The following is a 140,224-nucleotide window of genomic DNA, read 5'->3' on the forward strand; positions in this document are numbered from 1 at the left end:
CGGGCCATGAATCCTGAAGCAAGAGGTTCCCTGTAGGGCTTCCCATTCACTCTGCCTACTTGTGGAGGGACTGCAGGCTCAGGGCCAGGCCTTCTCGCGCCGCTGATTCCTTTTGAGACGTGCTCGTTACGTAGCAGCCTGCCAAGCCATTGCCAAGAACTCCCAGGAGGTAATCCCCCTGTTCCCCCCGAGCCTGCCCTCACTGCCACAGTGGGGACGGGGGCAAACCATCACCAGGGAAACAAGAGTCTGACCGGATTAATAAAGTTAGAATTTTATTTCCTTACATTGTTGACATCACAAGTTTTTTGGAAACTTATTACAGTGGAAAAAATCCCATGGATCAGAGTCCCACTCACAACGAGATGGGGAGGAGAGGGACCCCCGTTAATATTTACAAGATGATGGAGCAGGGCTTGTTAGGGACAGGGATCTTCCCCCTAGCAGCAGCCAGCTCTTTATGCCACATGAGAGAGGACGGGGCCAGGTCACCCCAGTATACTGCTGGGCTGCAGGGAATGAAAAGTGGAACCAGCCCATGACCCACCCTGCAATCCCCAACTACAAAGCCACTCTGGGAACCGGGGTAGGAAAATGCTATAAATCACCAGCCAGCTGCCTGTTGGCTCTCAGTATTGGAGACACAGAGTGAGACCCCTCTTGGACACTGTCTAGCATTCAGAGATGCCCTGGCAGCAGGGATCAAGCCCCTCCTAGTTTAAATCAGTGCCTCAAGGACTCCTGCAAACTTTGATCCATGTTGGTCTTGCTCAGCCTCCCCTTGGCCTGCTCTCTGCCTTCTGCCTTGCTGTCCCCTTGCATTGCAAGTGACCTTTCCTGTGGGCTTCCTTCCTCCCAGGCAGACCTGGCTGTTCTGCGAGGCCTGTCTGCACTATTGTCCAGATGCATTTCATGTGTGTTGATGGCTCTGTACCTGTTGGTACCTTGGAGAAGGACATGCAAGCCCTGAGATCCAAACTTGCCCACAGCTCGGGGATGTCTGCACCCACGGCTTTGTCTCAGGCTCCACTCTAAGGATAAGCTCTCCAGGGCATGGACCATCTCTTCTCCAGCTGCATAGTTCTGACCACCGTAAAGCACTCTCTATAGAGCAGAAAGGGCCTGATCCTGAGAGGTGACAAGCAATTTCAGCTCCCACTGGCTTCAGAGTGGGTTGTAGGCACTCAGCACCTCTCAGGCCTTGTCCAGATGAGGATTTGGAAGGTGTTAACAGCCTAGTGTGGTCAAGGCAGTGTGCTTTTAATACATGTTACACCGGTGCCTTGACTTAGGCTTTAACATGAGCCATGCAACATGTGTTAAAGGCACCCTGCTTGTCTGCACCCGGCCGTGAACACAAGTTAGCCAACACCTCCCAAATCCTGGTCTAGACAAGGCTGCAACGTCAAGCCCTGAGTGCTTCCCCAGCACCCGACCTTCCTCTTACTTCCACTGTGGGATCAGACCAGTGTGAGGCAAACAAGCCTTTCCAACCCAACAGCTCAGGCTCTCAGCACGTCCTCACTCCACCCTCTCTCTCCCTCCTGCCCATGCACATGGCAAATACCTCCCCAGGCTACCCTCCGCCGACAACAACTGAGGGACATCAGTGGGAAGGCTGGCAGGCACTCATGGGAACCCAATTCGGAACATGTAACCCCATACCAAGAGTGATGCTTGGCCAGTCAGGGCCCCAAAACACCACCATGGGACCAATCAAAACAAATGAACATGACTCAATTTAAAGATTCTTCCCCCCACCCCCACCCAATGATGAATTGACTGCAATTGGGTGACAGGCTGAGAATTTATTCGTAGGAATAATTTGGCCATTTGTTCTGAGCCGCTGAATGAACCTGGGGAAATTGTGAGCTGCTGATGGACAAGTTGCAAATGGAAAGGGAAGAGAAACTCATCAAATCAATGTTTCCCTATGGAACAAATCACAGCAGCTGGTGGGGAACCTGTGCTGCTGGTTGTGGGGTGGGGGCTTGGCTCAGACAGCCCCACACCACCTCAGCGGACTTTCCAAAGGGCTGAAGGTGACCCAGTGGGGTAGAGATGAGATGACCTTAGCACCTTCTCTCCGGAGCTGTCCCCGCTGCACCCTCTCGCTCTCTGGAGATTGGGAGGGGAGGAGAAATACAAGAGAGAGTTTGCTTCCCACCTCTCAGCTCCGCTGTGGTTATACATCAGCCGGCGTCCGTCTCTCCTTGGGTCTCACAGCCTAGTGAGCCAGCCGCAGCAAATGTGCCCACTCTTTATGGGTGCCAAAGGGCTGCTCCCTCAGTTCACAATTAAAAGGTTTGCAGAAAGGTGCATTTCAGTTAAAACCCCTCCTGACAACGGAAATCCATTCCATCGGGATAAACCCGACACATCTTTCCAGCTGTTTGGCATCATCCCAGCCGGCAACAGAGCGAGGCCGCCCGGCCCAGGTGGTGCAGAGCAGAGACTTGCCAGGTCCTGCTGCAAGGAGACCAACCCACGGGGATGTGGACAGAGGGGCTGGCCCCTTGCCCCAGGAAGGTGGTATACCGCTGCGGCAGCCAGGAGTGGAGGCACCAGGCTCGGGCCGTCAGCTGCTGCTGTCAGGAGACCTGGGGAAACAAAGCACACAGGGAGCCTGTGAATCCCGCCCATCCTTCTCTGCCTCCAACAGCCCTGGGTGCTTTGGGGCAGGTCGGGGCCCTGGACAGGGGTTTGTGCACCCAGAGGCCCATCTGCTGCCTCCTGCCTGGGGCGTCCCCACTCTTCAGTTACCCCCCCACCCCAGAGCATCGTCTCTGTGCTGTGAGCTTGACACTGTGGAAGGGTCTTTATCAACCCGGTGATGGTGGGGAGAGCCCAGTGCATAACAAAACCTCTGCCCTCTCTGAGAAGAAAGACACCCCAAACCTGGATATCAGCAGAGTACGGAGTTGGGGGGGGGTGTCAGCCTACAGGGACAGGGGTGCAGGCTGCAGGGTCCGAACAGGGGATCCAGCGGGGGACACTGAGCAGAGAGCCCTGGACAACGTGTGTGTGGAGTTTGAATGCCTATGTCTAACCACGGGGCAGGTACCACGGGGCAAGCTCTCCACCCCAGCCCGGCGGGGTGAGAGGGGAGGTTGGCCTCCCTGCCCCGGTCAGTCCTTGGCCTCACTGAGGGCAGCTCCTGGGTCATGCACTTCGCACTGGCCTGAGTGCAGCCAGGCCACCACACAACAGCCCTTGGCTAGCCACCGCTCTGAGGCTGGGACTGTCAAAGGAGCTGCTGCCTCAGGGTGTTAGGTGCGCAAAGCCCAGGCACCAGGCCAGATGTGAATGGGAAGCCAAGAGATGAGCGACTCTGTCTCATTCCCAGCGCCATGGGCCTACCAGCCCCCTCCTTCGGCCTGAATTTCTGAGGTGCTTTATGACTTGGACTGAGCACTGCGGGCTCCATGGAGCCAGGTGGTTCTGGGAGGCACAGAGCGGCCCATCCCCGTCACTGTGTGGGCACTGGCAGGTATCCCGGGGTTCCCGGGGTAGGGTGGTGATGGAGGGCAATGGGATGGTGGTGTGCTAGCATCGAAGCCGCAGAAGGGGACTGTAGGGCTCATTCCAGCCCTGCCCTTTCAGCCAATGGCAGCTGCTTGCGTGTTTTTGGTGGTGAATCTGGCTCAGGATGAGTTTGGCTTTAGCTCTTTCTCAGTTATTGGAGGTTTTTAAGAACAGGTGAGACAAGCACCTGCCAGGGATGGTCTAGATAATACTTAGTCCTGTCACGAGTGCAGGGGACTGGACTAGATGACCTCTCGAGGTCCCTTCCAGTCCTACCATTCTATGATTCTTTCTACACAGGAAGGAAGATGGGAGCTGGGGGGAGAGAGGCATATGTTTACATGTACACACACACTGGGAATTTTGGGGCCAGCTCTCCCCATGGGAGCAGCTCCCAGAGGAGACATGATTGGGGTGAGAGGTGCCCTTTATTGAGCAGTCCCATAGGGTAGAATACGAAATGATCACTTTTCTATAGAGTTTCTTGACCCATCCTGGAGAATCTAATACAAGGTTCTGTCCCTTCAAAGGGATGATGCCAAAAGCTATAGGAAGTGCCATTCTGGGCCCATTTCAATGGGGCTTTACAGCAATGTCTAGAGAATCCTATTACATTTCTAAAAACCCCCATGGGTTTCACCCGATTAACATATCTAGAGTGGGGCCAAAGTCCCACATCTTTAGAACAGGTACAAGCATGGCCTAAACCCTGGCATGGCGACCCCACCTCCAGAGATGGGAGTTCAGTCTCCATCCAGTCAGTCCCCGGCACCTCTGCCGAGACCTGTCATTTGGTGCCAGTTATGACAGCGTGTGTCCACTAGGAACTAGAGTGAGACCCATCCGCTTATTGCACGTAATCTTCTGATGGCAATGGCTCTTGGCGATGCACTAGCTGGACTGGAAATGAATTCCAGCCCCCTGAGCCATCATCTTAGCTCCCCGTTTCTTAAACGGTTGTAGACGACGTCATGCTCTTGGAAGCAAAGGTCTAGCGAGGAGTCTGGCTGTGCTATACAATCAGCTCTATGCAGAATCGCCCAGACAGACCTGCCAATGTAGCTCTCCCCTGACCTGCTATCTAGGTCGGGGCCTCCCCTGAGCTGGGGCTGCCAGCTGGCCCTCTCGGCATGGTGGTATTGCACACGAACGTCTCCCGCAGATTAAGCTGGGAGCCGCAAATCAGCTTCACATGGAACAAAGTTGCGATTTTGTTCCATGTGAATCTATCTCAGGTCCCCAAGAACTGGCTGGTGCTTTACCCTGGTTGTCCTCTGAGAAACTTGTCTTTCAAGGCCCTGATCGTCTTGCTGAACTGAGACCCAGCCAACTCATCACACAGTCCACAGGCCTGTGCCACAGTAGTTCTCGACCTTTTCCATATTGCAACCCCCTTTTCAATAGTCTAGCCCTGAGATTTATCAATAGGGGCAGGGCAAGGTGGTCATGATCCCCCTGACACCTGGTCATGACCTCCAATCAAGAACCTCTTCTCTAAGCCGGATGGTTAGTGCCTTGACTAGCCAGTATCTTTCCTGTACCGATCTACTTCTGGTTGGGCTTACTGAAGGAATGAGGGGCTCCTCCACAGGAATGAACTCTGAATCTCAAGGGGGTCAATAAGAAAGGCCCAGGCCAAGAGGCACAGAGTTTGGAGGAAGCGCGGTGGGGTGTGCCGCCCCTTTCAGACCTCCCGGAGAGAGGTTGCGGGTGTTTCTGTTTATTGTGATCCATTTGCTCTGGTGGGGAGGTTTCTCCGCTCCAGAAAGCAAGTAGGATTCTGCGTTTCCCCCAACTCCTGGGGAGAAATGTGCAGATTCCACACCGCTGCCCAGTGCATTTGAATATTTAATTATGCAAAACAGGGCTGTGCAAATGGGGCAGGAGGAGAGTTCTGAGACGGTGTCTGATCAGTACGAATGTGCCGCTCCTCTCCCCTGGCTCCCACTCCCAGCGTCCCAGGGTGGATTTATATTTCCTTCGCTGCCTGGAAATGGCACGCAGTTGGCTGTTCTCTGGAACAGTCGGGACCCTTTTACGCTGCACGCCAGGCTTTCACACCAGAGAGAGACACGCAGGGAACTGCAGGCTGAGTCAGAGGGATGGAAGGATGGGATCCCAGCCCAGCAGAGCCCCAATATTCTAGACTAGGCCTGGACTCCCCAGAAGTGAACCCACCCCCCATGAACAAGAGTCCTGACATTACAGACAGGGCACCATCCATACCCAGACTTCTCCACCGGTCCCCAGTCTCTCAGAACCAGCTTCAATCCTAAAACCAAACCCAGTGACAACTGCAGAAAAGACCCTGATCCAGACTCAGAGCTCAGCCTTATACAGAGACTCTGTCCCGACCATGCAGATAATGCCCTGACAATACAAAGGGTCCCATCCTTTTTAGGCAGGACTTTATGGTCATAGGGGGATGGGGCTGGAAGGGATCTCCTGGGTCAAGTCCCCTGCTACCACCAGGGCTGGGGCTGGCAACCCAACCCTGCAAGGCAAAGCCCTGATAGCACACACAGACCTCGATGGGACACCAGCCATGGATACAGAGTCCTGAGGCTGCACATCTGGTCCTGACCACACACCGATAGACCTAATTAGATTCATGATTTTGCACATCATTTGATGGTGGAACTCACTACCACATGAGGTCACTGAGGCTAAGAATTTAGCAGGATTAACAAAAGGATTGGACATTGACAGAGATACCATGAATATCCAGATTTAGCGTACCGTAGTTATTGCTCACAAACGTTTTGGAAAGGCTAACCTCATGCTTCATGGCTTAAACTGATCTCAGGAGGAGACATAATGCAGGTTACCCATAGCTGCCCACTACAGGGTTCTTGCACCTTCCTTTGAAGCAGCAGGTGCTGGTCACTGTTGGCAACAGGATACTGGGCTAGATGGGCCCCTGGTCTGACCCAGTGCAGCCGTGCCTATGAAACTAAACAGGAAACTAAACTGTACTTCAGAGCCCAGAGGTCAGCCCTTCGCATGGGCACCTCATTCTAAACCAGCCTGAGAGCCGTGGTTTCTGCAAAGGCTTTGTCCAGCCCTCATTCCTCCCTGTGCAACAGAGGGTCCCTCCCACCGGGCCATGAGACAAACCCGGTAACGTGGAGATAGCTAGAGGCCAGGACAGCCGTGCTCACACAGCTGCCTGCCTGCCAGATGAACAGCCGTGGCCTGGCCATGCCTGTCTCCCCTGTGCTGCGGGGAGCATAATTTGCTCTTCTCCAAACCTTAATGTCTCTGACATTAATAAAATATCCCGCTGCACTTCTGAGGCTCCCACCAGCAGCATCCAGCTCCCCGTTCATTGTCATTCACTGGCTGAGCTGACTGCAGAGCAGACTCCCGGGCCTCGCGCGGAGGGAAGCTACGCAGCTGCTTCTGGAGCCGAGGGCTCGTTTGGGGGATGCGGCTACAGGAGTGTGTCACTTTGACAGCCTTCAGATGCAAGATACACAGACCCTCCTCCACCTGCGTCCCCTCAGACCTCCCCACAGCAGAGACAGGGCTCCAGTCTTTCTCGGCTGTCTGTGAAGGGAAAGGCCAAGCAGCCTGACAGAATGGGCCCCAGCTCAAACCCTGGATCCAGACATCCCCAGATTCTTGGGAGGTGCCTGGAATCTGAACTTGGATCCAGGTCTGAACCTCACAGCTGGCCCCCATATCTAGAAGAGGCCAGAATAGAACCACCGATCTCAACACCCCGAACGTGTGCAGTCAGAAAGGGTTCCAAATCTGGATCCAGGTTTTGCAGCTCGGGCTTGTCCACTCCCCACCAGCCTATAAAATACCCCCAAAGTTCCAGTGGGCGTTAGGAAAAGCATGCCCCCTTCCCCTCCTCCACGGCACTGCTGCTGTCCCGTGCCCTACAGCGCCCCCTGCTGGGAATGGTAGGGACTGGAGTAGTTGGGCGCTCCCCCACAGCCAGTGTCTCGCCTCCTCCTTTACAGTTCCCGTGCTGGGAGAGGCTGGCACTAAACCAGCTGTGAACAAGTCTGCAGGTTTCAGACGTTTAAAATGACAGCATGTGTACAGGCCTATTCCAGGAGGCAGCCTGTGGCATGGTGGGGAGCCTGGCAGGCAGCCCCAGTGGAGAAGAGGGCCTCTCCTTTGGGAAGTCAGAAGGGAGCAGGTGCCAGAGCCAGCTGCCTGTGTTCCCTGCACTAGAAACAAAACCGTGATGCATTTGTAATCGGACAAGGCAGAACCAAGCTGGGTCCATTCTATGATAATGCAGGGCCAGGGCTTGTACCAAAGGGACACCTCCCGTTTATCCCGTCCCTGGGGCAGAGATAGTGCTGAGTGGAGTCTGTGAGTGGGTACTAGACCTTCACCTCTCCCTGGGGGATGGAGCTGGGTTCGAGAGCAGGGCCTGCAGGATCTATTATTCTCTCCCTGGGTTAGCAAAGCTGATTCCCTTAGGTGCCAGCAGCTGCCTCCCTGTGCTCTCAGGGCAAGTGGAAGGAAAGTACCGGGGTTGGGATTTCATTGCAATTTCCATCAAAGCCCACAAACCCCACAGCCCAGAGGTCTGTTTCTTGGGGCTGTTTCTCCCGTCGGTCTGTGCACGTTGCGTGGAGCAACCACAGTGCTCTGCCCTCCTGTCTAGAGTAAGAGACAGCAAGCTCCCTTTCCCGCCATGCAAATATTCCCCCTTCCCGCCCTATGCCTAAAGACTTGACCTTCCCCATACACACACGCATACTAGGAGAGGGACGGTCTTGTGGTTAGTATTCAGGCTTAGGAGGCTGGAGATCTCGGCTCTCATTCTGACTCTGCCACTGAATCCGTGTGCGCAGGTCACTTCCCCGCTCTGTGCCTCAGTTTCCCCATCACTCTAAGATGAGATAACAATTATGCAGACCTGTCCCACCCCTCACAGGCTCATTTGCGAGGTGCCTAGGCCCAGATCTTTAGGCTCCTAAATAGCTTTAACTCCCATTGGAATCACTGGGAGTTGGGCTCCTAAATAACTTTAACTCCCATTGGAATCACTGGGAGTTGGGCTCCTAAATACTTTTGAGGATCCAGACCGTCGATAATATGGTGCTTTTTAAGCCAATCTCATGATTTTCAGGCACCTGCCTCAGGATCTTTGAATGCTTGGGGCTGACTGTGCGGGGAGAGGCCTGGAAATGCCCATCGCCACTGAAGCTAAGATCAGGCAATGGGAGTGACGGGAGGTGTAAAGAAATGGCAGTGAAACCAGTTTCTCCAGCAAAGGAGCATCCAGCCCTACGGAGACATGTTTATAGCCTGTCCTGATTGGTTCCTGGAATAGCTCTCTGGGCAGAGCAGCTCAGGTTTTACTGGGAGTGCACCCAAATGCATGAGCTGATGGGGGGGGTGTCCTCACTCATCCATGGAGACAGCTGGGAAAGAAAGTGAATCACTGGTCTAACACCAATCCCCCCCCTCCAGATACCTTCAAACCAGGACACCCTCCACCCCCGGCTGGTTCCTTCTCCCATCTCAGTCGGGTTGGTTGCCAGAAGGCAGGAGTTACTTACTGTGACAGTTTTTATTCGGCCCAATCGTCGAGTGCAGCTCCAGCCTGAACGATTTATTAACAAAGTGCACTGCTCCCCTTCGGCACAGGGCTCCATCCCGCACCACTGCTTACTGGCAATGAGCTGAGCTGCCACATAGAGCGGGGGAGGTCATGGAGCATGGGGAGGGGAGGGAGAAATTCGAAGGGTTATGAAAAGAGGGAGAGAGAGAGGTAGGGTACAAAGGGGAAAAAGATGGGTGTATATAGGGATGGATAGAAAGGTGGGTATATATATATAGGGATGGAGAGAGATGTATATGGGGATGGATGGATAAACAGATGGGTTTATATTGAGACGGATGGATAGAAAGGTGTATATAGGGATGGATATAATATTGGGATGGAGAGACAGATGTGTATGGGGATGGATGAATAGACAGATGTGTATATAGAGAGATGGATGGATAGATAGATGGGTGTATATAGAAATGGAGAGACACATATGTATGGGGATGGATAGATGGGTGTATATATAGCGATGGATGGATACATAAATGGGTGTATATAGGGATGGATGGACAGAAAGGTGTATATAGGGATGGACAGACAAATGTATATAGAGATGGATGGATGGATAGATAGAGGTGTGTGTATATAGATGTGGAGAGACAGATATGTATGGGGATGGATGGATAGGTGTGTGTATATAGACATGGAGAGACAGATATGTATGAGGATAGATAGATGTGTATATAGAGAGATGGATGGATAGATAGATGGGTGTGTATATAGATGTGGAGAGACAGACATGTATGGGGATGGATGGATAGATAGATGTGTATATAGAGGGATGGATGGATAGGTGTGTGTATATAGATGTGGAGAGACAGATATGTATGGGGATGGATAGATAGATGTGTATATAGAGAGATGGATAGATGGGTGTATATAGACATGGAGAGGCAGATATATATGGGGATGGATGGATAGATGGGTGTGTATAGGGAAAGAAAGATGGGTATATATAAGGAGGGATGGATGTATATATGGATGGATAGGTAGATATGAATGGCGAGAGAGAGGGCACAAGATTAAACAAGAACAGGAACAAATAAGGAAAGTAAAATCAAAGGGAGTAGAAAGAAGGATTGAGTTATCCAAAACAAGGAGACCAGGAGATAAAATAAGAGTAAAATAAAATGTGTCAAAGGGGCAGAGGAGAAAGGGAGAGAGAATTGAGGCCATCAGGGACAGTTTATGCAGAACGTTACAATCTGTATCATTGTAGCACCTACCGACAGTAGATAACAGCCGTCTGCAAGCCGGAGGCTTGGAGCAGCCTCTCGTGTTCCCCACACGTAGGGACACCTGCCACCTGTGAGGGACACATTCCCTACACATAGCAACCTGAGATGACATGTCCCTCCCTCACCAGGGCGCCACGTGGCCCCTGACAGCTGCAGGGCATAGCAACGCTCCCGCCTGGCAAGGCTTCCAGCAGGCACCGAAAGGATCAGTGGGGCTTTCTCTGCAGAACTCTGCCCAGCAGGGCCCCAGCACGGCTCCTGCCTCCCTGCACTCGTGCAGTGCCTGGGAGTGGAGAGGAGTTCGCTTGTGAAGCTGGACTTCCCAGAGTTCAGAGCCAGATTTTCAAGGGCTCAGCACCCACAAACAGGCCAGATTTTCCAAAGAGCTTTGCACTTCCCCATGCTGAGGGGGTTCTTCTCCTCCCTTGCCCCCCACCTTGCTACCAACAGATATAAACCCTGATACAGCTGGACGTTGCTGGACCATGAGTGTTCTCAATGAGCAGGCGCGTGTGTGTCACCATGGACCCCACCCAGGACAGTTTGACTGTGTGTCAAGTCACCTGTACAGTTAGCTGCTCCCAGTGATGATAGGGGCCTGTGTTTCCGGGGCAGGCAGGGGGGCTGGAATGATTTGTAGAGTGGGGGGGGGGGGGCTGAGAGTCATTGAACTAAACAGTAAACCCTGCATGTGATGGAAACCACTTCAAGCCAGGGGTGCAGCCCTGCCCCTAGTTTCAGCACCTCTGGGAGCAGGAGGATCTGAGTTCTGGGGCTGCTGTCACCATAAAGTCCCAGGTGACCATGGTGAACCAAGAAGCCACAGGTGGCCCCATGGCCCTGGCCCGTAGCTCTCTGGAGCAGTCAGAGCTCTCTTACCATCCACGCAGGCAGGTTTTGCCCTCATTGTGCCCGCGACTTGGCCTCTCCTGCAGGCACAGCGTGCTGTCTGCCGGGCGATCATCCTCCTGGGGTGGCTGAGGTCTCTGTTCAGCGCCGTAATCTCACACATCCCCACCTCCAGCTCCTTGCCTGCAACGAGACAAGGGGACATCCAGCAGCCGCTGCGCAGTCAGTGTCGGGGCAGGGCACAGCCCTAGTAGCAAGAACAGGGAGGTGGGAGTCAGGGCGGCTGGGTCCTATGCCCTACTCTGTCACTGACTTGCTGTGTATTCTGGGCCAACAGAATCAAAAGAAGCCACTGATTTTTGGATGCCTCTATTTCTTGGGAGCCCAACCAGAGCCAGCTAGGGCCTGGTTTTCAGAGGGGCTAACAGCCTGATGCTCCCATGGTGAAAGGAACTAAACCCCACAGAAGTACAACTCCAGCAGACCCTGTTGAGTTAAGTGGAATCGGTTCCTCCATGGGACTGGAGCCTGAGTCAGGACAACTCTGGAGATGGCCCAATCTAGAGAAAACTAGCTTTTCACCTCCCCCTGGCCAGGCACTGAGCACCTTCCCTTAGCTCCTTTCCTGTCCCGTGGGGCCTGGGAGTGGCTTACAACATAAGCAGGGTCCTTCTCCCAAGGGGAGGAGGGGGAGTCGTTCGAACAGCTCTACGGTGATCCCTTAGCACCTCTGTGCAGGGGGAAGGCTGGTAACATGGGGACGGGAAGGCAAAGCCAGCAGGCTGGGTGCACACTGAGCCAAACTGCAGCAGCCGGCAAGGCTCAGAAGGTCTCCAATCCAGCCCAGCATAGGGCAAGGCCCAGTCTGCCTGGCCTGAGGAGACTCCTTGGTACCTAAAGCCGCCCTTCCTCCGCCCTTTGATCTGTAAAGGGAGCGTGAGTGAATCCCACAGACAGGAAGGCTGGGCTGCATGCAAGACAGTCTGGGCTTCCTTGCTCTAAGGGGAAGGCTGCACTCAGCCGGAGCACGCCTCCTCGTGCTCAGCCCGGAGCGTTCCCCTGTCGCTGAGCACAGGGTCTGCGCCTGTCCTTGTTAACATTTTGGTCCCGGGGAAACAGATGTCAACCCATGAATGCCGCCAGGCAGGTGGGTGAGAGGCAGCCGCACGTGAGCGGCATCATCTCAGAGCCTTTTAAATACTCCGTCTGGCTCCCCTTGCGCTCTCCCTCTGCAGCCTGTGACAAGGGGCAGGGGCAGGCAGGCAGGCAGTCCAACATGGCCCAAGGCAGGGTGTTTAAAGGGTTCGGGTAATTCTGCAGCACGCTGCCACCCGCAGCTCATGGCGGGAGCTGAAACCCTCAACTCTTGCTCTTTAGTCCAACACAACCCCCCGTTCTTTACCATTAAGGTCACACTTTCAGGGCCTGTTGCTGGAGGTGGATTGGAAATGTACCGTACACGGCACACGCACAAGGCACCTTGGGTCTGTTCCCCCCCCCCCCCCCCCCCCCCCCGTTGCACTGGTGTAACTCTGACTTCAAGGGGGTTACTCCTGGTTTACACTGGTGTAAGCAAGAAGAGAATCAAGTCCACTGTAAACCTGGGGCAAGATTCTGCTCTCGCGTAGGGCTCAATTCAAAGCCCTGTGACCTAAACAGCCACTGGCTTCAGTGGGCTTTGGATCGGGGCTCAGAGATCCAGTGTACATTCACTGGGCCTGATCCTTCCCTCCTGCCACTTTTACGCTGCTGGAAGCCCACAAACTGCAGTGGAGTTACTCCAGATTTCCACCAGTGGATGTGAGAGCAGCATCCGGCCTTCAGTGGATTTACACTGCTGTACCTGAGATCAGAATCTGGCCCCTGGTATCCAACAGGCATAACAGGGTTCCCAAAACTCTTTCCGTTCCAGTGATCTAAGCTGCTCTGACTAACGCGGGGTTAGGAAACCCCTTCCTTTAAATGTATGGATGGTTACAAACAGGAGAACATGGCAAGACCTCTTACATAGCAATGTGACTGATTCTGCCGAGGCCCCTTTAACTCCTCGCAAGCACAGTCTGCAGCTGCGGCATCTCTCTATTTCTGACAGTCCTGCTCCTTCAAATGAGGGGGAAAAACCCCACCTGTTTGCCGTTTGCCCTATTAGCTGAATACAAACATTTTTTGCTTCCCATCGTATTTTTTTCCAAATTGCACAGATGAAAAGAGATGAGGTCACTGGGATTTATATGGAAGGATTTGGCAGCCTTTTCCTATTTATTTGGCCTGTAATATATAAATTCAATCTGGACTCTCCCAGAGTAAGCGATTTGTTATCTGAGTAAGTAGATGTGGGTGGGTAAGATGTTTCAATTAGAATGCCATTCGTTAGGTATGACTTGCCTCCGAGTGTGTTGTTTTATGCCTTTGTTTTGATTAATTTGGACCCCGTCCTTTATTCCTCATGACAGTCGCAGCACTGAAGTCAGTGGGGAACGGCCTGATGAGGAAGGATTCCAGGATCAGGCCCTTCATTTGGGCACGTCCACACAGCACACAAAAAACCAACCAACCCTGCGGCAAGGAGTCTCAGAGCACGGATCAAATGACTCAGGCTCCCGAGGCTGGCACTGCGGGGCTAAAAATAGCCGTGTAGACATCTGGGCTCAGACTGGAGTTGCGGCTGTGAAACCTGGTGAGCAGTGAGGGTCTTGGAGCCGGGGCTCCAGCCTGACCATCTACATGGCTATTTTTAGCCCTGCAGCGTGAGCCCGAGTCTGTTGATCTGGGCTCTGAGACTCGGTGGGTTTATTTTTTGCTATGAGTAGATGGTTTGTTTGCGGGGGAGGGTGTTGTGGGGTTTTCTGGTTGACTTTTTAAACTTTGGGAAGCTAGCTATCAGGAGGAATGAGGAGGTGCAGTGGTCAGGGCTTTGTCCAGGGACCCAGGACACCTGGGACCGTGGGCAAGTCACTTAGGCCCAGATCCTCAAAGGTATTTAGGCACCTAATTCCCACTGACTTCAATGGGAGTTAGGCTCTGATCCTTACGTGTCTTAGTTTCTCTGTGTCTCGGTTCCCCATCTGTACAATGGGGATAGTAGCAGTGCCCTACCTCCCAGGGCGTGAGGATAAACACATTAAAGATGGTGACGCACTTTGAGATCTACTGTTGAAAAGTGTGTGACAAAGTTCCTGCTCTACCTTGGTGGGTCTTGCACTTATTGGAGGATTTGCTTGCCTTGGAGCTTCACGGCAGCCCTCAGCTTGGCCGTTTTTCTGAACCCACAATCCAGGTCGACTCTTCCTGTGTCTGACCAGGAGTTGGGAGGATTTGGGGGGAACCCGGGCCCGCCCTCTACTCCGGGTTCCAGCCCAGGGCCCTGTGGAATGCAGCTGTCTAGAGTGCCTCCTGGAACAGCTGTGCGACAGCTACAACTCGCTGGGCTACTTCCCCAGGGCCTCTTCCCAACACCTTCTTTATCCTCATCATAGGACCTTCCTCCTGGTGTCTGATAATGCTTGTACACCTCAGTCCTCCAACAGTCCGCGTTCTCACTCTCAGCTCCTAGTGCCTCTTGCTCCCAGCTCCTCGCACGCACACCACAAACTGAAGTGAGCTCCTTTTTAAAACCCAGGTGCCCTGATTAGCCTGCCTTAATTGATTCTAGCAGCTTCTTGATTGGCTTCAGGTGTTGTAATCAGCCTGTCTTAATTGTCTTCAAAAGGTTCCTGATTGTTCTGGAACCTTCCCTGTTACCTTACCCAGGGAAAAGGGACCTACTTAGCCTGGGGCTAATATATCTGACTTCTGTTACTCTCCTATAGCCATCTGGCCCAACCCTGTCACAAGTGCTGCAGAAGAGCAAGATATGATTATTCAAAGAGTGTGAGGCAGTTGGATGTTATGGTGATGCGGGCCATGTAAGTACCTATAATAGCTAGAGATGGGTCTCAACTGGGATTATTTAATCTGCAGAAGAGAAGAATGAGGGGGGATTTGATAGCTGCTTTCAACTACCTGAAAGGGGGTTCCAAAGAGGATGGATCTAGGCTGTTCTCAGTGGTAGCAGATGACAGAACGAGGAGCAATGGTCTCAAGGTGCAGTGGGGGAGGTTTAGGTTGCATATTAGGAAAAACTTTTTCACTAGGACGGTGGTGAAGCACTGGAATGGGTTACCTAGGGAGGTGGTGGAATCTCCTTCCTTAGAAGTTTTTAAGGTCAGGCTTGACAAAGCCCTGGCTGGGATGATTTAGTTGGGGATTGGTCCTGCTTTGAGCAGAGGGTTGGACTAGATGACCTCCTGAGGTCCCTTCCTACCCTAAGATTCTATGATTCAGTTCCCAAGCGTTCAGGGTGACTGTGTAGAAAGCAAGAGCTAAACTCTGATCCAAATGGGCTGTCCGTGGAATGGACCGAACCAGTGAACTCTGTCAAATCTTAACACCTCCAAGCGCTGGAGCTGAATTCTAGACCCAAAAGCAGATCTGCATTTGGTGGTGTGGGGTCATCAGGAAATACAAAAAAAAAAAAAAATCATTGAAAATATTTTCTAAGTATGTTTACACTTCAATAATAACCTTCAGCAATTTGGGGACCTATCCTACAAAGTGCTGAGCATCTTCAGCTCCTGCTCAAGTGAACAGGACTTGGGCACTTGCCATGTCACAGAATCAGGCCCTTAATTCATAGTAAACGGAGGGCAAAACGTTACAAAGCTTTCAGAACTTCTTTGATTCTTAAATCTATGGTCCCCATCTGGCCTCACATAACAATAGTGTCTGAGCGTCTCACAGCCTTTTAATGTATTTATCCTTAGTCTTTTCTTTTTTTAATTGATCTGAAAATATAGCCACTTCTTTCTTCAGCAACAGCTTTGGCCTGCAGTCCTGCTGAGTAACTGGGATGCTCCTGTTTTGTTAGTCTTGTGTGGCCCGCCGGCTGGAGCTTCCCTGTTGTCCTGACGAATACTGAGGTGGCTCCTGCTCCCACTAACGGGAGTAAAACAGGAGGGACTCCATTGAAGACAAGTGAGGAAGGCCTGGAGAGCTTGATTGGACTCACTGTCTGGTCTCTTCCAGCCCCACCCAGCGCTTCTTCCGGATGAAAGCCAGCCGAAAACCTACAATGCTATACCTGTGCCAGGCTCTCTGCACAAGGGTGAGTTTCTGGATTCCTGGACAGCCTGTCTCACCAGCACAGCCACATTTCCACAGAGCGAGGGCCCTGCCCCTCAGGGCAGACTCTAGATTGATGTGATCAGGCCTGACTCTCTTAAATGCTCCAGCTGGCCAGAAACCCCTGTGGGCCCGTGCTCTGCTCTACCTGCCTCTCCCCTGGACTGCAGGCTGCTTGGTTTCAATGCTGGGCCCAGTTTGAAACGTGCCGGGGTCGGGCACTGTGGAATTCACTCTGCTTGGAGCTCAGGATGAGCCTTGAAGACATGAAGCAGTGTCTCTTTGGACCAGCCTCCTGCTCAAGGGAATAAGCCATCCAGCTCAGACTGTCTGTCTGTCCAATGTCTGGATGCTCAAGTGTTAGAGCAATTGCCATGGATGGATAGATAACTAGCTAGCATGGCTTTCAAACACACATTGACTCCATCCACTCCCATCAGCTAAATCAGCTTAGAAACCAGTTTAGCTGGAACCATTATTCAAGCCAAGTTTACTCCCAGTTCCGTTTAACAGAGAGACCGTCTCATGGACGCCTCCCCTGCCATCTGTGCTTCTGAGGTCTGGATGGACACCCAGCCTTCTACCCAGCCCTGGGAGCTATGTACATGCAGTTCCCAGGGCTGCAAAAGGCTTTCAGTACAGCTGTGGGGTGAAACGGTGCTCCAGAGAAAAGTCAGTGGCAAAACACCCGCTGAGTTCAATGGACCCAGGCTATTAAACTTGGCATTTAAAGTGGAAGAGCGGGGGAGTTCATCCCCTGGAAGGTCTGGGTAACTGAGTCAACATTGGTTTTAAATGCCCATCAAAGGCAACACTGACAAATGCCAATGGACAGCTGCAGATTGCACTTGGTTACGAATCCAAAGCCTCCATTCCTTGGGGCAATTATTTAACACACCGCTATCCCTCTCATTACATTGAGATTAATTGTGTGCCTGGCATTCAGTGTTCCTAGATTTAAAACAGCCAGGCTCCTGCTTCTAGCTCCTCTCTCAATCAGACCCTTGAAAGTAGCACTGAAGAGACGGGGCGTTTTCTTCTCCTCTCCTCGGGTGACAAGAGCGAGACATCTTCAGGAGCCTCAGTCTGTATTAGACAGAGAAAAGCACCACGTGGAGAGAGACAGGAGCAGGAAAAATTCACTGGGCTGAGATGTGCACCCCATGGACCATTCCTAAGTGATGGGTCAATAACACTGACCGTCCCTCGTCATTACCAAATTTTTAAAAATGCACGGACCAGTCACGGGGGAGAATCTGTCAGAAAGGGAGTCTGTGGATGAGTATTAGGGGCTTCAGCCATCATTCCCAGCCTCTGCTGGGTGCAGGCAGGGTCACTGCTGAAGATGCCACCCTACAGGCTGCTACAGGCAGTCACAAGTGTTTTTATAGGCAGCTCCAGTGTGAGCCATGTTTGGCCTAGTGCTTGGTAGCTTTGAAGCCACTGCTGTTTGCTGTCCACAGCCAGGCATCCTCTGGGCCAAATGCTGGTTCCAATGAAATCAGTGGGAGATTTGCCATTGATTCAGCAGGGATTATGGTTTGGTTTGGGATATGCCTTGGGGGTCTCTGAGATCTGCACCGGGGGGATGCACCATTCCCCCTGCCCACACATACACTGCCAATTAGCTGTGGCCATTTGGACAACGGGCGATTTCAATAATGTCTGGAGGAGATTTTATGAGTCACACGTTGCAAAATGCTCCAGCACAAGAATGAGGGCAGCTTGGAAAGCAGCTACTATGAATCCAAACTAAATCCTCCTTCTAAAGGAGCAGGCGGTGCTGCCTCTGCACTCATACACAACTGCATGCCACAAGGAATGCACGAGAACTGCTCTGAGTTGTTTTATTCCATCACAAGCAGCGTGAGAAGAAACTCTCAAGCAGGGCAAGGGCACTGAGAATCACGGCTCTGAACATGTTAGGGTCTCTCTGAAATTTTTCTGCTCAAGGGGGTGTTCATTTCAAAATTTGCTCAGAGCCGTTCAAATTTTATGCCCTCCAGTTACCCAGCTGGGGCAGGGGGGTGTCTTTTTGTGCCACTGGTTTTTAAATCAGAACGCCCCCTTGAAATGACTGGAAACGACTTCCCCCTCCACCAGGGCACAGGCATGCACCCAGCCACACGCACACACATCTGAGCATTACACTTAGCACTTGCCTAGAGAACATTAACTGACTGATCCTCCCAAACCACATCTGATGTAGTTAAGTGCACCTGTCCCCATTGTACAGGCGGGAGCAACTAAAACACATGCATGTCAAATTGAGAGAGGGCCAAATTCTCACTTACTCCACTGTGAATCAGAAGTGACTCCACTGAAGTTACTCTGGATTTACACCTGTGTAACTCAGAGCATAAATTTGGCCCAGAAAGGTCACATGATTTCCTCAAACCCACCCAGTGAGTTAATGGCAGAGCTGAGGTTTGAATTTAGGATTTCCTGGTTCAATCCGCTAGATTGTGCTGGCTCTCTCACTAGGCCTTCTCTCTACCCATTTGTTAAGCTGGGCTTTCTGGTTTAATATCTTAAACCAGAAGGACACTGGGGTTCCTTTCCTCTGACATTTGCAATCTGGGGCGGCCCCTTACCTCTAACAAGGATGAATAATGACTAGTAGTTCCCAGCTGCTTTACAAATTGCCCAGCAGGGGGTGCTGTGGTGTCAGGAGCACTGCACCCTCTAGCTGTTCTGTCTTACAGCTCTGCCAACCCCAGCTGATGCTTTAGCAGTTCTAGCCTCTTCCATGCCCAAGGCCAGGCTTGAACTTGTCTCTTGCTTGGCTGAGTAATGCTGCATCATTTGAATTATTGCATAAATGTTTAGTTACAGTTGGTAATTGTGGCATTATTTATGGATCCACATGGCTCAGCAATGCTCCTCTCACGTCCTCATTTGCAAGCGCAGCCTCTGGAGGGGAGGGAGACGCGGCAGGCTTGCTGAAGCGCTCAGCGTAACGGTGTCGATTCAGGGGGCGAGCAAGCGTCTTGGCATGGTTTATTCAGGTTGCTGCCAGCCCCGGCAGTCACGCGGCAAATTAGCAGCAAGAAAGCGGAGGAGAAGATTGAACAGCAAATCAGTTACGTAGCACGGGGCCTGTCCTTTGAGGTGCCAAGCAACCTCAATTCATGCAGAATCGTAGAAGATTAGGGTTGGAAGAGACCCCAGGAGGTCATCTAGTCCAACCCCCTGCTCAGAGCAGGACCAATCCCCAACTAAATCATCCCAGGCAGGGCTTTGTCAAGCCAGGCCTTAAAAACCTCTAAGGATGGAAATTCCACCACGTCCCTAGGTCAAGGGATGCAGCACTCCCGCAAGATTGAGCCCCACAAAAGGGGGGGGTGTTCTCAGCAATTTTTCACCCCAATTCCCATGCCATTTTAACAGCTTCTCTTCCAATTTCCCACTGTCTTTCCTTGGGTCATGTGTGAAACCCTCCTCCCCCATGTTGGCAGCAATTTGGGTACAGACCAAGCAGTGTTAGAAGTGAATTTCATTCAGCTATAAAAAGGATCCGTACTGCATGAGATATCATCAAAAGACAATGGAGAGAGAGATTCCAGCTCTCATCCAATATACATGCCTGGCCATCCCCAAGAGCCTTCTGGAAACCAGCTGGGACAACATTGGAAAGTGGGACACTGAACTAGACAAAGTTCAGTCACTGTGAAACATACAGCGCCCCCCAGTCTGAAGAAAAAGGGAAACTGACAGTGCTCTTCAGGGTTGGTTGGTTTTTTAACCTGGCAGTTTTCCTTTCTCTGTTCTACTTTCACTTCTCTCCCTCCATCCCCCTTGTCTGGGAGAAGAGTCACCCTGGGCACCCAAGCTGCAATCCACACTATATGGGACTCTGTACAATTAAAGAGAGTTCATTCTCCAGGCAGCTTATTTTAATTTATCCCATGTAAATATAACAGCACCAGCACCAGCCCCCGTGGCAATAATATTTTGCACTTTGTAGCACCTTTCACCTAAGTGCTTTACCCCTGTTAATAAAGAATCCTCAGTAAACAGAGGTACAATGATCTCCAGTTCACAGATGGGAAACCAAGGCAGAGAGGGACTAAGTGACTTGCCCAAGGTCCCACAGAAAGTCTGTGGCAGAGCCAAGGGTTGAACCCAGACTTCCTAACTCCCAGTCCTATGCTTCAGACCCTAGAGCAAACTTTTCCCCAGGGTATCCTCACATCTTAAGGGAGAGACTGTCCTATGGGCAGATCCCCACTCATGATGGAGCAAACCACTTCCCTTCCCACTGGATGACACCGCAATTGCCTTGCATGGAGAGGACTCATTAGGGAAGTACTGACTGTATCTCATGCTCTTTCTAATGTGATTTAGCAGCTGGTAACAGGGAGGAGAGGTAGCCCCATCTCTTGGGCCAGCTCTGACCTACCTCCATTTGACCCAGTGCACCACGCAGGCCCAGCAGCCTTGGGAAGGAAGGGCAGCCCCAGTTTCCTTGCTGAACGGCTCAGCTGGCAAGGCTTATCAGTCCCCCAGACTCCCAGTTCACAGAGGTGAATCCTCCCCCTACCGCAGGCCAGCGCCTCTCAATTTGAAAACCAGTCCAGGCACCTGGCAGCCAAAGACTGAGTCCAGTGGAAGACTGAACCTCTTCTCCTCTGGGGAGCCCTTGCTGAAAAGTTTTCCCCCAGCCCCTCCAGCAGGCGATGCTACCTCTGCGATGCAAAATCCCAGAGAGGAGGGGGATCCCTGCTGGTTGCATGGCACCAGATGGCTCTGACGCAGGCTCTCTGGGGTGGCATGTGGCAGAAGGGGACACAACCCCTTTAAACCCTCCCCCCCTGCCCCAGCTGGCACAAGCCAGCAGCCTTGGCAGGAGTATGATACAGCGGAGACTTTACCTTCCTTAGGCGGCTGAGAATACAAGAGCCAGAAGAAGAGGAGGAAGCAAAGCGTGGCACCAATCCCTGCAGAGAGCTCTCTCCAGCCGGCCAGCATCCTGAGTGGGCTGGGAGGGGGGCGGGGAGGCAGGGCTGGACCCCCCTCTCACGCTGCAGGGTCCCCTCTAAATCCAACTACCAGGGACGTTTCCACCTGGCACAGGGCAGCCCAGCATGGCTGGGGAGTAGCTGCATTCCCTTCAGAGCAGGAGGGCTGGAGCCATTTGGGGGGGGAGGGGGGCTGAGAGCTGTTGAACCAAACTGTCAACCCTGGGTATGATGGAAACCACGTCAAGCAAGGGGGGGCGGCAGCCCCCCTAGTCCCAGCCCCTCTGAGCAGGAGAAAAGCTGCAGCCAGGGAGCCCCCAGCTCCAGCCACGCAGGAGAGCTGCAGCTCCAGGGGGGCACAGGCTGGTTCCTTTAGTACCCGGGTCACCACATCCCAGCCTCGCAGGGGGACCCCACGTGCGGGAGGTGGGGGGGATCTGCCCCTCTCGAGGGAGGCTCCTTGTCACAGCGTCCTGTGCTCCTGGTCCAGGCAGGGTCAGACTCTCACCCACAGCGGGCTGGGTTTTTTCCAAAGCCCCGTGTCTTCCAGCTGGTGAAAGTAGCCAGAAGATGCAGCCCGTCCACCCGGCTTCTCTCTGGGGGCCAAACGCCTCTGCTGCCCGGCGGCGGCCGCAGGGAGCCCGGATCCCTGGGCAGCTCCTTTGCATTCAGCCCGCAGAGCGGCGGCTAGTATCTCCCCCCGGCTGGGTGCAGTTTGCCAGGCGAAAGCCGAGCGGCAATTCCCTCTCCGGCACCGCACGCAGCGACTGTGCGCTTCCCTCCTGCAGCTGGGCAGGGAGCGAGGCGGGCAGCAGGAGGGTTCATGGCAGGGATGGGGAGGGCTAGCAGATCCCCCCACCCCCTTCCCCCTTCCCCCCGGCTGCACCGTGGCAATGTGACTAGCTCCGCGGGCGGGGGGTCCTTCCCGGCCGGGGGGCGCCAAGCTCGCTGCCCGGGACTAGGCTCGAGAACCTGTGGCGGGTACCCAGGAGCCAGCAGCCCCCGCCACCCCGGCTCGGCTCAGCAAGCGGCAGGGGAATCCCGGGAAGCGCAGCGGGGGGGGGGCGGGAATCAGCCCCGGTAGGTCCCCCCCCGGCCCTGCAAGCTGAGACTTGCCACAAAGCCCCCCCCCCACTCCTGCCCCCTCCTCCTCTTGGGGTGTCAGCTCGCTGCAGCCTGTGGATTGCACCCCCCCCCCCCGGTGCTGCTGCAACCCCGCGCCCCACGGCTAGGAGCGGTGGCGTCTCTGCAGCCAGCTGCGGCTGGGGGGGACCCGCGGCCGCTCCTCCCTCCTCCGAGCATCCCCCGCGGCTCCGGCAGAGCCTCCGTCTCCCCCCCGGGCCGCGCAAGGAGCCCCCCCGGGGGCTGCCTCCCCTCCCCCTGCGGAGCCGTGGCCCGGCGGCTCCCGGCGCAGGGGAAAGTTTCTCGGCGCGCGGCGGCGGCGGCGGCTCCCGGGAGCCCGAGCTCCCCCCCCCGCCCCAGCCCCCGGGAAGGGCCCGCGCTGCAGCGCCCCCTGCAGCCGCCCGGCCCGAGCTGCCGCAGCCTCGCCGGGTCCGGCTGGGGTGGGGCGGGGGGCGCGCCCCCCCGGTAGCATTTCTCCTCCAGCCCGGCCAGAGAGGGAGCCCGCGGCTGGGATGCAGCCTCGCAGGGGTGAGCGGGCTTGGGGCTGGGACGCCCAGCGCTGGGGGGAGATCGAGGGATGCCCGGGGGAGGGGCTGGGATGCCCGGCGCTGGGGGGTGGGGGTGGGGGGGGAGATCGTCGGATGGCCAGGGGGCGGGGCTGGGATGCCCAGCGCTGGGGGGGGGGAGGTGCTGGGACGCCCAGCTCTGGGGGTGGAGGTCTGGGATGCCCAGCGCTGCGGGGGCGGGGGGAGGTGCTGGGACGCCCAGCTCCGGGGGTGGAGGTCTAGGATGCCCAGCGCTGGGGGGGGAAGGGGGTTGGGACACCCCAGCCCTCTGCTGGGGCTGCTGTTGTGGTGCCCAGGCTTCGCGCCGGTGGAGACGCTGCAAGCCGGCAGCGGTACCCGTCTAGTCCAGCTCTCTGGCTGTGGGGGGATGGCTGCTGTGTGACCGCTTCTGGGGCACCTGTGGGTTTTTTTGTGTCCGAGAGCTCCAGACTACTTGGTCACGGTGCAGAGGGAGGCGGGGTATGCTAGGGTCCCGAATGGCAGGGCCTCTTGGCTGAGACCCCACACGCTCACCACAGCTGCCTGACTTAGGTCTTGATGGGATGTAAGGCCCCAGTTCCCAGAAAACAAGGCAAGAGAGAGAAAGGTACAAAACTGGAGATGGGCTTGAACAAACTCCTGGCCCAGTCCCTAGCCCCCAAACCTGGATCTGAATCCGAACGGACTCCTATCTTTATAATGGGCTGCACCAATCCTCCAGGTCTGAACACCCCCCAAACTGGGACCTGGATCTGGGCGGGGAAGGTGACGGGGAGTCCGTCTCATCCCTGGCACCGATGGAGAACCGGCACCAGCCTCCCGCCCTCTGTCTAGTGCCCCAGATTCTGTGCTCTCCCCATTCAAACACAGGGACGGGAGCTAGTTCATTACCTCGGGCAGCTCCAGTTTTAACCCCCGCTGACCTCCCCCCCCCCACCTTCTCAGCCCTCTCCTTTGATTTGGGGGAAATTGATACATGTTTTCCACCACAGCAGCGCCTGTGACCAGTTTGTTAACTATGGGGACTCCTGAATGAATAGCGCTCAGGCGGGTAATTTACCAGCAGATCCGAGAGGGGATAAAGGGAAACCAATATAAATAGTCAGTAATAAAACTGTTTACTGACACCGGGCCTTCTTTTAATGAGATTTGTATGCAGGGGAGGGCGCCTCTGATAAGTTCTCCAGCTTACAGTTATTGACTCTTGTCCAGGGGAGCCACAAAGCAGGGAGAGACCATCTTCATAAAGCCCCTGATCCCATTAATCGGGAAGGGAGCTGGATCAGAGTTGAAAAGGAGCTGGGGCACAAGTCAGTGTTATTAGTGTTGCTCAGAGAGCAGCCCTTAGTGCTGCTAGGACGGGCCACCAGCAGCACTGAACTAGAGTCATAGACGACGAGGGTTGGTCAACTAGTCCCACCCCCTGCTCAAAGCAGGACCAACCCCATCTAAATCATCCCAGTCAGGGCTATGTCAAGCCGGGCCTTAAAAACCTCTAAGGATGGAGATTTCACCACCTCCCTTGGCAACCCATTCCAGTGCTTCACCACCCTGCTAGGCCTGGCCACCTGATCCTTGCTCAGAGATGTGCTTGCTGCATACATAACCTGTCGCGCTGATTGCATTCCTTGCAGCTCTCAGTGGGGAAAAGAAATGTGGCAGCCCCTCCCCAAATAGCAGTGCCGAGATTGTTGGGTAGATGAGTACGGGGAGGACATGGACTGGCAGATGCCTTAAGCTGGCAGGATCTGGACAGCTGTCTCCACTAGAGCGGCTCTGTTATGGGTTTGACTAGACCTTATTGAATTGGAAAAGGGGGCGGGGGTGTAACTGCTGCCCTTCATTTAAGATAGTTGGAGCTTAATTATTTCTTACTTTTATGGAATCAGATAGCTGAAACAACAGCAGCCCTCACCCAAAACACAGGCGCATGGAGGGGTTTTGCTGGCTATTGTTCTGTGCGGGTTTGTGTGTCTGTGAAAGAGAGACGGTGAGGCCAGAAGAGCAGAGAAAGAAGCAGGCGATAACACAAGACAGCAGGGGCCAAAAAGCCCCTGTACAAGTCCTGTGAGTGTGACCCTGAGAAAAGCTTTTGGGCTAGGTGCTGGCTAGAAAGGGTCTTCGAATCGGGTGACCATACATCCCGTTTTGGCTGAGACAGTCCCCTTTTTAAGCCCTGTCCTGGCTGCCCCAACCTTTTCTGCATTTGTCCCACTTTTGATCAGTTGGCAAGGGCAAACGGGACAAGTGCCCACTTTTGTCAAAAAAGTGGGGTGTGGAGAAATGTGTGGCGGGTGAGCGGAGATGCCAGCCCTGTGTGGGAGGGCAAGGCTGGGTGGGAGGGCAACGGTCTAGCATGCGAGGGGCTGGCAGGGTTCCAGCAACAGCCTCTGTGGTGGGGGCCTCAGGTGAGCAGCTGGGGGTGTCCCGTTTTCCCTTGGGGGAAATACAGTCACCCTGTCTTGGAGCTGCAAGCACAGAAACTGTCTCCTGTTGTGTGATTCCTCCTGCATTCAGGGAAATAGGACTTTGTACATTCTCTGTAAATAATCAGCATTGGATCAAAGAAAGCTGACTCCCTCATCAATTTCTCCTGCTACCGGAAACAACCGTCAGCACCCCAGTTGGACTAACTGCTCGGATCAGAAAGGGATAACACTTTCATTTGCACTGAGGGCCCAACCCTACGCTCGTTTAAGCTCAGAGTGTGGGTACCAGCAAGCAAAGAACAGGCTTTACAGTGAGTTGCTGCATCTCCAGGAGCAAGACCCCTTCTTAGCCCCATCACGAAGGGTTCTTGTCTGTGCAGTGGCTGTTGGTGCTAGCTGCAGAGACCTTGTTGTCCTTGTTGTCCGAAGCACTTGGAACTGGAGGAGCCTGTGTGAGCGGTCGTGGTGGGCGAACCTTGGGAAGCAAACTAAGTGGGCAGAAGGAGAGGGTTTCTTTTATAAAGTGCTTGTAGAGAGGACTAATGAGGCCCTAATTAAAGTCAGTGGGGAGAAATTAAGAGGGGGGAAGAATTAGGGCAGCAGAGACACAAAGGGAAAAACACCCTCCTCTAAAAAACAGAGAGGAGATCAAAGGAGAGCCGGGGAATGAAAGGAAAACATGTTTCCTAATTGTGCTTAGAGTTTCTTCTCTCTGAGGTATGCCCACCCCTCCCCAGCATCTGGCATGGAGGCAGGTCCTGCCGAGGCAGGCATGCAGCTGGGCGTCTCTGGCACAGAAGCGTTTCCCTTTTGTAGACACTAGTTATCCATGGGAGCACCCACAATCGATATCGACGGGGTTTCCCTTGAGCTCATCCTTCCCTACGGCAAGATCAGGGCTTGAGCCACTCTCAGTCCGTCACCCGGCCTCATTCGTGGCGTCTGCCAACATACCAGCGAGGTGTCACTTTGCTCCCATCTCGGTCCCTGGGAGTTGGACTCCAAAGCAAAGCTAGGCCAGTGCTGAGTATGTTTGAAAATCCGCCCCTCCCGGTGGAGCAGAGGCAGCCCCTTAGTGGCCCCACCTTCATTGCTCCCTCAAAGCTCGTGTTGCCTCTGGGGCTTAAAGTGTGGTTCTGCTCCGAGACGTGACTGTGAAAATGGCACCACGGGGTTCCCTGACTGTCACCTCTGCATGGATTTCTGATCAAGTTTGCTCAGCTTACTGGCAAAGAAAAGGGTTTTTTCCCCCCCTAACTGCCAGCGCTCCAAACTCATGGGAGCTAGGATGCACCAGCATCAACTCAATTTCCCTTTCTGTTCAGAAACCCATTGGGATGCAGGAGATCTCCACTTTCACTGGGGGAAATTCACCCTGGGCAGAGAGCCAGCACAGGCCCACACACCCCTTAAAACCCTAGACTGCTTCAGGGCATCAAACAAGCTGTAACTACAAAGGGATCAGGAGGAGATTTCCCTGTGGGGCTGATTGTCCCACATCTGCCAACTATGTGGTTTCCTGCACCTTCCTCAGAAGCATCCGGTGCTGGCCGCTGGATCCTGGGCTAAATAGTGCATCCAGTCTGACAATCTGTATTTTTTATTTTTTAAATGTCACCCCGTGATGGTGGTTATTTATTGCTGTTGTTGCCTCGAAGGCACAGAGGGGCAGGAGGCGTGGTGCCTGGGTCTCTGTGAGAAGCCGCATGGGTATTTGATGACAGCGGGTTAGCATTCCAGGAGCGTCACACAGCCCCAGGCCCTGTAAAATACACCTCCTGGGAAAGAAGCCCCGATCAGGCAGTGACAAACCAATCCCCAGATAACTAGCTGCAGCCTCACATTCAGGCTACGTCTACACTAGGATGACCAGATAGCAAGTGTGAAAAATCAGGACAGGGGATGGGGGGTAATAGGAGCCTATATAAGAAAAAGCTCCAAATATCAGGACTGTTCCTATAAAATCGGGGACATCTGGTCACCCTAGTCTACGCTGCAAAGTGAAGGTGTGACTGTAGCACGGGTAGTAACCTAGCTAGCACGGGTCACAACAGTAGTGAAGATGTGATGGCACGCCAGGGTTCTGGGTACGTACTCAGGTTGCTAGCGTGCACTGAAGCCCGGGCTGCTAGGTCTTCACCACTGTGGTCAGCTCCGCTAGCTAGCTGAAAGCTAGCCCGGGTTTGCTACGATCACACCTGCACTCTGCCTTGGCAATTGTGGGCACCCTCTTACTTAACCTTTCTTGAGCAAATCCCTTAATGCCTCTTTGGAACAGAACCCAAATCCCCAGTCAGTGCTCTAACCCCATGGCCGTTCTTCCTAGGCCCGCTCTTGGCTCTGCTATTGGCTTGGGCCTGGGCCCAGCAAAGCACTTAAGCACATGCTTAATTTAAGCGTGTGACTCATCCTCATGCCTTCAGTTGGATTACTCACAGGCTTACTGTTAAGCAGGCGCTTAAGTGTTTGGCTGGCTTGGTTCCATAGCGCACGGAGGCCGTTAAGCGAAACACAGGATGGGAACTTCAGACGTCGGTGGATTCAGAATCTAGATGCAGCTGGCACCTGTTTTTATCGTGGGCTGAAGCGATGTAGCGCTGAACAACCCCAGAACCTTTGAGGCACGTGTCTGTTGTCACCCGGGGCCAAACAGTGCGGCTTGCGAGCGTCTGGGGAAATGTGATTGTGAAACCAGCTAATAGTGAATCTAGGGAAAGGCCCAAAGTGTGGGGTAGGGTGGGGGGAGAAATCTGAGCTCCAGACTTTGTGGCTCACTGAAAGCGGTCGCTCCATCTCCCAGAAAAGTCTAAGAAGGCACCTGCAAATGTATCGTACGTTATTTCGTATCATATCAATTAGGCAGGAGGGGAAAAAACGTGCCTGACCTGCTAGACTGACAAGTATTTTGATGCTGGAGTATAATAGCCAACAGTTCAGTGGGAAAACTCATTAACCAAATTAGCCTCCCGCAGGTGAGTTCTGACCCAGGGAAAGGGCACCAAGGAATAGCAGCTCTTTTAATTTAATTTTAAATTATTCTGAAACACTCTCAAGCGTTCAGACCCCCGGAGCTTTCATTTATTTGAGTTTCAACCTGAGCGGCTTGGAAAGGAAACGCCAGGTTGGAACAGACTGGTGACTTATCTAGGCTAGTGACTAAGCCTGGCTGTTGGGGAGCTGGTCATAATGCAATTAACTAGGCTGTGCCCTCTCATAGGGCGGTAGGAGGTTTCATGCTTCTATCACTCAGGAAGTAAGTGGGCCACTATCTGTTTATCGCCAGTACCTTTAGGGCTCCCACGGTCAGAGTGTGTGAGCACTTCACAACCTGGGCAGCAGGGCAGTACTTTTATCCTCATTTTTCAGATGGGGACCTGAGGCCTAGATCCTCAAAGGGATTTAGGATCCCAGGTGAGTTAGGAACCTAAATACCTTTCAGGATCAGGCCCAGAGAGATTAAACAATAATAAGTAGCTCTTAGAAAGTGCCTTTTCAAAGGAAGGAAGCCTCGTTGTCCCCATTTTAGAGGTGGGAAAAATGAGGCACAGGGACTTAGCTGAGGTCACACAGCAGCAAAGCAGAGAATAGAAGCCAGATCACCTGAGTCTCAGTCCAGTGCTCTGTCCACTAGGCCATACTGCCACCCTTGCCCAAGCTCACCCAAGAAGTCTGTGGCAGAGGAGGGAGTTGAACAAGGGTCTCCTGAGTCATAGTCTAGTGCTCTACACTCCTGGACAAGCCTTCCTCTGTCAGCTCCTCTTTTATCCTAATTGGAACTGGATAAGTTGGGTCTGGATCCAGTGCCTGCTAGGTGGAAAGACTCCCACTGACTTCAGTGGGCACTGGATAATGCCCTTTGTGGCCATTAATCAATAGCCTTTGCAGCTCTAATAATATGTAATTAGATGTTTAATTCAGCCTCAAGCTTCCAGGGTGTGTGAGCTGATCCATCAGACCAGCAGCTGCAGTTTTAAAATGGTTTGAGTCCTTACGCGCGTGATAGACAATGATTTGATTTCTGTAGCAGCTTCCAAAACACGCAGGGGCTTTGCGGTGTAGCTCACAGCATCATAGAAGAAAAGTAGCTATGATCCTTTTTAAACATTACCTACCTGATCTTTGCAGCTTTCAAGAGGCCACCAAACAGACTTTCATGTCAAGTGATAACGTGGAGACCTCCTGGGGAGAGGAAACAAGAGGGTAACCTAGAGAAACATTACACAGAACTGTTGAGAAAGACGCCACCTCCATCAACCTGATACTCAGAAGCTGACACAGACCAGCACAAGGCTGAAATAAAGGGCGGAAATTGGTGGACACCTGATGGCCTGAGAGTGCAGGAGGAGAGCGAGAGAAAGAAGAGGTAATGGTAACCATTGGGGCAGTAGAGACTTATTAACTCAGTTATCAGAGTAACAGCCGTGTTAGTCTGTATTCGCAAAAAGAAAAGGAGGACTTGTGGCACCTTAGAGACTAACCAATTTATTTGAGCATGAGCTTTCGTGAGCTACAGCTCACTTCATCGGATGCATACTGTGGAAACTGCAGAAGACTTTCCACAGTATGCATCCGATGAAGTGGGCTGTAGCTCACGAAAGCTCATGCTCAGATAAATTGGTTAGTCTCTAAGGTGCCACAAGTACTCCTTTCCTTTTAACTCAGTTATGTGACCGGTGACTTTTTATTACCCATGTCAGGTGATCGAGGCTAGGAATGAAAAGTCCAATCTCTGAGTAGCACTACCGTGTGTCATGGCTTTATTACATCCTTGGTAGCATCCCTGCCCCTTGGCCCTGATCATTGAAGTCAATGGAAAGATTCATAGCGACTCCAGTGGATTTTGGATCAGACCCCCTATCGTTATGCATAGGGGTGGGTCCCAGTAATCCCAGTTCTAGCTCCGCTGGGTGCTCTGTGAGATGAGAAATAACCTCATTAAGGTTCCCGGGGGGAGATGTGTCGTAGGCAGCGAGGGCAGCGGGGTCCCAACTCCCATTGGAAGATAATGAGAGATGGGTGCCTCCCTCCCAGATGTGCCTTTAGCACTCTCCCACATCAGCGCGTACTCCGCCCGAGGCATGCCAGTCCCACCGAGGCTAGTGGGATGATTCACATGCTTAAAGTTAAGCATGTGCTTAAGTATTTGGCGGAATTAGGGCCTAAGGCCTTAGAGTCCAAGGTCCAGTGACATAAAAGCAAAGCATTGGAGAAGGCCCCTTCTAGGTACAGAAATTCACGCTAGGAGACTTGCTCTGGGGCAGCATGAAGACTGAAGGGTCAGTGGCCATGCGTGCAAGCCAGCCTTGATGCCGTGTGTTTCTTCTCCCCTGTGCCAGCTGAGCAGCAGCACCTGGATGCAATGGGGCGCGGGAACTGAATTTCCCAGGCTGCAGTCAGGCCTTTAACATTATTTGAATGCTTTTTTTTAGTCTTTATTACATCAGCAGTCACCTCAGGCGTGAATTTGTGACCTTTAATCAAAGCTCTCCGCTACCTGACCCTCTCTCAGGCAGAAACTTTGTGCCCATTATAATGTTGGTTAACTGTGTGTTGCTGGTGGAGAAGGAAAGGAGACTGAAAAGAGATAAATTGTACAAAGTGCCTGACTATATTTGGATGTGATGTTATGGTACGCTCTGAACTAATTTAGTGACTCCTCCTAACCTTCTTATGAAGGTCACCCCATATGGGGTGAAGTGTCCTCATTTGAAGGAGCCTCAGCCTTCGGCGTGGGAAGATTGATGTGTCTAGAGTGGGCGGGTGGAATACAGGCGATCCCATTTCCATTGGGACAAGGGCTCTGTGGAACGATCGCCATTTCAGGCCAGCTGACGCTAGGACTGTGAGCTGTGGAGTACTCTGCTGTCAGCTGACGGGTGCCACGAAGATAGATCAAAAGGGTGCTGGATACCGGCTGGTTTGGAGGACAAATGGCTTTTTGGACAAATCCAAACAGTTTTGTGAAACAGTTTCATGTTTGAAATTTTCTGTTTTTTTTCCCTTCGACCAAAGGATTTGAAATGAAAATGTTTGATTCTGATTAAGAACCAGTCTGGGGGCATTACGCGCCTTTCTCTCCAGTGGAGAACTGAAGGGAAGGGGATGGCAGAAAACGGAGGGGAACCCCTACACCAACTGTTTGCCCATTTCAATTCTGTGTGATGTGAATCAACATAACAATAATTTTAAAAAATGGGTGAAATCCTTTTGTTGAAAAATCTGGAAAAATTTCCAAACGAAACGAACATTTTTCATTTCACTCAAGATTTTTCATGGGAAAAATACCCAGGGGTTTGGGTTTTTTTTTTTCTTTTTGACCAGCCCTAATTGATTGGCTGGCAGTGCCTACAGTGATCCCGAGCTGAACTGTCAACCATCGCCACAGAGCGCCTTCACTAGGGCCCCGATCCTGCCATCAGCTCCATGCTAGCAGACCCCTGTGCCGGGCTGGAGCCCCAGTAGGCAGGGGTCTGCCCTCTCGGAGAGCATTGCAGGCTAGAAGACTAATGCCACCAAAGAGCGATTCTCACTGGCTTAGTGTATCTGGGGGCTTCTGGCTGGGGGTGAGCAGTAACATGCTTTGTGGGCTCTGGCAAGGCAGCATTTTCCAGCAGACAGATGATGGTTTTGGTGTGGTTGCATTTTATGCCCATCTCTTAGGACAAAATGTGGCTTATTGTCTAAAAAAGGAACGTTTTCTGGTTTCCTTTCAATAGCATCTCTTCCCCCACCCCCATTTTTCCTCCAAAGATTTATCTCAGCCCATTTCCTTTTAATGGAAGGAATCATTTAGGTCTCCGTTATTACAGCCTTTCAGGCTTAATGCTTTAATAAAGTCCTGATCTTATCTGCAGAAGAGGGCTGCAAATATGGTTGCATTTAGCGAGCTGTTTATTGTAACGAATGTGGGACAAGAGAGGAGTAATACAATTTTCCCATGTTAATTCCATAACTGCTTTGTTCAGGATCCAGGATCAACCCTGAAATTTACTTTCTTGTTATTCAGTTTCACTGAGAGCCTCTTGAAGTATGTCTTTAGAAAAATAAAAGATGGGGAGGTGGGAATATTTTAAAATTATTATTATTTATTATACGTCTTATATGATAGCACCATGAGGCCCCGACCAGGAATAGGGTCCCATTGTGCAGACGCTGCACACCCTCATAGCGAGAGGCAGTCCCAGCCCCAAAGAACTGCTGCTCAAAGACGGATAAAGGGTGGGAAACTGAGGCATAGAGAAGTTAGGTGTCTTGCCCAAAGTCGTGCATCAGGCCAGTGGCTGAGCTGGGAACAGAAACCAGGGCCCGTGACTCCTGATCCATTAAAAGCAGATCAGATAACGGATTTGAACCAGCGTCTGATCTATAAACAGGCTTGGGACCCCCAGGCATGATTGGGAGAGGTGCTGAGGCCCACCGCTCCCATTGACGTCCACTGAAGTTGTGGGTGCTCAGCGCCTGTGACAATCGGAGCCCCCACGGACTAAATCCTCCTCCTCTTACGTTGCTACAACTCCACTGAAGTCAGTGGGACTGCACCAGTGTAAATGAGAGAATTTAACTCTCTCTCTTCATTCTCCCTAGGTCAGCGGTCCCCAGTCCTTTTCTGGTTGAGCACCAGTTACCGAGGATTAGGTACTTCTGCTAGGACCTCTCAATGCATGCCTGGCGAAGTTGCCACCATCTTTGGAATCCCACCCCCCACCTTTCTGTTTTCTCTCTGTTGTCCTTTCCTGCCTCTGGTCTGCCTTGAGGACTGATGTCCAGATCTTCAAAGATCTATTGGTTTCAGTGGGGACTTAGGCACCAAACTATGCTTGAGGATCTATGCCTGAGCCCTTCCCTGGTTTATACACACAATGCTTCAAAGGGACGTTGCAAATGGTCCATATCCCATTGGTACTGATGAACCCACGCCACTGCAAGAAATGGCTTGGAAACACTTGTGCGATTACAGCCAAGGCTGGGGAGTTGGGGATGGGGAGAGGTTCGTTCCTGGTGAGAAAATGCAGCTTCTTGGTATGGACTGTTTGGAGCATTCACCCAGCCTGGGTTCACCCCCTGCCTTGTTTGGTTACATTGACAACTAGAGCTGGGTGATGTTTTTCAGCTGATACGTTTTTTCCAGCAACAAAGGCAGATTTGGGTCGACTGAAACGTTTGGCAAATTCGTGGCGAGTTCTGCGAATTGCTTCGCTCGCAGCGGGAAACGAAATCGGCAGTGTTGAAATGGTTCCTAATGTTTCGATTTTTCGGGCGACATTCCCAAGGGGAAGAGGGGGAGGAGGTGCCCAATAGCCCAGTGCTTAGGGCACTCACCTGGGATTGGAGAGACCGGTTTGAATCCTTGCTCTGGAGCGGAGCCATGAACACAGGTTTCCCCTATTCCTGGTGAGTGCCCCAGTCACTGGGCTATCAGGTATTCCGGGGTGGGGCTCTCCATCTGTCCTGTTGAAACATTTCCACTGCGTATAAAACAGCCATTGGGCCAGAGAGAGAGAAAGCGAATGACTCTATAGCAGTGGTTCTCAACCTGCGGCCCGCGAGCCGCTTGCGGCCCAATCAGCACAGAGCTGCGGCCTATGTGACATCCTCAGGGCCAGACAGGTGGTACTGGATGTGGCCCCCAGTGGTAAACGGGCTGAGAACTACTGCTCTGCTAGAAATGCATTGTTAGAGATTGGTACAGGAGAGGGTCACTCAGCTCACCTGTCAGGGAGCAGGTCCATTTTCCCTAGCTCACAATAGTGTCATGTCCTGGCTACTGTGCATGTGCATTCCTGCCCTCTACTGGCCAGAATGAGATCTGCTCAGCCATGTGTCACAGACCCCGTATGGCCGAGAGCCTGCAGAGATTCTCGCTGCGGTGGCAGGGGCCTGTGCTTTGGGTACAGGAGGCTCAGAGTTCTTCTGCTGTTGGGAAAAGTCCTGAACAGGTGCCGCATAGCAGCAGCCATTAAATCTGAAGTGTTACAATATCCTATTAAACAACATCAGCTCTCACTCACGAGTGGCCCCTTCTGGCCAAATCCACCTCTACTTTGCCATGGTAAATGACTTCTCAGAAACAGTTGACTCAGGAAATCGACACCATCAGCAACCCTGCTCAGGATAACGTCATTAATTCCACGTCGTTCCATGCTCCCTCCTTTCCTTCTTGGGTCCCTCATTCCCGGTCTTTGTTCCACATCCGGCCCTCAGGAGGTTGATGGGTGAGGGGGTGTCAAACAGCCACTTCTCTGTCCTGGCACTGCGTTTGTATGTGCTGTAAATTGTCTAGCTTTTTTCTGGGGGGGTGAGGGAAGAGAGAGAAACAATGAAGACTTGCTCTGCGCAAAGGCAATTGGGGAATGCTGACCTGGGTGTGCCATAAGCAGCCTTTTGTATGTCTACTTATACACGGAGCCTTTTGTTTGTTTAACATAGGAAACTGAAGTAGCCCTTTTGCCAGAGAATTCAAATGTGACGAGCTGAGAACACTGATTCCCCTCCACTCATCCCCAGAAGCCATGTAATCTCATGCAGCTTCCTTCCCCTCCATTGTGCAGGCTGATGTAGCGATAACAGAAATAAAAACCCGAAGACCTTTCTTTCTTTCAGATCTGGCTGGCACGTTAATTGCATTCTTCAGTCTGGCGCTGTCCCAGTACAATTAAAATTCTAATAGATCAACAATTACAGCCCTGTGCTGTGGGGAAGGATTAAATTGATCCCTGTTAACGTGGGGACTCTGAACGGCGGGGAGTTGGGGATGTCTTCACTGCCGTTACGCGTTGTGACATTTTGGCCTGATCTACACTATGAAGTTAGGTCCACGTCAGTTGCCTTGTGTTACCCGATGTGTGCATGTGTCTACACTCAGATTTGTCTCTGGCTGATGTCAGAGCCCTGTGACAGCGATGTGGTGAAACCACCTCCCCGAACGGCATACTGACATTGACTGAGTGCGACTGTAGACATTGCCCGACCTGCACTTACCCTAACAGTCCTTCAGCAGCTGGTCCACATTCCCTGCGACAATCACAATTTAAAACTCCACAGAGCCCAGGGATCAAGAGCTCTGCATGTCCCCACGTACTTTGCTCACAAAGACCCTAGAGTTAAGGTGATGCATGGCAGAGGTTAGGTGGTCAATGCTCTGCCCCCACGTCACGTCTTGTCTTTCTTCTCTCAGCTCTGATCGCCGCCCCTATCCCTTTCTATTCCTGACCAGCTGTGGAGCTGATTGACGAATATAACCTTTCGCTGAGCAGCAACGTGGCCATACGCCCCAGCGAACATTCTGACTGGCGCCCACAGAGAAACGCCGCTGTGCATTGTGCCGGGGCTTCGCGTCTGACTGTTACCAAATGCTACAGGCCGGCGTGGCTGAAAAGGAAGGTTCAGAAGACCCGAAACAAGCAAACAAGGTGCCTTTAGCACTGGGCATGTGCCCTCAAAGCCCACATCAACCGTGGCGTGGATGCAAACGGCTTTCTAAGTCCCTAAAGGGAGATTAAATTGTGCTGTGAAATGCCCAGGTGATTCATCGCTCGTCACGGCGTGCTTGGCTCTCGTGGCAATTTCCAGTCGTTTCCATGGCAGAAGCCATCGCTGGAGGAGGGAGAGAGCCAATCAGGAGCCGCAAACAGCTGTCAAATGGCCAGAAGGGCTAGCCGGGCGGCTGGCTCTCCTCGTTCAGGGAACGTAGGTGGGTCTCACGTTGCACCTTTTCTGGTTTGTTTCGGGGGGGGCGGGGGAGAAGGCCGTTGTGGCTTCGGTTACTGGGGAGCTTCTTAAATCAAAGCCTGGGACTTGACGCTGAAGGTGGGGCATACACAGAAGCCTCGTTGCGCCTGTCTGCACTGCGTGGGCACCCGCAGGGCCCAGCTTGAACGCCCGAAGTCCTCTCCCCACAGGTGGTATGGGGGAGATTTCCAGGGGCTGGCCTCTTCTCTGGTTGTGTCAAAGTGCCTGTGAGGCGTCTGGAAGGGATGGCCCCGTGGCCTTCATGTTACATGGTGGTGCAGTGCTTCCTTGGGCAGAGCCAGCAGGCAGAGGGATTTTAGGGAGAAGTTTGGGACTGTATCTGGATTAGATTGGGGAGGGGCACCAAAATTGTACAGGATTTCTACCTCCTTGGGCTGGATCTGAACCGGACCAAGAAAATCGGCCCTTTTATGGTTTTGATCTAGTTTGGTTTATGCCCAGGTGTTTGAATCCGACCCCATTTCCCCCGCCCCAAATCAAGGGTTGGGGAGGAGCATGTGAAGCTCCCTCTGGGCCCCTTTTTGCTTTAAAGCCGGAACAGCTCCACTTTCATGTAGATATATGACCGTGACCTGTGCTACAGGAGAACATTACCAGCTCGCGGCTTGATCTCCGGAGATCCTGAGCAATTGCAGCTCCTGCGGAGGTCATTGGGTGGCGCCATCAGCACCAATCAGGTTCAAGCCCTTTGTAACGGGGCGAGGGAGAGGAATTAAAACACTGGTTCATGCGGCTCCCAAAGGATGGACTCCTGGAAACTACCAGCCAGGAGGATGACAATGGCAGGGAACCAGAGGATCAGGACCGACTAACGATTCCCTGCATGGGTCATCAGCTGAGTATGAAGATAGGATCTGCAGCCGCACAGCACAGGCCTCTGTCTCTTAAGCAAAAGGAGTAATTCCTTTAGGCAGTAGCACTAGTAGGCTGTTGCTCTCTGATGGATGCAACACACATTTGTCCACTGCAACCGCCAATTCGGGGGAGAGCTCCCACAAGTTTTATCTATCTCCCCACTTCTGCCCTGCAGGTTTATTTGCCGTTGGTTTGGAATATGCTGTGGTGATGCCAGGTGGTGGGCTCAGTCCCAGCTGTCTACTGGAAGCTTCCCTTTCTAGAGCATCTTCCATCCCACTGCGCTTTACAGCCTGGCAAAACAAAGCGCCCCCGAAATGCAGCTGCTTGGGGGCTGCACAAGCCGGCACACTAACCGAACCCGCAGTGGGAACAAAGCGAATGGCAGAGCCACCTGGTGACAAACCCAGTTGGGAAGCTGGTTGCCACAGTCACCATTTAGTGCATTCTTTGGATTCATTGCCCAGGGCTTCGGCGCAACACATATCCCGGCCCTGCCACGTCCATAGAGCCAGGGATGATGCAGGCTTCAGGCTTATGCATTAGCATCCCATACTACACTGGACTCTGTTTGGGCCAGCAGCCCCCTCGGGTCTCCCTACTGTCACACAGCTGTTTCCTTTTACTCCCCACAATAGCAGCACCACGGGGCAAAGTCTTAAAGGGGCGGTACTCTGGTTGTGAAACATTTAAAGAGTGGATGAGGGTTTCTAAACAGGGAATGAGAAGCAGGAGTAGAGGAAAACGGCCAGGAGAATATTTAGATTGCAAACTCTTTGCGGCTGGCACCTGCCTTCTTATACGGTTGTAAATCATCATGCAAATCTGTGGCACTGAATGACTAGGGATAATTAGAGAAGGGGAAATAGAAAGACTCACAGTATACAAATCCAGGCTCAGGAAAGCCGAATCCTTTCTGCATGTGATGTTTTCTCACTCTCTGCCAGCAGCTCTTTAAACCCAGGACAACTCCAGGAGGTTGATGGACATTACAAAGAGGGAAGCATGCAGCAAGCTCCAAGTGCTGTGGAAAGCTGGGCTCCTGGTGGGGATCTGGGCTTTCTTTTATGAGTTCCTCCTGTAATTTCAGGTTCGTAATCTGACGCGTCTGTTCTTAGGCGCTCAGAGAAGGGAACGGAAAGCCCAGTTGCTCCTTGCGCGATTGTCTTCACTCAGGGCAGGGAGTGCGTTTTCTGGTTCAGGTGGGGTTGCAGAGAGAGCTTTACAGGCTCAGCAAAAGGAAGACCCAGCTTTTGCTGGCTCCAAGCCAGGGGTGTGTTTTCGGAGGTAGGGGGCTGATTTCTTTCCAAAGATAAAGGTTGAGATTTTTTCGTGGCGACTGGGGGTTTCCCATGGAATGGGAGGTCTGCGGCCTCCGTCCGGAGATTCAGCCCAAAGCTTTTGGCAAAATTCAACGCCCAACAACCAGACATATCAAACAACCCCACACTTCCAGGGGCAGCTATTGGGTTTGTGTCTCCCACAGACCAGGCTGGCTCTGCTGAAGATTGGCCCGGAGGACAGATGATGCAGTAGCAGGATCCCAGCCTTGATTTTGGTTTGGTCCTGGTTCAAGGCGAAATGCGCCTGGCTTAGGGTTTCCTTACAGCTGTGCTAGATTTCTTCATATTATATTTTGGCCACAGGCACAACCACTGGGAGGGGAGACGGAAGGGGCAGGTTCCTCTAACTAACAGTTAGCGGTTCATTTTCCCCCTCACCCCACAGTACTGGACTTTATTATGTGGCTGCACTTCAGGATTAAACTGGATCCTTTCTTTGGGCAACTGGAACAGGCTTAGCATTTTGCTTTCTTCTCTTCCGCCCTGCCGGTATTGCAATCACTCGCTTCTGCTCTGTTCTGTTAGCAGTGGATTCAACACTGGAGCACGCCGATGTCTGGAAATGGGATGTCGCTTATCACGCAGACATGCAGAAGGAGCAGGGTCTGCGGGAAAAGGTGTCTGGCCGGTTTGCTCCAGGCAGAGGTACTGCTCTGCATTTTAAGAGGGGAAACTCTCTCCAGCGGCCTGGGCTGGTGGTGCTCTGACAAGGGGAAGTCCCTGAGGTGGCAGACACAAGTGGGGACACAGGCCTGCCTCCCTCGCGACAAGGGGACTTCTACTGGTGCTACTGTCATGTGTAAGCCAGACCTTAGTGTAGACAAGGCCACGCTGAGCCTTGCTCCTACTTGCAATCAAGGCAAAACCCAGCTTGCCTTTGTCTGGGCTCAGTCCTGGGGCAGCTATGCGGATGACTGAACCAGGGCAATACCTGAGTGTGGACAAGATTCTGGCACTTCCACTCCCCTTTTGGGTTGGGGCAGGGGGATGGATGTGGCTAACAAAATAATAGGGAGGAAGAATAGACCCCCCTCAGCCTGAGTTGTGACCTCCCAGGAGCTGCTGAGCTGGAAACTCGCAGGCCAGAGGGACAAGAGGGCGTTGAGAGGTGGGTGGGCTGCTGGGAGAGAGCCTCTGGCTTCTGCTTTTTCCCACAAGATGTTGTGGGCCCATTCCCTGTCTGTCTGCTAGGTCTCCTCATTCATCAGGAAAAGCTGATATTTGCCTACACAGAAGAACCACCCTTTCCATCCACATGCCTTCAGGCACCAGTGGGATGCTAGCAGCGGAAAGGACTTGGCAAAGGGAGGGGACTGTTTTCGGGCTGAGCTTTTCCAACCTTCCTCAGAGACTTGCGGGTGCGAGCCAAGGAGCAGGTTTACAGGTCTTGACCCAGTGCTGTCCCCATCAGCTTGCAATCCAGAGAGGCACCGCTTGCTGTCAGGAATAAATCCGGGCTGCAAAAAGCTCTGAGAAATGCCTTTTTGCAAAAGCACCAAGGGCTGGCTGCTGCTGCTGCTTAGGGAAGAGGTGTCTGGGGAGAGAGAGACAGATGCTGCAATGTGTTGCAAAGATTAACCTGTTCGTGAATCCAATGGAGGATCCGAGCATGGGGCATTCTGGGTAATTTTCCATGGTCTCATGCGATACTTTCAGAGCAGGCCCAGGGGAATTGTGGGAGAAGAGGCTCAAAGTCCCATGGTTTCCCAAGAGGTTTGCTTACGCTTAGGACTCGGCAATACTCCCCACCAGTGGAAGGACACATTGGCCAGTTGCTGTCTCTGACACACACCAGGGCCTCAAGGCCTGATTTTCCTAATCAGCACGTGCAGAAAATTGCACACACAATTGCCTACCTAATTTGCATGCCCCATTCCCATGTCTGCCGGGGCACACCAGGTAAGTGGGCGAGCCGATGATTATTTGTATTGTGGTGGCACCCAGGGTGTGCTGTGCGTTTGCCAAACCCAAGAGCAGATACAGTCACCACCCCAAAGTAGGGGGCAGTCCAGAACCACGAAGGCAGACGGAAGGGCTATAACAGACATGCAAAGCGATCAGGTGCGTGGCTTATGGCTTAAGATGATCTAAATGAACTGCCTCCCCACCCCAAGCCGGCGACGCCTTGCCAGGAGGGTGTTTTCCCTGATATCTGGCTGCCTAGATCTTTCCTTGCTTAATTTGATTTCCTTGCTGTTAATTCAACTACCCTTGCCATGCCCCCTCCCTCTGGCAGCAGAGCCCCAGGCATGGGACCGGGAGCCCCAGGAGAAGGGCTGGCAGCTGGGACCCCGTGGGGGGGGGGGCAGGCAGAAGTGGAGCCCTGTGTAAAACTTGGGGGTGCTGCAGCAACCCCTAGTTCCCACGCCTATGGGTCAGATGAGATGACAATGGTTCCTTCTGGCCTTAGAATCTATGGATCAACATCTCACATCTGTCCCGCTGCCCCCGACTGGTCTTTCAGGCCCCCCCGCCCCCCCGGCGGCAGAACCCTCCAGTGGACAAACAGCCGACCAGTAGGGAGAACAGTAGCTTGACGCTCAGGAGACATAGCTACAAATTTCCTGTGTGATGTTGGGCGAGTGACTTAGCCCACTCTGGGCCTCAGTTCCCCATCTGCAGCAGCGGGAAGGTCTATCCCTGCCTCCCAGGGCTACTGGGAGGGTAAAGGTCTGTTGCTGTTTGGGAGAGGCTCTGCTCCGCTGCTGATGGGGACCGTATAACTACCTGGGGCTGTGATTTGCAAAAGGGAACCAGGGAATTGGAAAATCCCCCACCTTGCTGGGCACAGATCCCTGCTCCTTCCCCCGTTCCCGGACTTATGGAGATGGGGCTGTTCAGTCACAGGCTGGCGGGGGCAAGGGGAGGACAGATGCTGCTGCGACCCTCTGTGCCAATGAGTTTGGTGCTTCACTCTCACTCGGTGCCAGTGTGAATGAGGCTAATCAGCTGATGAAGATGAACACAATAAAATCACAGAAGATCAGGGTTGGAAGGGACCTCAGGAGGTCATCTAGTCCCACCCCCTGCTCAAAGCAGGACCAATCCCCAATTTTTGCCCCAGATCCCTAAATGGCCCCACAATGAACTCACAACCCTGGGTTTAGCACGCCAATGCTCAAACCACTGAGCTATCCCTCCCCCCAGCCCATCACCTATCCCCTCTGCATGGCCACCTCCGGTTGTCAGCGGCTTGCTTTTGCAGCACAGCCCAGCCCAACCTCCTCATGAGGGCAGAGAAATTCCTCCTCCAGCGGGAGTGTCAGAGTTAGTTAAGCTTTCCTTCCCGAGTAGCAAAGCAAACAAGCCAGTTTCCATGGCAACTCGGGCAAGGATCACTTCAGACAGCAAAACAGGACAAAACTGCAACCTACCGAGCTTGGACATAGAAGGGAGGAGTGAGAGAGAGAGTGGAATTCCTTCAGTGAGAGCAGGAGAGGAAAGCCCATCAGTGTGGGAGGATACTGTAGATTTCAGAGTAGCAGCCGTGTTAGTCTGTATCCGCAAAAAGAACAGGAGGACTTGTGGCACCTTAGAGACTAACACATTTATTAGAGCATAAGCTTTCGTGAGCTACAGCCCACTTCATCAGATGCATAGAATGGAACATAGAGTAAGAAGATATTTATACATAGAGAGAACATGAAAAGGTGGAAGTACCCATGCCAACTGTAAGAGGCTAATTAATTAAGAGGAGCTATTATCAGCAGGGGAAAAAAAAAACTTTTGAAGTGATAGGTTTCAGAGTAGCAGCCGTGTTAGTCTGTATCCGCAAAAAGAACAGGAGGACTTGTGGCACCTTAGAGACTAACCAATTTATTAGAGCGTAAGCCTTCGTGAGCTACAGCTCACTTCATCGGATGCCTGTAGTTCACAAAAGCTTATGCTCTAATAAATTTGTTAGTCTCTAAGGTGCCACAAGTCCTCCTGTTCTTTTTGAAGTGATAATCAAGGTGGCCCATTTCGGACAGTTGACACGAAGGTGTGAGGATACTTAACATGGGGAAATAGATTCAATAAGGGTAATGACCGAGCCATTCCCACTCTCTGTTCAAACCTAAGTTAATGGTATCTGGTTCGCTTCTCTCTGATAATAGTTTGTCCTCCTAGAGAGTGTTTCCATTCCTAGGGCTTCCCAACACCCTTGTAGGTCAGGCATATAAATTGGTATGAGCTGGGTTGAATTAAACCTCCATTGAGATTGATAGGTGTGAACTCAGCCTTCAATGAACATAACTGGAAACATAACCCCCTTTGCTCCCCTGCACAAAACAAAAGGTGTGTATGACTGTGCCCAGGAGCTTTTCCCTGAGTATTGTTTTGTGTAGGTGTGTGTGTAGGAAGAGAGAACACACAGAAACTGAGAACAGAGAGAGAGCCAGAGACAAAAAGCTAGAAAGCCAAGCAGTAGCCTATGAGCAGAGCTCAGTGTGATGCTGGAAGAAGCTAGAGAGAGAGAGCTTTTGGGTCTGCTGGTTAAAGAGGCTTGGGGCTGTAGGCTTTTGGGTTTTGTCCCTCCTGTATTCAGAGGAGCAGGCCCTAGTACGTTCCTTGTAAGCAAACAAGATTGCCTCAAAGAAAATAAGACCCCATCACTTTCTTCTTTCATTTCCAGGGCTCCAACATTTGACTAGCTGCTCGGATCAAAAAGGGGGGATACTCTTTTGCAGCATCAGAGGTATCCGAAAGAGTGAGGTGAGTTCCAACAACCTTGAATGCCGCTGAGCCGGTGAGACACGGGAAATTGCTCTGCCGGGAACACTGCACACCAGTTTAGGAAGGAGGAGGCCACATTCAGTGGAAACTGCAAGGGGGAGAATTTAGGCAGGCAGACTATAATGACCCTTGATTAAATCCAGGCCGGGCACCAGGGTTAACCAAAAGCACAGAATCATAGAAATGTAGAGCCGGAAGAGGGAGAGGCTCTGGAAGGGAGGCTGGTGGGGGAAGGGTGGGAAACAGGGGTGGGCTCCCGGCCAGGCCATGGTGAAGGGAGGAAATAGTGCCCTAGAAAATGTGCCAGTGTGTGAGAGGGGGGATGGGGGGGGGCAGGCACAGCAGCAGCCCCCTGCCCGGGCAAACGTGTGCGGCTGCTTGGGAACTCCGGGCGGCAGTGACCAGGCGCTCGGTACCCGCTGTTACTGGGAGCTTAACGCAGCCTGACTCAGAGACAGTGACTGTAAGCCACTGGCACGGGTCCTGGGCGGGAGCTGGGGCGCAGCCTGGCAGGGTCGGCGTGTGTGTGTGTGGGGGGGGGGGGGCACTAATCGGTGCAAAGGGTCATTTTCTCAGCCTGTCTCTTTCAGGAAGAATTGCCTGGCTTTGGCTCTCACAGCACCCAGCCCTTCCCTGCCGGCACTCAGCAGCGCTGCACAGCTTCCCAAGGACCACAGCTTCCCAAGGACCAGGCCCTGCTCAGGGGAGCAGCCCGCCCCTCTAGGCCCCATGGAGGGTGTCGCACGGGGAGCCACCGGGCTTTCCCTGGAAGCAGCGTCTGGCTCGGCAGCTCATTTCCTAAACACGCTCCTGCAGAAACAGCCCTGGGGAGCCACCTGCTACATTTCACCAACCCATCACAGACCAACCTGCCCAAGCTCCTCTCGCATTGTTGCTCGCTGCTCCATTGAGACAGCTACAGCTCCCTGAAACTTTCCTTTGCTGACCCACCCATGGCCTCTCTGGCACGGCACCTCAATGCTGCACTGGGCCCCTGCATCCTTCTCTCCAGCCACCCAAGCAATCCCTGACCTCAGTTCAAATGCTGGACCAAGGTTTCTCTGGCCCTGAATCCCCACAGTCCCCTTCCTATCCCTGAGTCTCTCCAGGCTCCACACAGATTCCTCCCTGACCCCACCTTTGCCTCTGTCCTGCCCAGCTGTGGGAGCCGTACCTGAGTTATGTAATTGACCCGCTGACACCCGTGACCCCTAGTGAATGGCTCAAAGTGGTGGGTATTTTTCCCAGCATATACACCAGTAATTGCAGGCAGTGTGTACAAAACACTCTGCTCTGAGCCCAGAGATGCTACTTTGGCAAGAAAGAAAACAATGATAATCATAATTCTACAGCTGGGTTTCTTGAAACCACATTTTAAAGGGCTGGAAATGTACCCTCCAGCAGAGCCTGTGTGACATGCACCAGGTATCTGCTCCCCCACCCAACCCTCAAGATGGCTGCAAGAGAGAATCTGGGGACAAGGCCTGCCTGCTGGTTCCCATGCAGTGTCACCGACTGTCCCTGGCGGGTGCAAGGCCTGCCTGCTTGGGAGACCCTGAGAGCAGCTGGTGCATGGACTCGTAGCGTTCCTGGGAGACGACAAAGCAGGCGAGTGGGTAAGAGACTCAGGGTATATACCGGACTAGGTGCTGTGTGCTGAGAAAATGCACTGTGCATCATACATCCCCTAGACGCTCCAGGGACGTGCACTTTAGAGGTGCGTTGTGTTATCGCAGACATCAGCTGAGACCTGATGAAGAGCTCCGGGTGGCTCGAAAGCTTGTGTCCAGTAAAAGCTATCACCTCCCCCACCCTGTCTCGCCAACTGACCAGAGTAGGTGGGAGTGGATAAATGCAACACTCCCAAGGCAGCACCTGGGACTGGGCTAAGGAGGAAATACCAGGGGGCTAGTGATCTGTCCCCTTTCCCAGACCTGGCTCTGTGCCACAGCGGAGAAGAATGAGCCCCACCACCTGGGCTTGCATCTCCCACTCAGAAACCGGACATCAGCGGAAGCTGGGGACACTCCAGCACCTCTCAGGATCAGGCCTCATGCCATGGGGAGAGCGCTCACATGGCCTGGTGATTCTGAAGCACAGTAAGTGGACAGCAGATGTTTGGTGAGGGGCTGAGGCCCCAGGTGGCCTTTGCTACCAGTGAGCAGGGCCATTGCTTCTGTCAATTAATCTGCCTTTCCAGCTGGATTCAGCAAGGAGCCAGCAATCCCTCTCCCGCCTCCCCCCGCCCACCCTGAGTTTAGCAGGCAGCTCTCACGCTTGTCCGTCCTCAGGAGGGGGAACGCAAGACAGTCTGGGTTGCCAACGAGTGCCAGAGCGGCTCCACAGAGGCATCAGTCACTGGCACCCGCTGTCTGCACAGGGGCCAAGTGTGTACTCAGACGAGAAAACAAGCTGGACATGGCCATCGCCACAGGATTCGAACACAAGAGGGTGGGGGTGCTACAAGCCTTTGGGTCCTGCTTTGAGATCCCGCGGTCGCGGGTTCGGTCCCTGCTCAGTGACTCAGCCAGGGGCATGGTGGAACAGGAGCAATATTGATTCTCTAACACTCTTTATACCACCCCCTCTTGAGGCCTTCTGAACTCATGACAGTGTCTCAAGCCTAGAAATGCTGTCAGGAGTGAGTCTGAGGACCCGCTGGCGGGGGGAATGGGTTTATGATACTTGTTGGGTGAGGCTGGCACCCCAGCACCCACTGGGGCCTGCTCAGCGTCCGAAGCACTCGCTCCCCCAGATGGAAACATTGGGCGGAAGGGGAGCCGCTCTGGCGCAGCACGGGATGACATTTTGAAATCCACCCGTCGGGATTTGACCTTTAATCCAGAGCAATGTTGACATTTCTAGGATGTCAGAAGAAATCAAGCCTGCTTGACTAAGTGCAGAGCGGGACAGGGATTGGAGGGGGTTGAAATGGCAGCGTGATGCTACCGGAGATGGGGTTGGGAAGGGGTGTCGCTCCCTGGATGCCTGCATCCACGGGAACTGGGGCTCTCGCCAGCCAGGGGCTGAGTGCTAACCCACACACAGATGCAGCAACCAGCACCAGTGCTTATGGCCCATGAGACCCCTGTGCAGCCTGCAGAGGACCCAGAGCCTGATCCTATGCAGTACTGAGCTCCCCCAGCTCCCCCAGGTGTCGGTGGGAGTGGTATTGATTTCATGGGCCTAAATACCTTTGAGGATCTGGGCCTCTCAGGATCAGTCCCTTATATACCCCCTGACACTCGGCCAGGCTTTAATCTCCTCCCAGTCCATCCCCACACAGATTCGTTTTGGGGGGGAGGGTTAATTTGCCTCATACCCACCCACTAGGCCGAGGTCCTGTTCCCAGTCAAGTCCAATGGCAAAACAGCCCTTGATATCAAGGAGAAAAGTAATGGGTGCTTTAATGCCACATTGGAGGCAGTGTGGCCTAGTGGAGGGAGCCTGGGACTCAGGAGACCTGGCTTCTAATCCTACCTCTCGCCTGCTGGGTGATCTTGGGCACATCACTGCCCCGCTCAGTGCCTCAGTTTCCCTATATGCAAAATGGAGAGAATGTTCCTGACCCTCTTTGTAAAGCACTTTGAGATTATGGATGAAAAGAGGTAGGCATTACTAGATTAACGTGCTTCCCGGAGAGCGCTAATTACTCATCTCCCCCCCCCGCCCATGCTGGTGTAACTCCCATTTCTGTTTTTTATTTCATGGGGTTCAGCCCGTAACCCTTATGGCTGTAATTCCAGCTGCTGTTGCTAGTGGTGCTCCCACAGGGGGCAGTACAGAGCCTGGCGGGAGGGCAGTTGCCATTTCAGCCCCCTAGAGGGAGCGTGCGAAGTTTGTGCTCATGCCCAGTAGCTGTTTGGAAGCTAGTGTGGAAGGCTCCATTAAGGGCAGCATCCCCGCTTGTGCCCACATCTCCCCTTAATTAGAAGCTGGGAGCTCTGCCGGGGTCAGGTGCAGCCTAGACCTGCAGGGAGGAGGCAGAGCTGCCAGGGGTGACCCAGACTGAGCTGTGGGGTGGATCTCAGTGCAGTGCACGGGTTAGTTGGATGTTATGGGTCTGCAGCAGGCAGTGCTATGCGAAGGTGTTTGTACAGTCCTTCGTCCCAAGAAGGAAAATAAGTTGGTTTTTATATTGCAGTGGATTAGGGACTGGGAAATTAGCTACTTGCCTGAAAGGCTGAGGCCTTACCCGTGTTAGAAGTCGGTAGGTTTCAGTGGTAGCCGTGTAAGTAAGTGGGGCAGTTGTGTTTGTGGGACTGTATCTATTGTGGAAGCACAGAGCATGACCTTGTGCCCTGACTGGTAGAGCAGCTGTCCAGCCCAGCCCTGCAGGGAGAAGATCGAGCTGCTGGGGGTAACCCAGACAGATCTGTGGGGTGGATCTAGGGTTCCGGGCAGTGCCTCATTACAAGGGACGTCTCTTGTCTTTTCATCGCTGTACCACAAGAACGGGAGTTGCTGAGTGCTACCAAAGGCAGCAAGAAATATCCCTGGTGAAAGTAAGTGAGTCCTGCTTAGTAGTATTATGAATAGTGGTGATAATAATAATAATAATATCAGGAGGGGGAGGTGCTAAGAAAACAATCCCTTGTTTTGAAATACAATGTTGGCAAGCCTGGTTGGATCTCCGTACAGATTCCTGTAATTTTACACAGGTCAGTGGGATCGAGACGGGGAAAACCCCATAAAGGCGTAATTGCAGACAGGAGGCCAGATGTCTTCAGGAGGTGTGCCGCATCCCTGAACCAGAGACCGTGCGTGAGCCTGACAACTACGCGCATTGTCCGGTTTCTCCCTTTCTCACTGGAAGTTGCGTCTGTGCCCAGTAGTATGGATGCTGAAACAACTGAGTATGTAGGACAGCTACATGTTTTATTTTAATTGTCACCATAATACGCAGGGCGAGCCTAGGTGAAAGAAGATCTCCAGTTGTCAGAGGTCCCAGCCCCTGCATTGATTTGGGAAGGTAGTCTCTGTATCTGGGGTTCAGGCCCTGTGTTCTGTCCTTCATGTCAAAGGAAAAACAGCACATCTCTAGTTAGTGATGTTAGTTTACCCAGGGGCTGCTGCAGTTACGGGGGTGCAGTGGCTTATCTGTCGAGTGTTATTCGTAAGAAGGAATTAGAAATTAGTGTCTGTGTGTGTGTGAATCCGATTATAATTTCCACTGTTAGTATTTAAAAGGTGTTTTTAGAAAACCCAGCCGTTGTCCCTCTTGCAAGGATAGGAATTCATGATCTGTGCAAATACTTTGTCAAAGAGAAGAATGCTGTGGCACAGAATTGGCAAGTTAACTGACTTACCTCCCCTCTACCCAGGCTATACTGGGACTTAGCCTCCCAGATTCTTGGTGGTGCTTTGCAGGGCCGGGGCTCTGCAGCCACATCCTCCGGGGAGGGTGGGATGATGCTGCTCCATTATCCCTGCTCCCTGTTTCCTATCGCTGGGATGGAGCAAATGCCCCAGCACTGGCTGTGCGTCCCAGCCTCATCTGCGCGCCCCGGGAGAATTCACACTGGAGTTCATAGGCTCACCCCAAAGGCTTTCTTCCCATACCACGAATACCGGGATGCCTTGCCAGCCAGAACACTAACCCCTGTGCCTTCCCCTTTCAATCCCTGCTTCGCTGGAGGAAAACCTCTGGAATGAAGTCACTCATGTTGGAATTAACACAGGGCCTGCCCTTTACTGGGATCAATCTCATTTGCTTTAGGCAGGTATTACTGGATAATCCCAGCCCTGGGGTTTTGGCCGTCCCTATGGGCCAGGCTGTGCCTCTCTTAATCACGGTGAGCAGCATCTGGCTCTGTGAGCAGCCCCATTGAGTTCAGCAGGAGAACTGGCAGGCTGAGGCGCTGGTCACTCCAAGTAGCCCTGGCCCTGGATGGGGTAGTGAGGAAAGAACCAACATCCTTATTGATTGAGGCTGAGCCTTGCAAAGGGAGTTAGGCACCCAGTGAATTTTCGAGGGACGTAAGCATCCAATGCCCTTAGGCAGCTTTGTAATAATCAGCCTTGATTCTTAGCAGGTCCTCAGAGGAAAGATATCCCTGAGAGAGGAAGGATAGAATATTTCCTCCCCTGAGTCTCTCCAGGGCTGTCACCTGTGCTGTCATGGTGCCCCTGGTAGATCGCTCTGTGCAATGGGTGACGTGGGGCTTTGCTGGCCTTCCCATTCTGCAGAGCACTTTGTAAGAGAAGGGTCTCCACTGCTTGGCTGCTAAGATATTTCCCTCCGCTGGTCCAACACAAAGAGCTCCAGGGGCCACACGTAACCCATTGGTCACTGCCTCATCAGAGACCACTTACAAACTGGGGCAGGACATTGCAGCCCCACCGCGGGGACCTCGGTGACACACAAGAGTTTAGTCTCCTGAGGCCTGAAACGCTTTAGTTTAACCCAAGTCACTAGGGTCAGTGCAGGAGAAACAGAGTGAAATCGACGGGGTTGTGATGGGAGGTCGGGCGAGATGATTTGGCAGTCCGTTCTGCCCTGAAACTCTCTGGAACTGTGACACACACGCTTGGAAACAATAACTACGTAAGTGCTGACAGAAATCTTGACAGCACTTAGGCAGTCAGTGTGCTGCGGCCACTGTTGGTGATGTTGACCAGTATTGTCTCATTGTTTCCTTGTGCTTCCCTGCCTGTATCCACCTGTTGGCCTTTGCCTTTTACTTAAATTGTAAACTCTTTGAGACAGGGACTGTCTTTTTGTTCCATGTTTATACAGCCCTAGCCCAGTGGGGACCTGGGCTAGGACTGCAGTTCCTGGGTACTACTGCATTACAAATAATGAATTATAATAATCAATCATAATAATGGCTGGGTGCTGTTTAGCAGCTGCCAGGTCTCACCCAGAGGAGGCTGCATCTGAGTGGTGGGCAAAGCAACCCTTATGCATGAGTTATATATTAAAATGACAGCCACGCTCTGCACTTCTCAAACATCTTTCCTTCGAGGATCGCACGCTGCCTTACTGTGACAGAATGCCTTCACACCTGGCACACTGTTTTGTAATAATCTTTGTAATATGAATATGCCTTGTAAGGTATAATTTGAAAACCAATAACTTGCTGATCAGTAATGTCATGGGGAAACTCCGGAGATTTTTAAATAGGGTCATCTAAGCTATTTTATTCAGCGCTCTGAATGGAAAATGTGTGGGGCTCTCCCACCCCAAACAACCAATTCACTAAAAAACCAACCTGGAATAACAACAACAATGGTCTAGCATTCATGGCAACCCTACAGTAAACAAACCAGTGAAGGAACAGCAATCTAGATGCAGGACTAGCTGCCACAGAGCTGTAACAGGGCAGTGGGATTTATTTTACAGACAGAATCAGCATCTCTCTCGCTGATGATTTATAGCCCTGACAGCTCAGGCTTGCTCTGGCTAGAGTGAACCAAACTTATCTGTGTCCATGCCCCTCTCTGTATCAGGAATTCAGTCTTTATCTGGACCAGTGTGGTCCAATGGATAAGGCACTGGCCTGGGAGTCAGGAGAGCTGGGTTCTAGCCCAGTTGTGTTACTAAAACTGAGTGTGTGTCCTTTAGCAAATCAATCTGCCACTCCTGCCTTGTCTCATTAGACTAGAAACTCTTCAGGGCAGGGACTGGGACTGGCTGTTCCCACTGTCACGCACAGCACCTTACACGAGTAAGTTAGCGTCTCTAGGCACTGATGAAATACTGACAGTGGCAGGAGCCCCCCAGACAGCTGCTAGGCGCTCTGCTGTCGTGAATGGGGCTGAATAGCCTCGATTCCTCATTTTAACCCGGCGCCTTAAACTTCCCGCAATGCGTGCCGTGTGGTTGAACTGGCTCAGCCTTTGATTTACTTCTGCAGCAGCTTCCCCAGACAGCTGCCAGGGTTGCCTTTCAGGCGTCCTCAGTCTTTTCTAATCAGCCTCACTTGGTTGGCACATCCGAGGCTTTGCTTGGGAATACAATTCAATTAAGGCTTTCACGCTTTTGAAATGGAAATTCCTCCACGAGCTGACGGGCCTTCCTGCCAGTGGGCTCTGCTGTACCTGACAGCAGCCTCCTGGGAGGTGGGGGGAATAAAGGAAACCCTGTTGGTTTCTTGGGAAGGGGTTGGCCTGTCTCCTTGCAGCTTGACTTTCTGCTCTCCCTTGCCACAGAGCTCCGGTCATCAGCTCCTGAACAATGACACAAGGTCTCCGTAAAAAGAAAAGGAGTACTTGTGGCACCTTAGAGACTAAATAAACTGGTTAGTCTCTAAGGTGCCACAAGTACTCCTTTTCTTTTTACGAATACAGACTAACACGGCTGTTACTCTGAAACAAGGTCTCCGGTGCATCTGGGAGGTGTCAGAGCAGGGATCTGATCTCTGCTTTCTAAGGGAACTCATGTCACAGCAGCCTCCTTCCCTCTGTCTCTCTGTACATACCGCAAAGGAGGAGTAAGCAGAAAGGGTCGGACATCAAGAGCAGATGGATGGCGCTAGCCAAGTTCTCTCCCGCCCCCACCTCCCTGCTGTATATTTCAGTCCTTCCCCCATGTGCCTGATCTCTTTTCAACCACATTTATGGCATTGGCTTTGATGGTCTCGCTCAGCAACTTAACCCCTTGTTTACTTCCTTCTGGTGCTATGGGTCGGCTTCAAATGCCCCACACAACCTTTCCTCCCAGGGTACAGCTCTTTGATAGCTCGGAAATCATCCAGGGTTGTTTTTATGCCCAAACATCCTGCCGCTGGAAAGGGGAGCCAAAGAACTCAGCATCTCCTAGAGAAAGGCGGAGGAGGCGGTGCGGTTGGTGATTTGTATTCGCTCCTCCTGTGGCTGCATCTAACGCTAAACTGAGCCTTTTCTACTGCGGCCAGGCACCAGGCTGAGGGTTAAAAGGTTTTCTCCCCCCAAACCCTTGAGCTGCCTGGAGGGGGCCGCAGCATTGGTTTGCTTTCCTGCAAACAAAAGGAGTTAGAGGGAGGGAAATGAATACTTGGGCTGCTCATTCCGAAGAGTTATTTTTGGCTAGTTGATCTTCACAGGTAAGGCACATCAGGTTAGCTTCAGCTGCTCTGTAGCCGCCCCACTGAGCTGACAGTGCCCAGACTACAGCCCCCTGGGCCTGCATGGCACCCCATTGACTTCAGAGCTCATGGCAAGATCAGGCCCCGGAGTCTTCTGTGTCATCCTCTGCCTACCTGGAGCCCCAGTTCGGATCTGATCTGAAGCCCACTGGGAGTCTCTGTGTTGACTCAGGGAGTGGTGTCCTGCTTCAGTGCACTTCCCATGTGGTACTTCAATATAATTGCACCTAGCTCTTACACAAGGCTTTTCATCCATAGAGCCCAAAGAAGCACTTTACAAAGCAGGTCAGGATCATGATCCTGGGGGAACCGAGGAACCAGACTGGGGAAACTGAGGCACCAGGAGGTGAAGTGACTTTCCCAAGGTCGCCCAGTAGCAGAGCTGGCACTAGCACCCAGGTGTCCTGAGTTCTAGGCCAGTGCTCTGTCTTGTAGGCTACTCTGTCTAGTCTTGAAACTCCAGTGCCCTGGTCAAAGTCATTTTAGAATAACCATGGTCCGTTTACCTGTTAGAGAATTATAGAATTGTGGGGCTGGAAGGGACCTTGAGAGGTCATCTACCCCATGCCCCCATGCTGAGCCAGGTTTAAGTAACCCCGGACCAGTGTTTCTCAACAACCAGTTCATGAACTGGCACCGATCCCTGAGATTTTTTTCTGACACAGTTTAGGAAGGCAGCAAGCTGGTCCCTGGCATCAAAAAGGGTGAGAAACACTGACCAAGACCATCCCTGACAGGTATTTGTCTAACCTCGTCTTTAAAACCACCAGCCACAAAGATTCCACATCCCCCTCGGTAACCCGTCCCCGTGCTGAGCAATCTTTAGAGTTAGAAAGTTTTTCCTAATACCCAGCTTCAATCTCCCTGCTTGCAAAGTAAGCTGCTTCCTTCTTGTCCTGCTCTTGGTGGACATGGGGAACAATTGATCGCCGTTCTAACCCTCACCTCTTCTCATTGACACAGAAGGAATCGCAACCACGAGTTGACTCAGCACTTTTGCTGCTGTTCTCTTCCTTGCTGAATTTCACTCCATTTGAGCCAGGCAGACGGTTAATGGCTTTGCAGCCAGGTCACCATTTGCAGCCCCGGGCCTGGCCTGATTTCATGCCGGGAATTTAGCATCTCAAGGAAGGGAGCTGTTCACTTTAGCACAGTTGATTTCCCCCATCAAGGGTGTCCAGTGCACAGAAGGAACAGAGTCAGGATTCTACCCACCGAGCTAGTGCTTCCCCCCTCCCCCATCCTTAAACCAATAAGCACAAAAGGGGAAACTTCTCAAGTGTGTTTGACAACTTTAAAGTCCTTGTCAATTCAGGGCATTTGCCTCCATTCCGGGCAGCTGCACCCGTGTGAACCCCTAGTGCAGAGAGGCAAAGCTCTTTGCACCGATGCTCACTTTTGCTTGAAACTTGCCACCGCAAGGTGTCTCCTTGGCGGTCCCTCGGCCTCTCCTGTTCTTTGCCTGGGGCACATGCAGTTGTCTCCCGAGGACTGAAATGCTTTAGTTGAACTCAAGTTATTCGGGCTCAGTGCAGAGGGATTTGGGTGCAATGGAACAGCCTTTGCTATGCAAGAGGTCAGCTCTATGCATCTATGAAACGGGGATCAAGTCCCCCTGGTGCAAACGGCAGCTTTGTCTGTCTGTGTGAGGGGCTGGCCCCAATGCAGGTGCCACCAGTGGCTGGAATCGGGGCAGATCCCCGTTGCAGCTGAGGCCTCGATATCATCCTCAGCATGTCCTTCTTGAACATCACCAGTAAGAAAGGCTCCATGGCACCAATTCTACCTTCAATGCCTCCCATCGAGACCACCTGTCTGGCGCTGCCTCTGATGGATTTCCGCTGCTATACCCGCCCGGGGGTAAGCAAGTGATTCCAGTGCAGATTCACAAGCGGGAATAGACTCCAGCTTGCTCTTGCCTGAGCTCTGCCGGGCGAAGGAGCGTAAAAGGCAGGAAAGATCTTATTTATCACTGAGGCCAGCGGGTAGGAGTGACCCCCACTGGGAACAGATCTGTTGGGTAGCATGGGGCCGTTTCTACACCGTCGCTTTTCAAAACAGAACTGCCCTGAAAGCGACAGAGGCAAATGCGTTAAGCAACGCATCTGCTCTGCATCCCCTTGCAGCTCGTGGTCGTAGGTCAAGAGTGAGGTGCAAGAAGCAGCCGGAGTGCAGCAGAGAAGGTTGGAGCCGCTAACGGGGGCGTTCAGAGAGGATGCAGCGAGGTGGGACTAGACCCAGCTGTAGGATGGAAAGCAACGAGGGGGTAACGCGGCCCAGGAGAAGAGCAGAGGGTATCGACAGCAGTGCAATAACAGAGGCGGTTGGGCCCCTGCAGCCAGGACATGGCCAGATAGGGCAGAAGGGAATGCAGCCTAGCCACGGCCAGATGTGACCAAACAGGCCAGAAATTGGCGAAGACGCATGCTGGGGACTGCGGAAAAATCCCCATCTCTGAGAACCGTCTGCTCTCCCGATATCTGCGGCGGTATTAATTAGATAATGCGAGAGCAAAGCAGGCCATTAGCAATCAATTACAACAAAGCACTGGCAATAAATGCAGATAATTAGGCTCCCAAAAAGTAATTACGTTTGTTCCACTCCAGTGAACTTTTTATTTTAATAGTAATTAACTCCGGCTGGGGGCAGGGAGGGGAGGTTTTCATGACTTGCTGCGACCAGCCCAGTCTGCATGAAAAATGGAGGGTGTCTTCTTCTAGCTATGGACTTTCCCTGTTCTCCTTGAAACTTTTATATGCTGGAGGCCGCTCCAAACAGATCTTTTTTGGGTCACATTTTCCAGATAGGCGTCACCTAGGACGTGGAACCCGAGGATTTACCACAGATCATCAACATGCTCTTTTGCCCGGTCAAACCATCCCTGAAGTTTCCTAAAGCCTCGTGGGATAATTTACTTGGAGACATGGGCGGCAGCTTTCGTTGCCACTGAACGTGGCCAAATGAGGCATCTCAAGCCGCAGAGGGTGCTGCTAATGAGAATGCCATCAGCTGATTTATCCCTTTGACTAGAGGAACTTCTATGACCCTGTCGCATGAGTCCACAGAGCAGCTGTCTGTGCCCCTGGACCTGTTCTCCAAGAGGAAATGTTTATAAACTACATTAATATTTCAGGCTCGCCTGAGGAGCCAGTTGGCCTTTTGTTCACTCGTGCATTACTCAAACCACAATCAGCCCTATGACTGAGTGACAGCAACTTCTCTGTCTCGGTTTAAAAGAAACTCCACATCAAAGGGTATCCATCCAAGCCAAGGAAGGCCTTCGTATATATTTGAAAACACAATAACATAGGAATTATGAAACATACAGGCTTCAAAGCAGCAACATCCCTTCCCCTGCCTACGAAACATCATGTGACCAATACAGCTTAACCGTCCCACCAAGAGAGTTGAGTGAATTTGGTATTGATGAAACGTGGTGGATTGACAGCCTTGGGCCAGTTCTGCACTAGAGATCTGAGCCATTGGTAATCTGACTGGTACCATTGCATTTAGGGTAAATTGGCTGAAATTGGCAACAAGGGGCCAGTCGCCGTGATGGGTGTGGCTGGTAAAGGTGGATTGCAAAGTCTCATTACAATTGAAAATGATTAGAGTAAACTTCAGAGGATGCACACAGCCACCTCTGATGTAAGACCTTTTTCAACTGTACATTCATAATAAGTCTCCCTTAACTCATGTGTTCAGTTTCTGTTACTTGAAAACGTGGTGTTAAAGTATAAATATTATAGCCAGTTACTTCATTCTATCATTCATTTATTGTGTGTTGTGTGATGTTAAGTTTACCTAACATACCATGTAATATATAATCATTGTATGTTGAATAGACTGAAGTGGTAGGATTATAGACGTATAAGATTGATCAGTAATTAGAAGGGATAAATATGTATTAGGTATCTAAGTAAATAGGGCTGAAATGTGAGGCCTACAGGCTGAGGCCTGTATGATTTTAGCTTAGCCATACTAGGCCTTGGAATTAAGAAATGCTTGACATAAGTAAGTGACCAAAGAATAACCCGATGCCATAAGATTACAGGGGAAAAATGTACCAATGGGTGATATTGCGAAAAATTAGCCGTAAGATTCATTTTAGATCACAAAATGCCCGAGAGGTACCTTTTTTCTAACACATGCTTTACCCGCAGGATGCAGGTTGTGCGTCAGTACTAACGAGAATAAAAGGAACTACACACAACCTATGAGAAATGCGGTACCCCAATATTCTTGGAGACACAATATAAATGAGGAAAAAGAGGGTTGACACTTTCACGCACAGGCATAGTCAGAATCACATTGAAAAAGAGGGTGCCCAGATTGGGAAAATTGAGTTCCCTATGGGAAAATTCCAGCAGGAACCATCCCTTTCCTGATGATCAATTAATGAGAGATCCATCAGACCGTAAGACTGTCTAGGAGGATGTGAGTATGACTGTAGCTATAATTTGTGCGTGGATATGTGTAGGATTTATCTATACTTGGATAGTCATAACTTTGCATGTAACTTTAATAAAATTTAGAAAGCCTATTAGACATTGTTCTTGTGACTGTCTGTGTTGCTTTCCTTGTTCCTAGAGGCTCTAGATCTGAAACAAGTGGCAGAGGTAACTTTCATTCTGTTGAGACTGAGACCGTAGCCAGTGTAAAACGACATTATTAAATCCACTTTAACTAAAATAAAAGGTCACAATATCCCTGCATTCTGGTCTGAAACGATGGGAATCAAGCAGCATGGATACAATGCATCAGAAGAGAAGAAAGCATGCCATATAAAGAGGTGTGACCAAAGCATTTCTGGATCTCGCATCTATGGAATGCAGGTAGGAAGGACTTTTGGTCTCTTGACCCCTTCAGTATTTCTGTTCTTCAAAACAAGCACAAGGAATTATCACGTAGAGTTTACTAAGGGCCACGTTCTTAGCTGGTATAAACTGGGGCAGCTTCATTCTTCACCTCAATCGAGCATCACCATTTTACACCAACTAAGAATCTGGCCCTAGAAACATTGCTCTGATTCTCCACCCACACTGTTCACTGTTAGTCAGAACTGGAACCTGGAAGAAAGAAGAACATAAACTTTCCATGCTCGTTCATTTCTAGGAACATTTTAGTCTAGTCGATGAAACACCAGACACCCTTTTTGTGCTAACTGTTATGGCTTTTCATGATTAAAATGATCACCCCTTCCTGCTAGATACTGAAAGCATAAATTTCTTCCACTTATGCCTCTGAGAAGATTTAGAACATTGCTCTGCTGTGTCTGCAGGATAATTATTATGATTAAAACACATATATAACACTGTAAATAGCTAGCGTCAAGTAGGTTCCTCTCCAGTCTTCAGCATTCTGATGCTGAACTGATTATCCTTTAAATTACATGTGGTATATAACCGAATTCTGTATCCACTCCCAGATCTTGATTGTGTCAATATTCCTGTCGAGATTTCCTTGCCATTCTTTATTTCTGTGCTTTGGAAAATAAGACTATAGTACTGTGCATTACCAGCTGAGGGGAGGGTACAGCCAGTGGTGAGCTGGAGCCGGTTCCCACTGGTTTGCTAGAACCGGTTGTTAAATTTAGAAGCCCTTTTAGAACCGGTTCTAAAAGGGCTTCTAAATTTAACAACTGGCCAAAATGGCGCCTTAGGTGCCGATTCCATGGGTGCTCCGGGGCTGGAGCACCCACGGGGAAAATTTGGTGGGTGCAGAGCCCCCACCGGCAGCTCCCCGCCCCGCCCCACGCCCGGCCCCAGCTCACCTCTGCTCCGCCTCCGCCCCTGAATGCGCCGGCCCGCTCTGCTTCTCCGCCCCCGCTTCCCGTGAATCAGCTGTTCTCGCGGGAAGCCGGGGAGGGCTGAGAAGCAGGAGATGGCTTCGTGCTCAGGCACAGGGAGGTGGAGGCGGAGCGGAGGTGAGCTGGGGCGGGGGGGCGCGAGGAGGGCCACCCGCACTGCAGCAGGTAACCCGGGGCGGGGGGAGCGGCATGCCGGGGAACCGTTCCCTGCCCCAGCTCGCCTCTGCCTCCCTGGGCCTGAGCGCGAAGCCGCCGCCTGCTTCTCAGCCCTCCCCGGCTTCCCGCACGAACAGCTGATTCGCGGGGGGCGGGGGTGGAGAAGCAGAGCGGGGTGGAGTGTAACTCAGGGGAGGAGGCGGAGGCGGAGTGGAGGTGAGCTGGGGCCAGGCGCGGAGCAGGGAGCTGCCGGTGGGGGCTCTGCACCCACCAAATTTTCCCTGTGGGTGCTCCAGCCCCGGAGCACCCACGGAGTCCTTTTGATGTGATCAGTCCTGGGAGCGACTGCTCCCCCTGTTCCCACCCAGCTACGATCCCCCGCCCCTAGGAGCCAGAGCGACCTGCCGGCTGCTTCCTGGGAGCTGCCCCAGGTAAGCACCGCTGGGACTCCCCACCTCGCCCGCCGGCCAGTCCCTCTGGCTCTTAGGGGCGGGGTGGGCACCCACTACGGTGGCCCACGCGACCCTCCTGTCCAGTTCTGGGGGCAGTCAGGGGACAGGGGAGGGAGGGTGGATGGGGCAGGGGTCTGGGTGGGGGGCGTCAAGGAACGCGGTGGGTTGGATGGGGCAGGAGTCCCGGGGGGCAGGGGTGGGACACGACCCCCTTGTGTGGTGAGGAGAGACTGGTTGTTAAGATTTTGGCAGCTCATCACTGGGTACAGCACCTCTCTTAAGGTCTGGTCCACAATGGTTGTTTATCCCCATTTCAGCTACTGTTTTTGCTGCACAAGTGCAAACCCTTAGCGTAGATGGGGTAAATTGCTATCAATCACTGTTTTCATCCATGCATCTAATACTGGTCTCAAGCAGGGGTAAAGTGCACCAGTGCAAATTGCAGTTTATAGCCTGTCTACCTAGGAGTTTGCACCAGTGCAGCTATACTGGGGGCTGTCTAGCAGTGGCTTAAACCTCCCATGTAGCCACGGTCTTTGATTCAGTTAGAAGCCTGGTACATAAATTGCCATATGCTGTTGAGACTGGAGAGGAACTAAGCATTTCATGTATCAGCTTGATTGTGGACCCCTTCATTTTAGGCTAACGCTAAGCTACGTGCTTTTCCTTCTGTCAAACTAGCTGAATTGTTTACATGCAGGATGTTTCGAAGATGCAGTAATTCGAGAGACACATAGTCTGGATTCAGAGTAGCAGCCGTGTTAGTAGGTATCCGCAAAAAGAACAGGAGGACTTGTGGCACCTTAGAGACGAACACATTTATTTGAGCGCAAGCTTTCGTGGGCTACAGCCCACTTCATCGGATGCATAGAATGGAACATATAGTATGAAGATAGATATATAGATAGATATACATACAGAGAACAAGAAAAGGTGGAAGTAGCCGTACCAACTGAAAGAGGCTAATTAATTAAGATGAGCTACAAGTTTTTTTCTTCTGCTGATAATAGCTCATCTTAATTAATTAGCCTCTTTCTTTCAGTTGGTACGGCTACTTCCACCTTTTCTTGTTCTCTGTATGTATATCTATATATCTCTCTTCTTACTATATGTTCCATTCTATGCACCCGATGAAGTGGGCTGTAGCCCACGAAAGCTTGCGCTCAAATAAATGTGTTCGTCTCTAAGGTGCCACAAGTCCTCCTGTTCTTTTTATAGTCTGGATTATTGGTCTTTTTATTCAAGGTTTGCCAAGTAGATACTGGCCAATTTCTCTGCCAAGACAAGTAATAGGGAAGTAAACCATCACCTGCTGGCTTCAAACAAGCCCTTTACCATAGTGGCTTTCAACCGGTGGTCCACAGACCTCTGCAGACTATGTCTAAGATTTCCAAAGGGGTCTGCACCCCCATTAAAATTTTTTGTAGGGGTCCGCAAATGAAAAAAGGTTGAAAACCACTGCCCTACCACTTCCTTCATAGCGGTAACCACGTCAGAGCAGACCTGTTGGAACGCTTTGTGCCTCAGCCTAGTGACTGCTGTCGGACATAAAAAACCGAGAGCTCCTATCCGTTCTACTCCAGCTTGCGTCTCATCCTCCAGCTATGATGAACAACCGCAGGAGAATACAGAAACCTTGGACAACCACCCTGGGGCATGTTCCGCTCGTGGACTGCAACACCCACCGTGCCACAGGGGACTGGGCACCCCACAGCTGACGCCCGCCTGATGGATTTTGCTCACACCACTTCTAAAGGTTCTAAGAATAATCATGGGATGGGCCAGACCAGGGCTCCATGTTCTGTGTAAAATCTGGTCTGCCCCTACCCAGCACGCTGGGGGCAGGTCAGGGCTAGGAGCATGCACCAGGCTCTGCCCCCTGCACCCCACCGTCCCCTGCTCCCAGCCATAGGGGGCTCTAAGGGCACATCTCCATGTCAGGCTCTAGCCCCTGAGGCGCATGCGTATCCGCCGCCTTAGCCCCAGCTCCTGCCCGAAGCACATGGCTTCGCTGGACTATGCTGCGCATGCGCCACCTGACCTCCGAACGGCCGCTCTGAGTGCGCACGCGCCTTCCGCTCTCGGCCGGTGTTTCCCTCTCGGCCCCCGTAGTTTTGACTAATTAGCGAGCTTATTGGCCTACTCCGAGTCACGTGACCTGTTAATCGTCGCTGGCCGGGTGCGTGACGCCGTGGGAGCCGCAGTCCCGAGATGGCGGCCACCCGCTGCCGGCGGTTTCCGGAGCTCTGCGAGGAGTGGCCGGTGGAGGGGACCAAGCGGGTCCGGGACCTGGGCGCCTTCCCGCGGCAGCGGGGGCCCAGGCCTTCCGGGAGGGGGCGAGCACCCAGGTGAGCGCCGCGGGGCGGGAGCGCGGCCGCGCCCCCAGCTGGGCCGGGGGGGCCGGGGCTTGGGCCCGGGGGGTGGGGAGACAGCCGCGGCCCGCGCCTCACAGCTCCCCCCCCCCACCTACACCCCGTTCTCACCCCCTGCAGCCCCCCAGCCACCACCGGCTTCTCTCCCCTTCACAACCACTGCCCCACAGCTCCCCTGGCCCCTTACAGCCCCCCCAGCTACTCCCTGACACCTACACCCCGTGCACACCCCCTGCAGCCCCCCCCACCGCTCCCGTCACCCCCTTACACCTGTACCCTATACACGCCCCTTCAGGCACCGTGCCTTACATCTCTGCCTGCAGTCACTGCCCCCCCCGGCCTCTCACAGCCCCCCCTACACCTGTACCCCATACACGCCCCTTCAGCCACCTCATCTTACGTCACTGCCCCCCCCCCGCCCCTCACAACCCCCCCCTTACACCTGCATCCCATACACGCCCCTTCAGCCCCCTCATCTTACATCTCTGCCTGCAGTCACTGCCCCCCCCCGGCCCCTCACAGCCCCCCCTTACACCTGTACCCCATACACGCCCTTTCAGCCACCTCGTCTTACATCTCTGCCTGCAGTCACTGCCCCCCCGGCTCCTCACAGCCCCCCCTACACCTGTACCCCGTACACGGCCCTTCAGCCACCTCTTCTTACATCTCTGCCTGCAGTCACTGCCCCCCCACGCCCCTCAACCCCCCCCCCCACACGCTTGTACCCCCTACACACCCCTTCAGCCACCTCTTCTCTTACATTTCTACCTGCAGTCACAGTCTCCTCCTCTGACACCCCCAATCACCCCCTTACACCTATACCCCATAAGCACCCCTTTTAGCCCTACAGCCACCTCTTCTCTTACATCTCTACCTACAGCCACTGCTCCCCTGTCTATTGTCTGTTTTATTCACATGATTAAGATTTGCTTGGGGGGTTTTCTTCAGTGCTGTCTGCTACACATGTGGGTTGCTCTTTGTCGCTTGTTGAAACATTTCCACTTTAATTATTAATTGGGCCAAAGCAAGAGGTAGCTCTGAGACAACTGCCTTAGTTCAGTGGTTATGGCACTGAGCTGTGATGTTGGAGGCCTTGGTTCAATTCCCACCTCTTTCTGCCACGAAGGAATTTGCTACCTAAGCTGTTTTGTTTTAATTAAGTGGGCACAAGAGGAAAAAACTTAAAAATGAATCACTCTTGTCCCGGACCCCTGTCCAGGCTATGGGAGATCCAGTCCCCCCTCTGCCAGAGGACTTGAACATGGATCTCCCACATCCCAGGGACCGCCCCCCAGCCCGGTGGGTGGTTCTTAATTCAAGCCCCCTTCCTTTCTCAGGAAGACAATGGCTCCTATGAATGAGAGGGGATTTAAACAAGGACCCCCCACCTCAGTCACCTGGGAGAGAGGAGAACCCTCTTCAAACCCCTTCTAAGGGGCAGAGGGAGGACTCAAACCGGGATTGCCTGTATTCTGGGCGAGAGTCCTAGCCATGGGACTATAGAGTGATTCTAGCTTTTTAGTTGGCCCAATGAATAGTTTAATTAAAGTGGAACAGCCTCAATAGGCAAGACTGAGGGAGCTCCCTGTTCAGATCCCAGCTCCTCATCAGGCGGAGGGGGGAATCAAACTAGGGTTGCTAGCATCCCAGTAGCAGACCCTGCCCACTATGCTAGAGAGGGCTGCTCATGTTTGAGACTTGCTTGGGTCCAATTAATAGTGAATTAAAGTGGAACAGCTTCAATAGGAAAGATTGAGGGAGCTTGTTCCACATGAACACTGCTCATTTTTGCCCCTAGCATTGTGCAAAAGAGTGATTTCGTCCCATCCCAAGAACAAGCATGAAATATCAGCTGGGGTGTGTCAGTAACCTAACTGCATGCTGTCATTTATGAGCCTGCTCCCATTATCTACAAAGTGAGCAGTTTTGAGGGCAAAGAGGCAAAACACTCCAACCTGGTCATCTATCAAAGATGATCCAACAGTCTTGGGAGGTAGCTACGTCTCTGCCTGTTGATGGCTTTCTAAATTAGGACCATTACTTTGAATTCGTGGCATGGACAGACCTGACCTAGCCAGACAGATAAAGCACCAAGCAGTAGCTGACAAGTAGCCCTGGCTCAGTGTCATTAGCAAGATTTGAAGGTGGGTAACTGCAAGACAAGGCAGCTGCACTTCTTCAGCGTCAGCAGCCTCTGACTCACTGGTATCTTTATTGTACTGTGGGGAGAAGCAAGCAACTCTGGATAACATGCGTGAACACAAGTGAGCAACTGTCACCAACAACAGCCTCCTTCAGGCAGCACCTGAAAGGTGCAAATTATCAGTCATACATAATGGAATCATGCAACAGTTCAGTATCTTCAAGTGCCCCCTGTCAACAGGGGATGGGCAAGAGATAGCATGGGCCAGCCGGCTTCTACAGTGATGATGCTGCCACCTGCTCCAGCCGCCATCCTCCCCTTTCTGCAGTGTAGTTGTGTCAGTAGCTATGCAACGAGGAGATATAAATGCTGCAGGGAAGATTTGGGGGCCTTCGAGGCTCGCAGCTGGGACAGTGACGAGTGTAGCAAACATGTATTGAACACATCAGAGACAGATTCTGAGGGGTGTGTTAGAAACATTTCAACTCTCTGCCACTTACTGAGACTTTTTCTGAGTGAATATAGCTCAAAGGAGTGTTGCATTAGACATGCAGCAGCTCATAGTGATTTGTAGGGTTACATAAGAGTATGTGGTTATACTTTGTTATTCACACATGACAGTCTACAGCCCTTCTACTACGAGTCATTACTGTTCTGTAAGTAGTTTACATGTACTGTCCTTGTATTCAGTGATAGGACGGAAGAATCCCATGCACCACTACAGACTAGGGACCGAATGGCTAGACAGCAGTTCTGCAGAAAAGGACCTACGGGTTACAGTGGACGAGAAGCTGGATATTTTGGGCTGTATAAGTAGGGGCATTGCCAGCAGATTGAGGGACGTGATCGTTCCCCCCATTTGACATTGATGAGGCTTCATCCGGAGTATCCAGTTCATCTGTGTCCAGTTTTGGGCCCCACACTACAAGAAGGATGTGAAAAAATTGGAAAGCATCCACCGAAAGGTAACAAAAATGATTAGGGGACTGAAACACATGACTTCTGAGGAGAGGCTGAGGGGGGATTGTTTAGTCTGCGGAAGAGAAGAATGAGGGGGGGATTTGATAGCTGCTTTCAACTACCTGAAAGGGGGTCCAAAGAGGATGGATCTAGACTGCTCTCAGTGGTAGCAGATGACAGAACGAGGAGTAATGGTCTCAAGTTGCAGTGGGGAAGGTCTAGGTTGGATATTAGGAAAAACTTTTTCACTAGGAGGGTGGTGAAGCACTGGAATGCGTTACCTAGGGAGGTGGTGGAATCTCCTTCCTTAGAAGTTTTTAAGGTCAGGCTTGACAAAGTCCTGGCTGGGATGATTTAGTTGGGGATTGGCCCTGCTTTGAGCAGGGGGTTGGACTAGATGACCTCCTGAGATCCCTTCCAACCCTGATATTCTATGATTCTATGATAGTAAGGTAATTACAATTGTATTATGTGGGTTTTAGACTTTTCTCCAGCTGAGCACATAACATCAAAACTATATGTTTTATAATTAGCTGCATAATGTCATAAAAATAGCAGACAGATAAAACTTTTCTCAAACCAGTCCATTCTATAAATGACAAGATGTGTGTGACTACACACTTTAGCTTTAACCGCAGGCCAAAAAGTATAGGAAAATGCATAAAATATATCAGCTGGGGCTAAAGAGTTTCCAGACGTTCCAAAGCAGTACTATTTTGAGTACATAGTTGCATTATCAAATGTATTTAGAAGCTTTCTGCCAATTTTGATAAAAATTAAAACCATGCTTCTACAAGTTATGGCCCTCTTTGTGATTTTATGATTTTTTCAGACAGGCACAGGAAGAGAAGTCACAGGTAGCAGCAGGCTGGATGGCTCAGGGGAAGGGTGAGAAGATGGAATCTTTCATCTTTAAGGTCCTGCTTTGAACCCAACTCAGGTCAGTATTGGCCAAAAACTGTCACCATCTGAGGCGGCAGCTTGGTCTAGTAGACAGGGCCCTAGCGAGGGAGTAAGACCTGGGGCAGTCACTCCCCACTCTCCCTGTCTTGTCTCTATGTGCACGTACAGCGCCTAGCACAATGGAGCCTCTAGGGGCCACAGTATTAGCCACTTGGTAGCGTAATGAATTGGTCCAGGTGCCAGTGGGTATATATCCCCCAGACCATTTCCCACGCTGTACATGTCTCAGCACTGGGAACTTCAGCTTCCGTGGTGTTTACCGCAGCACGTTTCCCCAGCAGTAAGATTCATGTGGAATCTTTAATTTAGAAGAGACGTAGGTTTTATGGGGTCTAAATTCACAGATGGTAAGTCCAGAAGGGACCGTTATGATCATGTAGCCTGACTGACCTCCTGCATAACACAGGCCAGAGAACCTCAAGTATAGCAATGCCTGCATCGAACCCAATCATTTGTGAACTACAGCATATCTTTTAGAAAGACCTGGAGTTTTTAAAATCAAGACTGGAAGCAATAGAGGCTGTGGAGCTGGAAATTAATTCAGAGAAGAGAGGAAGCAACAGTCCATCTATTTGAAGTCCCTTAGTAAATAATAACCATTATCTTTAGCCCTTTATATATATATATATATATATATATATATATATATATATATATATATATATATATATATATATATATATATATATATATATATATATATATATATAGCTTGTCGTCCAAAAACCTCAAAGCACTTTAGAAAGGAGGTCAGTATCATTATCCCCATTTGACAGATGAGGCACAGGGAGGTGAAGTGACTTGCCCAAGATCACCCAACAGTCCAGTGGCAGAGCTTCACTTACGCCCCTTCTCTCCCCCTCCAACAAATAAAATAGCTTCTGGCACACATTTTAGTTGGGTTTTTGTTTTTTAATTAGTCATGTTAAACTAATGACCATCGGGTCGCTCTCTCAGAGAAAACAACAAAAGGCACACACAAAAAAAGTAAAGTCAGAATGCCTGAGACAACAACTCCAGCTTAGGAAAGCAATTCTTGAGACACTGGTTGGAGTTATATTGGCAACATGGCTCTCCTTTTATGCTCTCACATCCTCCGGCCTCGCCAGCAATTGTTATTTGACTAACGCCACTGGGACTCTCTTTCCAAAAAGAACAACAACTCAAATAATAACCAGTGCGCTCTGGTCCCCAGGGGACATGCCGAGATCACCCCTTGGAGCGGGGGGAGGAACTCCCCCTGTGAAGAAATCGGCCCCAAGAAATCAACATTTGGCACTGAAATGGCGCCTTCCGCCAGGAATAAAATGTTACATTAAAACATTCAAATCTGGGTTTTTAAAAGCACATTGAGGCAAGGTCTGTGTGTGGAGGGTAGAGAGGGAGGAGTCGTGTGGGCATAAGCCATCTCCTCTGTTCTCTCTGCTCTCCAGGAGCACAGACAGACGCACGAGAGCGCCCAGGCCTCTTTCTTCGTGGCCCTGAAGAGCCAATGGGACAATCCGATAGGGAGGCAGGAGAAAAGAAGCAGATTGATGCTCATTCCCCTTTAACAAGGATACTGCAGTGATGTACAGTAATGGCCCAAGCTGCCACATTATGGTGCTTTGGGAGAGATTACCGGAGTACTCTTCACAAGGGCATGGCCAAGTGTGGAGAAGGTTGGCCGACACCCCACAGTTCACATCCCGGCTCTTCCAGGGGCTGCTCCTCCCCCATCTCCGCAAAATACCCAGCCCCTCTTGAAACTGATTTGTAAGTTTCTAATCGAGTTTTCCTAATAGGAATTCAACACTCGTCTCTTAATGTGCTAGTGCAGAAATGCCTACAGCTCGGCAACCCCGAACGCCAGAGGAGACCGGAGCCCTACTGTACTTGTACCTAGGCGGCCTTTGCACGCATGAGACGCATATTATAAATATAAAATCATATCTGCTACAAACAGAAGACGTATATTGTACATCTCTTACCCATATACACAAGACCACAATATACACATATGCCTTGGAGGAAGAGGAGTGTCATCATGGAAAGAGGATTTTAAGAGGCACAGCTCCCCCCCGCCAGCCCTGCTGGGGGATGGGGTGAGGGGCTGTGCGCACAGCAGGTCAGATCAGTCCCAGGAGGAGTCTTGTTCAGTGGACATGTGTCACTCAGGACAGTGCATGGATGGGCCAGTCTCCCTCACACGTGCACCCCCCACAACATGCATGCACCCATGTGCTGCATGAGAGGAAGAGAGAGAGTGTGCGAGCCTGTCTCCCGTTACCCTTGAAGTGCTGCGTTTCTTCAGACACTTGGAGCGAAGCTAGGCCCTGAGAGCTTTTTGCATCCTACAGCACGGCTGCCCTCAGAAAGGGGTCCACCCAGGCAGGTCTCTGGTAAGGCATTTTTGTCTGGGAGTTGGATCAAACTGTGTCTGAAGAGAAAATGGACCCAGCTGGGAGCGTGTGCGCCTGGGTGGGCTAACAGGAGGCATCAAGGCTCAGATGGCTGGTGACAGCCAGGCCTGCGGAGGCATCCAGAGGCTCAATCCTTGGCTCAGTTTATACTTAAAGCCCCAGAAGCTGCCACTCTTTGCCTCCTTTTTCCCCAGACTCAGGCCACCACAATGGCATGGAATACTGATGGTCGTTTGAGTGGCACATCCACACACGGAGTGGCAGGCAGGCAGACGTAAGAGTTAAGACAAAAGTCGATGTGAGCTTTGTACAGCTAGGAGTGGCTCCTGGCCAGCGTGTCCGAGGACTTCGACGATGAAATGCCACAGTGATTAGATCAGGCCGGGGTGGGGAGACCAAGTCCTGGCACCTATCGGCGGTAGTGATTGGGGGCATCCGCAAACATGTACTTGAGTCTGTAGGCTTCAGCAAGGAGGAGTCCAATCTCTTCGTTGCCCCAGTGTATTGTTGGTAGGTTTTGTAACAACATTAGAAGACCCTGAAACAAGGGAAAAAGGGGTTCTTATTTTGGGAGGCAGTGGAGCAAGGATTCCAGCCGTAGGGCAAATTTAGATCTGGTATGAGCAAGCACAGCAGCACTGAATCATGATATGTTCTAGCTTTAGTATACAGAGCACTTTCCATCCATCAAAGTGCTTTACAGAGGTGGTCTGAGGGGGAAACTGAGGCACAGAGCGGGGATGTGACTTGCCGAAGGTCATTCAGCAGGCCAGCAGCGGAGCTGGGAATAGGATGCAGGTCTCCTGAGTCCCAGTCAAGTGCCCTGTTCATGCCTACCATGCTGCCTCCATGAGGTCAATGGAGTTGCACCTGTTTACACTAGATCTGAACATGGTCCTGAAGGCAGAGATAGAGATAGCTTCATCAGCACTGCACATACTCAGACACACACCTCACTCCTGCATGCTGGCGGCCACCCAAAGGTGGACAGTGGACTCTTTATTAACCATGGAAATGGAGTCCCATCCCCCTGCCCTTTTCCTGATGCACTGAAGCCTTCATACCTCAAGTCTGCAGCACACAAGTCTTTATAGCGAACAAGCCTGATCTCAGCACACATGAAGTGCTCCCCCTTTATCCAACTGGATTTCACATTCCCTGGTCTATTGAAACGATTGCAGTGCTCAGACCCCGGCAGCAGCAAAACCTGCTTACCTAGCTCTGTGTGAGAGTTGGATACACACCCTGGTATACCCCTCTTCAGCTTCCAGGCTGCTTCCGGAGGGTCTCAGAGCACTTGTCAGAGGGGCACTAACGGAGCCTCACAACCCCACTGTGAAATACAGCATTAACACTCCAGCTTTACAGATGGGAACCACAGCACAAAGACACACAAGGTCAGACAGTGAGTCTGCGGCAGAGGATCCCAGAGCTCCTGGCTCTGCCCTGTGCTCAGTGTAACCAATCACGTGTCCTCTGTTACGTGGTTATGGGACGGTTATGTGGAGGTCCTCCAGTCAGAGGAGTTGAATGGTGGCACCTGGGTGTAGATTTTATGATCTGATCTATCACTTGGGTGCAGTCAACACGCACACAGCCGCATGCGGTGCATCTCAGTGCTTGATGTTTAACCACTTACACGTAAACCACCCAACAGCGGCACTTATGTTGCCCGCCCTCCTCCCCACCAGGGATTCACCTGGAAGTCCTCCTCATCCAGGATCTCTTTCCGCCACTTGATCAGGAAGGCGGCACAGACGTACAGGTGGAAATGGGAGAATCCTTCCGGCTCCGACTGGGAAGGACACAAAACTCTGGGTCAGTCCTTGCAGCAGAGTCAGCATGAGGATAGCACCGGCAAGCCCAGCTTAGCCTGCCTTTGCTCCAAGCTCTCCCCAGCAGGCCTGTGGCAGGCACTCAGGGCTGCGCTGCACAACAAGGCAGACAAGAGGAAGGAGCAGGTCACTTTGCTGCTGCTGATCTCTCTGAGCGCAACAGCCTTCCTAGCACTGCAGCTGCCCCACGCCCACCACTGGGGAGGCTGTGCTGGGAGCCTGCCTGAGGGCAAAAAACGGGGAGGCTGGGAAGTTTTAGTCCTACGTACCTGGTAGGTGTCCCACAGGCGGATAGTGCAGCGCAGGGGGAGCTCCCTCATCAGCAGATTGTTCATCCAGCGAAAGGCAAACTGCAGGTATTCGACCTCATACTTCCTAAAGTGATTGTGTACCTGCTCTGAAACAGCACATTCCATTACACATCTGGATCCCCATGGGGCCCGAGGCTCTGTGCCCTAATGCCCTGCCCCTCAAAGCACTCTCAGGACCAATCCCCTCCCCTGTCCAAATGCATTTCAACCCAATCCCCTCTCCCCATTAAACCAAGCCTCCTCCTACCATGTCTGCATTAATGTCCCCTGTTCTGTTAAACGATACCCCCTTCCACGTGCATTTCAACCAAGTCCCATCCCTTGCTAAACCTCAGTCCCTCCTACCGTGTTTTCTCTGGCCAAATGACTCTGATTTGTGCCAAACTATGCCCTCGCGCACATGCCTTCCAGCCTAGCCCTCTCCCCTGCCAGGCCATGACCCCAGCTGTGTGTCTTCCACCTGAGTCCCTTCTGCCTCCTAATCCACCCCACCAAAACCATGTCGCCTCCCACATGCCTTCCAGCCAACCCAGCCCCCTTCCTCATCAAGCCACATCCATCCCAACTAATTCTGCCCCACTTCCCCTCTCCAAACCAAGCCCCACTTCCAGCCCCTTCCCATGGTTTGTAGCCTCTGTCCTGATCCGGATACCATCTGGCACAACCACTGGTCTTTGGGAACCTCGTGGGGGAATGGGAGAGGAATTGTTACAGTGCAAGCCTGCTCTCTGCCTCAGGGCGTATGCTAGAATTCCAGGGGGAAATCATGTCCATCAACAGCTTCCACTCTGTTGAATACTCCACTTCTTCAAATAAAGACCCATCATATCACTGCAATCAATGATTACTAAACAGTAATAAGTCACCAGGACCAGATGCTATTCACCCAAGACTTCTGAAGGAACTCAAATGTGAAATTGCAGAACTACTAACTGGTATGTAACATATCATTTAAATTAGCTTCTGTACCAGATGACTGGAGGATAGCTAATGCGACGCCAATTATTAAAAAAGGCTCCAGAGGTGATCCCAGCAATTACAGGCCAGTAAGCCTAACTTCAGTACCAGGAAAACTGGTTGAAACTATAGTTAAGAACAGAATTATCAGACACATAGATGAACACTATTTGCTGGGGAAGAGTCAACATGGTTTTTGTAAAGGGAAATCATGCCTCACCAATCTACTAGAATTCTTTGAGGGGGTCAACAAGAAGGGTGATCCAGTGGATATCGTTTACTTAGATTTTCAGAAAGCCTTTGACAAGGTCCCTCACCAAAGGCTCTTAAGCAAAGTAAGGAGTCATGGGATAAGAGAGAAGGTTTTCTCATGGATCAGTAACTGGTTAAAAGATAGGAGACAAAGGGTAGGAATGAATGGTCAGTTTTCAGAATGGAGAGAGGTAAATAGTGGTGTCCCCAAGGGGTCTGTACTGGGACCAATGCTGTTCAACATATTCCTAAACGATCTGGAAAAAGGTGTAAATAGTGAGGTGGCAAAATTTTCAGATGATACAAAACTACTCAAGCTAGTTAAGTCCAAAGCAGACTGTGAAGAGTTACAAAGCGACCTCACAAAACTGGGTGGCTGGGCAACAAAATGGCAGATTAAATTCAATGCACATTGGAAAACATAATCCCAACTATACTGATAAAATGATGGGGTCTAAATTAGCTATTACCAGTCAAGAAAGAGATCTTCGAGTCATTGTGGTTAGTTCTCTGAAAACATCCACTCAGTGTGCAGCGGCTGTCAAAAGAGCTAACAGAATGTTGGGAATCGTTAGGAAAAGGGTAGATAATAAGACAGAAAATATCATGTTGCCTCTATATAAATCCACGGTACACCCACATCTTGAATACTGCATGCAGATGTGGTCGCCCCATCTCAAAAAAGATATATTGGAATTGGAAAGGGTTCAGAAAAGGGCAACAAAAATGATTGGGATATGGAACAGCTTCCATATGAGAAGAGATTAGTAAAACTGGGACTTTCAGCTTGGACAAGAGATGACTAAGGGGGGATATAATAGAGGTCTATAAAATCATGATGGGTGTGTAGAAAGTACGTGGAGAAAGTAAATAAGGAAGTGTTATTTACTCCTTCTCAGAACACAAGAACTAGGGGTCACCAAATGAAATCAATAGGCAGCAGGTTTAAAACAAACAAAAGGAAGTATTTCTTTACATAACACAGAGTTGACCTGGGGAACTCTGCCAGAGGATGTTGTGAAGGCCAAGACTATAACAGGGTTCAAAAAAGAACTAGATAAATTCCTGGAGGATAGGTCCATCAATGGCTATTAGCCAGGATGCGCAGGGATGGTGTCCCTAGCCTCTGTTTGCCAGACGCTGGGAATGGGTGACAGGAGATGGATCACTTGATGATTCCCTGTTCTGTTCATTCCCTCTGAGGCACCTGGCATTGGCCACTGTCGGAAGACGGGATACTGGGCTGGATGGACCTTTGGTCTGACCCAGTATGGCCGTTCTTATGAGCAAACTGCAGGGGGTGAAGAACAAGAGCTGTGCACAGCAAGACCTCCCCCTCCTGCCTTGCTCCCATTCGGATCTCCTCACCACCTACCATCGATCCGGCTGACGAGCTCCTCCAGTGCTTTGACCTTCTTCTGGATCCCGGGCTGTGCAAAGGTGTAGTTATCCTGCAGGAAGACAGTGAGAGTCAAAGGTAGCAGCCACTGTAGTGAAAGCATCCCGGAGCTTGGAACCCAGCTAAGAGACCTGCTCTCCTTCTGCCTACTCCTGGGATCGCTGAGATCAGCTGTCACACTTTTGCTAAGAGTCCCTGGATGTGAATTGTCCAGGAGACAGTGCGTTTGGGGTGGTGGGGTCCTCTGCTTTGGAATTCATTTCCCTGTTGGGGAAGCTTGCTGCCCTTCCAGGCCCGGTGTAAGCCAGACTCCCTGGAAAACATGAGCATTAGGGTTTTGCTTAGTGGCAGGGTGGTCTAGTAGTTAGATATACAGACTGAGAATCAGGAGACCTGAGGTGAAATCCTGACCCTACTGGGCCTTTTGCTGTAGACTTCCACAGGACCAGGCTTTCCCGCCTGGATTCTATTCCCAACTCACGCTGTGACTCTAGGTGAGTCCCTCAACCCCTCTGTGCCTCAGTTTCCCCATCTGTAAAGCAGGGGCAATTTTTTAAGGTGCTTTGAAATCCCCCAATTGGTGCTAAGTGGTAATTACTCTATTTTAAGCGGAAGGTGTTCGACTTTGGTGTGTATCTCATTGTGTGTTTTGTTTCTTGCTGCATACGGGGGGCTCAGATCACAAGAGAGCTCACTTGAGAAATCTCTAAATAAGTGAATTTGTGTCAGGGAGCAAGGAAAGCGATTTGGAGCTTACAGAGAAAAATTCCTTTTTAATGGGGACATACATAGGCAGAGAACGAGAGAGTACTTAATTCTCACTTTATTAGGAAGGTCAATCCTGATAAAAGAGGGGAGTGTTTTTAATGAAGACAGAGGACATCTGTTATTGCCACTTGTAAGTCCATGTGTCTTTGTGGGACCCTGATCAAGTTGGTCCGCAGGCCTGTGTGGGACCACAAGCCAAGGCGGGGGGGTAGAAGTCTGCAGCAATATGGGGCAATGAGAAGCAGAGACGTGAGGAGCCGCACGTGACTGGGGAACAAGATGCATGAGAGATCAGAGAGCATACGCATGGGGACAGCTCTCATCAGAGAGGAGGGGTGGTGGGTGTGGGAGTCTGTGTGTGGAGAAGTAGGATACCAGCCAACTGTTGAACAAGCAGTTTCAGAAGCCAGGCTAGAAGGGGGTCAAGAATAATCTCGGCACAACAGCCCTGTGAGGAACGACCCTCATTTTACTGAGAGGGGACTAGACACAGATAAGTGACTTGGACAAGGCCACTGAGTAATCAGTAGCTGAGCCAGGATTAGAACTCGGAAGTTCCTGGCTTTGAGTCCCCAGCCTCTAAAACTAGACAGGACGCAGACTGTAACCAGAGGGGTTAGGTACAGGGAGATCACTAGGAATGTCGCTCAGATTGGGGGTGCGGCCTGAGGGTAGAACAGATGGCTACCCAAAAACAGAGGGAGGACACTGGGATTGCTACCTAAGGGAGAGGGAGGAGCAGAGAGAAATCTGCTCAGGCCCATTTCCCGGTGCACTTACCTGTATGCCATCCAGTAGTTTGCTCATACACCAGAAGCTGTCAGCTTCAATGCTCCGCAACACATCCTGAGACAGGGTCCTCACGTCAAAGTTCTCCACATCCTCTTCTGTAAAACAAAAGGGGGAAGAGAATCCAGACGACGTGTCTCCAAGGGTGTGGGGAGAGGAGGAGAGAGGACACATGGGTGCCTCGTATCTTTAAGAGGATCCTTTAATGTGGAGGGATGCCAGGCTGAGTTCCCACTAGTGCCACCATCCTTGCTGCAAACACATTTCTGTGTTCCTGGTGCAACCTACCCTTGGCTTTGAGTCACTCTTCTGCTGCCAGGATCAAGGGGGAAAGGGGTGGGTAGAACTGGTTCTAGAAGCCAGAGCTGCCATGAACAAGATGGGTAATGAAGCTGTGCAGCACAGCAAAACATCAGCCCGGGAAATCTGGAAAGCCCAGTCCCCCTGCACGTGGAACAACCACGCTGCCTGGGGATCACCTGTAACACAATTATGCTTTGTAGGGCGGTAGTGTCTATAAGTCCCAAGCGCAGACCCCATTGTGCCAAGCGCTGCACAAACGGAGAACAAACAGCGCTTACAATCTAACAGTGCACCTTACCGTGACAGGAGAGCTGAGCCCAGAGCTACAGTGCTATTCCCTAGATAAGCCAGTACAGACGCTCCAATGGCTGTGGGGTTCCTTACCAGCTCTGGTCCTACTGGCTAGACTATGTACCAACATACCATCCCCAGGCACCACATCAAGGTCCCCACAACCAACGAGTCGCTTCCTTGCTTACAACTAGGCTGGGCAGAATTCGATTTTTATTTTTGAGAATATTGAGGTTCATTTGTAAGCATTTTCATCAGTTTCAGCTGTCACCATTGTGGGAAATTGGGGGGGGGGGAGGGCGGTGCCAAACAATAATTATTTAATGACAGTAGGCACTGAGATTCCCAAAGTGAAAGCTCTATAACCATTAAAACACAAACTGTCAACATCACATGTTGGAATATGCAAAATAAATATGCTTAATCAACAAATCACGTGTTTTGACTGCTCATTTGCTAGCCCATGTGGAACAAGCCTAATTCAAAAGCCTAACTCCCTGGATTTTTGACTCTTAAGTTCTTAAGCAACTTGCCTAGCTCTGTATTTTGATTATTATTGATGGAAATATTTTTTGTGGGTTTGCGTACACTGAAATTGACGTTTCTCTATATTTACCAATAAAAACCTGATCCATTCATGCCTACTTACGGCTCACCTTTAAGAGTGTTGGTGGTGTATTAAAGCAAAGTCCCTAAAGTCAGGCCTGCTGGTCCAAGAGGACCAGCCATCTCCTTGGATCATAGAAACAGTTTATCTGGAAGCTGGGTGGGGAAGATCAAGGAGACCAGGCTGGGAGGAAAAGCCTGTCCAATGGGGTATTTTGGGGGGTGGGGGGGTTTGCCCCATTTATAATCTTAATTCATCCCTGGAGGCCATGGGGATGGCAGGATGGTCACACAGCAACTCCCTTTGTGAAGGCAGGGGGATCATGCCCTAATCCAAGCTGAGAGAGATGCCCCAAGAGAAGCGCACAGCATAGATCTAAAGCCTGGGATTCAGATAGGGAAGAGGAAAATGCCACCAGCCATGCAAAGCCTTGTGTTCCTTTGCAAAGGCAGAGAAGGGGCTCCCTTGATTGCATATTTGATCTGGGCTTGGTTCCTCCAGAGGCTGCTTGCAGCAGTTTCTCCTTGGGCTCCTTCCTACTACACTGATTGCCAAGGCAGAAACCCCAGAGCTTTAAAGGCAGCAGAGAAATTACCAGCATGCCAGCTCTCTGTGTTCAGTGGTGAGTGCCCTGCTAATAGATCTGACAGCTAGTGGAGAAAGTGCTCCTGATGGGCTGGTTTTGCTGTTAGGACTGAGTGGGAGGCTAAACGTTGCCCACCTCATACAGCCACCAGAAAGATAACGACAAACCACTCGAGCCTCACGCAGAGTTAACAGCTACTGAGCAACTGATCTCGTTCTCTGAAGGCAGGTTAAAGGGGTGGAGAGCTCGAGCCCAGAGGAAAGTCAGCAGCTCTGGCATGCAGAACCGACAGCAAGCCCTATGGAGGCAATTCAGGAAGGGAGGGACCCAATGACACTGCTGCTTCTGCCTCTTTATAGCAAAAGCTGCGTTAAAGTTAGAGTGCCTTTCACACCAAACAGCTTCGCACCCCAAATCAATTCACCCACCAGTGACATGCACCCATCTCTGAGGTGGAGGGCAGCAGCTGTTTAATAGGAAGCAGCACCACAGGGCAGAAAGGAGAGAAGACTGCTGTCATGGCAGGGGAGATTTCAGGTACATGGAATTTAATTGCCTGAACTGGAATTTGGCTGAGATACACGGGTCTTTAATGATGCAAAGCAATCAGGGCCTTGATTGTATCTGGAAGAGGGTAACATACCATAAAGGGAACAGCGCCATCTACTGGGTCACCAGCGACCACGTGGCAGAACATGGGTTTGACTGGGAGCAGTCAAGCCTGATGCTGCTTCGATTGTCTGAGGAGATCACAACCCAAGTTATCCTGTCTCCGCAGGGGAAACCTGCCGTTTGGCTGAAGTTTCATAGATTCCAGGGCCAGAAGGAATCATTGTGATCTGGTTGGACCTCCCTGTGTAACACAGGCCAGAGAACTGCCCCTAAATATTTGTTTGAATTAGAGCAGATCTGTTTAAAAAAAATATTCAGTCTTGATTTAAAAATCACCAGTGCTGGAGAATCCACCACGACCCTTGGTATGCAGTTCCCCTGGTTAATTACCCTCACTGTTAAAAATGTACCCCCTCATTTCCAGTCTGCACAGAACACCAAGAGGCAGGACTTGTGTACGACCAAGCCCGCAGATCCCAGTCTTCTGCCTAGGCCTGACAACCACTGCCCCACTGCCAGTCTTCTGCCTAGGCCTGACAACCACCACCCCACTGCTCGCCTGCAGAATTGGATTTGGATTTATGGAGGATTTGTGTGTTGGATTTATGGAGGATTCATTCGGGCACCAGGCACAATGTCGTTCCTACAGGACGGGCATGCCCAGCTCTCACAGTCTACTTCCTGTAGGCCTGACTTCTGCTCAGTTTGGTTCTGTGTCTGCACAGCTATCGTTCATGGTTTTATGGAGAAGGCCCAACGAGATGCACCATGCTTGGCTACAGAGCCAGCCTGCCAATGGCCCCAAATGGCATACGTAACAGGAACCACTTGAGACCTGAATGCTGCCAAGGTACCTCCTCTGGTGACCCTTTCCCTTCTAGCATCTCCCCTCATCAGTATCCCAAAATGCCCTGCAGGGTGGGATGGGCTCTTACTCCAGGGAGCAGCCGGGTCATTCCGTCCACCGCCCTGCCCTCAGATCACTCCCTTGCCCGGTACATGCTCCTGCTTCCAGGCAGATGGGGAGTGGGGATAGTCAATGACACCTGTGCAGTCTAGTCTCCCCCCCCCCCCGCAGTGCCCAAAGCCAGTTGCTCCTTCAGTCAACACAAGTACTGATGAAGACAATGGTGTGCTGTGCCCCTCTATAGCTCCTTTAATCTGAGCAGCTCCAAGGGGCTTTTCCCACAAGTCACCCTGTGCCCCTAGGAAACCGGGAAGCCTCATGACCCCTCCGGCTACTAATGGGCAAACAGAAGCAGGGAAAAATTAAGTGACTTGCCCACAGTCACCCAGCGTGTCGCAAACAGCATTAGAATCCGTGATTTGGGACTTCCAGTTCCATCCCCCACTCCCTTGCCGGGAAGCGGAGACCCCGGCTGCAATTCACAAGTCCCTCCAGAGCGCAGCCCAGGGTTTGGAGAGGCCAGTATAAAAGGCTACTGGATAAAAAAATCAATATTGGCCTTGGAACTAACATGAGCATCTCTAACGCCAGCTCGTTCTGAAACCAGCCGCTCTGCTGGGATGAGAAGCCCTGCTCCCAGCAGGAAACGCCGCTGATCAGCTGCTCCAGCACCAGCCGCATCATAAATACAGATCTCGTTTGGGCCTGGGGTGGGAGCAGCACGTCCCGCGGACTTCTATACTCTGCATAAGCCTCTCTTCTCTCTGCATTTCTAGCCTTAGACCCGGCCGTTCTCAGGGCAGAAAAGGCTGTGGTCTGATTCCGCATCAAGGTAAGACGGAGGCCCCGTGAGAAAGGGAGGGTTGAGTAATCGGAATGCTACACATCACTGGTATCGCTCCCCCAGCCCTTCCTGGGCGAGTGATGCTTGTCTGAGAGCAGAGACGCTGATCTAGGCTACATTAGAGAAACGTAGATCCTGAACTTGGAACTTGCCCAAACGCCTGGGAGCTAGACATGCAGATTTCATGAACCTCATGCTCAGGGTATAAGCCAATCTCTAGTTACTAGGAGGAAACCTAACGAGGGCAGGGGAGAAGAGAGGGATTATCCCACAGCTGCCTCAGGTGCGGTTTCTTGAACCTTCCTCTAAAAGCACGTGTAAGAGAGAATCCTGATCCAGATGGCGCAATGGTTAGGCCATCATGAGGGACGTTTAAACACGCATCTGAGAAGTTGGCTCATCAGCTCCCCACCCATTGCAGTTCCATCCTTTAAACAAGATCTCACGACCAGGGTTTATCCCGGCAGCTGTAGGCAACCTTTCTCCTCCCCCCACGGCTGCTTCTCTCCACCCCAGAGACAGCTGCAGTTCAGTGATGTTTGGAATAAACGGTGCTGCAGGAAGCATGGTCTGGTGGTTAAAGCCAGAGAGTGCTGGCTTCTATTTCTGGGGCTGCCACAGATAATCACACCCTTCTCTGCCTCAGTGTCCCTGTCTGTAAAACAGGGCTCATGCCTCCCTACCTCGCAGGGCTGGCAGGAGACTCGGGGCCCCTCTTCCAGAGATGCAGAAGCGCCTGCGTCTCCCCTCGATCACCACTGGCGCTGCAGGTGCAGAGCACTTCTGAAAATCAGGCCCCAATGAAAATAAGGGACGAGGATTATCAGCTCCTTGGGGCAGGGCCGTCTTTTTGTTCTGGGTTTGTACAGCGCCTAGCACAATGGGGTCCTGCATGTTGCCACAACAGACATAATGAATGGTAGGTGCCCAACTCCCCTTGAAACTGAAAGGGCACTGCATTCTCCCACCCTTCCTGTCTAACGGGCTCCTCAGAGGGAAAGTCCTAGAGACGTGCAGTGAATTGGGTACGGGCTGACAGCTTAAATCACTGGTGCCCATTTCCAGTTAGTGGAGGAACCGGATTCACCTTTCCCTTTCACATCTCCCCTTCCAATCGCCTGTGACAGCCCTCCACCGCAGCAGAGCAGATTGCACGGGAAGCCCGCTGGCCTCGCAGCAGCAAGGGAATGGAGAGAGCAGCGGGGCCCTAAGCATGACAACACCAGCTGACAGGGCATGGCAGCGAGGCACTGAGAGGCGGCTGCTGGAGTCTCTGACAGACGCTTGGTCAGCACAGCTAGGGGATTTTTGGGGAGGCTCGTGACCAGGCCCGCAAAGGTCTGAAAGTTAAATCTGGCTCGGAGCAATTAGCTCTGACGAACTGACAGCGGCGCCTCTGCTGTGCAGCTCCAAAAGCACCCCTTCCCTCTGCCCCTCCCCATGCAAAACATGAAAGGAGAGCTCCAGTACCTGCAACCAGCCTTGTGCATTACAGGGGCAGCATGGAAGATTCTCTTCTGGGCATTGGACATGGGGGGACTCAAGATTTTCACAGACTAGTTTTTCCGAATCCAGCTAATTAGGATCACAGCAGGCAAACGCCGCTGTGGGTTCAGTCCTTGAAGGGTATGCAGAGCGTGAAAGGCAGCTTGTCGCTTTTAACAGGTCCGTGAGCCACTGGGAAGGGGCGGGAGGAGAGTTTCAAACTCAGATCAGTGCATGACGAGAAGTCGTGAGCAGCACAGCGAGACGACGCTGCCTTACACACAAGGCAGTGCTGCTCCAGGGACAATCCAGAGACTGCCCTGCACAAGGCAAGAGCACAACGGGACTCTCACCCAGCACCTGGTGCTTGAAGTCAGGGCATTGGGAGAAGGGCAGTGTGACCTAGTGGATAGGGCATCAGACAGCATCAGGAGACCTGAGTCCCATTGCTGGGTCTGGGCAAGTCGCTGTGCCTTTCTGTGCCTCAGTTTCTCCACTCACTCGGTCTTATCTAGTTAGATTGTAAGCTCTTTAGGGCAGAGGCTGCCTGCATCTGTCCTGTGTCTAGCCCAATGCAGCCACTAGAGGCTACTGTAATGCTAATTAATAACAAGAAGATGAGGAAATTCATTTCTCAAACCCACCCTGGCCCTGAAATTCTTTATTTACTGCTGCTTAGGAATCAATGGAAGAGGAGGGGAAATGAGAATTCGAATGAAAGAACTGCCTGTGCCCCACTTAGCCCAGCCCAGCTTCGGGAAGGGGGGTTGTTCTGTCCCCTTCCTCGGCGCTTCGCTTGTGCTAAAAAAGCTGTCGGTGACTCACCCTAGAGGATCCTGACCCCTAACTAGCTTAAGAAGTTAGTTTCAGGTTCACCCAGCAGCCACCATGGCTCATGTCTCTATCTGGGGTGGTTTGGCCTGGAACCAACCCCAAAGCTGAGGTTTATAACTGACAGACTCGTATTTAATCCTTTGTTAATTTCTGCTTATCATCTAACAACATGATTAGTAGGAAGCAGGTTCTCTGGCTCTGGGTAGTTTTCATAAGCACTGGGATTGTTTTAATGTGTCTTCCCCCTCTCCAGTGGTTCAGAAACCCAAAGGATTGTGTTAGTATTTTAAAACTTAGCATCTTTCCTTCGTGACTCCCCCACATCGGTCCAGAGCAGATGATTACACATCCGGAGGGAGACCTCCACCACACACCTACATGCTGTGGAAGTGATGCTCCTAATTCTGGCACGCTGGCAGTTGGTTCACCTTGAAACTAGGGGAGGGAATATCAGGCTGCTGAAAGACACCATCTTTCAAATGCCAGGTTCCAACCCAGTCCTGACCAGCAATGGCCACAGAACATCTCATGGCACTGCCCACAATTGGAGTGCCCAGCTGGATTTTGCCACCTTCAATTTCAGTCGGGTACAGCATTCTTTGCTTCTTGTCCCAAGCTAGACTCGGGCAGAGTTGCTGTGCACCAACACCTGCTACTTCCCCCCCTAGAGGTGGCTGCAGCTCACTGACTCAGCCGTGAGCTCTCTGTACGGTTGTATTTTTATTTCTACGGTACCCTGGGAGCGTCTGATGCTTTGCAGACAAAAAAAAAAAAGAAACCAAGTCTCTGCCCTGGGGTGCTTCCAGTTCAGCTCAGACCAAGGACAGGTAAGAACATCAAAATGAAGGAGGAAGGTTAGCGTACAAAGGACAAAAGGGGAGAAGTGGTGGATCACAGATCAGAATGGGAGGGGCAAATTAAGGCGCAAGACTGAGGGCGCAGTTCACATATCAGTGTGGGTCTTGCAGGGAGGCGGTATCTCTGTACAGGAACTCAGTATTATTCAAAGGACTTCCCCCTGCAGGGCAAGAAACCTCCAAGGCCAGGAGCCCTGGAAAGCCAGGACAGTAAATGCAAGTGGGCTGGGGAAGCTTGCACCACGCCTGGCTGTGCCGTACCAAGCTTGGGGCAATGCTGGTAGAGGAAGAGAGCCTGCGGCACACGTCCCGCTCCATCCTTCAGAACTGCCACTCACAGCACAGATCCCCCGCTGACTGGTTCGGAGGCAAGTGGCACAATCAGAAGGGAGGCACGAGCCAACTATCCTGGCAAACAGAAGCTTTGATAAACCATCAGCACAAACAGCTGTTCCGCGGGATCATTAAAAAGGCCCCGCATAAAGAACCTGGCTAGTCAACACCTGGCTCTGACCGAAACTGAAAAGAAGCCAGCGGGGGGAGCGGCAGCCACTCGGCTCTGGGGTGCAGGAGGTTCTAGCGTGGCTGTGGCTGTCACTGCAGCACAGGGTGCCTGGGGTAGCGTTATGAGCATGCCCAGCTCCCTGCTGTGCCAGGCATCCCGCTGGGGAAAATAACACTCCTGGCATTGGCATTGAACTGCCCCACCCAGGGGCTGCAGTAGGGGATCTGGTTGGGTAGCTGATGAAACTGACGAACCCCAGAATTCCAGACCACCAGCCCCAGCACCTTCCTGTGAACTTTGACCCATCTCTGTTCCCATTAAGGGATGGATCATTCCAATTCTAATCACGGCATCCCAACTGTGGGATAGGTTGCTGTCTCTGTATTATGGGCCGGGGGCAGCAGCTTGCTGGATATTTACCCCTGTTCCTTGGGGCACAGCTCTGCTAGGGATTGGACATGTGTACACTGATGGTAGAATGACTTTTCTAATGGCTTGGTCAAAGGCAGACTCCTGGCTTGGCAAGCGTAGGATAAAAGGGCCCAGCCTGAAACAAGCATACTGCTATGTCTAGCATTTGGCTAGTTGAGTCTAATGCCAACACTGACAGTCAGGTCCCGGGGCCACTCAGGACTCTGTACAAGCTCCACTCACAGTAGCTGGATAGTTCTCTATTAGCTGCTGTGAGATAGGTAATGTCCTAATTGCCATCAGTAGGCTTCAGAGTTAACACTAACTGGGATGTACAGGGGCAGTCCAGAGGGATTGTTCTTATTTGAAGTCTTGGAAAAGAAACAAAAAATACACAGAACTGACAGGTTCCTTTAGCAACTGCCAGAAGCTAGAAACTTACAGTTATTAAATATAAACATCGACCTAACAGAAACTAGTGGGAGCAGTAAGCAGTGCTGGTACAGTGCCCTGGCCAGTACCGGCTCCAGCCAACAAGGAGAGAGTCACCTTTACAACCTCCTTCGGATTTAAAGGAGCCATATGGATCCCTAGTCCCATTGCTGCCATTACCCTACCCTGCTGCTTCTCTGAAAGAAAGGCAACCCTGGCGGCTGTAGAAATCGTCCTTCCCTAGGAGGTCGTCGTGGGGTAAGCACAGTGCTTGGGTTGTTAAGCAGCCCATGACGTTCTCTGTAAGAGCAGGAACATTCAATCCCAATGCCCCTGACCCCCTGTACTCTCCCCTGCCTGCCCTAACTCAGGTCGGTTTGCTATGGGCTAGTAAACTGAGGCTGCATTTCACCCAGAGGTGGCTGCAGGGAGGCCAGGGCACAGTGTGTAAAGTGCTCAGAGAGGAGCTCAACGAGCACAAGATGAGCAGCAGTGATTCCTGGGAATTACATGTACCATACCCTTGCCTCCTTGCTGGGCCACGTGCAGCCACCTGCGCTGGAATGAGCCATCTGGCGTCTCCTGATTGACCACTCAGCCGCCCACGCCTGCCACGCCTACAGGACACAAGACAGCAGGCACAGCTGCTGCTGCTTCTGCAGCCTTGACGCCTCCCACAAGCACGTCTGTCTCAAGGCACCAGCTGAAACAAGCAGCGCTCAGCACTTTCAGCTGCAGCCATTGATCGGATGGGAGCAGCAGTCGCTCCAGAGATAGATCTGTTGCTGGCGGAGGCCCAAGCGTCCGAGGCCTCTGCCAGCTCGCTGAGGCAGTTGCGTTTGGTGCAGCAGGCTGACACAGAACATCTTGGGAACACACAAACCGACTCACCGCTGTGGAGACAAGGATGGGACTGAGGGACTCAGCTGCAACCCACCTACTAAAGATCTCAAAGCTGTGAGCAAGGGGGGGGGGGGGAGTGGGGCAAGGGAGACAAGATGACCTTCAGCAGAAAGCAAATGCAGAGACAGGGCTGTTCTCCAACCCAACACCACCTCACTGGGAAGGAAACAGGCAGCAGGAAATGGCATCGGGGAACTGACCCCCAAGAAGCTCCCCAGGCAGGAAGTAAAAGACTAATCTGCCCTCGATTGACCTGAGAGGCCATCACCCAGGACAGGCACATGTGGCCGGAGCACTGCAGCCAAATATACCTCTCAGCAGACAGTGCATCGAGTGACTACACTATGAGAAAACCCACCCCCCCACTTCTATTTCCTTTAAGCAGCGATGAAAGGGACCAGAGCTACGGCCCAAGGCGACCCAAGTCCTGTACCACAGAGACAGCAGTAGCATCCGCCACAGCACTGTGTCAGCACGTATCACCCTGGAGCAAGCTTGATGGCTGCTGGAAGGGAGCGGAGTTCCATCTCCGGCCAATCCAAGCATTAGCCTCCCTACTGCCAGAAGAGCCCATGGGAGGGAGGTCTTAACAGTCCCTGTTGGCTGGGAACTGGACCGAGACCCAGCAGCTCCTGTTAGTAAGGTGACAGCCAGAAGAGAGCAGAAACTGAGGTCATTCCCAGCCTGGTCCGGAGGAGAGCCAGCCATCGAGAGGCCAGGCTCCAGATTCCACTACCAGTCACGACAGCTTCGCCCCCAGAGTCTCCCACATTCAGCAGCTGCTCATTCCCCAGGCAGCGCTGGGTGTTACAGAACTGGGACCCCCAACCAGGACATGGCTTTCGAAACAACCCCGGGCTAAGAAGGCCCGAACCCCTAGTGGAGGGGTTTCTTTCGATCACATGTAAAAAACTTTGAGGGTAGCTATTGGCTAGTGCCTTGTCAAAACAGCATCTTCTTACTCCCTGATCTCTTCATACCACGGCTGGACAAGTGTCAAGCCTGGCAGCACACACCCCCCCCCCCCCCGCGTGCTGACAGAGCCTTTCGCCCAAGGCGTGTTCCTGCAGTAGGTCCCTATTTCATAGATGGGAGGAAAACCCCGCAGTGAGTGACCATCGAAGGTCACACAGGGAATTGGGTCTCCTGACTCCCTGTTCTAACCACTAGAACACCCTGCCTCACCCGTGGCTAACGAAGTGAGCCAAGTTATGACTGCAGAGCGTTTACTGCTAGTGACAGCCTCAGAGGAGGGAAGCTGCTGGCTTTAAGCTTGTGAACGGAGCACTTTTGATACTGAAGCCATTGAGGGAGTAGACAGTGCCCTCCCTGTGTCTTTTATGATGTCACGTAACCATAACTTCCATGCACGGCTTCTCCCAGGACCTTCCCTCCCACTCCTTCCTACCAGTTGGTCTGAGCCCAGACAAGCCTCTTGGAGAGATGGTTCTGGCTGCTGCTTGTTTTAACTCTTGGCCTGGCCCTTTTACTGATTGCGACCGAGAAGCCGATCAGCCGGAGACACGTATTGACCAGCCGATCAGTTAAGAGGAGAGGTTGTAACTGACCTGTATGAAAGCGGCTGCTGTGTTGGCTTGGAATACAATACCTGCCCAGGCATGAGGAAGGTTAACGAGTCCCAGTGACCTTCCAAGCTGGGCTCATCTATCACTGGGGGGGGCGGATGCTAAAGGAGAAACTAGTAAGTCTAACAGTAAAAGGCTCTGCTGTCAGCTTGGACTTGTGCTGAACAGTTATTTCCCGACACCACCCTGGGAGCTGCTTTGGTCCTGCTGACTCAGCTGGCTGCAGGCTCTGCTGTCAGGGGAGGGAGGCGTTTGGAAAGCGTGCAAGTCAGATCTGGAGAGGGTGGTGGGCAGCCAACTACATGAACTTGCAGTAGACTAGGATGCGAGGAGAAAAAGCGCTTTTTAGGCTGCACATACCGAGTGACTTCTAAGAGCCAGCCACACGGGGGATGTGGTGGGGCAGGCAGTTGTCTGAATAGGTAAAGGAGCTGAATGGGGGGTTTCAGATGGTCCATGGTGGGTAGGAATAATGGGATGAAGTGAAAGAGAAAGCTCTTCCCAAGGGGATCTGTTCAGCTGAGGTACAGGCCCTAGGGTAAGTGATGGGAGCACCGTAACGGAACACCAGCTTGGACAAACAGGTTTGGAAGATGAGCTTTTTATCAGTAAATAATCTGTGTCAATTTCATCGTACACCTCTAAACCAATGAAAAATCTTCTCAGCAATAATCAAAGTTTACAGATGGGAAAATACAGCTGAGAATTTAGTAGAGTTTGATTTAAGGCCATTTCCTTCGTATATTTTGATCCGTGATGTTGACATTTGTGTTTTAATGGTTATAAAGCATTAACTGTTTGGATCTCAGTATCTATGGTCATTACATTATTGTCTAATTCCCTCTCCATTGCCTGACCTCCCAACCCCAAAGTTTCCCACAACTGGGAACATTTAAAATAAATTGAAAAAAAATGCTTAAAATGAACATTGATATTATCCACCAAACTTAATCGAATTCTGCCAAGCTTAACTATGAAGAGACAATCTTGCACTGGTTGGGGACTGACAAAGGACTAGATCGTCTAGTTGCCTCCTTCCCATGGCTGTAGTCCTCAGAAGTTAGCAATCGCATTCCTTACAGTAGGGCTCCGGGGACCATTTACTCCATCAAAATGAACACAACAGACTCTGCCTCAATCCTTTTCCTTTCAAGCCACCTGCCAGATTCACCACTAGAGGAGACTGGCCTTTGCAAGTGGATGAGCCAGCAATGAACACTCCCCCCGCCCCCAGATGTCTGCAGAGGTGTGAAAGCAAGTGGGGAGTATGAGAGGTTACTGCTCTGATGGTCGATTGCCATCTTCCAGTAACTACCCCGGCCAGGTCCCCTCCACTACCACTCTGATTCAGATGCTATCCACAGGCATGACACAACGCTGCAGGTACATGCAATATACTCAGAGGGCGTAGGACCGCAGCAGGGCCACCCTGCTGTGGGGGTGGCTCTTTGGGTCTGTGCTGCACGTATCCCAGAGAGCGAAAGCATGTACTTCCTGGGGACAATACCCCGTGAGATGCGCCTTTAAAGAGCGCAAGCCACAGGGCACAAGGAAGAGCTGCCCCAGAGAGGTATGTCTCCTTACAATGAAAATCCACCGAGGGGACCTTAGTATAACCGGCATAAGTCTCTCCACGTTACAAGCTATGCAAAGCTGAATGCTCAGAGTGGAGTCTCTTCATTCACTCCTGTTGCAAAAGCCCAGGTACTACCCCACCCCTTCCTGATCCTCGGGATCACAGGGGTGAATGACTGACAGAGCAAGAGAGCCTCCAGCACAAACCTTTCCAGGAATCACCTGCTCTGGTACCTGCCAGCAAGGGCTGCTGCCCTAGGAACAACCCCGGCTCCACACCACCAAGTGAGCTGTAAGTAGGTGAACTTGGGGCTACGTAGCACTAGTCCAGTGTAGCCAGACACCGTGCAGGGTTCTCCCACCTCTCTAGGCCAGTCGATCTCTGGAGACATGCAGCGCAAGCCACTCATCCTTCCCCAGGCCTTTGTTGAGCAAAAGCTTGCCACAGAGTCAGACCACTGGACAACTATCTCCTTAAGAGACTAAAGGTCATTTCACTTGTGATCCAAACTGGATTTGAACCCAGGTCTCCAGAGGTGAAAGACTGAAGCGTTAAGCAGCTGTGCTCCTGGAACCAACTCAGTGAAAGGGCTAATCTCTCAAGCCGAAAATTTTCCTCTTTCCCATGTTTCAGGAGCAGCTTCTATCAGGAGGGAGCTGTTCAGCGAGAAGGCTTTGAGCTTAAGGGCTAACAGGAGTGAAACCCAGTCAGGGCCTGTCACCGTGTGAAACAGACATTCAGACTAGCATGTCTGTTACAGCACAGACTCCATACTGTGTGGATGCATGTGGACACAGAGCATGAGGCCCTATGGCATTTTCAACCGCAAGAGACCGGCCCCATTACCCACTGGCGATGGACACAGTGTACCAGAAGTTTTAGACTAGTCCTGCACTCAGCTAGGTAATTCACTCGGCCTGCACAGCTCTGCCTCTAACCCAGCCGATCAGACCAGAACGATGAGCCACAGCGAGGGCTTGGGGCCATCATGCACCATGGTGTCAGTATATTAGCGCCTAGAGAGCACTCCGTTACAGACTAGCCAGGGGCCTGCTCTTAGTCGCTTCCAGGACACAAGTTTGTTCCTTTTGTGGATACTTATATAGGAAAGGAAATTCACTAGGGCAAAAAACAGCAAGCCCCTTTAGCTTTTGTGCCATTGTTTCCCCAAATCGTTACGCAGAGCACAATCCTGCTAGATGCTGAGCACCCTCAGCTCCCACTGAATGCAAGTTGAAAGGACTCAGCCCCCTCACAGGATCAGGCCCTTGGAATCAAACACTGTCAACTCAGTGTAGGCTTGCAGGGACTGATCCAAAGCCCAGCGAAGTCAGAGGGAGCCTTTCCATTGACTTCAGGGTACTTTGTGTCAGGCCCTTCATGGGAGTTTGAAGACACGCTTAACCTCATGACAGACTAGCCATCCCGTTTCTAACAAGGTTTTCTAAACCCCTATGTTTAAAAAGCGGCCACAAAAGCTTTTGTGGGGCAAGGAGCAGTTTGACTTTAAACATTCTCCTGCAATGCAGTGAACCCAAACAAGACAGCAGAGACTAGAGAACTGGCACTTCCAGTGCAGACCAGACACAGTAGTGAAACTGACCAGCTAACAAGGTGAAAACTTAAAAAACCCCCACCAAAAAAACCACAAGAACAAACAACACAAAACCAGAAGAGCAAAAGTGGGAGAAGTCAATTCATGTTTTAAAAGCTCTCCGGTTGAATCAGCTGTGGCTGCATTAGTAACACAGAGCACCAATCTTATTTTAATTTTTTAATTTAAACAGGGTCCCTTTATCGCTCACGTGCTCAGGCGCTGAGTGAGTGCCAGCTCGGGAATTCCAGCCAGAAGAGCAAGAAAAATTCAGTTATGGGTTTAAGCAAAGCCTCAAAACGAATAAAAGGCTCCACTATGTGGAAAACTACAGCCGGATTAAGAGCATTCAAATGTAAATACACCCTTGGCACTTTCGCCTCTGCCGAGCCCTGTATGCTAGGTGGCTAAAGCCAATCCAAAAGGAGGAGAAAAGTGGCAGGAAGGTTAAGGTGCAGCTCTAGCTTTGTGCAGCAGCTGAATAGCAAAGAGATCCTCTCCAGCAGGATTAGCTTGTCTGAGCCTAACAATTCAGAACCACTGCAGCAGCACCACCTCAAGAGGCAACTGCACGTTCTGAGCGTCAGATGTCACTTACCAACATGTTCGGAGAGGAACACAACAAAGAATGGAGTGACCAGGTCATTAATCCCCTGGACGTAGCCACTGGCTGGGTGTCGGATGGCCCAGATAAACAGGATTCTTTCAAAGATCTATGAAAAGCAAGGAGGAAAGCCAGACACCTGTGTTAGCCAGGCCCAGAGGAGAGGCAGAGAAGCATGCATAATAGACAGATGGGGCGGGGCGAGGGGGCAGTGGGGAAGATCATGGTTTGGCAGAGCCATTCCTAGCAGCAACACTGATAGGATAAAAAGTAAGCAAGCTAAATAACCAGGACTCCCTGGGGTGTATATGAAGCACAGCTCCCACTCTCAGCCCAGCCCATACCTCCCCAAACCTCAGCATTAGGTTTCCTTGGTGAGTGAACATGGCGTCTGAGTTTCTAAGATCCAGATGCAGCCCTAGATGTGGTGTCAGGCCCTTCCAAAGGCCAGGTAGAGTTTTCTCGGTATTACCAGAGCTGTCTGACTGCTAAAAATTGCCAGAGTGGGTCACCCAAGACATTTGCCTGCACACAAGCCTGACCACTGTTAGACAGCTCCCAGCTAAGCCAGTTCCCGGCTGTGGAGCATCCAAGTTAGAAGCCAGGCTAGGGAGTCTCTTTACTGCAGTAGCACATCCTTGTTATGGCCCCCAAAGTAGTTCTACAAGTCGGGCACCCAAGGGCTTTTCTGATTTCCCGGAGAGTTACAGAGCATGCTGTGACTGACTCCATATAGGCTTCTTCCGAAGTATCCCTGCGCCTAGGCTCCAGAATCCCATGCCCTCTTCTAGCATGTCAATAGCCTGTGATCTGAGTCTCTAGTGGGGAGAGAGATGTCAGGTTCCCAGTGCCCTGGCAGAGCTCTTCCTAAGTCCTTGAGTTCCTCCTACAACACACACTAGTGAGTCCTCTCAGGAAACTGGCAGACCAAGAACTCTGCCCTAAGTGCAGATCAGTTCAGTTCAATCTTATCAAGCTGCTTGTACATCCTAGCAACCCCGCTAAACCTTGGGTGTCTCATACAACAGAGGCTGGGATTCTCATGCCTGCTCCCACCGGGGAAAGGCTTGCACATCCAACTTTGATGGCCAGGCTTTAATGTAGCCTACTCTGGCACGATGGCCTTGGGCTGGTTTCAAAGAGCACTTCAGATTTTTGACCAACTCTGAGTTACCTTTAGCCAACTGTATCTATCTGTGCCCTTCATAATTGGAGCTCCCGGCCAGAGTCCCTAGAGCAAATCTTTACACCTTTTGGAGACCTATTTTAAAGGCTAAAGGAACTTCCCCGATAAGTTGTAGGACACATTAGGACTGGTCTACACTGGGACATTTACCCGCAGAACTGTACCAATATAGCATTACTGCCATAACCCTCCACCAGCACACCCTTATTCTAGAATCCCAGGGGCCTGGCTCAGGTTAGCCTAGGTTTCTTTCAAAGCATGACAGAGCCCAATCATGGTTTTGTTCCTTCAAAAGAAGAGCCCACACCAAACACTCTTGCCACACGGTAAAAGGGACTGGATGTGCCATCCAACAGCCAGAACACCTAGCTGTTAGTACGGCACAGCTGTTTGTGGTCAGATGGATAGAGCGCTGGATTGGAACATAAGAGACTGCCAGCAAATCACTTCCCCTCTCTGCCTCAGTTTCCCCCTTTGTCTTCTCTATTTTCATGGTAGGCTCTCTCGGGCAGGCACCGTCATCTACCGTGTGCTTGTACAGCACTAAGCACAAGGGAGTCCCAGTCTCGGTTGGGACGCCAACACCTCCTCCCCACCCCCCAGTACTACCCAGAGGAAACACCCAGCCTTGTGCAAGATCCCCCTTCCCATGGGGTGCTGGTGCCTGAATGGTGGGGTGGCTACATTTACATCCAACATCCCCCTCCAAACAGATGTAGATAAGGCTGATCCTAAACCGCATATTAGAAAGGGGGGAGGCCTGCCCTGGGTGGAGGCAAGTCCCCAAATCCAGATGATTAGATTAACTCCACCGGGCTCCATTGGAATGGCCCTCTCAGCACAGAATAGGTGCCCCTAGGAGCACGCCCCAAAGCCAGATGGGCCTGGTGCCCTGGGTGGAACGGAAGAGTCTCCCGCTAGAAGCCCATGGTCACCAGCAGGACTTGGCCTGCCCCACTGCAGGGAAGCTAGAGAGACTCGTCCCGCCTCACCTCCTGGACTAGCGGCTGCTGGAAGAGTGGGATGAGAGGGTTTGTCCTGGGAATGTCGATGTGGATCTGAAAAGGAGAGAGGCAGAGCGGGTTAGACACACTGACCTCGTGGGGAGGAGAGGGAGCTACGATTCGAGGTGCTGATGGAGAGAAGAGGCCGAATCCCTCAGCCACCCCCAGGGACAGATCTTGCTGAGAGGCAGAGGGAAGTGTCTAAACTCTAGCCCCCACCGCTCAATTCTGGGGAAGAAGGGGGAGCAGCTAGAAGGGCTAGCAATCGGTGCACGGGTGGCAAATCCAGCCGATGAGAACCACTGATGCATCTGATACAGCCGCTAACAAGGCAGGATAGGGGCACAACACCCTGCCCTCACTGGGGGAGATGGACTCCACCTTGTACGGGTTGCCCCAGCTTTAGCTGCTGTGATCCTATGCAGGCCAGAGAGCAGCAGCAAGCACAAGAGGCAGAACGGGGAAGTGTCATCCGGGGGGATGGGGGGGAGAGAGAGAAGGGAACGGAGAGTGGGAGGCTGGCCGGCAGGAGGGCCTCACCCTTGGGTGCAGGGACCCAAAGGAGGAGGAGGAGCAGCAGCAGCAAGGCCTGTACCTGCCGGTAGGTGTCCTGATGATGCTCTTCATTCCTGGAATCGTAATACTGCTCGATGAAGCCGAAATACTCCTCCCGCTTGCGCTGCAAGGTCAGCTTCCTCCGCTCCTTGTTCGCAGGGAGATAGCCCTGCGGCAGAAAGCAGCCTGTCACAGTAGGTCCCCTTCCCCTCTCCCTCCTGCCCCAGCCACGGTCAGTCCCCTGCAATCCTGCCAAGCAGCAGTTTGTCCAGGAAGCGCTTCCAGCCTGCATGCAAAGGTTGGAGGAGGGGAATTCTCCAGGGCTTCAATGCTCCCAGCACATGTCTGATATCCTTCCTGCCTGACCCCAGGGCAACCTGCCAACACCCCGCTGCATGAGATCTGATTGCTTGTTTCCACACGAATAGCTGAAGACAGCGCTCTCTAAAGCTACAGGAAGATACCGAATGGGTGTGCGAAGCGGCAGGTAGGGCTCCACTCCAAGCGGGAGGCAAGACCACACTGACATGGGCGTACAGATCATGAGGTGCATGAAGGTGCTGGATAGCACCAGTGTGTTAGCTAGAGCCTGCGAGGTCTGGTGAGGAAAGGGGCTGAAAATGAAACCTGTAGCATACAGAAGATGAGAGTTCTGCTGAGGGAGAACTTGTCAGCTTTAACACCGAGGCCAAACTAGCCTTCACTGTATTTTAACATGGCTTTTGTTACTGACTGCGCTGATCCCCACTGCACGGGCGTGCCCATTTCAGGGTGTCTATCAGCGACCTCAGAAAGCGGGGGGTTTGAAGGTCAGGAATTTCAGATCTCCACTTCCCCGGGTTTGCTGCAGGACTCCGCAGCGGATTGGAGAACTGGCAGCATTGAGACATCCCACCCGACTCCAAAACCTGTGTGACTGCGGGGAGGAATTTTTAAGCATGACAGATGTTAGCCGTGCAGCTCAAGGAAGTGCTGGAAGGTGCTCACGTACTGTGGTGCCGAGTGTGACAAACTATTCTGTGCTAGAGAGTCCATTAAAAAGAGGGAAGCCGCCAAGCAGGGAGGCTCTCTCTGCTGGAAAAATTAGGCCATTTTAGATCACAAAGGAGCAGCGAATGAGACAGGCAACAAAAAAAAAATCTTTGCAGATTCCTCTTACAGGCTTGGCCCAAGGCCATTCGATGTGGTTGGTGGGGTCACCGCTCTGCGCACCGCCTGCATTCACATGCACCAGTGTACACCTCAGTGGCATGCTAGTGACGCTCTCAGACCCTGCTGCTGGTTGCTGCAGCTGGAGCTAAGTACGACCACGTCACCTTGCTGAGGTCCCTGCCCTCCACCCATCTGGGAGTTCAGGCCTTGAGGCTCTCCCCTTGTCATCTGACCCTAGACCCCTCGCTCCTTAGGTGCCTCTGTCTCCTCCTCACGTTCTCGTGCTTTCTCCTCCTAACAGTCAGATCAGCCTCCCATTCTCCAGCCGGTAAGTGACACCCCGCCCCCCGAAAGCCCATTTATTCCAATGAGCCTCCCGCACGGAGGAGCTCTGCACCTGGAATCCTATTTGCCCAGGCGAGAACGCAGGCTCCTCAGGGCAGGGCTCTCCGTTCCGTTCTGCCATACACCTTTAAGGTGTCCTGCAAAGAAGAGTTTGGATTCTTTGCTGGGTAGCATATAGTGTGGCCTGCACAGGAAAGGGCAATTTATACATAAGGAACGGCTCCATACTCAAGGTCATGTCCCACCATGGAACTGGGCAGTCCCGTGTCTAGATGGTCATACATGGATCTGCCCCGGGGCCATGCACTGAGCTGATCGGACCTAGTTCAATGCACACAGGAGCATTCATGTTTAGCAAGCCCGAGGCATGTTCATTTGCTCGCCCTTCTGTGTGTACACATCCCCCCGTGGGCCTCTGGGCTGCCATCACCCTCATGCTCCCGTTGATTGTGGCACCAGGGCAGATTTGAAGGTGTCGTGCCGGGTGTTGCCGCAACCAGCTCCATGCGAGGCTGCTCAGCCTTTCCCCAGGAACCCCGGGCCACAGTGGTCGGCACTCACCGACAGGAGTCGCCATGTCACAGGCCGGACCTCCCTGGGCACGCCAGGCCAGCTGCATTTCCTCAGCTCATCTGCAAATGGACAGTGGTGTCAATGGATTAGATCCCAGGCGCGTCCCGAATGAGGTCCCCGGCTAGGTAGAGCTACACCTAAAAGGAGAGGAAACCCCAGTCTGCTCCTGCAGGCTCCGGATACGCTGAGCCCCCAGGAAGGCTCCATGTCTCTGATGCCTGGGACACAAATGCAGAACAAGCATGCTCATTGATATCATCAACAGGAGACCAGCCCAGCCCAGCCGAACCAGCCTCCAATAGACCCAGAGGCCCTCAGCAATCCCATCCATCACCCCAGTGGCACTGTCCCACATCTGACTGGCACAGAAGTGCCCTCGTGACCCACCCACCTTTCCACCCAGCCCCGCACTCACCCAGGTCCGTGTTGTGGCTGGAGAGGAGCTGCCGGAACTTCTCCAGGCGTGTTTTCTCCCGCACTGTCATTGGGGGAGCCCCCGACGCGTTCTGGTCAGAGATGCGGGCGACGAGTGGAATGATGGGTCTGAGTGGGAGGGACTGCTGTTTGTGCAGGGCGTTCCGCATGCAGGCATCCTCTGGAAGAGGGTTCAGACATGCTGTGAGCAGGGGCAGGGGGGGATGGTCGCGTGCAGTAGCAGTTAAAGCACAGAAGTGGGATCAGGAGATCTAGGTTCTACTCCTCATTCTCCTACTAATCCATGCCTCAGTTTCCCCACCTGCGTAATGGGGATAAATCCCTCCCTCAGAATTCATTCCCTCACATTTGTACAAGTGCTTTGGTATCCTCAGAAGGAATGGAAGTATCTCAGGAGCTCCCAACCAAAGGAGAGTCCCCCCAGGGTCAAGCTGCTCTCTAGTCACTGGAAAATGCTTGAAAAAAGTACTGAGAAAGAACCACCCAGCCACCTGCTGAGATCCCCACCCTTAGAAGCGGAGTGTTTCAGCCCACAGGAGACTGGATTGTTATATTCCACAGGCAGAGAATAGGAGGGACCGAGGTGCACCAGTGCCCGAAGCCCCCGCAATGGCAGGGAATTGAATACGCAAGAGATACCCAGATAATCCTGGCAAGTGACTTGCCCTCACATACTGCAGAGGAAGGTGAAAACGCCCCCACAGTCACTGCCGATCTGACCTGTTGGAAAGTCCCTTCTCAACCCCTAACAGGATCAGTTAGACCCTGAACATTTGATTAAGAACCAGCCAGCCAAGCACCTAAAACAGACAATGATCGGTGCCACCTCAGAGACCTGGCCCTCCCCATCTTCAGCTGTGGCCAAATCTGGTATTTCACAGGAAGGAGACCAAAAGAAAAAAATAATCAGAATACGTTGGGGGAAAACTTCCCTTCCTGACCCCTGCAGGTGATGGACGCCCTGAAGCATGAGATTTTGGGAACATAAGACAAACCAAAAGGAGACCCCAGGGCTGCCAAGCCCTGCACTCTGCCATCACTAGCAACCCAGCCCTACAATCCCACTCACACATTTGTCCAGCTCTCTCTTCACTGATTATATTGTTTGCCCCCCCCCAGAACTGCTAAGTCTCCCATATTTCCCAATGACCATCTCACTGGCTTTCCCCCACCCTGTACCACATCCACACTCCCACTGTTGGAGAGGCAGGCATCCCCGCTTTCCAGTAGCGGCTCTCACACTTTCATACCATGAACCACTGATCCAGCCTGAGGAAGTCACAGCGCAGGGAGGGGATGCCAGGAGGGCCTGGCTGCAATCCCATCAGCCAGGATGGAACAAGGCCAGCTCCCTGCAGCTGTTCTTCCATCACTTCCTCCTGATCGACCCTTTCCTCTCACTCCTGATGTTCGTCCTTTCGTTCCTTCCCCCCTTTTGCATTCAGCATGCCTGCCTGCTGCTCGACCAGCACTCCACCACACCTCACAGCGTGAGGGGGCTTGTGAGTCCCAGGGAAACCGACCTTGAAGTTTACCCCACCTTGCCTCCTTTAGCCTACCAAGCAGTCAGAGCTTGAACAGAAATGGAGACATTACATGGCCTCTGATGCCACCTAGTGGCTGGACTCATCTGCCGGCTCCTTTTCACATGGTGAGTATCTCGTCCGGCGTTTCTAGGTCCACTGGCAGCACGGAAGGACACGTTTATACGACCTCAGACTTTAAGGCCAGAAAGGACCATCATGATCATCTAGTCTGACCTCCCGCGTATCGCAGGCCACAGAACCTACCCATCCACTCCTGGAATAGACCCCCAACCTCTCAGTTACAGAAGTCCTCAAATCAAGGTTTAAAGACTTCAAGTTACAGAGAATCCACCATTTACACTAGTTTAAACCCACAAGTGACCCATGCCCCATGTTGCAGAGGAAGGCAAAACCCCCACAGGGTTTCTGCCAATCTGACCTGTGGGAAAATTCCTTCCTGACCCCAAATCTGGTGACCAGTTAGACCCTGAGCATGTGGGCAAGACCCACAAGGCAGACACCTGGGAAAGAATTCTCTGTAGTAACTCAGAGCCCTCCCCATCTAGTGTCCTGTCACCCTGCAGCCTCTGATCAGACACTGACAGATAAAGCAGTCACATGCCTGGGATCAGACCAGGATGCAGCACTGATGTGGCAAGACACTCAAGCCAGAGGAGTTAATCTAGTGCACCAAGTACAGCGCTCCGGCTGGGCAATCAGGCTAGGAACAAGGCAAAGCGTCCCATCAGACTCAAAGGATCCCATTCCGACCTGTTCCAAGTGGGCGCAGCTCCAACAGAGCTGTATTCGCTTAGGAAAGGTCTGAATTTGGCCCAGAGGTTCCAAGAGCAGCACATGGGGTCCCAAAGAGCCATAGGCAGAGCATCTCTGACAAGGCTGAATCAGATGGCCTGGATCTGAAGCACTGGAATAGAATGGAGGATCACCTGGGCAAACCAAAGCTTTGAAATTAGTAGCTGGAGGCTGAATTCCACAGTCAACCAATACAGCACGTGGGCACTAGCTTCAAAGGCAGACAGCTAGGATAGCATATGAGCAATAGATTGGTGACTGCCTCTGGAGAGAGCCTCTCTTACCAGGTGATCTGGACAGCTGGGCCTCGCTGCTGGACTTGATGACCTTGCAGTTGGCTGGCATCTCGCTGAGAGCGGACTGGGCCCGCTCGGGTTTCACACGCAGCTTGCTGTGGTTCTCCAGCACCTGGGCTGCTGTGGCCTTGGCCACTTTAGAGTTCAGGGTTTGGAAAGAGGAGGAGAAGTCTTCGTCTTCATCATCGCCTATGTCCCAGGCATCACTGGTGTTGCGTGCAAACTCGTGAAAGCTAGAGGCCTTCTTATTCTTCAGGGGCAGCGCATTGCCCTTGGAATGTTCCTTAATGAAGCTGGGAGTCAGGGACAGAGAGTAAATGCCATGGAAAGAGCCAACCCCAAGCTCCTTATTCCTCCCACAAGCCCATTCCATGTACCCTCTTCTCTTCCTCCCATGGTACAATCCCTTCCCCTTCCAAATACTTCCTTCCCTTTGCCCTCTGGTATACCCCGCAATGCCTCTTCATCCCATGGTACGATCTCCTCCCTCCTTCCTAAGCATGAACTAAGGAACGCATGAAATCCCTCCAAGCAACCCCCACGGCAAGTACAACACTGAAAGGCAGAACAAAGCTGGTACAGTCTCAGCACAGGGAAGACCAATGCACCAGCTAACCGTTCCTATCAGGAAGGTGTTCAAGTCTATCTATTCTACCCAGCCGGGCAAAGGAGAGCTGACTGAGCTTCAGGCTGCATGAGGCCGCTCCTAGGCTTGTAACTGCCCCAGCCGCATACAAGAACAGGAAATATAATGGATAAATTCAACCCAGGGAGAGGTACAGGAGCAGCTCTGTGCTCACACATGCAGAGTGGCCTGCTGATGATTTCAGACACAGGGAGAGCGCTCCCACTACCTTCAAGCTCCAAGAGTCAAAGTCCACCGTGATAAGGAGCCAAAGCCAGGCGATAAAGTCTCCCTTTCAGTGTTGGGGAAAACGTGCTGACTTGACAGTCCTAGGGGCTGAAGTGCTGCCCACTCACAGGGCAGAGACAGCAGGGGAAGCAGCAGAGATGTGGTTCCCAGGTCCTCCCTGCTGCCCGGGAGGGATCCCCTCTAAGAGCAAAGGGGGAGGTCAGTCACCATCACCCAAGGAATCCTTGGTCTCTTCTGCTGACAGCACCCAAGGGGGTGGCTGTGACAGTAGTTATATGATGCGGATTCCTTGCTACTAAGGTGAGGCCATGGGCTCATTTCACACAAGCCAAACAGCCATCAACTGGAAACGTGGGTCAGAGTCAAACAGATGACCTACTGGTGCATGGCTACAAGGGAGTACGGGAACTCTGGAGAGCCCCCGCCCAAGAAGGGACAGAGAACATCCCAGCAAAGCAAGCCCTCCAATGGAAACAGAGCTGGGTGAGACGGGGGCAGGGAGATGCGACACTTACTTTTTGGTGAGCCGGGGATCCAGAGGAGGATGCTGGGCTCCATAGACAGGTTGAATACTGCAGGGGAAACAAAAGCCACAGAAGATTTGCAAATAATTGCCTCAGCCTCAGACAGGGTCACATTCCTCAGCTGTTCTTGGGAGCCGCAAGCAACTTCAATGGGATTGAAAGTTCAAAGCCTTTGATCAAAGAGCCACAGTCAGCTGAAGGTTTATTCTTTCTGAGAGCAGAAAAGACACTGTAAACTATCAGCCGCACTCTGGCTCAGCTGGGAAGGAGGGAGCGGGTATTGGGCATCGGGGTTCTATGCCCGGCTGTGTCACCGATTCATTGCATGAGTATGAGCCTCAGTTTCCCTCACCTGTAAATTCAGGCCAACAGTTACTTACATCAATGGGGCATCAGAGGCCTAGTTTGTTATGCCTTGAAAGCCTTGGATGAAAGTGTTTAGCGAAGGGCAAAGTATTACACCCACTAGCACGCTCGTGTCTTGGAGAGAAAGATGGGGATCTGAGCACCCCACAAGGTGCTAGGTTCACAGTTGCTGCTCAGCAGTGCAGAAAGTTACGAGGAAAACTCTGCACCGAGATGTGTAATTGGAGCTCAAGTCCCAGCTTGATCAGGGATGCTTGGGCAAGTAACTTCACCGCCGTGCCTTGGGCTCTCTACTCGTGGAACAGACTAACACTCCCCTCATTCAAAGGGGGCAAGGATGCTATGAAGCTTTGAACTGCTATGCAATGAGGCCTAGCCTTCACAGATGTTAAAATGAGGATATCGCTAGTTTCACAGGCAATTTAAAGATCCCCAAGGCAATTTCCACAGAGCAGTAGGGGATTCAGTCCAATGTTTAGCCAAGACTCAGGCTAGTTATACATGTCCCCAGCCCACTCCCCTTCCAACATCCAGGCCTATTGCTCGATCTGCCTCCACGCCAATGCTCTGAGAAGCACAAGCATTCCCAGAGGATGGTTCTCTCAATAACCAAACCCCATTCCTCTGCACATACGTCACATACCTTACTTAACAGCAGGGCTTACAGCTGGTGTAAGCAGACTGAGCTCCACCTGAGCCAATGGAATTGCAATCACTTTCACCAGCTCCGGATAGAGCTGATGACTCCAGGCAGAGCCAGCGGCACAGAGAGCTGGGCCTTGCGCTACAGGAGGGAGAATGCAGTCTGGCTGCAGCTCGAGAAAGCCAGATAGTTCCCAGCACTGAGCGCAAAGGGGAGGGGGAAGGCGGCAGGACGTGGCAGAAGGGAGAAGCGAACAGAAGAGCTGCAATGGGCCCTAAACCCAGGAAAAACAATGGGTGACGAAACCTAGCATGGGCTTTCTTTGCTGCATCAGCAACTCCCATCTTTCAGCCTGAAACTCTACAAAGACTAGCTGTATTTCCCCAGTAGTGATTAGGCTGAGAAGGAGTTTGCTGGCTAATTAAGATCTAGATGTCAGGATGGCCATTAAACATAGGTAGCTGTGTTGGTGGAGATGATGAGCAGATTATCCAGGGCAAAATGAGACTGATGTTGCTGACAAATGACTCAGATCAGTTTCTTTCAGAGGCCAGGAGAAGCCAGACAAGTTGTTTTAAAGCTTAACATGAGTTTTACAAAGCTCACCAAGTTGCCCCTCTGTACGCAGATCAGCATCATGTGTAACACAGAATCCACATGCTCCTTCTGGGAGAGGGTCCTCATTTACACACAGGAAGGGCACTGGGAAAAGACTGACACAGGAATATTGGAGTCCCCTTTGGGAACACACCACTGGTCTCTCAAAACTAGGATCCCGCCTCAGGCTGGCTGTAGTTGCAAGCAGCTAATACTCAGAAGTACAGACCTAAACTTTTGAGTGCGTGCACCCTCTGGGAGACATCTTAAGGGGAGGGGGGAGTCTGACACCCAACACCCAAACCAGATCACTAGTCACTTCTGAAAACATAACCCAAAAGCCTGGGTTATTTTCATATGAACAGCTAAAAATGTCATTGGGCAAGTATTTCCCAGCCCCCTTTGGGAAGCTAGTGGCAGTATCTGACGTTGGCTTCCTGCAGCAGCAAGTTCCACAGGATGACACAAAAGCAGCATTTCCTTTAGTTTGTTATGCTGTTCACTTCACTGGCTGAACCTTTTGTCCTTTTATTATGGGATGATGTAAACGGCAGAGTGAGGAAGAAACACAAACACTCCCAAGGAGAAAGCTACAATGGGGTTGACTTCTAGGGTATGTTGGCAATTCCATGAGCTTCCTTCTACTTTAAAGAAAAAAACCTTGTTTCCTTAGGTGGCCATCCCCAGCCAGTAAACCAGGTCATACCTCTGATAAGGACCAGCTGAGGACACTGCGGACTTCCCTTAACAGGACTACTTATAGAACTGCTGAAAATGACTCCAGTTAGCTCTAATTTTATAGTGGTTAGAGTTTTTGTAGAGGTGGATAGGGAAATCTATGTAAAAAATCAGCTTCAAGAGCCAGTCACATCAATACTCTGCCTGAGACAGCCAGAGATATAAAAATATCCAGAACAAGACTGGGAATAGCCTAGCAACCAACATGGGACTACTGAAAAGTAATAATACTCAGTCCTTAGTGTCTGATCCTGTTCCCACTGGCTTCAAAAGCGAGGAGGATCTGGCCATTATGAAGTCCCCTTCAGTGGAGGATCTCAAATGTTTTCATGGAATGTTCAGATTTCCTTTCCTTTTGTTGCATTAAAAAAGGAAATGTCATCAACTTAGCTAGTGAAACTAGTGTGATCAATTCCACTTTTTTTAATCTAGTCAGTTTCACTTGCTTGTTCTCTGCTCCACTAGTGAAAGGCTCTGAGTCAACAGAGGTGTGCAGTGAATAGGGCACTGGGTCAGGAGACCTATGCTTTGTTCCCATCTCTGCCACCATCCAAGGTCACAAAGCAGCTCAGGTCACTTTATCTCTGTGCCTCTCTTCCCTCTCCCACCTTTGTCTATTTAAATTGGAAGCTACTTGGGGCGGGGCCTCTCTCACCACATTCATGTATAGTGCCTAGCACAATGGGGACCTGACCTCAGCAGAGGCCTCTAGGGTCTACTGTCTATAAATAGATAAGGTTGCTTGGGTTGCCAAATACCTCAGCAGAAAGTAAAAAACCAAAAAGGCTGTCAGTGACTCAAAATATTTAACATTTTTATTCTCTTTATTATTAAAACCCTAAGCACGGGTCCCAAACTTCCCAGTGCCCTAGAGAACCTCTCCCTGTAGCACCGGAAGCCTGAACACCAAGCCATGTGCAGGAGAACAAGTGAAACTGACCAATCTTGTTTCACTGAACAAAATCCAAGAAATTAACTAAATTCATTATTCCCATTGTAATAATTTATGGCAATCATTTATTAGCAGGAAAACCCCCCATACATTTTCTTTGTATCTGATTTTGATTTTATCTTGACAGCAGTGACCTTTTAATATTGATGTGCCATTGAACCAGCCTGTCTAATCTGAGAGGCCATGTGGCTTGGCAGACTCAGTCTGGGATGTTGCCAGCTGGGTGATGATGGGCAAGTCACTTCACCTTTCTTATGCCTCAATACCCCCCCCCCAACACCCCAGTTTCTAAAATGGGAATGATACCATCCACAAAGCGCTTTAAGATCTACAGATGAAAAGCACTATATTTGAGAGATTTGGTGGATGAAGAAAGCATGAGTGCTTCCATCTCCAGTCCCTTCCAGGGTGATCAGCACCGAGGGAAGGAGCCAGCAAACACACAGGAAAAGACCCCAGAAGGTTTGGTTAAGCAACTCTTAAATAACCTTAACCTCCTGAAGCCATAAGCCTAGCATCTCCTGCTTCCCTCCTCTACTATCCACTGACCTGCCAAGAGGGACAGCATCAAAATGGGGGTGATTCAGAGCAAGAATTTAAGAACAGACACATTCCCACATTACACTGCTGGAATTGATAGAATATTAGCACGCTGGCCTGTTGGGCAAGAGAAACAGTTTATCCAATGCCCTGTGAAGTTTGGGTTTCTTGTCTGGGCTGGCTGGCTCCTAGTTCTGTCCCCAAACCGGTTTGCCTGGTTAAGCTCTCAAAAGTTGAGCTCAAAGTGGTTAAAGATGGAAGAGACTTGTTATCTTAGAGACCACCCCTCTTCACAGGAAGGATGTGGACTCCCGATAAAGAATGTACCGGATAGTAAGATTACACTTAAAGACACATGCTTACACATCGTGGAATTTATTTTCCAGAAGGAAAGGAGAAGTCGCGGGTTATGTCTGCAGCTTCACACCCCCCCCTTCCCTGACCTGGATTGTCCCAACAACCTGAGTTTGAGCAGGGACAGCAAGTGAAAGTGAAAGCGCATTAGAAGGAAAGAGAATTAACTGGCCAAGCAGGATTTAAAGCCAGCTAAGCATTTCAAAGGCTGTGCATTTGCACACCAGGAGGGGACTGCAGGGTCAAGATGAGATTAATGGGGGTGTAGAAACCATGAAGCCCACATGAACTGCTCAGACTTTAACCTAACCTTGTAATACTCCTCACATGGAGGTCAGTGAAATTCCCCAGCCTTTTCCCTTTCTCCTGAGGATTTGCTGTGTGTTTTTCTATGGGAACCTTCTTCTCAAAACCACACAGGAGGAGCCTCTCTCCAGGGCAGGTTTCCTGCCCCCAATTCTCATAAATATATTTTAATGCAGTGGTTTGTGCATTTCTCCCTCTAAGTAAGCGTCCCTTGCTCTAAAGGAAGCAACACCTTGTTGCTCCCCAACCAGAGGAAGTGAGGTGGGGGAGGTACCCCCATAGACTGTCATTGACACTTCCTGAGGACGAACCCTCAATGGAAGCAGAGTTTAAGGGGAGTCCAATGAATTAGTCTCATGGGGTATCCAAGGCCACCCATTCTGCTGTCTGCTTGGAGGCAAGGATAGGTTTTGCTGTTCAAGGAGAAACCTCCAGGGCACTGTATGGGGGAGGAGGGGAGGTGAAGGGCTTCTGCTTCAACATTTGCCCCGGGGAGGGGGGGGGGGCACTGTATGCCCCTCAGCTCTGAAGTTGCCCTTTGGATGTCCAGTAAGCCCCTCTCCACATTGCCTCCTACCTGTCCCACTCCTGGATGCGGCATGAAGGAGAAAGGACTTGCTGATTCCTCACCCCACAATATCCAGCCCAAATTGCTCCTCCTCCTGCTTGGCTTCCCCCACTGAATGGCGGGGGGGGGGGGGGGGGGGTAGGGAGAGAAGCAGGTGGACAAGAGTTTAGTTAACTGGCTCCTACACTCCTCTTTTGTCACTGGCTCCCAATCCCTTGCAGGAGCCTCATGGGCGCAGGGATACAGATTACAGATACCCACAAATCGAAGTGGGAAGTGAATCCCGTTCTCAAGCGGGTCCCCTCCTCTTAGGCCCAGGCTGGAGATGAACATCAGTTCATCTATACGTCGGGATCAATCAGGAGGAATATTAGAGAGGTCGGCTTCTTTCTCCCTCCCTGGACAAGCTGCCCAACTCCACTCATGCACGAGCTTGGGGGAGTGGGGGGGGAGGGAATTTGGCACCGACAAAGCAATAATAACCGTCCTGCCCCCCACTCTCCCAAAGAATGGATGAAAAAAGGGGGTGCCCCCTGCCCGGGCTGGGAGGTCACCACTTAGTCGGTATCGATAATCCATCAGGCGGCAGGGGGAAGGAGTGTGTGTAGGGAGAGGGGGAGAGGTCACCGACCAGCCGTGACCGGGACCGAGCCCCGGGGGAGGGGGGGGGGTCACCGACCAGCCGGGACCGGGACCGAGGGGGGGGGCGGGGGTCACCGACCAGCCAGGACCGGGACCGGGACCGGGACCGAGGGGGGGGGTGCGGGGGTCACCGACCAGCCGGGACGGAGCCCGCGGTCCGGTGCCCGCGGCCGCACTCACCTCCCCGGCAGCTTAGCGCTCCGCTTCCAGAACTGCCTGCTGCTTTCCGCGGCCATGGCGGGCGCTGGGGCTGGGGCCGGGCCCCGGCCGGCTCCGGGCGGGGGGACGAGCAGGGGCCGCAGGTCCCGGAGCCGCGGGCCGAGGCCGCTTCACCTCCTCCCTCCGGAGGCCCCGCGGCCAGGCTCCGGCGCCGCCATTTTGGATCCGGGAGGGCCCACCCCGGCCATTGGCTTCCTGGCCCCGCGGCCTCCGGCTCGGCCAATCCCGAGCCGGGATCCGGCCGGGTCTTGAAGCGAGGGCGTCCGGGGCCGGGCAGAGGGGCGGGGCCGCGAGAGGCGGGAGACACCATCTGCGGCCAGAGAGGAATAAACCATCTCCACTGGAGGGCAGGAGTGGAGTGAACCATCTCCACTGAGGAGGGGGAAGGGGTCGGGTAAATCACCTCCACTGATTGGGAAGGGGAGAAGCTACTCTGCTTGGGAGAGGAGTGGGAGAATAGGGTAGATTTTCTGCCTTGAGGAGGAGGGGTAGAGTGGGTTAAACTATTTGTGTTTGGAGGGAGTTACACGCTCTGCACTGGGGAGGAGAGGGTTAAGCCATGCGCCCCACAGGCGGCGTGGAGTGGGATTAAACTAAGGAGTGGGTTAAACCATCTTCGCTGGGGGAGGATAGGTGGAGAGGGTTAAGCCATCTGCACTGAGAAGGAGGGGGTGATGTAGGATCAAACTGTTTGCACTGGGAGGGAGTGGGGGACAAAGCTGGCGGGCACCTGCTGGGCCCCCTATGATTCAAGTCCAACCAATGTTTCCATATCACCCCCCTTTTCAGGTGCTTGTAACTTTGCCTTGGGGAGCCCTGAAACTTCCCACCTCTGGCCTCTGCCCAATGACAGTTTGTTTTTATTTATTTTAAGTTAAATTGGACAGGAAACATTCCAAATTCTGACACTTTCAGCTGAGAGTGGGGTGGGGGTCGGGGTGGGGGGGAAGCACTTTCTCCATTAGCATAAAAATGTCTTAGATGTTTCAGTTCTAGGACCTGAGTGGTTTGGGGCCGAATCCTGGATTGCATCAAAAACACAACTCCCAGGTTGATCGTGTGCCTCTTGGAATCGTGGTGGAAATCCACCTTGATTTGCCCAACCTTAAAAAAAATAATCTTATTTTGCTCATGCAAGTGGGATTACACAAGGAAAATGGTAATGCAAATTTTAAAACTTGTAAGGCGCTCAGTTATCCCGGTGATGAGCACAGTACTTACGGCTAGGCAAATCAAAAAATAGGTCAGATGGATGAGTATGCATGGCAATTAGATAAACAGACATTTCTCTCTCCTTGTGAAAATGTTATCGAATGTAATAGAAATTGGTAACTTTTCCATCGTGTTTTTGAACCATCCTATTAAATGCGATAAATAATTATAACTCTGCTATAGAATTCTATAGGATGGTAAAAAAGGAACTCACAGAAAGCTGCGATGCCCTTTCAGATTTCAGTGGGGAGGGGGCAACTTTCAGCAGGAGTCCAGAGGCTGTTTCGGTCCCCAGAAGCTCTTGGATTATTTGAAGAATAAAAGTGTAAAAATGAACCTATCTCAGGAGCATTTGTTGTGATTATTTCCTATATGTTTAATAACAATTCATGAAGGTTTACTACAACAAAATGACCAGCACTGGACAAACAGGAAACTAAGCAAGCTAAGCAATCTGCACCTGTGGCACGTAGACCCAGTACCAAATAAAACCTAATTTCAGTTTTAGAAAACAACAAGGGTTCGAGCATATAGAAGTTTGCGAATACAGACTAACACGGCTGCTACTCTGAAACCTTCCATAGGAATGACACTCAAAGCAGACATCCCAACCCAGTAATTAACTAACAAAGTCAACTAAAAAGAACAGGAGGACTTGTGGCACCTTAGAGACTAACAAATTTATTTGAGCATAAGCTTTCCTGGGCTACCGCTCACTTCATCGGATGCATAGAACTAAGTCGACTAATAAAATCTAAAAAAACCCTCCAAAAACAACCACGCTCCCCCAAGCAGAGTTTTGACTGAAAAGGGTGAAGTGCCAGATTGTCCATGTAATTGACCAGGGACTGCGCTAACACTCTTGATTTTATGTGGAAGGCTCTCAGATATTACGGTGAAGGGCGGCAGTATAAAACCCATATGTAGGGACACAGGCAGGTGTTACCAGTAGTCATTCTGAACAGAAACCTGTGTTTAGTACAAAATGTTTTTGTGCATAATGAGCAGAGCATTCTGAATCATTGCTTTGTTTGGGAAGTCCCTAACGTTCATTCGTGGGCTGATCCTTGTCAAACATATTGAGCTTTCACCCCATCTTTTTCTCTTGTAGTACAGCAATTGCTCACCATGATACCACTTTGGGAACACCTCCCCCCCCCAGTTCATCTAATGCCATCCACTGTCACTTGTGCTATTTTAGGGAGGAAAATTCCACAGATTCTCTTTAAGTAGAAACCTGGTCCAGGCAGCAGGTGTATTCCCAGCTTGATTGCATGTGCCTTCTCTTATACTGGTTTCACATCAGGGCAATTGCTTTGCCACCAGTGGAATCGCATCCTGATTTACACAGGCGCACGTGAGAGGAGAAGTAGGGCAAAGAAGCTCCTTTTCCTTCAGGTTGGTGTGTGACGAAGTGGGACTGTTAATGTTTTCTCTGAATAGTGTGGGGGTGCCTCAGTTTCCCCTAGGCAGTTCTTAAGTATCTAGGTGGTGGGATAAGGGTGTATGATCATTACAGAGCCCTAGAGGGCAGGTGTGTGCAGGGGTCTGGACACAGAGAATGGCCAACACCCTGTTTCCTGGCAACTGATGGCCTGGCCCTTCCCCACTGCAAGGTGAGAGCTAAAGAGTTGAAGACAAAGAGATCAGGTGACCTCCTGGCCCGGGAAAGGGACAAAGCCCAGAGGAGGAGGGGCTGGAGGGAGTTTCAGTTGGGGGCTGGCTGGGGACGTGGAGTGAAGTGCAGATGCGGTTGTCTGGCTCACTGCCCCCAAAATGGGCCCGGCTGAGGGGTCCTGTTCTCTGTACCGAAAAGCTCTGTTTTAGACCATGTTCCTGTCATCTAATAAACCTCTGTTTTACTGGCTGGCTGAGAGTCACGTCTGACTGCGGAGTTGGGGTGCAGGACCCTCTGGCTTCCCCAGGACCCCGCCTGGGCGGACTCGCTGTGGGAAGCGCACGGAGGAGCAGAGGAGGCTGAATGCTCCGAGGTCAGATCCAGGAAGGTGGAAGCCGTGTGTGAGCTTCTTGCCCTGAAGACAGTCTGCTCACAGAGAGGAGACTCCCCCAGAGTCCTGCCTGGCTTTGCAGGGAGCAGTTCCAGAGCATCGCCCGGGGACTCCATGACATGGTGTTCACTAACAAATAAGAATGTGCTGGAACGTGTTAACTAAAATGATCTCAAATGCAACTTTGCAGGCAGTCAGATGGACCTGAGCTTAAACCCCAGATCTGAAGACACCCTCCATGCACCTAACATACCTAAAGTGACCATGGGCATGTCTACACTGCAATGTCAACCCAGATTTTGAACTCAGGCTCAAGCCTAACCCCTCTTTCATCTACACAGAAATCGCACTGACCCAGGGCTCGGACCCAGGACCCTCCAGGTGTGCAGGGTCTGAGTCTGTGTCAAGTCAGGACACAGGAATTCAAGCCCTATTGCTTTTCAGTGCGGATGCAGTCCCACTGGACTGGAGCCCACCAAAAGTATCCCACAATCGCAGGGGTCGACTTTCTTTGTCCTCTGAACAGTCAAGTTTGGTGAACAGTTAACTTTTCCACAATGCATCATGAACAAAGGGCTAGAGTGGCCACCTTCTGGGAGGGCGCTAGGAATTCTGGGATATGGGTGGTGGGAGTCGAGCCTGCACAATGCAATGTAGATGCTGGAGCCTCAGGTTGGGACCTAGGGTTCAACACTTCCTAAGATGGGGTTAGCAATGAATGTAGATGCTCCAGCCCTAGGTGAACAAACCCAGTGTCTGCTTACTCAAGTTCTACTAACCCTGGGCTTACATTACAGTGTAGTCATACATCATATGTCCTGGTTTTTCATCTGTGTCCCTGGATCTTCTTTTGGAACATCTGGGATGGATGTGTTTGTGTCTCAGTGAAGGTTTTCCCCCCCTACTTGTTTTTCTTTTACATTAGACATTCAGGGGTTTTTTAAACCTGGAAACTCTCTTGGAGATTGGAGGGCTGTTAGCCTTGTAGCGGGGGAGGGATAGCTCAGTGGTTTGAGCATTGGCCTGCTAAACCCAGGGTTGTGAGTTCAATCCTTGAGGGGGCCATTTGGGATCTGGGGCAAAAACTGGGGATTGGTCCTGCTTTGAGCAGGGGGTTGGACTAGATGACCTCCTGAGGTCCCTTCCAACCCTGATATTCTATGATCTATGGAACTCAAACATGGGAGAAACACTTGGGGCATCTTTGTTAAAGATCCCACACCTTTCCATTAAGGAGTGGGGAGGGAAGAGAAACTTCACACTACACAGTTGAGATCTCCAAAGAATTATCCACCAAGAGCAGGAAGGAACTTTCCATTGTTGCTATTTCCAAGGTTAAAAAACAAGCAGAACCATACCTCCCCCAACACCCCATGCACTCCCCTTTTTTTTAAAGGGGGGAAAATCTTCTGAATGTGAATGTGTGATACAAGTGACGTGTTGATCTCCCCGCCCCTGTCCTGCGGAGCGGGGGTGCAAGTACCGACTATAGAGCTGCTGGGCTTTAGTTTTTAGGTGGGTGTAGGTTTTGTGGCTGCTTCTCCAAGGAGCTGATCAGCCAGGGGGTTTACGCCACTTGTGCTGAATCTGCTGTTGAGGGAAGGGAAGAAAGCTTTCTGCTCTATGGGAGGGGTGAAGTTAGAGGCGGTCAGTGGGAGCCTGCAGCAAAAGCTTGCCAGCCCCAGGAAACTTACTGGAGTGCTGACTTTACCCTGGCAGTTCCTATGCGTCTCTGGCTGCCTCCCGCAGGGATACAATTGCCAGCCAAGCCAGCTAACAGGGACTTGAGCAGAGGCCAGTTCCTAGACTGATGCCCTAACCGCCGGCTCATCCTTCTTCTCTGATGACTTCGGATCAGGACCTTTGTCCAGGACTCTACACTTTACCATTGCCCAGCAACTAGTTCCACATTATGGAATTTCTTTTCTGTATCAGTTTTCTTTTCCTCTCTCTCTCAGAATAAAAACAACAAAATCCAACACCGTAAACATTGCATTACAATCGCTGTGTTCATGAAGAGAACACAAACGCTGCAAAGCCAGGCACCCCACGCCAGGGCGTTCCAAAGCGAACATTTCCCAGGCACCCTTAACTCTGTCCCTTGGCCTGGCTGCACTATTCGCCAGCTTTTTCAAGCCCTCAGCGCTCACAATTGGTGCCAACGTTTCCTGAGAGCGCAGCTCCCGGGCAGACATCTAAGGAGGGGGCCAAGTTTGCAGACATGCTCAGCCCCTCGCAGCTCCCATTGGGAACCACGGCCTCTGCTTTTGAGTGTCTAAATGGAAGCCGAGCTCCTTTGAAAATGGATCCTGTCGTATGATGTTCAATGACACGATCCCCTCAAGGGAGCTCAGAGCCTCTGAAAATCAGGTCCTAAGTCTCCCAAGGTGGCCACTTTTGAAAATTTGGACCCAGGTTTATTTCTCCTACCTTGTTTTGTAAGTCAATGAGGAGGGGTGGTTTGGCTGCTAAAGCAAAGAGCTGGACGCTGGGCCTCCTGGACTGTCTGTCATAACCTTCATCTGCGCGCTGGCCCACGCTCAAGTTTGTTCCTTTGAGTCCATCAAGGCAGCTAAGACCTTTGCGAAGGCCAGTCTGGACCCTCCTTAAACCAGTGAGACTCAGACGGAGGCTTGCGAGCCACGAGTGGTTCTTTGATGGGTCTCCTGCAGCTCTTTGCAGCACACAGTGTTAAAACACTGTGTGACTGAATTATTAACCAATCTAAGTTATTAACCAGTCAGGATGCTTTTACTACCTTATTAACCAATTAAGTTTCTGACTTGCACTAAGTTATTAACTTATTTGCTGTGAGAATAATGTATATATTTCCCCATCATTCACACCACTGTGTCTCTTTTGAGTAATGTTGATCGCTCCTGAACCACTGAGGTCTGAGTATCACTGCCCTAAACTTTTGTTACAGGCTGAAAACAAACTCTGCGGTAAACAAACATTTGCAATTCTGGAATATGTATTTGGGGAGCATTCAAACTAGCCTGTGCAGACATATATTAATTGCCTTGAGATAATTAGCAATCAATTTATTCAAGGTAAAAACTCAAGTGTCAACCTGTCCGCCTGACTGAGGGCAAGTCAATGCCCCGCTTTGTGCCTCAGTTTCCCCATCTGTAAAGTGGGGATAATAATGCAGGCCTGTGTCAGGAGGATTCCTTCGATACTCTCAAAAGTGCTGTGAGGATATGAGAAGGAAGGTGTTGTAGGTGGGCAAAATACTATTATTTGTGTAACAATTCAAGAAGAGAATGGGTCTGATTCTCCATTGCCCTGCACCAGGCGTGGTCACTTACACCAGGGCTAAGTGAGCAGAAAGTAAGTATAAACTGCTGGCGGGCTGATCTGCTGGCGTCGCTGGCCCCCTGTGCGTGAGCGTGAATGATTTACACGCGGTGTGAGGTGAAGGAGAATGGCCCCCCATGTTTCTCTTGAACATTCAAGTGAGGAAGTGTCTTCTTTAAAGTTAGACAAGGATTCTGAGGACCAGATTTTCTAGGGCTCAGCAGACACCACTGGGGTCAGGTTTTCAGATGACCCAAGCACTGAGCACATGAAAATCTGGCTCTTTGTTTCAATGCCTAAATGGGACACGCTAACACCAGAGGGCAGTGCAATTCTACAGCTGATAAGAAGCCAGGCCACCTACACCCCCCTGCGCTATACACCTTACAGAGCTTCTCTTTTTTTCTGAACCAGCCAGCAGGAGCCTCCCAGCTGGAAGTTGGCCAAAGGCAAAGGCCAACTTTCGTTTCTGAGCAAGACTGAAAGTGAAGGGACAAGAATCAGTTCCCCCTCCTGCGCCCTGCCAAGCACGGGAAAGAACTTAAAGCCAAGAGAAAATTGAAAGTTAATTTTGTGGCTCCCAGCTGCAGCGAGATCAGCTCCTCCAAGGCAGGGGCAAAGTAGGGGGCATGCATGCTTCCTCTTGAGTCCTATTAGAACAGAAAGCTTCAGAGTTTCATACTTCCATAGACTTTAAGGTCCGAGGGGACCATTAAATCACCTAGTCCAGTGGTTCTCAAACTTTTGTACCGGTAACCCCTTTCAGATAGCAAGACTCTGAGTGTGACCCCCCCCTTATAAATTAAAAACACTTTTTTATATATTTAACACCATTATAAATGCTGGAGGCGAAGTGGGGTTTGGGGTGGAGGCTCACAGCTCACGACCCCCCATGTAATAACCTCGCGACCTCCTGAGTGGTCCTGACCCCCAGTTTGAGAACCTCTGACCTAGTCTGACCTCCTCTATATCATAAGTTCTCAACTTTTTTCTTTCTGAGGCCCCCGCAACATGCTGTAAAAACTCCCGGGCCCACCTGTGCCACAGAGGTACAAAAATAAAAAAAGGGAATATTATTTTTGTTTTACTTACTCAGTGTGAAACTCGTTGCTGGTGCTGACCCACAGGCTGGGTGGCCTGCTGAGGTGAGTAAAGGGGCGGAGGTAGCGCTCCTTCCCTGAGTCCCACTGCCTGGGGCTGAAGCCGGGTTTATTTTGACAGACCCCCTGAAACCTGCTCACGGCTACCCAGGGGGCTGCACATCCCTAGTTGCGAATCACTGCTTAGAGAACTGCAGTTACTCCTATAGTGAGCCTAGTAACTTGTGTTTGGCTAAAGCATATCTCCCAGAAAGGCACCCAGGGCTGATTGGACAACATCAAGAGATGGAAAATCCACCCCTTCCCTTGGCCACTTGTGCCAGTGGTTAATCGCCCACATTGTGACAAATGCATGTCTTATTTCTAACATGCCCCGTTTCTAACAGGGGCTCAAGGCACTAGCAGTGATCATCCTCGTGACGTCTTACATAGCGATCAGCCTGAGTCACTGCCCCCCCCGCCACTTCCAAATCCCCAACATCTGGCAGTCGGCATCTCACTTTCATAAACGGCCCCTCTCTTTATAATGGGCTGGAAAAGACTTAAGATCAAAACGCATCCCCCCCAAAGATTAGGCTGATCAAAATCTGCAACCAGCTTTTGCAGCTGGAGCTCAGCCTTCCCTTCCATCTGGTTAGCAAACTCACCATGCACCGCAAACGACGTGAACACAAATCACGTCACCGACAAACAACATCGCTTTGCTCATAGCCCTTTGCAAACCATGAATGCACGAAACCTCACACCTTCACAATCAGCGGGCGGTCAGATCTGTATTACTAGTCCCGATTTGCAGAGGGGGAAACTCTGGCACAGTGAGTCCAAAGGTCAATGGTTTCTGAAGCGGCCATCGACTCGGGTCACCTCCAGGTTCGGGACACCTTGGTGCCTGAATTTCAGAAGCATGAGGCACCTGTAAGTGCAGCAGAAGCCAATGGGGGCTGTAAGTGCTCAGCATCTCTGCAAATCAGGCCTGCTTACCATGCCCCGGGGAACGTAGCCTCCTTGAACCAGGGGACAGGCTTGACAATCTGGTCTCAGTGCTCAGGGTCTGCCCCAACTCCCACTGAAGTCTGTAGAAAGATTCCTTTTCATGTCAGTGGTCACTGAATTGGGTCCTTCGCAATCCAGGCTGGATAGGGTGATAAGGAGGATGGAGAGGATAGGTCAGGACAGGGAGATAGAGAAAATTCCCTCTCACTAGGAATTTTACCTCTGGTTTCTCCACAGATTGGCCCCACAGGCTTTGTTCCTTGGGGAAATTGTTTGGGAACGACTCCGATGATATCAGCCCTAGTTATAAGACATTCCCCTCCTCCCTGATGGGCTAAGCCAGCATCCCAATTACTGCCCACCAAAGGAAGGTGGTGCTCAGATTTTAATCCCTTACTTGCCATCTCGCAGCAGGGCGGGAGAGGAAAAGTTTGACTTTAAGGTTTTATTCTGCCCAAATTCTGGTTTTCCCATGACAGGTGAAATGCACCCCAGGGCAGAGGGCCCGCATGGGGCTAGACCGGCAAATGAACTTGCAGACAGATAGTCAAGGGCTCAGCATCCGCAACTGGGACGTGGTTTTCCAATGAGCTCATTCAGGCACCTAAGGGGATGAAATACCACCTGCAAGCTGAGGAAAAGCACCAATCAGCAAAGGGAGCCAGGCTCCAGCTGTCTGAGGCCAGCTCCCCATTCCTGTGTGACATGAGTTTGGTGGGGCTCAGCCCAATTCCCAGCAGCCAGGCATTCGCTTCACACAAATACCACAACCAGCAGTGACTCAGGCCACCTGGTCAGCAGCCTCAGCGGAGAAGGCAAGGCCCTACCGAGACTAAATTCTCTCATCAGGCCCTCCACAGCTGAGTCTCATTGACAGATTAGGATGGGGGGAAGCTGGCCATGGGCCGAAGCAGAGCAAGAGGGAAGCGAGGAAGCCCCCATTAAAAGAACCAGAAGTCCTAGAGGTCACTCCAGCCCTCAGCTTGAAAGCCTCGTCTCCAGCCCAGGTCGAGTAAGCACAGAGTGGGGAGTGAATACTACAAAGTTTATGGTAACGCTGGTTCTGGGGGTAACCATGGTAGGGAGGGATGGGACGGAATAAAAAGTGTGCGAGCGGTTAGGGAGCTCCCACTGGGGTCAGGTATTTACGGCTGGCGGGGGTGAGTGTAAGGGCCAACGGAGGGCGTATTTAGGGGAACTGGTGCCACTCGCTCAGTGTGGCACGGACGGGTATGCTAGGCCCCATGTGCTTTCAGTGACGCCGGTATAAGCCTCCAAGCGAAGAGGGGCTCTGGCCTACACGCGACGCCCGCGAAGTCAAGAGTTACTCCGGGCTCACGCTGGCCCAGGGTTTGCATTGAGAAGGATTCTGAGACGAAGCTGACGAGACACGGTCCGGCAGCTAAGGGAGCGCGGGGGGCGAGTGAGCGCACGTCGGCTCATGATGATTAGTTGTTATTGGTACCGTGGGCGGGGGCGCGCCCAGGGAGCAGGGCCCCACTGTGCTAGGCGCTGTACAAACACAGTTCCAGTGGATGTTTACTGTTGATGGCTCCAGCATAAAACGAGAGAAAGAGCCAAGACAGTGTAACACTGAGGCTTTATTCATTCCCACCAGATGTACTGGCCTCTCTCATCAAGCACTTCCTGCCAGTAGAGTTCCCAGATATTACCCTCTCCATACGTCATCCTCTGACACCCCCCCTTGGGAAGCCGTCTCACGTAACACTCTCAGATGCACTGGTACTTATGTTGTCCATGAATGCCTCAGGAAGCCGTTGACTAGGCTGGAATAAAACGTTATCAGGCCATCTTATGTTCGATCAGTGCCGGAGTGGTGTCAGTGCCGCAAGGAGCTCATCGCTCCTGTGATAGCAGCCCCGTAAGAGGCTCCCTGAGCTGAATAACAGCCCTTGTCAAACAGCGACTTTGGGCAAGTTTGTCTGGGCCTCAGTTTCTCACGGGTGACCTGGGGCTAATTGTACCTTTCCTCTCTCCCACTCTTTGCTGCCCCATCTATTGAGATTGTCAGCTTTCTGGGGGAGGCGTTGTCTATTGTGTATATATATGTACAGCATCTAGCACAATGGGGCCCTGAGCCCCACATACACAACACAAATAAGAATAGAGTCCACACAAACAGACTCACACAGCCCTGATCTTGATTGGGGCCTGCAGGCGCTCTCATAATGTACCCTGTGGTCTGGGACAGCGCTCTTTGGCAGAAGGGATACAGTAATACAAATTAATAGATTTCCATTTATTTGGGTCCCTTTGGAATCCACATACACCAACCTAAGATGGCCCCCTGAACTTTTTTTTTTTTAAGTGTGGAAAGGGGGAATGGGAATGGCTCAAACCTGACTTTGATAGAAATTTTTTTTTAAAGTTGCAATGAAAGCCACTTGTATGTGGCTGTTAACAATTCCTCTGCAGGATTGGCCACCCAAACCTTGCAGCTTTGGGGTAAGGCACAGAGGCCGAAAGTGAAACTGACTAGACTAGTTCCACTCTCCCAGCTGGAAACATTCGCAGTGGTACAGAGTAATTGAGAGTCAGGCCCCAACAATTATGAGTTTGGCTTAAAAATCATGGTTTTTTAAAATGAATAAACATGAGTTCTTTGTCTTGCCTTTAGGCAGAACTCGGGTAATGTTTTCTGGATTTTCTCCACAACCATGAGGGCTAGAAATTTTTTTTTTAAACAGAAGTCGACATTCTCACCAAATCACTTGCCTCCAGGAGCTGGGGCTTTAAGAAAAACACCAAATATCGCAAGTCTCACGATAAAATGATGGGAGTTGACAATACTGCTGTTCTTGCCCCAGTGAACCTATAATCTAAGGCCCTGATCCTGAAAACACTTGAGCAGGTGCATAACTTTGCATCTGTTTAAGAGTGTGCATGATGGGGGGCCTGAATTCTTTTTAGCTTCTTTTAAGGGAGGAAGCCAAACAGAGTCACTCCCCATCCTAAAGTGCAGGATCTAGGGCTGGCAGTAATGCATCCCTGCCCCACGTGGGGTCAGAAATCTCTTCATTGCCCGAACAGACCAAGGAGGCACTACTGATTTCTTGGCCATGGAGACAAGTCCTCCCCCAGGCCCCTGTCCTAGGTGCTGGTCTCCAGCAGGGGGAAGCAGCTTACCTTTTTCTGACTCTAGGCAGGTGGATAATTTGGTTTCTGCCAATATTTGGGCCAGGTGCCTTCTGTTTGGCCATAGTTAGTTTCTAACTGTTAGATTAGCCCCCTGCTACCTTCTGGTTTTTGTTTGTTTGTTTGCATCTTCCTCTGAAGCATCTGGCACTGGCCACTGTTGGAGAAAGGATCCTGGACTAGATGGATCTTGGTTCTGATCCCATCTGGCAATTCCTGTGTTCCCTTTGCTTTATAGGTTCCTGGTGAGCTGAGTAGTTGGAGGAGTTATTCCTTTAGCGGAGCAGGGTCCCAATGGGAAGAGCACATGGTCTCTCAGCCATTAACGGCTAAGGTCCGTGGCACGGTGGCGAGGCATCATTTCCAGCCGGTGCAAAGATATCGCAGCTGATCCATCCACCACGTCTCCTCCCTTTTCTCTCTCAGAAGGAGGTACATTAGCCCTGACCTGCTCACTGAGTCTAACCTTTGAGGGGCTGGAAATGCCTCCTGTTGGTGGGAATGAAAGATGGAGACGAAATATAAAGCCCTACTTCCGGATGTCCCCATTCAAACAAACTTCCATTGACACTGATGGGAGTTTGCTTGATTAAAGCTCCAGGCTTTGGGCCTTTGAGTTCAGTGGGAATTGCTGGCAGTCATAGCCTAGAAATCTGGCCAGAGCACCACAATGGGAGCTTCTGAGCACTGAGCTAATTTGGTCAACCTGGCCCAGACAGCAGGTCCTGCTGGGCTCTTGTGAATCTGGAAAACATGGTCTGTGGATTTCCAGGAGAGCTGTGGGCGCTCAGCCCCGCTGAGGAGTCAGCCTGCAGGCTTGGCTTTGCACCTTTTCTTTTAATTTATTTTATTTTATTTTGCAATGCTTTTTTTTTTTTTTTTAAATGTCTGTGTCAGTATAGAGCTGGCTCAAGGGGCCTGCAATCTAGAGCTAAGTGGTTACATTGCAGCAAATAATTGATTCAACATATATTTGGTGATTTTAATGAAATAATAATAAAGACCTCACTCTAATCTAGCACTTTTCATCTGTCGTTCTCAAAGCGCTTGACAAGGGAGGTCACAGTAGCATTATCCCCATTTTACAGGTGGGGAAACTGAGGCATGGAGAGGGACGTGACTTGCCCAAGATCACCCAGCAGGCCAGTTGTAGAGGTGGTAGAACCCAAATCTCCTACGTGCTCTATCCACCAGGCCGCCAACAGCTGGGAGACTGCTAGACTCTATGTTATTGAGATTAAAATAATAAGGAGGCCTATGCAAGGGCTTAGGCACCTAACATCATTAATTATTCGGTAAACACAATTAAATTTAATCTGACCAGCATTAAAATCAGTTCCACAGGAACTCGAGCAATCAACCACCTGTCCCCTTCACTGTTTCTAAAAGGGGACTAGAGTGGGCCCCCTTTAAAGCAGGTAGGTCTCTCAGGAGCATGGCTTGTCGTTGATTAAGGGGGCTGGGAACCCTTCTCTGCACTTGAGGGTTGGGGGATGTGGAACGCGGTCAAGAGCACATAGGATCATGGGGGACATAACCAAGTTTTGGTTTAGCAGGAATCTTGGTGAGATGGGGCTACAGAGTGTGTGTGTGTGTGTGAGTGAGATGGGGCTACAGAGTGTGTGTGTGTGTGTGAGTGAGATGGGGTTACAGTGTGTGTGTGTGTGTGAGTGTGAGATGGGGTTACAGTGTGTGTGTGTGTGAGAGAGAGAGAGATGGAGTTACAGAGGGTGTGTGCGTGTGAGATGGGGTTACAGTGTGTGTGTGTGTGAGAGAGAGAGAGATGGGGTTACAGAGTTGTGTGTCTGTGTGTGAGAGATGGGGTTACAGTGTGCGTGTGTGTGCGTGTGTGTGCGATGGAGTTACAGAGTGTGTGTGTGTCAGTGTGAGAGATGGGGTTACAGTGTGTGTGTGTGTGTGTGTGTGAGAGAGAGAGAGATGGAGTTACAGAGTGTGTGTGTGAGATGGGGTTAGCGTGTGTGAGTGAGAGAGATGGGGTTACAGAGTGTGTGTGTGAGATGCGGTTACAGTGTGTGTGTGTGTGTGTGAGAGTGAGTGAGAGAGATGGGGTTACAGAGTGTGTGTGTGTGTCAGTGTGTGAGATGGGGTTACAGAGTGAGTGTGTGTGTGTTTGTGTGTGAGAGAGAGAGAGAGAGGGAGTTACAGAGTGTGTGTGTGAGATGGGGTTTGTGTGTGTGTGTGTGAGAGAGATGGAGTTACAGAGGGTGTGTGTGTGAGATGGGGTTAGTGTATGTGTGTGTGTGAGAGAGATGGAGTTACAGAGGGTGTGTGTGTGAGATGGGGTTAGTGTGTGTGAGTGAGAGAGATGGGGTTACAGAGTGTGTGTGTGAGATGCGGTTACAGTGTGTGTGTGTGTGTGTGAGAGTGAGTGAGAGAGATGGGGTTACAGAGTGTGTGTGTGTGTCAGTGTGTGAGATGGGGTTACAGAGTGAGTGTGTGTGTGTGTTTGTGTGTGTGAGAGAGAGAGAGATGGAGTTACAGAGTGTGTGTGTGAGATGGGGTTAGTGTGTGTGTGTGTGTGAGAGAGATGGAGTTACAGAGGGGGTGTGTGTGAGATGGGGTTAGAGTGTGTGTGTGTGTGTGAGAGAGATATGAAGTTACAGAGGGGGTGTGTGTGTGTGTGTGAGAGAGAGAGAGATGGAATTACAGAGGGTGTGTGTGTGAGATGGGGATAGTGTGTGTGTGTGTGTAAGGAGAGAGATGGAGTTACAGAGGGTGTGTGTGTGAGATGGGGTTAGTGTATGTGTGTGTGTGAGAGAGATGGAGTTACAGAGGGTGTGTGTGTGAGATGGGGTTAGTGTGTGTGAGTGAGAGAGATGGGGTTACAGAGTGTGTGTGTGAGATGCGGTTACAGTGTGTGTGTGTGTGTGAGAGTGAGTGAGAGAGATGGGGTTACAGAGTGTGTGTGTGTGTCAGTGTGTGAGATGGGTTTACAGAGTGAGTGTGTGTGTGTGTTTGTGTGTGTGAGAGAGAGAGAGATGGAGTTACAGAGGGTGTGTGTGTGAGATGGGGTTAGTGTGTGTGTGTGTGTGAGAGAGATGGAGTTACAGAGGGTGTGTGTGTGAGATGGGGTTAGTGTGTGTGTGTGTGTGTGTGTGAGAGAGAGATATGAAGTTACAGAGGGTGTGTGGGTGTGTGTGTGTGAGAGAGAGAGATGGAGTTACAGAGGGTGTGTGCGTGAGATGGGGTTAGTGTGTGTGTGTGTGTGTGTGAGAGAGAGATGGAGTTACAGAGGGTGTGTGTGTGTGTGAGATGGGGTTACAGTGTGTGTGTGTGTGTGTAAGGAGAGAGATGGAGTTACAGAGGGTGTGTGCGTGTGAGATGGGGTTACAGTGTGTGTGTGTGCGCGCACACGCTAACCAATTCTCCTTGGGAGTCCAAACGACGACCTCCCACCACACGATGTTTCAGCCTGATCCTTTTCCTTTCCAGCACAGCCGTGGGCTCACTGGCTCCGTACCTAACACAACCTAACACCGCCGTCTTTCCTCGCTTGCCTCTCTACTCTGCGACGCTCCTTCGGTTTCCTTGGCCAGCGAAGTTGCCTGTGGAGAAAACATGATCATCTTGTGCCCGGGGGGGTTCTGTGGCATGACCCCCAAGGCCGGGGCCACCGTCGCTGCTGTCTACATGATCCTAGTGACCAACATGTACCTGATCTTTGAGTTTGGCCACTTTGAACGAGCAATGACTGACATGGCGCAAATCAAGCCCTTTAACATGACCAAGCTGGGGAAGATGCTACCGTATTGCTACTATACGGCCATCACGCTGGCCATCATGACCTACCCGGTGTGTGTCTTCCTCATCTACTCAGTCCACAAGCGGCACTACAGGGGGTTGTTCGCCTGTGTCGCATGGATCACCTTCTACGACCTGGCTAACTGCTTCATCGTGGCCCTGGCTTACCAGGTCTCCAAAGAAGCCTGGTTTTCCCTCAGCCCCCTGGAGTGGTTTGGGCTGGCCACCAGGATCCCCATGGATTGCTTCTGGCTCTCCTTCATTGTCACGTATGCCCTGCTGATTATTGACAGCAAAGGGAAAGGAAGGCTGTCGCTCAGGCTGAGGCGGATCTCTAAGAACGTGTCAGAACCGCCCAAGTTTAGGTTGAGCTCCACTGCTCGGAAAGGCGTGTGAGGGGAGGTTTCGGAGCACTGCGTTGGGCTCCATTTTCACGTATTTCCTACTGGTGGAGATGAGAGACCGTTACCTGTATAATCTCCTTCCTCTGTTGTGTAATTCAGTGTTTCTCTTGCTGTTGCTGCATTTCCCAGGCTGTGCGTTGAAGTCCTGAATAAACCCCCCAAAGCCCATCATTTATATTTGTGTTTTAGGTTCTTCCCAGGCTTTTATTTTGCAACAGGGAGCCACAGGATATGGGAACTGGGAGTCGGCAGAACTGGGTCTTTCCACAGCTCTGAGACCGACTCACCAAATGACCTTGAGCAAGTCATGTCATCTCCCTCTACCTCAGTTTTCTCATCTGTAAAAGGGAGAGAAAGGTCTTGACGTATAGTATATAGGGAAGGCACTTGAAGCTCAAGGGATGAAAAGCCTGACATAAGGCCAGCTTTTGAAAGGTATTTAGGCATTGCGGGGCTCAGCGTTGCAACACCTAACTGATTTAGGAGCCTAGCTCTCATTTTAAAAAGGGATTTAGGCACTTGTGACAGCTGTAAGCTACGATCAGGGTATTGTAAGAGCCCTGTGGCAGATGCTGCTGAGAGGATGCATTCAAGCAGACCACGCATTGCTGACTTTTTGGCCTATACACTCATCTGGGCTGACTCCCTGTCTGATGGAAGAGGCTGTGGCTGCTTTTTCCTGCTACGCCCTCCCGACCGTGGACTTTCCGCCAGTAGGGGCCTCCAGCAGGATCAGCAGCACAGATCTTTGGCATCCAGCCTAACCAAATCGTTGCATGGTTGCCAGGTAAGAGTAAACAAATACAGCACCACGCTACTGACATAACTACGCAGCTCCTCTATATAGGACGTAGGCTGCCACAAAACTATTTACGTCACATCCCGGGAAGCACTGGGTTTTGAGCAGCACCTTCTGGGGGACAGTGTAGGAACTGGAGCTTAGCAGTGCAGTTGCACATTGTGGACAATAGCCAGACAGAGTGAGGTTAGCGAGCACAGGTGTAAGCCCAGACTGCAGGTGCACCTTGCTTTGCGGAATAACCTCTCTAATAAAGCACAGGAACCTCCGGACCTGCCAAAGCGGAGAGTAGCGCCCATAGGTTTTGTTGCAGCTCTGTTGCCCATCAGGGCTATCAACACTGTGTTGGGGACGTCCCCCACCTAGCTGCCAAGATTTGGGAACAACTGAAGAAGAGAGCAGCTTCCAGAAAAGCCAAGCCAGTGCATGCTGGGGCAGGACTTTGGAATTTTTGCCTGGCGCTGTCAGAGGCTCCAGCTAGCCCCCTGAGCTCAAGCCCATTCTACCCGCGGGGTCTGAGATCGTGTGGCTAACGCTAGCCTCCACTGGTACCAAGATGTCCACGCTGCTATTTTCTAGGGTGTTCCCAGCTGCAGTGTAAACATACCCAGTTAGGTGCCATTGACTTCCCAGGGCTTCAGCACACGTTTAAATGTTTTCCTGAACCAGGATCTTAGATGGATTTAACTCCCAGCCTCAGTGAGAGTTATGCCTACCAGACGAAGGGCCTAATTAGGCTCTATGCGCTCCTTGGTACTCTGCGCCATTTGGATGTCATGTCTCCCTGACAGCATTTCCTTCCTACTGAGCTGGCCTGGCCGGGCAATAGACATAAGCTGCAGCAGGAAGCATAGTGACTATCATTGCATCGATCCCTGCAGGGCTTGACACTCTGATCTGACTTGGCCTTTCTGTGGTGAGGTTTCTAAGAAGTGGAATAGCAGTTGAGCAGTGTGTTTACGGGAAGGAGGGAGAGCCTCCACTCAGTGGGGAGCAGTTTGCTGTGATACTGTAACGGCGCCCGGCTAAATTTCACTCGCTGCAAGAGACTCATTTGCTGCCCTAAACGTGTGAGATGGACTTTCTCAAAATAAGGAGCTATAAAGTTTGTTTTGGTCTAGCACAAGAGCCTGCAGTTAAACGAAAACCACAGAGCTCAGTAGCCCCCAGCCTTTGAAGATGTGGAGCTGAGCTTTCTTGTTCAGCCCACCTACAAAAAAAAAAAAAAAAAAAAAAATTAACTCACTAGTGCCTTTCCTCAAAGGGACCTGCAAGGGCTGTACAGAGGGCTCTTTACAGATGGGGAAACTGAGGCATAGAGCAGAAAATGACTTGGCCCGGGGCACACAGCAAGGAAGTTGCGGTGCAGGAATACAACTCCTATATCCTGCTGCTCATGCTAGTAGTCCAGCCCCATACCTAGAAGTCTCTAGGCAACTCCAGTGCTCACTTGGTGGCAGGCACCTTGCTGGAGATTAGCAGTGCCGAGAGGGTCAAATATTTCCCCAGGAGGCTACAACCAACAGGGTTTTAAAAAGAAGGGCACTGTGCAAACAATGCTTGCAGTCACTGCTCCATCTCTTAATGTTACGCAGCCCCACACTTGAACCAACAGCATAGGTATTACATGAATATTACAGCCAGGTGGAGCACACTCTTACATTTCAGGGTGTCTGCGGGTTGAATGGAACAGGTAAAGAATAGCTCCTGCCTCCACCAGGGTAAAGCAGAGTTTTAAAGGTTGCCGCTAACTCAGTGCTGCCCAAGTTACTGTTCACACCAAGAGGCCGTCGCCTGCACCATGTGGTCGCTGTAGTTTAACGAGGGGAAGCCCAGCTTATTTGTGCTGAAGAGTGTGAAAACGACCGCGTTCTCCTAGCCTGGATGTCAACAGCCCCCGTGGCTCTGGGCCAGCCCCAGCCTGGCTGAAGATCGTGATAGTATGTAACGAATCAGATGTCTCCAGAGCCTGCCACACAGGATCGGTTACTGAAACCCCATGTGCCCGGACATGGATGGTCAGCATCCAGTGTGCCACGTGCATGGGTAACATACTGCATCATCAATGCAGCACTGACATTTACCTGCTTTGTTCACACACACGACTAGGCATGAATGGAAACGGTATGTACATACTTTATGCCTCAGCCATACACCTCTGATCTCACAGTTCAGTGAAGAAGGCTGCCAGAGATGGCCAGAACCAGGACATTTGGCATGGAGAGTGCACCAGTTCAGATCCAACACTAATAGCTGACGCCTTTAACGGGCTGAACCAAAACACTGCATCTGAGTGACACGGCTTTGAGGACATGTGAATTCAAGCTTTGTGGTTTGGGCTGCTATCTCTAGCTGTAGCTTACTCATCTCCTGCTCCGAGAGCCGCGCGCTTTGGTGGTGCTCTCGGCGTTCGGATCACGTTATGAAGGGTCCCGAGTTTCGACAGCACCGCTTCGCTGCGCTGTGAAACTGGCAGTTTTACTCCACCCGAAAGAGAAGAGGTCTCAGGTTAAGTCAAGTGATTCATTTTTATTTAAAACCGCATGTATAAAAAAAATAGGATTTCTGAATTCCCCTGTACAATATTAACTATTAACAAAAGCAGCAGACTACACACTGATGACATATACAGGCTTGACAGTGTTGGAGTCCAGGGTACCTTCCCCGACAGCTCGGCAAAACCAGTGCTATATACACATGCGCACATGACGTCCCCCAGCCCAGACAAATACCCGTGGAAATGCCTTTAAAACAATTGAACACACGCGTGGAAGAGGAACACCGGCAGCCGGAACTATTTACAGACAGCTGGGAAGCAGTCAGCCACTCCACACAGTAGTGAGATGTTAACAGAGCATTCTAAGAAGGGAGTGCAGTCGGGCGGGGGGACCCCAACTGGAAACCAGATCAGCAGCTATGGAAGCCAGGCATGGGCTCTGAACCCACATGAATCATAAATAAATAAATAAGTTATCCTACAGGTTCGGACATTTTCCTTAAAAACAAACAAACAAAAAATAACCCAACCCCCTGAAAATAAGTTAAAAACAAAAAAAAAGTAAAAACGTTACCATTATAAACTACAGTCCTCTGTACACCAAGCTTTGCTCCTGTATAATTCTGTACACATTTACAGCTCTATTGGGTTGCATTGTTTGTGCATCTGTGAGGACGCCCCAGCTTTTTAGACTCAAAGCAAAGAGCTGAGGAAGAAAAGTTCCTGCTAGACAGCATACCTCAGAAACAACTAGAAAGGGTGCATTGGTTTCACCCATGGCTGCTTCTGACCTGTTCCTTAAGGAGGGGAATATAAAATAAACCCAGGTGAATCTTGGAGAAGCAGAGGTGTAGGAAGATTCAAGTATTTCCCCCAGCACAGCCCAGATCGCATCTGAAGGCACTCAGAACACGGTGACACAGTGAATAAGACAGGTATTCAAATCAGTACCTTCCCTCCCTCTCCACAGCCAGTTTCCCCAAGCGAAACTTTCTTGCTAATTCTCTGGTCCTTGCTCAGTTCATATTCCAGGACTCAGCAGGTCAGGGACACTCATGGATGTGCCCATAAGACATCAAAAAAGTCTACTGGCAAGACATCAAGTAAGGCAGGACCTAACGAGTTCAAGACCAGTCCACCTGGGATGGATGGTAACCTCCAGCCTCTCAGAAGATTCTCCAGTTAGCTGAGCTCTGGAATGAGATATGAATGTTCCCATGTAACAGGCAGACAGTCACTGGTGAGAGTTTTCTCTTTTACACCCAATGGATGAGAGGAGCTGCTATTTGCCAGACTCCTGAATTAGACTGTGCAGGTGGATCTCTGCCGTTTTCTGTGGCAAGAGGACGTCTTGCATCCAAGAATGATTTAGAAGGTCTTCAAAGGATGGCCTCTCGGAGGGCCTCAAGGCCAGACACCATTTAATGAGGTGCTGGCACTCTGCAGAGAGAAAACAAGCAGTCAGTGAGAATCTGCTGCTGAGTAATGTCTGTGAAGCCTACAACAAGCCTCCCTATTTTGCCATCTGCAAGTCTGCTTTGGGATCTGCCTTTCTTGCTTCACAGGACAGATTACCATGGCTGTGGCTAGGTGTGGTTTCTGAGTTACGCCCCCCCAGCCCCCGTACGTGGGTGAACCAGTTCCCATCTTTGGAAGGAGACTCCGAAAATACACAAGGGAGCAAATTGGCAATGAAAGGCCGTGAACAGCCCGTCTTCCTCTGCCATTCACACCCAGGCTAATAGCAAAAATCAGCTTTCCCTTCCCCAGTGAGATGATTAAACCGGAGAGCTACTTGGTTCAATATCTTTTGTCATTTCCACTTTCTGTAAGACTGCTTCAGCAGCCAGCTGCAGTAGCCACATTAAAGACCCCAGCAAGCGGCAGGAGAGTCAAGTGCTGAAGTGAACTACAACAGCGAGCTCTGAAGCAGCTGTCTAAGGCAGAGAAGACAGCGGGGTCCCCCGCACTTTGCTGGGATTCAATAGCATTAAACATCTCATTGAGTTTAAGACAAGAAGGGACCACTAGATCACAGAATCATGCCTTGCACGTCTCACTGGTTGCATGAAGTGATGGTAATGCACCTCTATGGCATCATATTATCACTTTGTCAGGCTAAGCAGTTGTTTGCCCAACTCTAACACAACAAAGGAGAGTGCTCACCTGGAGAGACCCTCTGTCTGAAGTAGACCTGGCCCTTAATAATCTCCTCATCATGTTCAAAGGGGATATCCCCGCAGACCATGTCATACAGCAGGACCCCCAGAGACCAGACTGCTGCTGACCTGCCATGATATCGGTGACAGCGGATCCATTCTGGGGGGCTGTACACTCTGGTTCCTGTAGAGAAGATCAGAGGATCATGGTTAGCAGAAATATTTCATTTTGTACCCTAAGCAGAGCAACCAGTTATTAATTCTTTTTTCAGGTGTTATCAGGGTGGTTTTAAGAGACCAAGTCAGGTACTTCAGCCCCAAATTTAGGTTGCAGTATCTTAATATTGTTTAACTATCAGCCCAGTCTGAGCGGGATTTAAGCCCCCAGCAGTTTTAGCAATTGCAGAGTTGCACTAGGGCACAGACTACAAATGAAGCAGAACCAAACGGAGTGCAAATAAACATGTTTTCCAGCTGCAATACAAGCCACAATAAAGAACAGGTTTCTTAAGGCCACTGTTGTCCTGACTTTCTCGCTGTCAATGTAACCATTTCTCACTGAGGTAAAGAGAGAGGCAGCTTGCAGATGCTTCAGTCCATGGTGACCCAGTGTAGACGGAGCATTTGGGGCGGGGCTGAGGCCTTGTCTACTGCACTACAAGGAGCCCAGACAACCTTACAGTCCTTTCTTCATAAATGGGTTTCCTTGCGGAACCCAAAGAAGGGCAGATACCTTGAAGAGTTTATTCCTTTTTTGGCATTGACTACTGTTGAGTCAGTCAGGTATAAAGCCAGCCTACTCCAAAGCTGTGGACAAAGGTTTGTTGTACAACATCAAGGGAGTGGTTTTAGTTAGTACAATTGTGCATGTGATAATTATGCTTGGAACTCAGATTCCACCCTGCTTTTGGCCTCTGCAGATGCTTACGCCCTTTGCCTTTGTTGTATTTGATCTCTTCCCTTCTGGCAGGAAGAGGAGACTGAGGTCAGAGCTCCTAGTCTGGTTCCTGGCCACGTGACTGTTGTTTACAAACTTTGGGTTGTAAAAAGAGACCCGATGCCCCACCAGGGGGCACCACTAGCTTGGGAAATTCTGCAGAAGAGAAGGTGGCTGGGAGGGGCAAACCCATCCCTTGTCATCAACCGTTAAATTAAAAACAAAAAATGCAGCATAGCCTAAGCCATCCGGCAAGGCAGAAGCAAAACAAATCCTCAACAACAAACAGTGATTTTTTTTTGAAAGTCAACGGCCCTACCCTGAATATGCCTTTCAAGTGGGTCAGAAAAAAGCCTACCACCAGCAACACAAGGCAGCTCTGTTTATTTGTCCCCCACACAGATCCCTGCACCCCTGCTCCAAGGTCAAACACTCCTCCCTGGGTTTATAGCTCCCCCCTCCCCAAAGATCTGACTCAGGTGCCTTTGGGCAGCAGAGGAAAGGGAGCCTGCTGTAAGCAGATCTCCTGCAGATCCTATTTCACAACATTCATCCCGTGACAAAACACAACTTTCCAATGAAATGAATAATTTAGCGAGATGGCGGAGACAGCAGCTTCTCTTCTTGATCCCCTCCCCAAATTGATGTCCATCCATCCTCACAGAAAGAAACTGTACAAGAGCCCTTCTCTTTATCCTTAGGGGGGAAACATCCCCTCCCCTGCATTCTAGCTGCTAGATTAGGTTAGAATCCAGCATCTGAGCAGCCATGGCTGCAGACAGGTTTAACTCAATCTCTCCCCATCTATGAAATGAGGCAGATCTTGGTTGCACCACCCCCCGGAGGGTGGAATACCAGCCAGATCCCTGCTGAAATGCTACAGATGTGATGGACCTAGAGAAAACCAAACCACTGGAACCAAAGCCCAACTTTCTCCTCTCATTGCTCACGGGGACTCCAGAGATTGATTCTTGTGAGTTCACACCCGGTTTCTGCCATGTGCCCCCCGCCATCCCCTGCATGACATGGGCAGCTACCACCAGTGCCTGCGATTAACACCCAACAAAAGGGCAAACACATTTGTGAAATGCTTTTTGGATACAAGGCAGGGAGGAAAACCCCAAAGGTATCAAAGCTGCAGATCATACAACAGTATATTTAGCAAGTGACAATGGCAGGGGGAGGAGGGAACAAAACATTCCTTGGCTGGGAAGTTACTGAACATTTACAGGCAGGGAACAACCCATTTCAAAGAGGAATTTCCCTGGCTTCCCTCCCTACGCAGATAAAATAGAAGGGGATGGAAACAGACACTCACCATCAAAATCAGTGTACACTGTGTCCTTGAGTAATGCCCCAGACCCAAAATCTATCAGTTTCAGTTCCCCGCTGTTCAGATCAATCAGGATGTTCTCGTCCTTGATATCCCGGTGCAATACCCCACAGCTATGACAGTGCCGAACCGCCTCCAGAACCTGGCGGAAAAAGCTGCGGGCGAGCTCCTCAGGGAGAGCACCCCTTTCCGTGATGAAGTCAAACAGGTCCTGCACGGGATCCGGCCGCTCCAAAACCAAGATGAAGCTGTCCGGTCTCTCAAACCAGTCCAAGAGCCGAATGACCCCTCGGAAGCCTGAGCCCACTTTCTTCAGGAGCAGGATCTCCATGGGCACTCTGGTCCCGCCAGGCTGCACAGAGAGAGAAAGGAGAGCTCCATCAGAGGCAGGCAAATCAACCCACAAAGTCAAGAGCTACCTATGACACCGGCTGCAACCTTCACTACAGAGCCATGACCATGCAATGCAGAGCCATAGTAGCTATTCCTGCCCCAGGCACTTACCAGCTCTCCCCAGTCAGAAATCCGGTCCCGGGCCACGTGCTTGATGGCCACCTAGAACACAAACAGAACCCCACAGACAATCAGAGTCAGGTCAGGCAACCCCAGAAAGAGGGGAGGCAAACAAGGGACCGGCGAAGGGGATGCAAGATGGTGGTTATGCCAGGGCAAAGCAAAGGAGATGCAAGTGGGTCAGGGACAGGTCTCTCACCAAAGGTGGAGCTCTGTAGAGCAGCACGCCTGGGGAGCTGGCTGCAGGGGTGGGGGTGGTCCAGGCTCTACTCACCGGGGCGCCGTCCGACAGGCGGGTGCCCGAGTAGACAGACCCAAAGCCACCACTGCCCAGCAGTGGGCCCACCTGGTACAGCTTCTCCAGGGGCTCCTTGTCCTTCCCTGCAGGCAGAGAGAGACAGACACCAGGATCAGACCTAGCTGTTGTCCTCAAAAGACCGGGCCAGCCCTCCAGACCGGACCGGACCCACATCCCTCCTCGGAACCACCCCGAACTGGACCAGACTCATCATCCCTCCCCAGACCAAACTGGATCAGACGCCCCATGCCGCCTCAGACCGAACCCCGCCAACCCGGACCAGACCCCCCGAACCGGATCAGACCCCCTTGCGGCCCGAACCGGATCAGACTCCTCTGTGAGCCTCCCCAATGCCCCGCTGGACCGGGCTCCTCCCGCACCGAACCCGGACCGCTCTGGGGCGCCCCACTCCAGAGCCAGCCCCGGCCGCGGAGCCGAGCCGAGCCGAACCGAACCGGGCCTCACCTGGCTGTAGCTTGGCCGGGTGCTCCCCGCCGGACCCGGAGCACAGGTGGGCCAGCGAGTTGATCTTGGAGAGCAGCATCCCCGCCCCGTCCCCTTGCTCCGGGACCGGGACCGGGACCGGGACCGGCACCGCCCGAACCGAACCGGGCGCCAGTGGCTCGGCTCGCAGCCCCGCCGGGTCGGAACCAAGGGGGTGGGGTCTGGGCTGGCGCGGGAGGGGCGGAGGCCGGAGGGGGAAGGGGGGGGCGCGACTGGGAGCAGAGCCGACGAGGCTGCTGCGCTCGGTGCCGGGCTCCCGTGTGGCGCCGGCTCCCCTCGCTCCAGCCGCCAGTAGTAAGGGGAGGGAGGGAGCCGGGGCAGGGGCGGGGCCGGGGACAACCTGGGGGCGGGGCTTCGGCGCGGGGCCCGCCCCGCCCACAAAGCCGCTTGCAGCCAATCAGCCGCGGGGCCCGTCCTCCCCTCCCCCCCCCGTCAGAATAGGACGAGGAGACTAAAGACGTGGCGGGAAGGAAAAGGCGCCAAGAGGGGGGAGGGGTCGGGGGAAGGGGAGAATAAAGGAGCGGGGCGGGGGGAGAGACGGGGGGGGGGCGGCCTGAGCGGGGGAAGAGGGAGGGGAAGCCTGAGGAAAAGTGAGGGAAGACAGCAGGTGGATGGGGCAGGGGCAGGTGGAAAGTTTGGGAGGGGCAAATGAGAGGGGGGAGGGGCAGAGGGTGGGAAAGGGGAGGAGGGCTGTAAATACCCCCCCCCCCAAAATCCAGCAGAAAATACAAGCCAAAATAAACTAACCCCCCCTTCGCTCCCCCTGCCCCCGCTGGGCTCCCTGGGATCAGTGTGGTTACAAGCAAGAGGGCGGGGGGGGGGGCACCCTCCCACCCTCCATCTGTCTCTCTGTTTGGCTTGTAAGCTCTTCAGGGCAGGGACCTCCAGTAGGTTCCTGTACAGCGCCTAGCACAATGGGGGCCCCCATGACCCACCCATAAAATACATCATAATCCAACCACACCCATGCAGTCACCTCTGGGGTGGAGGGTGGCACATTGGCAGGAAAGAGAAAGGAGGAGATTTCTGGTAACGCCCCTATTCCTGCCAGCTGGGCCATGGGCTCTTTAATGTCCACCTTGACCGGAAAAACGCTGGCATTTTCAGATCTCACCTGATGTAGATGGTCAACTAACTCGGTGGGGTCTGATTCTGCCCTCACACCAGTTTGACGCAGGCACGGTTCCATCGATTTCAGTGGAGTTACTCTCTTGATTTACACTGGCGCAAATGAGCTCAGACTCGTGCCCTTTATCTTGCGTATATGTAAAAATAGGACCCATACACGGTAAACAGCAAGGCACCCACTCCCTTTGACTTCTTTAAGGCAGTGTATAACATCTCACACTCTTGCAAGTAAAGATTTTTGCAGCATGTTCCAATAAACGTGCTTTTTAAAAAATGTCACTCCTTCACTTTAAGTCCACTTCACTTAAATTGTCCCTCTCAGCCAGCTCTGAAGGAGAGCTGTGTTGTGTGCTGTTATGTGTACATTGAGCTAGAGAAATACAAATACAACCTTTAAATACGGTCAATTCATATTTGGCCCCATCATTTTTATTTTGGATAAACAAGCTGTTATAAAACCTAAAGCCAACAGAAATCTCTTCACAATATTTGTATTTTAAACAAATTCTGGCAGGAGTAGCTATATTTAAAACAAACAAACAAACACTTCCCAGCAATGCTTGCAAGCCAAAGGTTGCAGCAACCCGAAAGTGAAACTGACTATAAACACAAGTGAAACTGACTAAATTCCATCATGTGCAAGATAAGTGCAAAAAGGTGAACAAAGCAAAAATGGTAGAAAATAAAGAGGACGTTAAACATGTTTTCTTGCCTTACGCTTTGTGTAGTTACTGACAACTGTGCGCAGTGGGTGTAAAAACACTATTAAACAAGAATTCTCTATTCATCCACTATATGCTCATTGTGTATGGGTGTAAATGATGGCAAAAGCAAGTCAGTGGAGATGCAGGCTCTTTTCATTAAGTTATTGTCCACACTTTCAGTTCTTCTATTCTTCTAAACTTATAAAGAGATGGCTAAGGGGAGATATGATAGAGGTCTATAAAATCATGGCTGGCGTAGAGAAAGTAGGTAAAGAAGTGTTGTTTACTACTTCTCATAACACGAAAACTAGGGGTCACCAAATTAAATTAATAGGCAGCAGGTTTAAAACAAATAAAAGGTCCATCAATGGCTATTAGCCAGGATGGGCAGGAATGGTGTCCCTAGCCTCTGTTTGCCAGAAGCTGGAAATGAGCGACAGGGGATGGATCACTTGATGATTCCCTGTTCTGTTCACTCCCTCTGGGGCACCTGGCATTGGCCACTGTTGGAAGACAGGATACTGGGCTAGGTGGACCTTTGGTCTGACCCAGTAGGGCCGTTCTTATACAATATAACTATTTCAGAGTAGTAGCACCCAAAGCATTATGGTCCAGATTTTGACCCACAATTCTGGCTCCTCTGTATAGGGTCGCCAGTTGTGGTTGGACGAATTCCTGAAGGTTTCATCACATGACATAATCTTTAATTTTTGGAGACTCCAGGACAATCCTGGAGGCCTGGCAACCCTAGCTCTGTCTTGCTCTGAAACAGCTAGGAAGCCATCTTAACCACCTATCTGGGAATTTCTCTTTTGCAGAGAGAATCTTTGGATGGGATGGGCCAGTCTAGTGGCTCTGTGCCAGCCTGCCCTTTCCCCTTGATCCCTAGTACCAGAGATGTGGATAGGGGAAAAAAGTATAGCTAAAACAGCGGTGGCTTAAAGGATGGGGGATCAGTGTTGCCTAACAAAGTATTGAGCTAGCTTCAAGAGACCATGGTTCAATTCTTGACTCTCCCACTTGCCTGTTGAGTGACTTTGGGCAAATCATATCCCCTCTCTGTGCCTCAGTTTCCCAGCTGTAAATCAGGGATAATGATATAAACCTCCTGCTTTGAGATTGCTGGTGAATCTATGAAAGCACCCTCTGTTCCAGCTATTCTTAGCATTAGAATGGCCCTAGTAGGGATAGTAAGCAGCCAGGTGTAAGTTAGGTTTGAGCATCTCTCAAAGGACAGGACTTCATAACAGAATTTCCTTTTGGTTGAAATGTCTCATTTTTCTCAGTCGCGTGGTGAATTTCACGTGGGGAATTCTGTTTGGCTGATTTGAAACCATAGCCATTTCACACAGTGCATTTAACTTGATATCCTCTTCTTCTTCAGTATCCTCTTACCATTGTCTCTCTCTCTCTCATTTTTTTTTTTAACAAAAACGATGATGATACAACCTTGTGGTTGAAGTTTTTACATAAAATACTCAAAAAATTCCAAAATGCTACAGCTGCCCCATCGATCATAGTTTGGGCACTGTATACAGAGCTCAAAAACACTATATAAATGCAAGGTGTTCAAGTTACATTTGTTCTGAAGAACCACCGTTTAGAATTTCCCCATTTCCAGCTGAAGGAAATCAGGATGGAGAGGATCTTGATAGAGGAGTCACTGTAAAATTGAAAGGTGTTAGAGACAGGGATGGTAGCCCCATAAAAAGAATAGATTGAAACAATGGTAGGTGGTAGATAGAAATGAGAACAGAGCTTTGAGCTTCTGCACAGAGGAATAATCTACTGTCAGCAGAGCAACCACCAGGGATACAGAGAGGTAGGAGGAGTGATACCATGTGACGAAGAAGCCAGCAACATCAGTGTTTTCTTCAAAGCTTTCCAAGGGGAGAGTGTCAAACAGTGCAGTGGCTGCAGGACAGAGTCTGGTATGGATAGAGCCTCCCGGTACAGAGAGGAAGGATGGGTCAATAGTTAGGGCACTAGCCTTGCACTTAGGTCAAGTTGCTGCTTTCCGGTAGACTTCCTCTGTGACCTAAAGCAAGTCACATACACCTAGATTCTCAATGGGAGTTAGGTGCCTATATACCTTTGAGGAGCTGGGCCTCACTTCCCCATCCGTAAAGTAGGAATCGTTGCATTTCCCTACCTCACCAGGCTGTTGTGAAGATAAATACTTACATGATTAGAAGGCGCTCAGCCACTGCAGCAATGTGGGGGGGCCATACAAGTACCATAGACAGACTATGGCAGTGAAGTTAAAAGATGAGCCCCTGGTTTTGTTGGCGAGGGGTGAAATACAGTGGGAGCAGTTTTGTCAGGTGCTGCTCCTGTTCTGTGGGAATACAATGGCTTGGTCTAAATCCAAAAGTACTTGTCTTGCAGCACTGAAGGACTATTTGGTAATAGGATGGGATTCATGAAAGGATTTTGGTGCCTAAACCCCAGATTTAGGAGCCTAAGTCTCAGTATTGGCTCCACTGAGATTCACAAAACTCCCTCTGAACCCTAGGTGCCTAAACTCTCTAAGTTTTTCAGGATAAAAGTTCCCCAGGTAAATGCTAAAATAGTCACTGGGGGAGGTGGGGAAGAGCAAGAGAAAAAACTCTGTAGGCCAGTGGTTCGGGCACCCACATGGGAGATCCTGGGTCCAGTTCCCCTGCTCCAATTACTCGTTTATTATTTAGCCATAGAGGAACACCTTCGACAGGAGAGACTCAGAGAGCCACCCCACCAGAATATGCCATAGCTCAGTGATTAGGTGGGAGACTCCTGTTCAAATCCTTTAGCAGAGAGGGGAGAATAGAACCTGGATTGCTCCACATCCCAGGTGGATGCTGTAACCACTGTGCTAAAAATTAGAAGGTGGGCACCACCTTTTGTGGCCATTTTCCTTAGGCAAGTCCCCGCCTAGTGTGCTGGCTTTTGTGCATTGCATTTGAAGCCACCTCTCTCTCCCCATTCATTGTACAGGGAATCTAGACACTGAACTTGGCTATGTGGATTGTAGCATTCCTGGATTTTCTAGGCCCCATGATGCTCGGTGTTGCAAAGCACAAGTCCCTTCATGGATCCCACCCATAGTGCCTGTCAATGCTGGCATCATCAACACAAGCCAGACCCCTTTTGCCGCCTTGAAGAAGTCAGCTTTGATTGGCTTTGGGTATTATTGTAATTACGTCATTGCTTCCTGATCCACACACAGACTTTTCCCTTTTCTAGTAAAAGTGGAGATTCCAGCTGGGAGTTCTTGACCAACAGCCTCTTTCCACAGAAGTCGCTGGCTGAGATGCTTTGCTGAGTTCCAGAGATAAGATAAATAATTTACTGGATGTAGGGCTCTGATTACTCACTCTATTAGCATTTAGAGCAAAGAGCTTCAGCCACTGGGAGCTAAATTATTACAGATGAAGCCCATCTGGGCTCTTTTTCCTGAGAAGACCAGGGAGCTCCCAGCACCCACACATACTTGTGGAATGAATTGCTTAAATCTAATGGGTTTTACTGGAAATTCTGGTGAGCCTTGTTTTCTTTTATTATTTAAAAAAAATACACAGCTGCTGAGGCTCCTTGCTGAGTCAAAACAAAACTCCCCAACTGATTTTCAAAAAGTACACAGGCTCCGATAGTTGAAAACAGAGTTTCAGTCTCAGACCCTGTCGTTGTCCTAAGAGACAGATGGTACGTGGCAGGAGCAACTCTAAGAGTTGAGATTAAATATCTTTCTAGCACGGAGTATCTCTGCTTTCAAGAGAAGCATGTTACTATATACAAAAAGGAAACAAATGTTCACATCATTTCTACAAGTGGACCAACAAGCAATTATAGGCATAACAAAAGGGCCACACCTGTAGCTGCAGTGCAGATTCTTATAATTATTTGTGTTTTTATAGTGCCAGTCAGGAACCAGAACCCTACTGCGCTAGGTGCTGCACAAACCCAGAACAAAAAGACCATCCCTGCCCCCAGAGCCTAGAAGACAAGTGACGACTGATAGAGACAGACAGGGGAGCCCAAGGAAACAATGAGGTATTCTTGGTCAGCGTGGCAGACAGTGAGCTCAGAGTGCTAACCATTGTGGAGTTTTTTGTAGGCATCACGGCAAAGGAGACACCCCGCTATTCTGGGAAGATATAAATACAAGATGTGGCACATACTCAGATGGGATCGAGCTAAAAGTGAGCAGCGTGATAAACGCACGTTTCATTCATTAAGGATGAATCCACAAAACACTTTGCCTTCCCACCTTATACTGTTCGCCAAGCATTCAAGGCTGCAAAAGAGTTTCAATTTTCTGTTTTCGGCTTACTCAGAACTTTCTGAAACATCCTCTTGTGCAGCTGAAATTTTCTAGGCTTGGTCTCTGGCCAAAGGTGAAATATTTGTTGCTGGAAAGTTTGAGGAAAATCTGTTCAGTCTTTTCTTGAGTGATGCAAGGCTGCAAAAAAAAAACCTTCCCAGAGCCCTGTGTCTCTTACTGCTCACGCCAACAAGTAGTCTTGTGCCAGGCAATGGGACTACTCATGGGAGCAAGCGCTCACAGTTTGCCCCAAACCAATTACTGAATTCCTTACAGTGATGATGAAAGGTCCCAAACGGACTGCCCTAGAAATGGAGGTTCTCTGTTTACAAACAGAGTGGACGGAGCAACCAGGCAAGCTTTCCTGCCAACGTGCCTTGATTCTCACCTGCAGGGGCTTCCTCTAAAGAAAGGTGGAGGAGGATGTACAAGCAAGCCTCTCTGTTGAAACTGCTAATCAGGGCCAAATGTAGCAGTGTTTCTTGTAACATGGACTCCTAGGGCCAAATCCTCAGCTGGTCTAAATCAGTCTACTTCAACTGATGTCAGTAGAACCAAGGCAATTTACACCATAGAGGGTCTGGGCCATGCACTGGTGTAAATGATGTCTCACGGAAGCTTTGCCTGTCTACGCTAAGGGATTGTCCCACTGCAGCTACCCTAACTGTCCTCCAATGACTGAACCTGGGGGAACCTCCCCAGTATAGACAAGACTTTGGAAGTGGACTGAGTCCCACACCAACTTATTTCCCATGGTCCACTGAACAGCTGTCACGTGGTGACAACTTTCTATCCCTACTGACTTGTGCTGGATTTAAACTGGTGATCTAGAGGCGAAAAGCTCCATCTCCCATCACCAATGCCTAAGCTAGCCATGCCGGACTGAGATAGCATGGGGGTGCATGCAATTACTACGTGTCCGTTTGTTGCTGGTGGCTCAGGCCTATCTTTCTCTCTTCAGGGTGTTCCATGAGGGAGTAGATCCATCCCCCAAAATGGACTAAATGGTGTGTGAAAAGCCTCATTTCGCTGAAACCAAGGTTTGCATATTTGTATTTAACCTCGCCCTGATTCCAGTCCAGGCTTCCCTGCTTGAGGCAATTAGGATGTGTCAGATGTGAAATAAATAAATGAATAAATAAATAAACAACCAACCAAACACTCCAGCTCACTACCTGGTGTGTGCTTGGCTGGTAGGGTAACCTAGTGTTCTGGTTGATTCCAAAGTGCCCCACCTCTCCCCCTGGCAATCTGCAGTCAGGATAAAAGCTGCAGAGGATGTCAGCCTCTCGACACCATCGGCATCTGTTCATGCAGTTTAGCGCCTCTCGGGGACACCCAGGCCTTCAACCAGGGCAATTTACTGCCCATTTCAAGCAGGCCCCGCTATGGCAGCAGATAGGGGAGGCTTCCCTGGGCTTCGAATCACTGCGCTAGCCAACGGGAATCCCCTAAATCAAGGGTGGTCCGCTTGTGTCTGTCTGGTTCTTCCTCGCTCTCTCTCCATCTCCAGGCCAAATTCAGCCCTAGAGAAAGCGGCTGTCGCTCTAGTGAAGAAGGCAGCGTTTGCGCGCAGCGACACCAGGGCTGAATTTGGTCCTGCTGTCTGAGAGGCGCTCACATTTCTCGCAGAGCAGACTGGGAGAGTAAATCTTAGACAGTCTGGGGAAAAAAAAAAGCAAGCAAGCAAAAAGCCGGGAGCAGGAGAGCTGGGCGTGTCGGCAGGCTTCCCCAGAATCTCGCAGTCAGCTCGCGCCCCATTCTGTCTGCAGCGTGGTTTGTCGGCACAGGATTGCACAGTGCACAGTCTGGTGACTGGCTGAGCCAAGCACCACGCAGACATCAAAGGATCAGTCCCCAGCCCTGCAAACAATCCCTCCAGCTTGCAGTCTCTTCAGCTGCATTCCAGTCGAACCATGGCTGCCTTGCATGATAATCAGGTCTAATTGCCGCTTTATCCCTTGATTGTTGTGCTGGGCTTTTGGTGCTGCAGTGTCCCTTTCTCAGTTTATATTTTTGTTTCCTCTCCCCCACCCCACTCTTTAGATCCTTCAGGCTCCAGATTTTGTCATTACAATTAGCAAATAGGTGAAAATGGTTAGTAGCAGAGCTGGGCTTTATAGTTTCAATTCACTGCACACAAATATCTGGAATTGGCTGTCAGACAGGGGCTTGCGCGCCATGCAACATTCTGGACAGCAGAAGGAATATCGCTGGGTTCATTACGGAGGCCGGGTCTACGCTACAGTTAGGTCGACGCTGCAGTCTTGTTCCCACCGATGTAAGTTGCCCAGTACGACAACGCTGATTTAATAACTGCACCTCCGTGAGAGGCGTACCGCTTAGGTCGCTGTAGTTAGGGCGACGCAGTGTCAATGGAGACACTGCGTTACTTACGTTGGCTTTAGTGGCCTCCGGGAGGTGTCCCACAATGCCGCACCGTGACCGCTCTGGTCACCGTTTTGAACTCTGCTGCCCAGCGGCCAGGTATGCAGGTACATGCCCCTCCCCTTTTAAAACACTGTGAATTTTTGAAATTCCATTTCCTGTTTGCTCGGCATGGAGCGCTCACCTAGCAAGTGCCCAGCTGACCACGCAGTCTCCACGCTGCAGACGTGCTCCCGCCTGGCCTACACAGGAGGTGGTGGATCTCCTGGGCCCGTGGAGAGAAGAGGCTGTATGGGCAGCCGTAGAAACGTTGATGTCTACGAGCAGATCACTTGGGGCCTGGGGGAGACAGGCTACAAGAGGGACCCACAGCAGTGCCGCGTGAAAGCCAAGGAGCTGCAACAGGCGTACCAGTAGGCAAGGAAGGCTAACGGTCGCTATAGCGTGGAGCTGCAGACACGCTGCTTTTACAATGCGCTGCCTACCATCCGGTGGAGACCCCACCCTCACCCCCATAGGGCCCTTGGATACGCTGGGGGAGCTGGAGTCACAAGCCCCTAGAGTGAACAGTGAGGAGCAGGTATTGGATGAGGAAGAGGAGGAGGAGGAGTATAGGGGACAGGTGACTGGAGGATCCAGTGGTGCAGTGAGCCAGGACCTGTTTTTGACTCCAGAGCAGTTGAGCCAGTCCCTACAGTACAGCATGGGTGAGCCTGATGCAGAGGAAGGAACCTCTGGTAAATATGCCGTTTGCTTTGATATTGCAGGGACACATCTGTTCATTTAGTGGCCTGATCAGGCTATAAGAGGTAGCAAAGTAACCAAGAGCGGTAGAGTTGCTATCTGCTTCTCATTCCCCTGTACAGTCACGCAGAGAAAGCATCGGGATGTCCCATGACTCCTCCATCGAGATCTTGAGGAAACTTTCCTGAAGGTAGTCTGCAATCCTCTGCCCAAGGTTTCTAGGGAGACCTGCCTTACTTCTTCTTTCTACCGCAAGAGGACACTTTCCCATGCCAGTCTGCAATTACTTCAGCAGGTACCATTGCAGCACACAGGCCAGAAGCATACGGACCCCGTAAGAGCTGTCCCCTTTCAACCTCGGTTACCCTCAGGAGTGAGATATCAGCTAATATCACCATTGCCTGTGGAAAACAGTGCCAGTATTCAGTTCAGTTGTCCTCGCCGCATATACTCATGCCTGTGAGCTGCTCCCTGCCTCACTTATTGTCCCAACGTGCCCCCTCCCTGCCAGGCTGTACTCACCCTAGCTGGGACTGCTGCTGCGCTCTATGAATCCCAGGGAGAAGAGAGAATGTAGCACTAGTAACTTGTGTGGATCAAGGGGAGTGAGTTCAGTATATCAAGTTCCCATTTATCTTGTGAATACACTCACAATAGTACCTCTGTGCGTTGTATCTTTTGCAGCCGGAAATGTGGCCTTGAGGATCTCTCCATTCACACCAGCGGGGCGCCCCAGCCACATAAGGAGGAGAAGAAAGAGGACACGAGATGGCATGGTGCAAGAGATCTGCAATCTGGTGCTTCCGATACTGACCACAGGGCTTAGAGGATCACCCTCGCGGACAGAATGGACAGGGATGGAGCACAGAGGAGAAAAGCACAGGAAAAGGAGAGAGACGTGCAGTAGAAGATGCTAGCATGTTGGAGACTCTTGTTGACCTTCAAGTTCAACAGGTCTCCCTTTGCAGCCCACAGAAAACTGCATTTCGGGACCTCCCCCCAACGCACACCCAGATTCCACCTGGCTTCCAGGGCTGCTGTACTATCCCTACCACTCCACCCCAGAAGAGAGCACAATCACAGCCCCACATACACTGACCTGTTGGGTACGTGTGTTTGAAATGAGAATGACTTTTCTTTCCCATTCCAAGGTTCTTTCCCCTGTACAGTAACTGCTCGCTTAACATTGTAGTTATGTTCCTGAAAAATGCTACTTTAAGCGAAACAATGTTAAGTGAATCCAATTTCCCCATAAGAATTAATGTAAATGTGAGGGTTAGGTTCCAGGGAAATTTTTTCCCCCAGACAAAAGACATTATATACATATACAGTATAAGTTTTAAATAATTTGAAACTATTTAATACTGTACTCCCCAATGATGATTGTGAAGCTTGGTTGAGGCAGGGCATAGTGGGGTTGGGGCGTGGGGGCTTGCCCCACTCCAGCTGTCCGGTGCTCCTACCAGGGAGGCGGGTCGGGAGCTTGCTTGCTCCCCAGCTGGAATGCCGGGTGGGCAGAGTGGGATAAGCCCCCGCACCCCAACCCTGCTCCCCAGCTAGAATGCCAGGTGGGTGGAACGAGGCAAGCTCCCACTCCCCGACCCTGCTCCCTGGCTGGAATGCCAGGTGGGCGGAGCGGGGCAAGCCCCTGCGCCCTGACCCCTCTCTCTGGCAGGAGCGCTGGGTGGGCGGGTGGAGCAGAGTGAGCCAAACAACCTTGGCACAAAAAGTGGGAATGTGCTAATAAAGTGTGCGGATGACACAAAGCTGGGATATCTCTGCCAATACAGAGAAGGACCGGGATATCATACAGGAAGATCTGGATGACCTTGTAAACTGGCGTAATAGTAATAGGATGAAATTTAATAGTGAAAAGTGCAGGGTCATGCATTTAGGGATTAATAACAAGAATTTCTGTTATAAACTGGGGGCGCATTACTTGGAAGTAACAGAGGAGGAGAAGGACCTCGGAGTATTGGCTGATCACAGGATGACTATGAGCCGCCAATGTGATATGGCCGTGAAAAAAGCTAATGCAGTCTTGGGATGCATCAGGCGAGGTATTTCCAGTACAGATAAGGAGGTGTTAGTACCATTATACAAGACACTGGTGAGACCTCATCTGGA

At 51.3% G+C, this 140,224-nt stretch overlaps 5 protein-coding genes and 1 long non-coding RNA gene across 22 annotated transcripts; 3 read left to right on the forward strand and 3 right to left on the reverse strand.

The window, feature by feature from the left end:
• Positions 1-262: 262 nt before the first annotated feature.
• LOC102934640 (chemokine-like protein TAFA-5) lies at positions 263-22,206 on the reverse strand. Of its 3 annotated transcripts, none has more exons than XM_027825912.3 (4): positions 21,228-22,206; positions 11,224-11,376; positions 9,057-9,184; positions 263-2,600 (listed from the first exon to the last, which is right to left on the reverse strand). In XM_027825912.3, exons 1-4 carry the CDS (start codon positions 21,322-21,324, stop codon positions 2,592-2,594), a joined length of 387 nt encoding a protein of 128 aa, XP_027681713.1. In that variant the 5' UTR covers positions 21,325-22,206; the 3' UTR covers positions 263-2,591. The 3 variants fall into 3 exon arrangements, with proteins under 3 accessions (XP_027681713.1, XP_027681712.2, XP_027681714.2); XM_027825911.3 differs by having other exon boundaries at positions 21,823-22,147; XM_027825913.3 differs by lacking the exon at positions 263-2,600 and having other exon boundaries at positions 9,055-9,179; positions 21,823-22,179.
• A 264-nt stretch (positions 22,207-22,470) lies between these two features.
• On the forward strand, positions 22,471-57,195 carry LOC122463466. Of its 3 annotated transcripts, none has more exons than XR_006286878.1 (6): positions 22,471-22,964; positions 29,536-29,773; positions 35,585-36,100; positions 42,973-43,052; positions 43,664-51,262; positions 51,394-57,195. It is a non-coding gene; the product is annotated as an uncharacterized LOC122463466 (long non-coding RNA). The 3 variants fall into 3 exon arrangements; XR_006286877.1 differs by having other exon boundaries at positions 35,624-36,100; XR_006286876.1 differs by lacking the exon at positions 35,585-36,100 and having other exon boundaries at positions 22,473-22,964.
• Positions 57,196-60,711: 3,516 nt separating this feature from the next.
• Positions 60,712-85,680, forward strand: LOC119564403 (ubiquinol-cytochrome-c reductase complex assembly factor 2-like). 10 transcript variants are annotated; one of them, XR_006286810.1, is made up of 6 exons: positions 60,739-60,906; positions 63,764-64,038; positions 64,866-64,973; positions 76,533-76,958; positions 77,607-77,847; positions 81,203-85,680. XR_006286810.1 is itself a non-coding variant. In XM_043533414.1 (2 exons), the coding sequence occupies exons 1-2, from the start codon at positions 60,770-60,772 to the stop codon at positions 64,960-64,962; spliced, it is 234 nt and encodes a 77-aa protein (XP_043389349.1). In that variant the 5' UTR covers positions 60,739-60,769; the 3' UTR covers positions 64,963-65,611. The 10 variants fall into 10 exon arrangements, 1 of the variants encoding a protein (XP_043389349.1); XR_006286813.1 differs by having other exon boundaries at positions 77,792-77,847; XR_006286815.1 differs by having other exon boundaries at positions 64,870-64,973.
• TBC1D22B (TBC1 domain family member 22B) lies at positions 65,888-104,062 on the reverse strand. Of its 3 annotated transcripts, XM_037884754.1 has the most exons (13): positions 103,816-104,059; positions 97,921-97,977; positions 96,520-96,824; positions 93,877-94,056; positions 93,450-93,520; positions 91,432-91,560; positions 90,825-90,890; positions 88,641-88,755; positions 73,701-73,807; positions 72,129-72,204; positions 69,503-69,630; positions 69,098-69,193; positions 65,888-67,936 (listed from the first exon to the last, which is right to left on the reverse strand). In XM_037884754.1, exons 1-13 carry the CDS (start codon positions 103,869-103,871, stop codon positions 67,808-67,810), a joined length of 1,515 nt encoding a protein of 504 aa, XP_037740682.1. In that variant the 5' UTR covers positions 103,872-104,059; the 3' UTR covers positions 65,888-67,807. The 3 variants fall into 3 exon arrangements, with proteins under 3 accessions (XP_037740682.1, XP_043389347.1, XP_043389348.1); XM_043533412.1 differs by lacking the exon at positions 90,825-90,890 and having other exon boundaries at positions 103,816-104,061; XM_043533413.1 differs by lacking the exons at positions 65,888-67,936; positions 69,098-69,193 and adding an exon at positions 69,252-69,326 and having other exon boundaries at positions 103,816-104,062.
• Positions 104,063-119,108: 15,046 nt separating this feature from the next.
• On the forward strand, positions 119,109-119,782 carry TMEM217 (transmembrane protein 217). Its single transcript, XM_007063479.3, has one exon. The coding sequence runs from the start codon at positions 119,204-119,206 to the stop codon at positions 119,780-119,782; it is 579 nt and encodes a 192-aa protein (XP_007063541.2). The 5' UTR covers positions 119,109-119,203.
• Positions 119,783-123,103: 3,321 nt separating this feature from the next.
• PIM1 (Pim-1 proto-oncogene, serine/threonine kinase) lies at positions 123,104-129,176 on the reverse strand. Of its 2 annotated transcripts, none has more exons than XM_037885087.2 (6): positions 128,792-129,176; positions 128,303-128,409; positions 128,020-128,070; positions 127,501-127,867; positions 125,253-125,429; positions 123,104-124,526 (listed from the first exon to the last, which is right to left on the reverse strand). In XM_037885087.2, the coding sequence occupies exons 1-6, from the start codon at positions 128,868-128,870 to the stop codon at positions 124,369-124,371; spliced, it is 939 nt and encodes a 312-aa protein (XP_037741015.1). In that variant the 5' UTR covers positions 128,871-129,176; the 3' UTR covers positions 123,104-124,368. The 2 variants fall into 2 exon arrangements, with proteins under 2 accessions (XP_037741015.1, XP_043389588.1); XM_043533653.1 differs by having other exon boundaries at positions 128,228-128,409; positions 128,792-129,109.
• Positions 129,177-140,224: the final 11,048 nt, after the last annotated feature.

The sequence above is a fragment of the Chelonia mydas genome, chromosome 21 (genome assembly GCF_015237465.2).
Source record: "Chelonia mydas isolate rCheMyd1 chromosome 21, rCheMyd1.pri.v2, whole genome shotgun sequence".
In the NCBI taxonomy this organism is placed as follows: domain Eukaryota; kingdom Metazoa; phylum Chordata; order Testudines; family Cheloniidae; genus Chelonia; species Chelonia mydas.

Excerpts from the sequence above, each read along its gene's own strand:
- LOC102934640 (XM_027825911.3), bottom strand. The coding sequence starts at position 21,982 with ATGCAAAGGAGCTGCCCAGGGATCCGGGCTCCCTGCGGCCGCCGCCGG. Across the intron at positions 11,377-21,822 it reads AAAAACCCAGCCCGCTGTGG|GCAAGGAGCTGGAGGTGGGG; the intron begins GTGAGAGTCTGA and ends GTCTCGTTGCAG. Across the intron at positions 9,185-11,223 it reads AAAACCTGCCTGCGTGGATG|CTCAGCTCATTGCCAGTAAG; the intron begins GTAAGAGAGCTC and ends TCTATGTGGCAG.
- LOC119564403 (XM_043533414.1), top strand. The coding sequence starts at position 60,770 with ATGGCGGCCACCCGCTGCCGGCGGTTTCCGGAGCTCTGCGAGGAGTGG. Across the intron at positions 60,907-64,865 it reads GGGAGGGGGCGAGCACCCAG|ACAGGCACAGGAAGAGAAGT; the intron begins GTGAGCGCCGCG and ends TGATTTTTTCAG.
- TBC1D22B (XM_037884754.1), bottom strand. The coding sequence starts at position 103,871 with ATGGCCGCGGAAAGCAGCAGGCAGTTCTGGAAGCGGAGCGCTAAGCTG. Across the intron at positions 73,808-88,640 it reads GTTCCTCTCCGAACATGTTG|AAGAGGATGTGGAGAACTTT; the intron begins GTAAGTGACATC and ends TTTGTTTTACAG. Across the intron at positions 69,631-72,128 it reads GCTCGTCAGCCGGATCGATG|AGCAGGTACACAATCACTTT; the intron begins GTAGGTGGTGAG and ends GTGCTGTTTCAG.
- TMEM217 (XM_007063479.3), top strand. The coding sequence starts at position 119,204 with ATGATCATCTTGTGCCCGGGGGGGTTCTGTGGCATGACCCCCAAGGCC.
- PIM1 (XM_043533653.1), bottom strand. The coding sequence starts at position 128,870 with ATGCTGCTCTCCAAGATCAACTCGCTGGCCCACCTGTGCTCCGGGTCC. Across the intron at positions 128,071-128,227 it reads TCTACAGAGCTCCACCTTTG|GTGGCCATCAAGCACGTGGC; the intron begins GTGAGAGACCTG and ends TTTGTGTTCTAG. Across the intron at positions 127,868-128,019 it reads TTTCTGACTGGGGAGAGCTG|CCTGGCGGGACCAGAGTGCC; the intron begins GTAAGTGCCTGG and ends CTCTCTGTGCAG.